The 121,896-nt window shown below is 38.8% G+C and overlaps 8 protein-coding genes across 19 annotated transcripts; 3 read left to right on the forward strand and 5 right to left on the reverse strand.

The window, feature by feature from the left end:
- Positions 1–15,829: 15,829 nt before the first annotated feature.
- Positions 15,830–21,070, forward strand: metrn (meteorin, glial cell differentiation regulator). The gene is made up of 4 exons (XM_004080520.3): positions 15,830–16,128; positions 16,743–17,176; positions 18,963–19,022; positions 19,483–21,070. Exons 1-4 carry the CDS (start codon positions 16,022–16,024, stop codon positions 19,794–19,796), a joined length of 915 nt encoding a protein of 304 aa, XP_004080568.1. The 5' UTR covers positions 15,830–16,021; the 3' UTR covers positions 19,797–21,070.
- Positions 21,071–37,100: 16,030 nt separating this feature from the next.
- Positions 37,101–59,865, reverse strand: ift140 (intraflagellar transport 140). Of its 2 annotated transcripts, none has more exons than XM_023949107.1 (30): positions 59,754–59,865; positions 59,216–59,377; positions 58,920–59,141; positions 58,579–58,700; positions 57,576–57,706; positions 57,240–57,415; positions 56,767–56,858; positions 56,574–56,680; positions 56,320–56,450; positions 56,006–56,209; positions 55,855–55,927; positions 55,639–55,730; positions 55,405–55,532; positions 55,195–55,312; positions 54,984–55,105; positions 54,751–54,892; positions 53,554–53,685; positions 52,807–53,039; positions 42,037–42,214; positions 41,503–41,693; positions 41,324–41,419; positions 41,103–41,235; positions 40,793–40,936; positions 40,543–40,671; positions 40,207–40,389; positions 39,922–40,125; positions 39,447–39,659; positions 39,167–39,333; positions 38,855–38,996; positions 37,101–38,729 (listed from the first exon to the last, which is right to left on the reverse strand). In XM_023949107.1, the coding sequence occupies exons 2-30, from the start codon at positions 59,360–59,362 to the stop codon at positions 38,562–38,564; spliced, it is 4,320 nt and encodes a 1,439-aa protein (XP_023804875.1). In that variant the 5' UTR covers positions 59,363–59,377; positions 59,754–59,865; the 3' UTR covers positions 37,101–38,561. The 2 variants fall into 2 exon arrangements, with proteins under 2 accessions (XP_023804875.1, XP_023804874.1); XM_023949106.1 differs by having other exon boundaries at positions 59,216–59,385.
- On the forward strand, positions 43,007–50,779 carry tmem204 (transmembrane protein 204). Its single transcript, XM_004080343.3, has 3 exons — positions 43,007–44,174; positions 44,733–44,888; positions 49,301–50,779. Exons 1-3 carry the CDS (start codon positions 43,895–43,897, stop codon positions 49,543–49,545), a joined length of 681 nt encoding a protein of 226 aa, XP_004080391.1. The 5' UTR covers positions 43,007–43,894; the 3' UTR covers positions 49,546–50,779.
- A 1,370-nt stretch (positions 59,866–61,235) lies between the features above and the next one.
- telo2 (telomere maintenance 2) lies at positions 61,236–67,902 on the reverse strand. The gene is made up of 20 exons (XM_004080522.4): positions 67,227–67,902; positions 66,872–67,149; positions 66,724–66,792; positions 66,244–66,391; positions 66,051–66,153; positions 65,909–65,977; positions 65,685–65,826; positions 64,642–64,778; positions 64,481–64,566; positions 64,279–64,368; positions 64,077–64,165; positions 63,902–63,993; positions 63,703–63,819; positions 63,532–63,603; positions 63,276–63,446; positions 62,880–62,971; positions 62,693–62,792; positions 62,265–62,329; positions 61,994–62,109; positions 61,236–61,394 (listed from the first exon to the last, which is right to left on the reverse strand). The coding sequence occupies exons 1-20, from the start codon at positions 67,565–67,567 to the stop codon at positions 61,273–61,275; spliced, it is 2,499 nt and encodes an 832-aa protein (XP_004080570.1). The 5' UTR covers positions 67,568–67,902; the 3' UTR covers positions 61,236–61,272.
- Positions 67,903–68,604: 702 nt separating this feature from the next.
- Positions 68,605–92,033, reverse strand: rab11fip3 (RAB11 family interacting protein 3). 5 transcript variants are annotated; one of them, XM_020712181.2, is made up of 14 exons: positions 89,262–92,033; positions 83,950–84,040; positions 81,288–81,364; positions 79,098–79,267; positions 76,261–76,458; positions 74,338–74,475; positions 73,444–73,479; positions 73,185–73,278; positions 72,820–73,064; positions 72,585–72,666; positions 72,357–72,494; positions 72,119–72,274; positions 71,907–72,047; positions 68,605–71,830 (listed from the first exon to the last, which is right to left on the reverse strand). In XM_020712181.2, the coding sequence occupies exons 1-14, from the start codon at positions 90,879–90,881 to the stop codon at positions 71,717–71,719; spliced, it is 3,300 nt and encodes a 1,099-aa protein (XP_020567840.1). In that variant the 5' UTR covers positions 90,882–92,033; the 3' UTR covers positions 68,605–71,716. The 5 variants fall into 5 exon arrangements, with proteins under 5 accessions (XP_020567840.1, XP_004080571.1, XP_011486438.1 ...); XM_004080523.4 differs by having other exon boundaries at positions 79,098–79,270; XM_011488136.3 differs by lacking the exon at positions 74,338–74,475 and having other exon boundaries at positions 79,098–79,270.
- Positions 92,034–93,034: 1,001 nt separating this feature from the next.
- decr2 (2,4-dienoyl-CoA reductase 2) lies at positions 93,035–97,177 on the reverse strand. 3 transcript variants are annotated; one of them, XM_004080344.4, is made up of 10 exons: positions 97,071–97,177; positions 96,496–96,609; positions 96,339–96,407; positions 95,891–95,942; positions 95,657–95,792; positions 95,396–95,520; positions 94,438–94,531; positions 94,238–94,342; positions 93,429–93,617; positions 93,035–93,214 (listed from the first exon to the last, which is right to left on the reverse strand). In XM_004080344.4, exons 2-10 carry the CDS (start codon positions 96,597–96,599, stop codon positions 93,180–93,182), a joined length of 909 nt encoding a protein of 302 aa, XP_004080392.1. In that variant the 5' UTR covers positions 96,600–96,609; positions 97,071–97,177; the 3' UTR covers positions 93,035–93,179. The 3 variants fall into 3 exon arrangements, with proteins under 3 accessions (XP_004080392.1, XP_011486439.1, XP_023804920.1); XM_011488137.3 differs by having other exon boundaries at positions 96,955–97,149; XM_023949152.1 differs by having other exon boundaries at positions 93,365–93,617; positions 96,955–97,149.
- A 1,656-nt stretch (positions 97,178–98,833) lies between these two features.
- Positions 98,834–113,617, reverse strand: rdh13 (retinol dehydrogenase 13). Of its 5 annotated transcripts, none has more exons than XM_023949146.1 (9): positions 113,491–113,617; positions 112,948–113,010; positions 111,702–112,092; positions 103,386–103,504; positions 103,152–103,307; positions 102,973–103,077; positions 102,620–102,832; positions 102,414–102,515; positions 98,834–100,049 (listed from the first exon to the last, which is right to left on the reverse strand). In XM_023949146.1, exons 5-9 carry the CDS (start codon positions 103,291–103,293, stop codon positions 99,799–99,801), a joined length of 813 nt encoding a protein of 270 aa, XP_023804914.1. In that variant the 5' UTR covers positions 103,294–103,307; positions 103,386–103,504; positions 111,702–112,092; positions 112,948–113,010; positions 113,491–113,617; the 3' UTR covers positions 98,834–99,798. The 5 variants fall into 5 exon arrangements, with proteins under 5 accessions (XP_023804914.1, XP_011486442.1, XP_023804913.1 ...); XM_011488140.3 differs by lacking the exon at positions 112,948–113,010 and having other exon boundaries at positions 111,702–111,849; positions 111,995–112,092; positions 113,491–113,610; XM_023949145.1 differs by having other exon boundaries at positions 111,702–111,849; positions 111,995–113,610.
- Positions 107,373–121,360, forward strand: LOC101164756 (serine/threonine-protein kinase SBK1). Its single transcript, XM_023949141.1, has 4 exons — positions 107,373–108,479; positions 115,332–115,573; positions 116,035–116,237; positions 116,571–121,360. Exons 1-4 carry the CDS (start codon positions 108,442–108,444, stop codon positions 117,396–117,398), a joined length of 1,311 nt encoding a protein of 436 aa, XP_023804909.1. The 5' UTR covers positions 107,373–108,441; the 3' UTR covers positions 117,399–121,360.
- The last annotated feature ends 536 nt before the right edge of the window (positions 121,361–121,896 follow it).

Below are 121,896 nucleotides of genomic sequence, written 5' to 3' on the forward strand. Positions count from 1 at the left end.
CAACGCACCAGCTGGCTCAGCTTCCAGTAACCCTGGCAACCAGACCAGGAAGTTGCCCAGCTCCTTTGGCACAGCTAAAAAGCTGCCCTTTCCTCGTGACATCTTTTCTTAATGCCTGTGTAGTCGTTTTCCTATTTGGCATCAATTTACACTATTGAGCGCCAAAATGCCCAGGCTGAGAGACACAGTGAACACGCTCTCTTTTGCATGACGGGAAACCTTAGGTTCAAATGGGTAAAACAAAAGCAACAATTCTCTTCTATGGTGGCCCTTTGTTTGGTGGGTTTGCTCATTTTGAGAAGGGGATGGTCTCTAAGACCCACAGCAGTTCATTTAAGCTGAATGCAACAAGCACAAAAAAATAATTCCCCTGCTTGAAACATAAAAGGGTTGATGAGGGAATAATAAACAACAAGTAACTTCAGTAAAATCAATGTTTGCAGACAGCATCTTTCAGAATTTCTTTAATCATTCAAATGTAAACCAACTGTGAGTCCCCTTAAACACTCCATGGGTGACTTATTTTACTGTGAGACCAAAGAAAAACACTCAGGGAGGCACACATGCACACTAAAGTCTAATGTCAATCATTGTTTTTCTCTTTATGCCCCTTGAATTGGCCTTATAAGCTACTCTTTGTAGATCTGTGGTTTATTATTCTTTAGCTTTATTCTTTTTTCTGATGTAATTACAAAGAAAAACTGTCAAAACAATTAACCACAATTACTCAAAGCGCAAATCTTACCAGTGAAAAAAAGGGAAACAGATGTAATTAGCAGGCGCTACCCAACCTCGCCCTCATCCCTACCTCTACCCGCTCTCACCTTCGCCATCCACCCTCGTTGCTCGCCTCTTTGCACCACCGTTGCCCTTGCCGCCCAGGTCTAGGCACCACCGCCGCTCTCACCACCCACCCTTGACCTGACCCCACTTGCTGAGCAGCCACTATGCGCATCCAACTCCCCCGTCTCTTTCTGTAAGGACAACTGAGCTGCATGTGGGTAAAATGGCTAGCATTGCAATCAGCATCATCACCTGCCTTCCAAGAGGAAGACTGCAGGAAATCCCCAGCAAGAGTCGAAGAGTGAAAGGTTGAAAAAGATGAATTGTCAAAGAAGAAATGAGAGCAGAGGATAAAATGATACACTGTGGTGAGGTGACTGGCTGGGTCCATTATTAGGAATATTCTAACAACAGGCTCTGTCAAGCTTCATGAGTAGATGAGTGTTATTGCTGCTCTGTTGACAGAATTTAAGTTAATTGTTTCTTCTTTTCAAAATCACTTAATTGCAGCACAGTATAACGAGAAGAAGGTTGGAAACTGAGGGGGATGTTCAAACAGGAGTCAGGTGATTCACATATTTTTTGACTGACTGAACCAAATATTGACGGATCTTTCCCGTCAACCCCATACTGAGTGAGACCGGCGTGAACGGGATGCCGCTGGAATCTGATGCATGGAGGCAGATGCCTGACACTCGTAACACCCTGCAGATGTAGGACTGTTGAAGTAAATTGCAGCCAATGTTTCCATAAACTCATGTCTAAACCGGTGGTCTCCAGCCTTTTTAGGGCCTTGGACCTCCTCAATGTCAGACCATGTTTTCACAGACTGGCCTGAAGTGTCCAATCTTTTTTTTATTTATTTCTTTTTTCAGAGTACAGTTTCCTTTAACTGTAAAATATCTGTGGCTGCTTTAAACTTTATTTGGAAACTATATTTCATGTAGAAATAAATCAAATGTGATGTCAAGTTGAAACATAAACAAATGGACGCCAACTTCAGCCTCGTCCGACTTTTGAGGCGCTACAGGGGTTACAAAAGCTGGTATTTTTTAAATAGAAAAATAAACATGAATGCACCATTTTAACAAGTTTATTAGCAGCATCCTGACACATTAGACAGCTGCAACTATAACTTCTAATTTCAATATTTTTTCCTTAGTAGCTTGCCATTGATGCCAAGAAGTTACGAGACAATCGATAAAAATCCCTAGGAAGAGTTTTTGTATGTTTTCTGAAGTAAAGTTGCTTGTTTGTTTTTTTTTTTAAATTCAAGATGGCAGCCTCTTCCAAAAGTCAAAGGTCAACGAAATTTTTGTGGTGCTTGTAGACTCTAGCTGGCAGCATGTGTGTGCAATTTTGTGAACATCACAGAGACAAAAATATTGTTTTCCCATATATTCGAAAAACACAAAAATAGCCCATTTTCAGAGTTCGACACAAAATGGCCGCCAAGACGTAGGTCGTGTGGCCATCCCATAATGATTTCAAAATGTCCTTGGGATATCCCCAAAACGTGTGTTTTGGTTGAATAACTGTATTCTGAAACATTTTCTTTTGCCCCACATTCTTCTTTTTTATACGGGATCGCTCGCTGTGATGTCATCGTCTTGAGGGGGGTCGTTCACTTTGCAGAAAAGTCATTTACAATTTATCCCTTGTGTCATTTATCTTAGGCACTTTAACATTGGGAGTTGGGTCATGTAGACCCACTAGACAGTGCGTTGAACCTTTTTTCTTCAATGATTTGTGATCTTCACTGTGTCCATGGATGAATCGTCTTCACCTTTATCCACCTTTTTTCATGGTAGGGATAACACCTCAATGTAAGGGTGGGGTCATAGGATAGCACAAGGGTTAACAAAGGTGTGTGGAAATTTTGGTGAGTTTTCAAGTTTGTGGCAGGGGTAAAATTTTCGCTCAAAGACGCAGTTAGAAACAAGAAACTAAAGTCTAGGGTTGATCAGCAAAGCCTTCCTCCAACTCTGAGGACTCCGACACGGGAGTTGACCTTTCCTTGTTTAAATTTCCTCATGTCTTCTGAGAGGGCTTCTCTTTGATCCAACTTAATTATAAGCAGTTCTGCTTCTCGCCTTTCCTCAAGACTACTTGTCTAATTTGAACACGGTTGTCCTCCCTTGAATTCTTGGACAAATCTTTTAAGCCTGGCAACAGCTTTCACAAATCTAGACCAGTCTGAAAATTTGGTGAAGCGGATCACAACTGAATCCGTTTCTGTTTTCACAGTGTTAACACAAGACTTGCGAAACTCTGGGTTGGATATTTCCCAAACTCCCATCATCTCCTCTTCAAAAACTTGCATTTCAAGTGTCTGTAGCCAGAGATAACCTGGACCCGTTAGCCAGTTAGATTCTCTTAACTGTGATGCAGTTAACCCCCTTGAGGCATGGTCAGCTGGATTGTTTTCTGAACTAACATAATGCATTTGCTTTGGTTCTGAGCCGGACCTTATGCGCTGAATGCGGTTGGCTACACTCCAAGGAAATAAAAATTAAACCACCAGTTTTCACGCATTTCACAACTCATGAACTACAATAAAAGTATAAAAGTTTAAGCTGCACTTACCAAAGTGTTTAATAAACTAAACATAACAAAATGTTGTATCAATGGTCTTATGTTTGTGACAGGTGTGGCTCTAATGAAGGCTTACTCTCAAATTGTTTTGGCATTGTCTGTCTTCTGGTTTCACATATTCAAATGATTTTTTTTTCTGTCAGATGTGAAATAAACGTAAATCTTAAAAAGTTAAACACATGTTGTACACATCATGTGGAGATGACTTTAGAAAAACTTTCTATTTACAATTGACTGAACAAAAGGTTTTTTTATTTCCTCTTTTGTTGCAGTGTGGTGACTTGTGAAGAAAAATTTGTTTTTAGTCATAAATTGAAGCTATTCTCTCTGTTTCACGTTTGAAAAAACGCTTTTTCAACATTTTATATCTTGCATTTCATTTCTTTGGGAACTATTACGTTATATGTTGATTGAATAATGTACTTATTTTGTTTTGATGTCTGTATGCATACAAAATAAATATGATAATCAAACGGATTGGTGGCGTCAAATGTCCAAATGTGAATATTCTTCAACCTGAGCCACACAATCTGCTGATTTACTTTTAAATTATGTGAAAATGGCCGCATTAGTTGTCAGTAACAGCTGTCAGATATAAAATTTAGATGGTTTCTATGGAAGTGGGAGCTATCCTACACCTTAATATTTAAGGTTTCTCGTGCATTATTAACACGCCTTCTTAATTAAGTACCAACTAAAAGATGCTGAATAAACAAATATTTAACATTTTTGGTAAAGTTGGATGGTTAAGAGCAAATTAGAATGTTACTGTGATGATATCCTTGAAGCCAAAGGATACATTTCACACATCTACAGATCTGACAAAGCTCCCTGCCAGAGTTCTTCTCCGTTTGACTCATGAGTTGGTTCATAGCTGACTAAAAAAGCTCAGAATTTCAAACTAAACAGTGTTTTTTCCAAACTTGCAGTATTAGTCCTAAAATTCTTCACACTCTTAGGGGTGAACAGGTGACTGGCTGAGGCACCCCCACTTCTCAAAACACCCACACTAAGATAGATTGATGTGTGATGACTGTGGATGGAGGGAGGCAGCTGCCGAGTGGCTCGTATAAGTAGCAGGCTTTCCAGTGGATGCGTGGCTTTTTGGAGGGAAACCAAAATCAGGATGAGAAAAATAGACTTCAGTAGTCCCGTCTTCCTTATAATATATCTATTATCAAAAATGTTGGATCCAAAAATTCTGAAAAGCAACAATTTTTATAACTGAAGTTTTCCCAGTTATTTTGTCAATTTTGCATCATAGCGTTTTTTCAAGAGCACATTTATATTTAAATAAAATGTTCTAATAGTGGATGCATTTTAATAATCTGTTTTTTTTCCAGTAATGACTGAATGTTGTGACATGGGGCACCAAGCAGTAACTTTCCCTCCCTGTCCAGTGATGCCCCCATCCCCCCTGCCCTCATGTGCAGCTTCCCCCTTTAACTCTTCAAATGTCCCCTGAGGTCGTGCTCTTCAGGGTCACCAAACCCCTCCCTACCCCAAGGCCCCAAACCTCCACAACACAATCCACAGGAGCTACTGCAGACACAATGAGTAACAGGCTAATTGTGTGCCCTGTCTGTGTGCGCGTGCTTGTGTGTCTGTCGTTTTGCAGTCTTTTTCTGCATATGTGTTGAGAAAACTTTACCCCATCCCGTTTCACTAAAATCAACCACATTGTATTTGAAGTTTTAGTTGTAACTTTGGAATGAATCAGTAAAGTTAAAAACAGAGCTGTATGTGGAGTTGTGGAGGGTTTCTGCCCCTTAAAGGAGTTTTTTTAGAATAAAACTTGATTTTTTGAGATCACTATCCCGCTTTGAAAAAATTTAAAGTTTACAAACCTCTGTATTTAAAGAAAACAGTCTCGACTAAAAACTATGAATTGCTTGCAGGTACATTGAATCTTTTTTTGCTCCAACAGAACAATGCTAATATCGATCATGAAAGAAAGAAAAAAACACCGTAGAATGTGTATTTATTCTTGAATGCACTGGTGAGATTTTTTGTGAGGTCAATGTCTATATCTCAATGAAATATTCATCTACTTTTAGCCATTTGGGGCTTTTTTTTTTTTTACAGGAAAAACTGTTTCATGATTTTACCCATACTGGACAGCGGCCATGTTTCCTTGACATCGGAACATTTTAAAGAATTAAGAGGAAATTGGCTAATGCTCAAGGAAATTGGCAAGGAAAGAGCAGAGCTGATGAGCCATTACAAAATAGTTTCTGTGTTAAACTCATGGCTGCTTTTAAGCCCATAAATAGACCTAAAAGTTAAGTTGGGGTCTTTAAGCTTTTAATGATGAGGTCTAGATTTGATCAGTATTATCTTGTCCTTTTTAATATGACGTAATGTTATCATTTTTTTTTAAATAATAGGGATGAAACACGTAAGAAAGCCTGTATCTGAAGGCAGGTTGTGTTTGTTGTACTCGTACAGACTTTGACTTTCAATACAGTTATTTGTCACCATGCAAAGTTGCTGAAAAGCCGCTCTCTTAGGAGTGTTTAGTCTGCAGATTCCAATTTGGGTGATAATCAGATCAGTGTGTGGAGGTTGACAAATGACCAGAGACAAGCGCTGGATCCTGGAGGAGGGGAGTAGCTGCTGGGGGTTAAGGTTAAAGGTTCTGAGGTTAGCTTTTGAAAACCGCTCAATCGAAGGACCATTAAATTCTATCTTTGTGAATTTCTTAGCGAGGCATTGCAGTTCCATTGGATGCATCCTGTCAATGCAGCGTCCACACTGAGTAAAAGCAGCAGTGCATGTTTTGGAATTGCTGGACCTTCACCCCAGATCATACAAGTGGTGAATGAGTGACATGTAACAGTGTGTAGGAGTTTAGGGGACAAAATCATGATAAAGCAAGTGTTTATTCTCAGTTTGAGAGTGCAGACATCAAAGTCATCCTCGCTTGGATATATTTATGATAAAACATAAAAACTATTTTTTTAAATCCCAACTTTTCAATAACAATTTAACAAAAATCATCAATAAGTCCCCTTATCAGTGATATAGACGAAAAAGCAGCAATTTCAACGTTTTTGCATCCCCTCACAGTGTGTTATCTCATGTGTAAAGTATGTCGTCTCTTGGGCGTCTCGCTTTGTTTTCCTACGCCTGCCGTCCAAATTTCCATCACAAACATCTCACCCTGACTGACCCTCCGCTTTCTGTTTGTGAAGAGGCCCTGATTAGCCAGCATACATGTGCAGATAGGCTCAAAATCCTTCAGTCGGGACCATGCGTGAATGTGTGTGTGCATGCAACAGACAGGAAAAGCATAGGAGAGTGCATAAGCTCATGCATATGTGTATAATTGAAACAATTCAGGTCTGTGCTTAGAGCTCTAATTATTCAGCACGTTTGGTTCTCCCCTTTTTTAATCTCTTTCTTGCCTCCTTGCTTTTCTGCAGCTCAATGACAAATGAAACCACCTCTGTTGAAGAGTCACTCAGTCAAAACAGACTCCGTTCAGTTTCTTTGCAATCAGTGTCAGGATCCTCCAACCCCCCCGTCTCGCCTCAGATAAAGGAAAGGAAACTACCGGTAACAAGACGCTGTCCGATAAATGATTGCCTCGTTTTCCTTTCCTGATAGAAACCAGAATTAAACTGTCACAGTTTGGATGTTCGCACCACAAACACTTAATAAAATTGTTTTTCTGCATTAACTCCACCTGTTGGATACATTCAAATCCACCTGTTATCCTGAGAACATTCAGCTACACAAGCAACTCCACCCTGAGGGATTGGTGATCCGATACCCCTGAAGTGAGGTGTGTGTTTTTGTGTGGGTGTAAGGGTTAGAGGAACGCCAGGGGGTGTTTAGGTATACTGGAGCCAGGGCGACACAACATTTCCACTGGTCCCCCTAAAGGGTTATCCTCGTTCAAAGGATACCTCATTTGCAACAGATGTAAAGTTACATTTTCAAAAGGCAGGTTCATTGTTAATGTGGAGGACGCTGAAGCGCAGGTGCTGAGAGAGCAGAGGGGAGGGCAAAAGGCCGTGTGTGTGACAGCATTTTAAAAAATACGATCAAAAGGGAACCTCAAGGACAAGCAGCACGTCACCGAGGATTCTGAATGGAGTCGCTGAAAGATGATGGGAGATAAAAGGCGACTGAATGCTTATCTGGGGTGCAATTATAGTCATTTTAAGGTTCTTTTCAGAAATTTAATTATCTTCCAGAGGAAAAAATGCAAAGGTTCTCCAGTTACAAGTACTGTCAATTTTCTTTTCTTTTAAACCAAAAGAAATATTACCATAAAAATAATTTGGTGTGACCGATTGTTTTTGGCTTATTTGATCCAAGTGTTACTGAAATTGTACATTATTGTAATTGTCTTAAAAACTTTGAAAAGTCTTATACAACACAAAAAGCATCAATAATATTTGAACTTCATGTGTTCTTGTGAAACATGATCAGTTAAAAAGTTTATCGACACACTTAAGGTTTGGGAAGGAACTTATGAGATTTTAGTGAAGTAACAGCCAAGAGGGCTGTTGCAAATATGAGCCTTTAGTAGGAGTTGCTCATTGTGTGTGGTAGTTTGTAATTCTGTCTGCAATTTGATTATGTATTTATTTAGATGTAAGAAATTCTTTAATATACATTGCAATGTTTATCTCTTCAATTAACCCACTGTAGAGATCAGGATAAGAGGCAGATTTAAAAAAAATCACATTTCTAAATTAAATGAGAAAACTCTTTTAGCCTGTTGCAAATGCTTAATAAACTCAGTTTAGAAGATGCAACTTCAGGGCAGGAGGAAGAGGAGGAGTCGGTTAATTCATGCAGCTAAAAGGAAAGAAAAGTGGCCATCAACTCTTTATTTTGCTGCTTTTTGAAAAGGTTTTTTTGTAAATGTTTGATTGCTTGGATTCAGAACCACTTCTAGGGGACTTGAAGTATACTCGACCGCTTCAACAGGAAGTTAAAAATATAAAGTGCCTAAACTTACATGTTTGAAGTAAATAATTACATAGAAAATAAATGTGTGCAGTATAAAAAATAGTTAATCAACATTAAACACCATTTGAAAATACAACAGTGTTTCTGGAGTTTTAAAACTCTGTGGGTGTATAAAGTTACTCTTTTGTACTACTTCTTGGTTTTGCAGATGTGGAATCCCTTGATGAAGCAAGACTAGTCAGTATAAGTGGATGATGTGTCATCAGTGATTGTACAGTTCGTGTTTAAGATTTGATTGTTCTTATAGTTGGGAAAAGTCTGCCTGACTTAACAAATGTGGAATCTTCTCTATAGTTGAAGTGATACATCTGCCTCAACCGCCAAAATGTAGTCCCTTTGTGTGTTTGTCTATTGTCTCCAAAGAAAGGTATTCAAATGTGGAAGTGGTCAGAGAGCCAACATCTGTCTTTCCTGTGAACAATGTGTAAAACACTATAACTATTGTGAATTTTTGGAGGGATTTTGCTCCTTGTTAGGAGTTTCCCTCCAAACTGATTCAGCCAATTAGAAGAAGCATGGGGGGTAGGGGACCCTCAAACTAGACGGACAGCGGTGATCCCCCGTCTGACCCCCCAGCTGGGCTCCAACAACACTGCTCACCATCTTCACCACCCCTGAGGCATCAATGAAGCACAACTGGGCTGCAGCAAAGACGACTCACCAGAACAGGTTTCAACAAAAGCTTGCTTAACTTCAACTAATTAGACTCCTAAATGATAAATAAAGACATTGATAGACCCTATTTTACAGATACAATTCTGACTAAATCTTCTATCAAACATAAGAGCTTTCAGTCTGGCTGCAATCTAAAAAAGTGTTGCAGTTTGCAAGATCTTTGAAGTATGAATTCAGCCAAAAACCACAGGAAACATCTTGAGGATTCTGTGGGGGTTATAAAAAGTTCTTTGGCTTTTTGATCCTCGCCTGCTGATCGTGATCAAACATTTACAGTCAAAAGTTAAATCCTCACATCTAACAGGGGTGACTTTGTGTGAATAACCACTTTAAAAGAGTCTGGCCTGTGTGCACTCCAGCTAAACTGCTTCCTTGTGTATGTTTGAACACTGAGGAATGTGGGAATCATTACAAAACAAATCAAGGCTACTGATTACTGAAAGTCAGTTCAATGGCACTGTTGGTTTCTAGTGAAGCTGAAATAGAGGAATGGATCAGACTATTCCCTTCAGATAAGTTTTTAGTACCCCAAAATCTGCAAAAGTTAGCAAAAAACAAAACACAAAAGGAGCTCTGTGCTGTGTCCGACTTTCCACCCTAATCCCTAACTACAAAATCTTTATAGTGTGGGACTATCTAGTGCCCTGGATTTGAAAAGCAATTCGGAAACCATGCTCGCAAATTTTTTTTTTTTTTTTTTTTAACGCCGGAAATGATGTCATCGCTCTCACAGAGTGAAATTCTAACTGATATTAATCAGTTAGATTTAGCATGAATCCACTGAGTTCCGAAGATGAAAATGTTGATGGTTTATAACAAAAAGACATTTTTTTCGCCATAGTGCACTATATAGTGCGTAGTGAAGGAGTTTGGACATGTCCCTGCTGTTTAAATGATCAATATTAAGCAAAAACTGAGAGCAAAAAACAGCAACCATCTGAGAAAGGGGGCAGCCCACTTCTACTAGTATCTTCAATGATCAAGGTTTGATATGTGGAATAACATGACCCAAAACTCCTTTTGGTAGTTAATTCTACCTGCACCTTGCACTCTAACCCTACGTCTCCCTTGTATATTTTTTATGTTTTACAAATTTTTTTTACATCTCCATATTTTTGCAAGGCATTAATGTTGCATGCTACAAGTACTTCTCTGTTATTTTTTAGAAAATTTAATGGATCTTCTCATCCCAAACCTTTTATGGCATTGTTGACTTGGTATTGATTCTCCATTTGACAAATAAAGCGCCAGTCATTCATTCATTCATTCATTCATTCATTCATTCATTCATTCATTCATTTTGTAAAAATTTATGAAGAAGTTAAAGAAGGGCTATTTTGGGGGTTTTCAAAGGCATAAAACTATGAAAGTACTAGCGTAAACAATCTTTCAAAGATTTAAGTATATTCTGATAAAAAGTATTCTAATTGACTAAAAATGCTTCTATTTTGGAATAAACAACATTATTCTTTGTTTTTCTCCAACCAGACCACACATTTTTGTAAGATTGAGAAGACAAAACTATAAACTTTGAAGAAAAAAAATTACACCTGAAAAAGTGTAAAATTCTATAAAACAGACAGATAAATCTGAGCACATGAAACAGAAGTTCATTTCAGACACATGCAGCATCTTCCCTCCATTTTGCTAATGAAAAGCCCCCAGGTCACCCAGCTGTGACCTCTGACCCCACACTCTATAATTAGGTTATTTTTGTAGTCCTTTGAGTGAAAGAAAGGCAGTGCTGCAAAGAAAAGGAAAACACAAAAATCATTCCAACTATTTTGACTTTTTTTCAGAGTATCCAGAACTGACATCAGCCCAGAAACACATAAGTGATACGCTAAAAAGTTAAAATGACAAATATTTGCACTCCAGAACAAAGGCTCAAAAATAGATGTCAGACCCTGATGATCCTTAATTATGCTTAAAAATCTGGTTACAGTGAAGTAATTTATTACACGTTTTAAAAGTCCATTAAAGAGCATTTTGGGATGTCTTTGTGTGTTTCCAGCTGTGTTTGCTATCAGCGCTTTCTGACTTTGTTTATCTGATGCAGGACCCTCTTGCATTCTTTTCCCACTGGGTTTAACACCAAAACACCCCCACAGACACACAACACATACACCCTTCACATCTAAGATGTGAGTCACAATGATAAATTTACTGTCATACAAATAAACACACACACACAATGAGTTTTCTGAGAAAATGCAGTGAGACAACAGTTGTCAGTTTTCACATCCAGCTCTCATGGGGGCTCACATGGCAATGATCAGCATAAGTTTTTCCTCCTTCCCTGCTTTTCTCTGAGCCTCTGCTTGCTTTTCCATGCTCCTGCTGTGCAGGAGCCCATCACCTACATGGAGAGCTGAGAAAATGTCACATTCACTGATCTCACTGACTTATCACTGGGGAGCGCTTTATGCAGCTAATTCAACTCATGAAGGGACTTTGGCGAAAGAGCATCTACTAATGAATAAAATGTTTTAAAAAAGTAAAAAGGAAAAGTAAAAAAGAAAATTCATCATCTATTTACATATAGAAATAACGTCATCGTAAAACTGCTGGTAACAAACTTCTACAGATCAGGAAAAGGGTAATAAAAATAATAAAGCAATAATTATGCATTTATAGCAGTAAAACATTTTTAATGGGCATGTAATTTTCCAAAATCTGTTTTTCCAGTTTGGAGACAACCTTTTTCCCGGATAAACAAACTGTGAACATTCAGGTTATACTTTATTGCTGAAAAATTGGTGAGCATACTGTGTGTAAATTGTTTAAAAACAGCCTTCATAGAGAAAGTTTTACATTGGATTGTATCATTTCAATCAACTAAACACAAATATGGGCTCTCCTTCAGAGCACAAACACATGCTTGTCGTTTTTCTCTCTGACTCTCAGGATGCCAAGGTTTTTTCTCACTTAAGTGTCACGGATCTGAATTGATTTTAAATTCTTTTCCCACAATTAAGGTCAACCTAACCACGCAGAAAAGTTTTCTAATCTGTGTCTTATAGCTGGTTATCATAGTATGAATGCAAGGTTTTCTTATCATTGAATAGATGACTTTGTGTTGAAAAGGAAAATCATATTAAGACTCGGGTGACATGGAAAGCTAGAACAATCTCTGGAAAAAACTTGATTTTTTTGCAAAATATTACTGTTTAAAACATTTATTTAAGACTGTGTTTTATTCTTGATGACAGTTTATTAGGCGAAGGGCAAAAAAAGGTCAAAGCTTTATGTAATCTCTGGTAGTGTTTTTTCAGTGTTGAAGGTTGCAAAAAATATGTTCTAGACTACAGTTTTTGGTTGTTTTTTTTGGCTAAAAACAGCAAAATCATTAATAAAAGACCACCAGACATGCTTTTAAAATTGATCAAACCATGTTCAGAGTGGGTCTTACAAGCTCTGCTGTGTAAACAGGCTTAGGAAATGATTCGGTCTTGGACTTAAAAGAGTTTTACAGTTGGTTCGGATCTAAAAAGGTAGCTAAAATTTTATGTTTTTGTGACCAAAAAAAATCTCTTTGTAACTGAAACAGCAGGAAGAGACATTAGTGAGAGAAAGTTACAAACAACGTCAAAGCTCCATAAATAACAGTCACACCACACTGTCGCTACATCCTCTCTGTGTTTGGACGTGACCCCACAAACAGCGGTACAATGTACAGAGCAAATAGACCCAGGACTGACACACGCACGTAAACTCTCGTATGCATATAGAGGCGCTTTCTGAAGACAACATTGGCGAACCGGTGAGAATGAACACAGAAAGCCAAACCTCTATGGTACGGTGGTTAAAGTATGAGGAAAACAGGGCCGTGTTTCATTCCAGTCAAAGGTGGCCTTGTTTGAGTTGTGGAAGTGAGACCGGCTGCTCTGCTGGTTCACATTAACAGACTGACCTTAAACCGTAACTTAGACTCGGTTTGATTGCAACCTCAAACACCAACTTGCAGTTTGTGGTTCTTTTCTGTGTGCAGTTAGATGGAAATGATCTGTGAAACCACCACACTAACAAAAGGTTGGATGATGGAATCTATGATCAATAATAGGGGAAATATACAATTAAATCAACACAAAATTTACCCCTACAATATTTTAAATGTCAAATTAAATTGATTGGACGTACTAAAGGTAAATCTGTAAATTTGGCTTTGCACGACCATGTTGTGCATATGTGCATGCAGTCCCATATTCAAAGAGTCTATTTATGCCCTTATACATTCATTGTGTTTTGACTAAATATCCCCCCCAACTCCCCACAGCTCTGAGCTTTAAACTCGGCGGCTTTGAAATGCTGTGCGGAAAACAAAGCTTCGTCCTGCTGCAGACAATGAAACAGCTGGATTTCTGTACATGCCTCTTTGAGCTGGTCTGCAGCTTTATCATAACTCTGTGAGAGGGGGGCCTAGAGTTCATCAGTCACACACACACACCCAAAGTCGCTCAGCTTGGAGAGATGGATGGCACCGTTGGTTTAAAAGAAGATTTGATTTGGTTATAAATACCGCAACCTGAAAGGGAGGCGCAGCAGGGGAGAGGGGGACGGGCGGAACAACCGTGAGGGGCCAAATACCATCATATCTGCTGTCTGAGAAACTTCACTGGAGTTCAAAGGAAGCCCAAATGTTTGCTGAAAGACAATCAAGGCTGGATTATGAATAGATTTCAAACACACTCAGGTGGGTAGTTTAAACCGCCTTTTTTAAACAACTGAATTCTAAGTTTATTAATCGTCTTTTGATCTTTTTTCAGAGGTCTTTTAAATATAATTATTCTGTTTTTTGCCAAAATAAAAAAAATCTGTGTCTTTTAGTTTCTCCAGAGTGGCAGAAGTTCATTAAAAATTCATCTCTGAGTTTTGGGCAGGACCGTTCGCATGGAGCAAGTCCCCCCACTTCCCATTATCACTTTGTTTACACTCTCTCTCCCCCTCATACACTCAACCTAACATTATCGGTGCAACAAAAATGATGAGCAGCATTGGAGCTATCCAGCCATGCAGTTTTGAACCAGATTCCAGCTCAGACGAAGAAAACAAAGAAGTACATGGATGTATTTGTCTGCAAGGATGCATCAGAATGGAGCAGAGCAGTGAGCTTGTGGCTTGCCGTTGTAGGCTCTACGTCACACCTACAAGCTTTTTTCAACAACATTTTTTCATCTGCTCCTGATTTACGATTTGAATAAAGACATACTTAAAAACACAGTTTTAATCTTACTTTTCTTTATATATGTCCTCCAATGTGAGAAAAAAAAAACAAGGACATGTTTCAAAGGCCAAAAACACAATTGTTTTTGGGGCTACTCTTTAAAAAAAATGGGATTAACAAAACTAAAGTGAAACATTGACTGCATCCCTTCAACCATAAAAGCCTTATCTACTGTGTTTTTGCTGTCACTCAAGCAGCCATCTAAATGGTTTGCTTAATATTTAAAAAGCCTTCTTTTTACATGCATTTTTTTTAAACTAAAACTAACCTAAAGCAAAAAAAAAACACTTAAAATGCCAACTTTCTTTTACATTCTTTATTTATGTAATTGTGAAAGAAAGAATTTTTGTCACGCTTATCCACATCATTTAACTCATAGGTCACATAGGTTTGCTTCTTCTGTCCCCTTTTAAGCAACAAATCAAACTTTGTGACTTTATTTATGATTATCATATATATTAAATCTATTGTCACACATGTGCTGTATGCGTCACTGCAAAATAGTCTGAGTTGAGAAGATGGCATCCTCTGTCAATGTTCATTAGTTTTTTTATTTAAATGTATTACTTGATCTGAAATTTTTTTGATATATCTCTGTTTTGTAATTTGTGTTGGAATCTTTATTCATTTTAATTGCTTGAAATAGATCAATAGATTAAATAAATAAAAAATCTATACATGCAAAACAGGCCTAAAACAACTTCCAAGAAAGTTAGGACAAAAATTTTCACGATTTTTATCTCACTTTTCTCCAACTTCATTTGAATTGTAATTTTTGAATATATTGAAACTTTGTTTTTGAATTTCAAACACTAATAAGCACTTTGCTGTGTGGTAGGTTTAGGATTGATTGCTCTCAATCATTTTGTACTGAGGTTTTTCATTTATTTTATTTTCTGGTGAAAGTACAACAAAAGTGAATCTCATCTTCTCACAGGAACATTTGGTGGGTGTTCCAAACATTAAAAGCTTAAAATTAAGCTAAAATGTTTTAGGGCATTTAAAAAGAAATAGAAGCCAATCCTTTATTTTAGCATTAAAAATTCCTCCTTTTGTTTTTGTTCACAAAAGATAAGTCAAGGAAATTATTTTTGTCTGGTTTGGCTTCTAAAGTTAGTTTTTCAGTCATACTTCTGCTGTTGTTTGGGTTACTGTTTTTACTAATAACGAGTGAGCTGAAAAACATTGTTTTTTTTTGTAAATGCAGGGTTTTTTTCTTTAGAAAATCGTATTTTATGCAGATATTTTGTTTGGTAAACAGTAGCCAAGCATGGAGCACATTCCTTTACACAGAGGTATTTTAAATGTATGTTTAAAGACATCTGCAGGGGGGGTTTGGCCTCCAACCATGTATGCTTAAATTACGCATTCACTCACTCCACACACAAGTTAATTTGTATTTTTGCATGCAGACCAGTGCGACACAATAGCGGTTTATCTTTGAATACAGTTATTTGTCTGCCTCCCTCCCTCATTCATGAGGGGAAACCTCCCCCTCCCGCCCTGAGTGAGTGGTTTAAAGTTTCTCCCGAAGGACTCTGATTGGTTCATGAAGTTTTCACAGGCGAAATAACTTTGGAGTTGCGCGTCTCCTGCAGCTCTGTAGTCCGGAGAGCGCAGAGAGTGCGTCCACTTCTCGTGCGCAACAGCGGATGCGGAGATATGGAGTTTTCCGGACATGCAACAGTAGTATTATAGAACTGATTCTTTTATCTTAGGTGGACAGCTCTGGGATATTTTTGTGCGCATCAAGCGAAAATGCCTGGCTTTGGAAGTGTGATTAATGCCGTCTGGATTTTGCTCTTTCCAATGTTTGGCTTGTCTTTTGCGAATTATTCTGAAGATCAGTGCAGCTGGAGAGGAAGGCAAGTATCCCAGGCTGAACCGGTGCGCTATTTTGGCGCATTTGCGCAGTGAAAGTTTAAGGGAGACAATATATTCCTTGTGGTGGTTATAGAGATATTCTTGCAGTTGAAGCGTTTTAAATGCAAAATGTTGAAAACCTGCCTTAAGGGAAAGCAAAGTTTGCATCACTGAGGGGTTCCTGCAGGAAGCATGGGGGGGGGGGGGGGGGGGGGGGGCAGACAAACTGGAGACTGAAGGAATATTGTAGAATCTCAATGGAAATTGCCAGAGTGCGTGTTTTTCAAATTAAAAAAAATATTTATATTTGGTATAACTGATATTTTGTCCATCTTTAAATAAAATATGGGACTTTAAGTTGGCACCTAATGTCATTGGGCCCTTTGCACCTACAAGGCACCAGTAGGTGGCGCAGCAGTTTATTTGACATTCTATTATAACTCATTCTTTTACAATTTTTACTGTGTCCTGAAGTATTTATCTATGTTCTTGCTGCACTTTTTAGGATAGTCAGACTTTTTTGCATAAATTGCAGAAAAAGGTAATAAGGTTTTGGATTGAAAGGGCAAAACTTTAATAAAGTACTTATTAACCCTTTGATGTCTCTCCTTCACAGTGGTTTATCCCAGCAGAAGGGCAGTGTGGAGCAGATATCCCTGCACTGCTCAGAGGGCACGTTAAACTGGCTGTATCCCAAAGGAGCCCTACACCTCACCCTCTCCCCACGCCTTCCCTCTGTGGCGGTGGGGCCTGGTGGCAGCAGCAGCGGTCTCATCACCACCTGTGTAAAGCCCTCTGAGCAGTTCCACGGTGCCCAGCTTTACTTGGAGAAAGACGGGGTCCTAGAGCTTCTGGTGGGAGACAGACTGGAGTCGTCCCCTCCTCCGAGGGTGCGGTGCTTCAGTCGGCTTCCTGGGGAGAAAGTGGCCCTCTTCATGCAAGCTACGCCCCATCAGGACATCAGCAGGAGGATAGCTTCCTTTCGCTATGAGCTGAGGGGGGACTGGTCAGCTCGCATGTCTCTGGACTCCAACTCAATCAGCAGTGAGGGTGAGTCACAGGGAATTTGAGAGCAAAAGGAATTTTTTATGACGTTTTTCTTAAACTCAGCTCCCACAAAGCTAAAATGGCTTTATGTTATAATTAGAGACATTAAACTTCACCATCACATGCAACTCTTGAGGTTTTCTTTTTCCTTTACCAAATCGTTTGGAATAAAAGGGATGATCTTATAGCCCATAAAACCCTCAGTGTAGATGATTCATAATTCAGAACAGCCTTCTGTGGGCTGGTTGGGCTTTCCACGGCTCCTGCAGAGGAGGAAGTGGCCAGACTTTCCCCAGGGGCGAACTGGTTTGGAGCACGAGCAAGGGAGCAGTGGAGCAGGGAGGAGGGGTACAAAAGCGCAGTATGTGGGTCTTTCTCCAGAGTCCCGAGCTCTTTGAATGGATGCCGCATGAGTATTCTGGGATTACTGCCGTTGTCTAGGCGACAGGGAGGCCTGTGCCCAGCTGAGATGTTGCCCCCTCCCTTTTGTCAAGCCGCTTCTCTTATGAGGAGACTCGTCTGTAGGAGTACTCTCCCCCCACCTTCATCTCTCCCCACCACACACACATACACCCACAGTCACACACTGATTAGGGTTGGAAGGGGGGTTTTCAGTGGTCTACAGAAAGAGGAATCTCATTTATCAGGAGTTTTTCTGTAAGTAGGGGTGGGCAAGAGGCGTCCAAAGAGGAGTTTAAACAATGTCAGGGTTTTTTCTTTAAAAGCAATGGTGTGTCAGTTCAGACAGCATCCACTTTTTTGGGTTCATCAGTAGTGTGGCTATGAATTAAAGACTTACTCCAATGAAATTGTGTTTTTGGTGTTTTTAACATGTTCTTGTGGTATTTTTTCCTCATGATGGGGGACATTTAAAAAGAAAATTTAGCTCAAAATTGACCTTCTGAGTCCTGTTTTAAATCAAGATGCAGACCAAAAAAAAATGACGATGGAAAAGGTTGTGACGTAGGGGCAACAATCGGTGAGCAACAAGCTCCCTGCTCCGTTCCATTCTGATTCATCCTCTTGTAGATGACTAGATCCATCTACGTCTTTATTTTCCTCATCTGACCTGGCATCTGGCTTAAAACTGCACAGCTGTACAGCTCCAACAGCCATTTTTGTTGGACTGGTAATGTTAGGTTGGGGTTATGATGGGCTGTAAGCTAGCAGGAGAGCATGTGAACGGATGACTGATGGGAAATGGGGGTGGGCTTACTCCGCACCAAGAGTTCCTGCCCACAATTTAGTGACGAATTTCTAATGAACTACTGCCGAGAAACGATATCCAAGAAAACTACACAGGATTTCTGATTTTGGCTAAAAATGGCATGATCTTAATTTAAAAAATACTGAGAACGCTTTTACAATAGATCAAAAGAGGATTGGAGTGGGACTTTAAAGCATCTTTAATTTTATTTTGTAAAGGGGAATTAAGTGTGAAACATTATCTCAGCTCTTTTCCTCCTTCTCTCTTCTGCCCGGTTCATGCTTTGATGAGGTGTGACTGTAGACACCCTGGAAGGCTTTAGTGGGGAAATAAAATTTTGTCTGGGGGTGGAATGGCTTCACACATTCATCCTTATCTGGTCCTTGTCTGTTGGCTATAAACGCAGCAGCTGTCTGTTCATAGGACAGAGGTTGGCTAACTGCTTTTATTGTGGTTTTTGCTAAATTTAATTAGTCAAATCACCATGCGCATTTAGGTACATGTGATCTGGATGTACAAAAGAGTGGCAGTTTGAGTGTTTTGAAATGTCCCTAAATGGCTCCCTTCCGTTCTTCTCTCTAGATGCCTGCAGACCTTGCAACAACACAGAGATTCTCATGGCTGTCTGCACCAGTGACTTTGGTAAGTTTAGAGATTTTCTTACCATAATGTGAAAAAAAAAACCAGAACAATTAAAGACTAAAACTAAACTTTCTGTTGAAGTTATCAATTGCGAAAATATACACACTGTATATCTGTATCAAAACATAAAACCAGCAGTGAAATGGTGAAACAGCGGGTAACTAGAGACCCACACCCAACAGAAACCCAAAGAGAAGGGCTGTAGTGCACTAATCTTAGCATGACAGCCCCTCTAAGGGTAGAAGCAGTGGACTAATCTGCCTTTGATTGAGCTGTGGAAGTTCTAAGGAGAAGTTTAGCTTTCAACAAAAGTTAGGATTAATCTGCAGGCTATGCTGGTCATTCTAAAAGAAGCAACAGAAAAAGCCCACCTGCTTTACACAAAACAGTAACTGAAGGGCCGTGTTTAAAATGACAGTGGAAATGGTGTGATGCTAACAAGTGATCCGTTTACCTGCAGTGGTGCGAGGAAACATCCGATCCGTGGAGGAAGACGAGAGCCTGAGGGCAGCGGTGATCAAAGTGAAATCTACCCGCGTGTTCCGTCAGAAGTACACAATCTTCAACAGCAACAGTCGCCTGCCCAGTTGGGGTGAAGTCCGGACTCTGCTTCAGTGCGGCGTCAAACCAGGCCCCGGCAGCTTCCTGTTCACCGGCCGCATTCACTTCGGGGAGGCTTGGCTGGGCTGTGCGCCCCGCTACAGGGACTTTCAGAGGACTTATGCTCTGGCCAAAGCTGCACAGCAGATACCCTGCGAACTGCCTGTTGACTGAAAAACTCTTCAGTAGCTCGTCTATCAAACAGAGGCATGGGGGAGCTAAAAGCTGGGGCAGACTCAGGCCTGTTTGGGAAAAGGCTGAACTGTGGAGATGGTGGCTGAACCACAAAACCACCAGCTGATGGGGATCATCCCAAAAGACTGAGGAGAGAAATGGGTTTCTTTCCCATTTCAGTGCAATATGTGGTCACCTGCTCAGTCATGGTGAAGACCAGAGGACAGGGTTAAAAATTCTAGATCGGACCTTTCAGCGAACAATGCTGCAGAACCGATCAAAGTAAATTTACTGAGAAGTTTTGGATTTGGGATTCAATCAGTGAAGCCATTCATTTGAGTGCTGGGAGTCACTGCTGGAAAACTCAGGAAAACAAACAAAAAAGGAGATTTTTTTACACATTTTTGCCCAGACAAAGTTTGACTATAGGAGGATCAGTTGACTAAACCACCTCCCGGCGGTGGGGGTTGTCCTCAGTGTTATCAAGGTTATTATAGAAAGCCTTCACTGAACGAAATGTGAAGAAAAACTATTTGCACTCATGAGGGAAACAAGATAATCTGGAAAGAGAGATGCTGCATGCACTGAAAACCAAATAAAAAAAAGCAAATATATGTAGCATAGTGCAACAGTTAAGTTAATATATGTGCAGACCCTGTAAGCATTTACAGAGAAAACCAGAGCAGCTCGATGTAGAGCACTTTCATGTTGTAGCCAGTCGGAGATTTTGTATGTTTTTAGACTTTTTTTTCCAACTAAAGTATTTGATTTTTAAATTACTTTGAAAAGTTGAATTAAGTTTGGCCAAAGCAGTGTCACAACTAGTTGATGTTAAAGGATTTTTTTTTAATCAGAAGAGAAGTTAAACTGTTATTTTCAGTATTCTTAAAATGGAGACAAAAGCCAGTCAAATAATAATCCAATTATAATTTAAATTAAGTATTTTTAAGATATAAACAAAAACTGTTTGGACAGTTCAATTTTAGGGTAAAATTACACATTTATTTTAAACAATAATTGTAATTCTTTTCAGTTAAATGAAACCTTTTAAGTGCACTAGAGCATCAAGCAGACGGGGTTCGTACCAAATCACCACATTGTGATTGGCTTAAAATGCATACACTGCCATTTTTGTGCATATCTGATGTGAATTTATGTGAAAAATAAAATGTATATATGTTGATAAGAAGGTTAAGGAAAAAAAAAACAAGTTTTCTGAATTATTTTTATGTTCATCTGTACTATTAAAGTATTCTCTAATTTTACAAAGACTATTTCCGGTTGCCCTTGTGTTTATCTCAGAGCTTTTCCACTTCAAGCGAATTCTTTAGGCTTTCTAAAAGCGTAAGGCTGTTTCATGCTCTTTAATCCATCCCATCTAATGCATCAGCCCTGGTCAGTCCTCATTACACGGTGAGCATGAAAGCTTTCTTCCACGGTGCATTTTTTTTAGGCATAAGTCACCTCTAGTACTCGTGAATCAGATTCCTGAAAGCCCTGAACAATATGTGTGCCTGGGAGGGGCAGAGTTCCTAAAAGGCGGGACAGATTTAGGGACTGTTTAGGACTGAAGGGGGGCGGCATTTGGACAGGGAAGGAGATAGAAAAACAGCAGTTGAATTTCTGTTGTCCTGGGCCTCATGTGTTCAGGGTTCAGGAAGTAATAAATTGTCATTAAAGGAGCTGATTGGCAGACTTGATTGTGCTGAGGTGCCACACAGTCGCTCACTTAGCCCAGACCCCATGTGAGCATGTGCAATCAAAGCATCGACTTTCTAGCCGTACGTCTGCAAGCTGTAAAAGTTATTTTTTTACATAAGAATATAGCATCTGTGTGACTGTTATGGCTGACCGTGGTACGCTTTCATATCATTACACCACCTGTTTCTGTTGCATTAAAATGTGCCACTCATCTCTGTAAAATCCTAAATTTACTGGATGTAATAAACTCCTTTTGTGTTAGAGCAGCTGGCGGAATTAGGATGCTTTTTAGTTTAAATGGTAAAAGAAGCCTGACGGCCTTCTCTGCGTTCGACCCGCTGTCTGCCATAAAAGGGCGCTGGTTCACTTCTGTAAATGAAACCCATGTGACGGAGCCTCCCCAGTCATTTACTGCTTCAGTGCCCCTTTAAAACACCCCCTGGCTTAAAGTCAGCACAAGCTGCCCTTCTATTTACAAACAGACACTCTTCCCTGATTATCACAGGCAGAACTGTTGCTTTTATATTTTTGAGTTTCTCTTCTTTCATAAAACCTGCTTTTCTTTGAGCTTGTCAGGTTTCCTCATCTTTTTGGAAGCCATCCAACGTCACTCCCATCTTTCTGAAAACAATTGGTCTGTCTGTGATTTGTTTTGGACTCACTTGTTGCTTGTTTTTCCACCTCCTTGGTCATCACCATCTAGGCTGGATCTGACATCATCAGCTTCCTAAAAAATGGGCTAAACTAACACCTGTCATGCTGGAGCCAGAGCATGCCCAATAAAGCCGTTCAACGGCTCATAATTTAACAATCTCCTGTCAAGCAAAAGACCATGCCCCCCCATGGCCGTTAAACATCTTCCATCCATCTATTTTCTTAACCCGCTAGATCCCTTTTAGGGTCACGGGGCTGCATGAGCCTGTGCCAGCTTCTGTTGGGCGAAGGCAAGGTACACCTGCAGGTCGCCAGCTTGTTGAAAAAAAAAATCACTTCTACACACACTCACACATGCACACCTAAAAAATACTTTATAGTAACCATTTAACCTATGAAACATGTTCGTAGAAAACACACACATGCACTGGGGAGAATATGCAAACGCCACACACAGTGCAGCCACCATAAAGTTTTGTTTTATACTCCAACAAAAGACAAAAATAATGTGCTCCACCGTTCCTATTCAGTGCACAACTATTGTGTCACAAAGCGGTTTGCTGTTTGGGGGTACTCACTCGCAGAAGATCAGCAGAACATGTTCCCTTTCTGCCTTCATCTCCTCTGGAACCATTTGCAGAAACAGCTAATCTTTTTCAATCACGACCAAAGCAAAGAATGCTGTAATGTTACCATATTTATAGTCCTATGCACAACTTTTGTGCATTACATTATAAAAAGGCCTCTGAAGACTTCACATGACTTATGAGCTTGAGCCTCCTATAGATGATACTTGAGAGGATTTTTTAGTACAGTTTAATCTCAATTTGAAAATTTGACGGCTGTATGGCACTCAAAAAACGTTGTAAACATTAGTGAAACCAGGCTTTAAGTTGTCATTTTTGTTATAAAGTGTCATGGTGGCCTGTCAGTTATTTATTTATTTATTTATTTTATTTTTCCACAATGCGTCGAAAGCAACAAATCTCACAATACAGAATGTGGAAAAAATGGACATCCCAGAAGCAGCTGCTTATTATTAGGGGTCCAGCATTTTAGACAAGCATAAAAATACAAAAGATAAATGGCGGAAGGAAAAGAAAAGAAAAGAAAATAATTTCATAAATAAAATATACTAATAGAATGCGAGAAATGATGGTAATATAGTGGAAAGTGTTAGACAATAGGGACAATGAATTTGAACAACATAAACTCTGGCGTGTGGCCATATAAGTGTCAACGGACAGAAAGAAATCACAAACACTTTAATAGATGGTTTCGGTTGGAGCAGCATTTTTACAGTATGTTGACAATAATAACAATTTCAGTTTCCTTTTAAACATGTACATTGTTGCAGACTGTTTAACGTCATTTTCTAAAATATTCCAAGTTTGTGGACCTCTAGTACAGACAGAGAAGCTTGTACATTTTAATTTTTGTTTTTGCCTTTTAGCATATGCTTTTCCCTGGTGTCATGGTGATAAGAGGGCAAAAAAAGTGGTATGAGGTCACACAAACGACTATTTAATTTATTAACAACACTGTACATTGTGCATGCATTATGATACGTGTTGAGTTCCGGTAACTTAAGGAGGCTGTATCTGTGGAAGAGTGGATCCGTTGGGGAATTTGGCGTGGACCAGGTTATTGCTCTTATTGCTTTCTTTTGTGTAATCAGGAGTTTTGCCGTGTAGGTAGAATATGTGTTATTCCATATGATGTTACAGTAATTCAGGTGAGGCTCAAACAAGGATCTGTACAATGTTAGTAATGCATCTGATGGGAGCATGTGCCGAATCTTATAGAATAAACCAACAAGTTTGGATAATTTTTTAACTAGTTCATCTGTGTTTTTTTTAATTTATAAATTGATCCATATGGATTCCAAGAAATTTGATCGAGTCCACCTGTTGAAGAGATTGCCCATCTATATTTATGTTCAATTTCCTGTAGGTGGATTTGTGTCTGGATGTGTGGAATATGATAAAAAAAGTTTTGCTCGTGTTTAATGACAATTTATTGCATTTGAACCAAGTATCTACTTTTACTAGTTGTTCATTTAAGAGTTTTTCCAATAAGTCGATATTTCTATGTGACATGAATAAACTAGTATCGTCTGCAAAAAGTATTTTGTGGATGGCTCCAGAACAGAAAACAAAATCATTTATATAAATTATGAAAAGAAGTGGTCCCAATATGGATCCTTGTGGTACACCCGTTTGAATGTTGAGTTTTTGTGATTTTAGTTCATTAACCTTTACATATTGCTCTCTTCCACAGATCTCTCCCCCTCCCCCGCCTTTTCTGTCTTGGACGCAACCAGCTGTTCCCACTCACCTCATCACTGCTGCAACCTTCTTAAGGAGCCTTTGGATCTTTAGTCAACGCCAGTTCGTTGTTCCTCCCATGGTGCTTAGTCTGGCCAATTCTCGTTCCTGTTTATTGTCAAGTTGCATGTTATTATTCCTCTCGCTCTGCCTCAGGAAATACTCACCTGGTCGCGGTCCTCTGGTCACTCGTGCTTCGCTCCTGGATCTCCTCTTCAAGACGTCTCCAGCCAGCTGACGCTCCACCTTCTGGAAAGACGCAAACACTCACCTTCAACCAAATTCAATTTTCTAAAACTTACCTCTTGTCCGAGTCTCTTTCCGGGTTCCAGCACTTGGGTCATTCAGAATTTGCGTCATATCATATCAAAAAGCATACTAATTCATACAGGAGCAAATCAAAGTGGATTTGCGTGCGTAAAACGCCCAAAGTGGTTACCTGGTGAACTGCCTCTGGCTACAGGTTTTAATCCGGAATGCAGAAAGTTACCTGGTGGGTGAACTCCATCCTCTAATAATCTTGCTCACAGGGTTTGTTCTTGTGCTTCCTTCAGTAAGATTTGAAAGATGTTGTTAGGACATCAACAGCTCAAAGTCACAAATTTCAGATATCTTGACATAAATTACTACACAAAAATCGCTATAAAACACCACAGACATCTACCATTTTAGTTCTTTTCTATCTTATTGCTTAAAATGTTGTTGCTTAAACGCTAGTGCTTAAACTCACACCGTCCTCTGAGCCACTGCTGCAGACTGATAAGCCAAAACAAAAGGCTGTCTAATTGTTCCCTCACCTAATATATTGTGTGGCATTTTGACAAAGATCAGCTTCCTGCATTGTTGTCATTATTGTTGTCATTGGTTTGTGACCCTCACTTGAACCCCTTAAAGAGAGAATTTATGTCAGTGCAGACAAAGTAACACAGTGGTGCTGTTTGCTTTTGCAAGACAAAAACTAGAACAATTACTTATGCCTGAAAGCGTGCATTGGAGAACATTTGTCTTTAAACAAGAGAATAATAAATGGAGATGGCGAAAAACTCTTTTTCTGATGACATTTGTTCACTGATGTTAACGCCACGTAATCCTTTGTTGTTGCTGTTTCCATCACTTTTGTGGAGACTCTGATGAGTGCGAAGACCCAACACAATCCCCTTTATATTTTGTTTTGTCCTCTTGCATAGCTGAGGAGAGGGATGGAAATGGTAAAGAACCAGCACTTATGAGAAAGAAACCCATGCAGTGGAAGAGTTGGTGGGTGTAGACCTGCAGAATGTGAAGGTGCACCACGACAGTAATTAAAAACCCTCCACCTGGCGCTATTTTAGAAACAAACTCTTCTGTTACACGGTACTCAATCAAAACACGTTCTTGTGGCATTTTTTGAAATGATGGAGGACATACATAAAGAAAGATAGGCTTAAAATTGCCTAACTTTTAACATTTTGACATCTAATTGCATTACAGGTTTGTTTATTCAAATTGTTCGGGAGCAGACGATAAAATTTTATAGGAAGAAGCTTGTACGCTACAATGAAAAGCCACAAGCTCTCTGCTCAGCTCCATTCTGATGCCTCCATTTGTAGACGGCTATATCCACCTTCATTTTCCTCGTCTGTGCTAGAATTTGGCTAAAAACTGTACAGCTGGACAACTCTGATATTGTTTGCTATTTTAGTTGCACCGCTACTGTTACGTTGAGGGTGTCAGTGGAGGTAAGCTAGCGGGAGAGCACTTAAGGAGAGAGATCTCAACAACAGGGAGGGGAAGGGGGGCGGGGTTGCTCCATGCCAACAGTCCCCAACCACAACTTAGAAGCAAACTTCTGATGAAGTACTGCTGCTCCGCAGAAGCTATGTCCTAGAAAATGACAGTTTTGGGGGTTTTGGCTAAAACTGGATAATCATAATTAAAAGATCACTGGGAATGCTTTTAAAACAGATCCAAAGATCAGAGTGGGTCCTGAAAGCTTCACCAATAAGGTCATATCCAAAAACCCTTGAAATCTAAAGCAACTTAAGCCTTTTAAAATGGATACAATAATATTTCGGCCAATCTGTAAGATGTTACATTTGACCAGAGTTGAGGACAGCTTTTCTATTGTTTGAAACATTGCTTTTTTGAACGAACATCTGTTTTTTGTTTTGTAAATGTTGACATCCTTGGCCACAACACGTTTTTTTCTAAAAGTTTCCATTTCCCCATGACATATTTCTGCCTAACACACAAAAGAGATTTTGAAAATCATCTTTCTGGGCCAGTCTAAGTGGAAAATGTTGTCAAGGAGGGTGAGTCATCTGTTCGTTCCCACAACTCTGTCCACAGCTGTTGGCTTTTGGTTTGAGTCCAAAACTTTAGTTGCCAGGCTCTGACACAAATCTCCTTCTGCACGAAGACTCTTAGAGTCTGTAGAAAAGTAATTCCATGGAGACTGTTTTCTGATTCTCTTTGCAGTGATTCACTGTTGCTGCCCAGAGTCCGCAGGTAGAAGAGCGTAAACCGTGACCGTTTCAATTTATTCGTCGCCTTCAGCCTTTCAACCAAGTCTCTTTAAAGCACAAAAGAACTTTTATAAAATAAAACATTGAAAAAGTAAAAAAAACTCAGACAATTTTTAGAGCCACCTTTATGAGAATGTTTCTTTTTATTTTGGGTTGTATTTTGCTGCTTCTAGAGAACTTAAAACCTTTTTTGGGCAGTAAAAACAGCTCGTTTGTCTTTCTTCAGAGGCCGCAATTGTTAGGAAAATGTTGCAGGATGGAAATATCATCATCTCACCTGCTTCCTTTTCGGTTTTGTAAAGTTCTTGTTCTACTTCAGTGAGAATCAGCTTCAAATTTAATGAATTTTGTGTTCATTTTTTAAACATCCACTAGTTTTCCTTCACACTAACATCTGACTTTTTTTTTTTTTACATAAATTGAATTTTTGTTGAAGTTTTAATTTTATTTATTTTTTTAGGAAAAGTCTTTTTTTTATTTTGTGTTTGAGATTTTCTATATTTATGTGTCTACCAAATTATTCCCATTTGTTTTCAGTTTAAGTCACCAGGACTGCTCAATCTATTTTCATAACTGCACGGCTTTCTTTGGGAGGTTCCTCGTCTGTACTTCATATCATCTGTTTCTTCCAGAGTGTTTTTTCAGATTTTTGCTCTGTGCGGTTTATTTTTTGTGTATTATTTTTTAAATATTGTTTGCAGTATCCCTATTTGTTTCTGTTTTTAGGCTCAGCTATCATCCAACCCTACAAGGAAGAATGTTAAAATGCCCAAAATACATTATGCTGTCTTTGTTTTTCTTTCACTCTTTTTTGTCTTTGTAACCTAATTGTAAATTTTTACATATTTTCCCTTTTTTTGTACACATTTTCAAATTTTTTAATTTGCGATCTGGTTTTTCATTCACTTTGAGCTGATCCAGATTTCACCCCACAGTCTTCTCCCTGATCTAAGTGGTGGTATCTGCTGGCAAGAATCTGGCGATATGATTCATATCATGAAATTGTGCAGAAACACCTTTTTTTTTTAAAAGAGTATGACTTAGAAAAAAGTCTACCTGGATACGAATACGTCTTTCATTTTAATAATTAGTAAAATTCATTTTGTTTAATGATCGCAATGTTAAGCACTGCAACTGTATCTCATATACAAGTTGCCTTTACCCAACCAAATTCATAGTGCTTTTATTTTGGTAACGTAAAATATATTTGTCTTTAATGGGAACAGTCAACATTGTCTGATTTCCACAACAAAATATGTTTCAGTATAGAAAAAAAAAATAGAATGAATGTGCCTTAACCAAGAAGGTTCCTAAAGTATGATTAAGGAAATAAAGTGCTGTTCAATTCAAACATGTCTAAATGTAGCTTCACCTGTACTTTTAAACAGTGCTTCAAAAATAAAGAGAAAAAAGAAAAACACCAATTCTTTCCAGAAACCAGAAAATGTGATGAGGCAGCATTACGGGGTGAAGGAGAGCGCTTTAATGTGGCTAAGATGCTAAATTTATATGACAGTCTGTACTTCAGCTCCGTTTTCTCACACATGGTAGTAAACACAGATTTCACCGGTCATCTCCACAATACCGGCCTTTTTTCAAAACGTTGTACACATCACTCTGATCCATCAGGTTACTGAACTAAAATCTATTGCTGTGAAGTTCCGCAGAACTTTGGCTGATGCTCCGTGCGTGAGCCACTGCGTAGCTGCAGTGCTTCACTCGTTCCATTCTGTACCCATCCCAAGTAAAAACTAAGTAGTGCATGTCTCATAAAAACAAATCAAGCTGCTTCTCGCTGAGAAATTGTTGTTGTTTTGAAGTGTAGAACCGCTCAAAGAAGCTCAGTGGGCGGTGCTGCCAACTAGCTGTCGGAGGAGTGGAAAACAAGAGTCAGATGCTGAAGATAAAATAAATGTTGCCCTGACAGCATTTTAGATCGTATCGCCAAATGAGACATCGTAATATATTGTGAAATCAATTTTTTCCTATACCCCCTACCTAGTTTAAAGAGGTTGTAAAGAAGCAGTTGAGGGGCTAAAATAAGAAAAATATTCCATATCTGAAGGTTTTAATTTCTTAGTTGCAAAAGAAAACCACCAAAGCCAAGCATCAGACTGCCTTTCCACATCTCCCACTGAGTGAAAGTGCCTCTTTCATCAGGTAGGAGTAGGCAGGATGTCCATGAGAGCATTTTCACATCCTAGATTTTGCAACCCAGCCGAAAGAGCGTCTTTCCCACAATCCTTTGCAACATATGGGGACGATAACTCCTAAAAGAAAACGGTATTTCTTGTGAAATTAAATTTACTCATATTGTAAATGCTTTCCAGAAGCTGTTAGGAAAGCAGAACAGGGATGGGAATGAGTCAGAAGTCCTGGTTTAAAATGTGGGAGGTGGGGGCAGAGGGTCGAGTTAGGAGGGTCAAGGTAGACTGGAGAACAAGAGAAAGACCATGTTTTATCTGTCCATGTTATCCCTCTGAAGAGCTGAAAGGAGGAGAGGTAGGAGCCCCCTTTGTTCCTCAAGAGTCTGCAGATGGCTGTAATCCTTTCCAAAATGTGCAGCGAAAATACATCAAGACAGAGTGTAAGAGTGTGGGGGCGGGTGACACTTTTCTGTGGGCGGGTGTCCCCTCAAAAAAAACACAAGTTGGGTCAAACTAGGAGTCTTTGGTACTTTTGCCGCCAAAAGGGAAACCACAAAATTGAAACTGAAACCACAAAATTGTGTGAAGACTCAAATCATTAATCAGATTTCACTGTTGCATGATGAAATGGATATCCCCCTTTTTACACCCAAACCGAAAGATACTAGTGATGGTATTTGTGCTTGAAGCTTGAATAAAGTGCACCAAACTTGCAAAATTCGGTTGCTCAAGGTAAAGTTGTTGCACATAATTTCTCGCGAACAGACAGAAATTTTATTCCTATGACAATTTCCAAATTTTCTTATATCAGATTCCAGAAAAGTCTTTTACAAAAAGGCAGTTTTTGTATTCTGCAGCAAAAAAAAGTTCTGGCTATATTGCATGTCTGATCAGATAAACTTTTCCAGATATCTGCTTGTGTTGGTGGATCAATGGAAGGAACTAAACTTTCAGTTAATAATTTAAAACAGTGGAAATAAAATATTAAACAAAAATATGGCTAAACTGAACTGCTAGAACAAAAACTGAAAAAGGAAATAAAAAAAAGGGTAAAACAATAGACAAAGTGAAAACCAGATTCTTCAATAACAGGACTTGGTTTCACTGCCAAACAGAACATGGCTGTGGATTACTGACTGATGGGATGTCATTGGCAGAGGTGGAAAAAAAAGCCAGACTTGAACTTAAAGTTTGTCAAAAGTCAAGAAAGGCAGCAATCCTCACAGCTGCTCTCGCTGAAATTCAGCCATCTATCTTTTAAAGTTAGCTGCTCTCCTCAGGCTTTTGCCTGTTATTTTTCTTTTCCTCTGAGAAAACGTGTTGGGTTTCCTCCTCTGAGACATTCTGCACTGTGTCTATTGTTCAATTTGTTTATGAGGCAAAGAGGTGGGTGGGAACGAAACTGCCTCCTGGTTTTGTTGGTGTAGTGGTATCTTCTTGAATTTAAAAGTGGCCCCAGGCCAAGATTTGTCAAGAAATCTCCATAAAACAGAAAAATAATTGAAATGTGTGATCAATGATTGATTAAACCCGGATACATTTGATAATGAACAGAAATCATGTCTTTAATTTATCAAACAGGAATAATGAATTCAACCTATGATAAACATTGTTCTGCTTTGGTTTTGATGCCTTAGTACATGTGTTTTTTTGTTTTAAACAACAGCTTTTTGGATGTGGATCTCTACATCTCTACAGTGATTGCTCAATCGATAGAAAACGACATTTCTGCAGAGAAACTCTTGTCCGTCATTTCTTAAAGACAAACACAATGTCGTGTCTATTTAAAAAAAGATGAAGATCCAGAAGAAAGGCACTTGTAGACAGATGTTGGTAGAAATCAGCCTTTATTAAAAGATTAACCAATGACAGAAGCAATGAGATCCGAGGTTTTGGACTCTCCTGTCAGTTGGGCAAACATTAGTTGACATGTCTAGGCAACATTTAGTGTCGCTGCAGCGAGTTGGATTATTTGAGCTAATATTTGTAAGGAAAATTATAACGTTTTGAACTATAGAGGAAAAATATTCAAAGGTCTATGCTCAACTTTTCAGGGAATCCACAGACCTCAGGTTGAAAAAAAATTAATTATTTTGTTTATTAAAAAATAAAAGAAAACTGCCAAAAAGGGCTTGGAGGTTTTCCACTGTTTTCATGATTGTTTCACACTTTTACAACCATCAGCAGATCGTGCGTTCTTGCCTACCTGAGTAACTCTTGAGAGAAGAGAACTGTAGCAGCAGAGGAGTTGAGAGATGCAACAAGTTGAGTGGACACCATGAGCTGGAACATATCAAAATGCATCTTGCAGTATGAATTTGTGCCAAATGAATGCTAAGCTGGGAAAACTTCCGGCAATAAGGTTTTGGTTTTATTTGTATTAAAATGTATTCAAGGATTTCTCGACATGAAGACGCTAAAACACAAAATGAAGGGATTGTGACGCATTTGCTAGGTTGGGGTAAATATCCAAAAAGGCGTATATTAATGTAACATAATTGTAATTCTGCCCATCTTGAAGGCCCAAAGCGCTTTCCAGGCATAGTCCTATTCACCCATGGACCCACACATCCACACACTGCTGCTGGCTTTACCCTGGAGCTAACCTACAACCACCAGGAGTAATGTGGGGTTCAGCGTCTTGCCCAAGGACACTTAGACACAGTTGGGCATGGCAGAAACCAAGCCTGCGATCTTCCTCCTTTTTTAAGGTGGCACCTTAAAGAAGAAATTATTCGTTTTTATTTATTTGCTTCCATTTCTTTTTTTTTTTATTAAAATTTCTTTTGTGTGGAAATAAAATAAAGAGTTGTTCTAACATAATTTAAGGTTTGACATTGTGGCCTGTGCTTAAGAAATGCTTACTGCTATAAGCCTAAAAGTTATTGGAAAAAAAAAAAAAAAAAAAAGGTCGCCACATGCATTAGATGTGCTGACAGTCCTGCAGCATGTTTATTTTCCAACAAAGTGCACTGACACGCTGCACAGCAGCCCAGCCGCCCCGCGGCCTGTCTGAAGTGTCTGAGGCTCCCGAGTTTTCCCCTTCCTTTGCTCTCCACTCACTCCAGGGGCACATGTGTGCTGGAATTCTCCCCCAATTAAGACAGGGATTAGCTGGGTCCACTGTGGGAACCGGCTGAGTGTGGGAAAGCTCGTCCCTTCCCTCCTTCCCTCACTGAGACTCAGCCTCATTCTCACTCGCTCCTGCTCATCAAGCTGCCTCCCTCCTGTCCTCCTCACCCTTACCGTGACTCTTTTGTAACCCTTTATACTGTACACTCTCCACTTTCATCATTTGGGAGCCTTCTTTATAATTTCACTTGCTTTTAAGCTTAGCTCAAAAAACATCATTTATTTTTAGTCTTTTCATCTTTGTAATTATGCAAAAATCCCTCTTTCCTCACGACACGGCATCTGCATAGCTTTCATTTTTAATTCTTCAAGGTTTTCTGAAGTGCATGGTATCTCTACGCTCCCTTCCCCTACCCTTTCCCTCCTCCCTCTTAAAGCCTCTCCAGTCTTTAGCTTGTCTGGAGAAAAGCTGAGGACTCGGGCTTGAATTGTTCCAGGCTGTCAAGCTGACAGAGGGGGAGAAAAGACAGGTGTCCTGGAAAGTATGCCGTTACAGTTCTTCCAAAGTTTTTTTCTATAAAGAAATATTTTCTTTCTGCAAGTGTTTTAGTGTTTAAGGAGCTAAGAAAACCTTTTTTTTTTCCCCTGTCATTTCCCACCCCCCATCTTTCCTTGCATTCCCATAAAGTCCTCCCCTTTGCAGTCTTCCACACAAGCCTTGTCCATTCCAATTACAGCAGGGCCATCCAGCTCACGCTCACCGCACACCCAGGGAAGTTCTCATTAAGCCTGTATCAATTAGACATTAACCTCTTAAAACAAAGGAGCTCTTGACGAGCGGCCCATTGTGAGCCATGCGAGATACTTCCTCTGCACTGCTACACCCTGCTTCCCATCCTCAGCACAACACCGTCAACCAACCTTTTCCCCAAACTTTCCCACCATCAAAACAGAAATGTGCTAAAGTAACATCAACAAAGCAGAAGAAAGTGAACGGGAATCACATGTTTTTATGAGACCTCGCATGGTCTTTGTGCCTCATTTTAAACCCATTTACTTCAGAGTATAAGTACAGAAGATTTACTGTTTTTGGATAGTTAATTAATAGATTTTTCATACAGATGTATTGATGATATAAATGTGAAGCGTCTACAGTTCAGAAAGGAACAAAAAACATGTGGCATCTCAAAAATGACATGTGCATGCAATACATTACAATGTTTATGCAAACTGCATTGCAATAGTTTTTAGTTTGCGTTAAGAAAACTTTTAAAGTCACTTGACTTTTCAAAAAAAAGCTGAAATTCCTGCAAAAGTGAAAAGTATGACAATGGAATTTTAAAGAGAACATTAGTATTTGATAAGAAACTTATAACCTACTTATAAACAAAACAAACAGATTCTATCTTGTTTATGACATATAAAATATTCTTTGCTAAAAGATAATACAGACCAGGGGGCCATGATTAAGTGATTACAAGGAAAAATGTCACATTTTATTTTAGAAGCAACTATATTTTTTCTGCTTTGGATTCCAAAGACAAAAACTTTTTTTCCGTCCTCTTTGTTGTTTGAACTTTGCTTAAACTATAATGTGCTGCTGTTTTTGCTCAGTGACTGAGCAAACAGTGAAACCCAGTCAGGACTCCATGTAGGAGTTCAGCTGGTGGAGCGGAGGTTGACTCTTTTTGTGTCTAAGAGCCGCCGTCTCAGAGCTTTAAAGAGCCAGCACTGTAAAACCTGCTCCACTTATAGTTCAAATTCTGTGATGTGGTATAAAAGGGTTAAATTGAATGTTATGTCTAATTTACAGCTATTAAAATATAAAGTTTTCTGGAGTTAAAAAATTGATCTACAACTGCAAAGTTTGTCATCCACATTACTAGTTTTCAAATTAAAACGTATTTTTCTTGACTCTTTTAACAGCGGAACTGAATCTAAAGTCTGTATTTACATCATAATAGTGACCACCTACTGTAAGAGATGGACAAATATCCAGAAGTCAAGTGTCTGAAAATGCTTCAATCCTGGGGGAAAGTTGGCACGTTGCCTTGAGGACCAGCTGTGGTGCTGCACACATCTGAATATTTCTAATATTATGACTTTTTTACACACAGATTTTTGGAATATTTACAGGAACCATTCTGAATTTCTATCCGCATCTTCTTCTTTTTTGGTGAATGAAATCAAACAACAACCAGGTTTGGATTTTCCCAGAGTTGCCTGTGAGAGTATAGTGGTCCCCGACACACAGAGCTTTGGCATGGTGACTATGTTGGCAAAGGCCCAAGCCGAGCAACCCCCACCCCTTTTCCCAGGGCCATGGGAGTGTAATACATTACTAACAAAATCCCACTTCCCATTCCTCTCATCTCAACCCCCCCCCCCCCCCCCCCCCCCGTTTTCCTCCCTCCCATGGCTGGCATGGCCCCATGAAAAGGGAATTGGGGTGACATGCGTATGACTCTCCTCTGCTTTTCCCATCATTCCTCACCGCACTTCACCGTAAACATTTTAGCCCTTTTACTTGAGTTTTCCACAAGATTATAAAAATAAAAGCTGAGCAATTTACCATTTTGCTCTAAAAACCTACAGTAACCCCCCCCCCCTTCAAAAAAAGACACAACTACTGATTAAAGGGAATCCTTAAAATACAAACCCCGCTTCTTTATCCTGCAGTTCTCAGCTCAGACATAAAGGGAGAAGTATTCACAGGCGGGTACATGTCTGGGTAACATGCAATGACATTATTCTCACCGGGGTGACCCCCTCATTGTCACAAGGCTTTCTTCTCCTGAGCTTGTGAAATTGACATAAGCTTTGCAAACATTCCAGGCATTTTTTTCTCAAGGCCACATCTCTTTGGGGGCTTTTCAGTGTGAGCACCACCTACTGATGGCATGGTCCCACTTCAGACAAAAACCCCAAATTGGTTAGAGAATGAAACACATACATGGAGCCATTTAGAAATAAGCAGTAGGACTTTAATTAGACTGCAGTAAATTAACAGCAACAAAAGATGTTTCAAGATGTTTACAACTTAAAACTCTTTGGATCATTTATCAACACACATCTGGTGTGGAGCTTTGTCGAAATTCCAGTTAAAGAGATGAATGAGCACATTTTACCTTTCTTTTCCCAGGCAGTCTGTAGTGATGTGCAGTTTTGTGTCTGAATGGTGTGGTACAGTTGGAGTAAACATAAAAAGATCTATGCATGAAGCCATACTTTAGTTTAAAGTGCAAAAGCATTTTTAAAGGAAAACCATTAAAAAATTTGACTTTTTTTGCAAAGCCTCCACACTTTTGCACCAGTTTCCTCACTTCAAATTCAATTTTTTGTCTTGATCAAAAGTCCTTTTTTATTCTGTCAATGGAAGAGAATTTAAAACAGGCAGGTGAAGATGAATCCCCTTACATAATTTTAAAACAATGTAAAATATCTGACATTTTCTTCAAATATGTAAAGGTATTGATTGGTTCTGTTCAATAAAGAACTTTTGCCATTTACTTTACCAGATGCATAGGCCCATAAAATGTGCAAACTACATTTCCATAACAAGAATACAGACTTTACAGCCCCCCCAAAAAACTGGGTCATGTGAGGACAACTTGCAGGAAAAGTTCTAAGAAACGGCCAAAGACTTTTTATATTTGACACTGTTGCAAGGCATTACAAATGTAAGCAATTCCATCAAGCTGCATGTTGTAAAGTCAGATTTTTGTCTTTTATTTTTATGTTAGTAGAGTTGCATAAAAAGAAAAAGCATTGGAAATTGATCAATTGAAAAAAATAGATTTAAAAAAAAGTAGTTTTATTTAATTTAGCATAACTATGCATTTAAAACTCAAAAGAATGTGAATAAACACACCACAAGCTAATGTTGCTGCAACAGTTCAAACTATTTTGGCTGCTTTTTCCCTGAGACATGATGTACGCGACTACGGACATCCATGTTGTGTCTCTGAGGGGCCAAAACTTTGAAGTCATTTGCACAGATCCCCCTTCTCACCAAACAAAACCTCTTGGGCGTTATTCGGGAAGTGTGCACACAAACAAACAAGACCCAATATAAGCATTATTCCAACAAAACAGAAGCAGATCATCCCACTTCAAAGTAGTCGCCACTCTGGGCCGCCTACAGCTGACCCTGCAGTCTCCCCTTTTCCTGATGACAGCGCTTCAGCTCACTCAGGTCACTGCGTTGAATTCCAGACTGGATTAGGTTTCAGATCCTTCAGCGTTTTAGATACTTTTATTTCTAAAATGTATATTTTCTGAACTGCTGTAGCAAGAATGTATATGCAATTCATCAAAAATACCAATCTTTTGGTATTGTAACGAAGTTGTCGACGTGTTTAATTTGTTATCTGTACTCTCCCATTGTTTCCTGCTTTATTTTGAAAATATCCGTTTGCCTCCTGACATTATCCTAAAGTTTGTTCTTTCTTGGTTTTCTTTGTTTACTTGCTGGTGTGTCATTGTTGTTCCTGTTTCGGTTTTTTGTATTATTAAAATATGGGAGAATACTTGTTCATGTGTAGAGAAAACTAATTGAAACTGCCCAATCAAGTTATTAGAAAAGCTATATGTATAAATCTAAAATAAAATAAAAAGTTATTAAGCCATTATAATTTTTTTTCCTAAATATTTCATTCTAGCCACCGTGCTGATGGCAAAACAGGGTCCCAACCACAAGAGAACTAGATCATTCTGAAATGCAGAGCCACATCACAGACAAGAGCAGAGAAACCACATGAACAAACATGTGCACATGCAAACATATGTCAGAACAAAAACAGTGTGGGAGCAGCAACAGACCTTCTCATTCAAATGAATGAGGTGTGTCCAAACTTTTGGTCTGTACTGTACATCCTGAGACGGGTTTGACTAGAAAGGACGATGGGATGTTGTTTAATTAAGTTCAGTTTTGTGCATAAGCAACAACAGCTGTTCTGTATTTTCTTTAGCTCATTTGTGATCTCATCTTAGTTTAGAAACTTCTGAAATAATACATAAAAATCCATCAAGAAACAAGCACCAGCTCAAACAATTTCCTACAAATCTTCTGCTTTTTAAAACAACTTGAAATGCTTTTTTTTATTGTGAACATGAAACATGAAAAGCAGCATATGTTGATCAGAAACTTGTATTTTAGACAAACGTAAGACAAATGCTTCAAATATTAAGGCTTAAAAACAATTCATGCTCATTGTTTCACGGTCTCTGCTTTGATTTGTTGTAAAAACATTTTTGGACCTTCTTGCTGTTGCTTTGTGGAGCCTGGGGTTGATTTTTGTTCATGGTTAGTGTATACATTGAAAGTTTAAGTCGCTCTTCAACACACATTTTCAATAAACAAATGCAAGAATCACATGTAAAGGAACTTCAGATGTTCCACAAAGGTGTATGAATTAAAACGGCCAATCTCTGCTTTAACTTCAAACCAGATTTAAGACAGGTTCCTCAAAAGTGAAAGTCAGAGTACAACTTAAGACCATTTTTGTCTCTCGGTCAAATTCCACCCGCTTTAATCTATCAAAGCCCTAAAGTTTAACTTAAACGTTTTCTGGTTTCTTGTGATTGACAGCTTTTTTTTGTTGCCATGGCTACAAACGCGGTTCCCATAGCTTTGGCTACAAACTCTTTTCATGTTCTCTTTGACACAGTTTACGATGGTTTTTAACTGAAATTAGAAAGAGAAGCGACCAAACTTTTAGTGTATAATTACAGGATTGTTTCTTTATCTTGATCATTTTTAGCCCACCAACATCATCTTGTTCGTCTGTATTTAACCTAGAAGAACAGACTCCGCCCCCCTAACACTGACTAAATCCTTAACACACTTTTACATTTAGCAAATGTAAAGTTCCATCTGAGTTGGTTTTTCCTTTGAGTTTCAAAGACAACAGCGCCACCTTGTGACAAGAACTGGACATTACTACAGTCTGTTGTTTTATCTAAAAAAAAAAGAAAAAAAAAAATTCATGTAAAAAGGTTTTGACAGAAGACAATTTTTAAAGATACAGTGAGTGTCTGATTCTACAGGTTGGCTTATCAAAAATATTTCAGTAAAAAATACTTCTCAGCAGCACAAATATTGATGGGCAATATTACAATTTACACATCAGAATAAATTTGATCTTCAGGGCAAAAAGAGGAACCTGCTATCATTGTAGGATTTAAACAAGTGTCAGCTCATATCAAGAGTCTTTTTGAAATTTTTGGAGAAACTTTTTTAATTTGCATATCTTCCTCTGTGTTACTGTCAGAAGCTTTTTGCAGCCATTTTTGTGCCTATTTTATTTTCAAACAACTTTCAACAGTAAATTAAAGATACATAAAGCGTCTAAGAAACAACTAAAGGTCCTCCTCCACTTCATCCTCATCTGCTACTCCAGCTCTGCTACCAGGACCTTGAAGCACCTCCATCTTTGACTGCAGAGCCTGTAAACTAGTCTGGCTGATGTAGCACGCAATTTTCTGAGACGGCAGCAGCTTCTGAAGCTCGGCTAGCTTATGATAGGCCTAGACAAGAAACAAAAAAAAAAAGATCAAATGAAATAAGACTGCAGCTGAATGCTTTGGACTCATCCTCATGAACCCAGTCCAATTCAACATCATGATCACAAATGTAAACAGAGGAGCCTCACCGCTTCCAAGTTGCCTTTCTGACAGTGGTGATCAATCAGGAACCCAAATGCGTCCCCGATCCTGATGGGGGGGTCCAACTGTGGCTCCTGCAGCAAAGCTTCACATAAGAGTGCCGCCTCCTGTGCATCTTCAGAATACAACCTGTAAATCAGAAAAAGCTGGATTCTCAATGCCCAACAAGAACATTTGTGTTCTGGCAACCAGATATACATATAACATAAACAGATAATATTGTCAAGAAAAAATACATCTTAACTTTTTTCTTATCAACAGAGGAATTCCAGATCTCCATCCTGCAGTGTTAAATTTACCTTTGCATGTGGATAAACTTCTTGATGAGAGTGATTTTATGCTGTAGCTCAGCTAATCTCGTTGCCTGTTGTCCTCCTGAAGTGTCCTCGGCTTTTGAGAGACACTTAAAAGCTTCTGTCAAAGCATCCAGAGCCTTTTCATAATTTTGGTAATCATCAATTTCCACCTGAAACACAAAACCCCCCTAATTTAGGATTATTGAAACTTGACAAGTCTTTTTCCGCAAACTAAATTGAGACAGTGAGGATGATACTGAAATATTAGGGAAATTGAATATACCTGAGCACAGGCTTCATAGAAGCCAGCAAGGAGAGCTAATGCCTTGCCTTTAATGTAGAACTGTATTATGGTCTTTAAGATCTTTGGATCTTCATGCCAGGCCAAGGACTGGAGATAGTTAGCTGCCATGATGAAAAGCTCTTTCTGGCGACAGAGATTGGCAAAGAAAATCACCTTTTCTGTGTCGCCTGACTTCAGGAGTGCCTTCATTGCCTGTTAAAAAGAAGCAAACAAGCAAAAATGATAGTTTAGGTTCCCACAGCCATGCTTTAAATGTAAACTGAATTGAATGATAAGTTTGGGATTTTTGTTAAGGAAAATCATGAATACGCAGCCACAGCCAGAATCTACCACAGCTTGAGCTAAGAGCTTATCAAATGACATCAATATTTCTAATATGGTAGAACAAAGTATCTCTTGTTGTACCACCAAAAACCTAAAATTTTCTCTCAACTTTAAGAAAATACAGATTTACCTTCACCCTGTTTTCTGCTTGTGAATATTTCTTTGCCGCCATATGATAGCTGCCCTGTCGCATGCAGCAGTCAGCTATCCTCTCCAGGAGTTCATTGCGGGCCTCTTTAGATAAGTCCTTTGAATCAGTAACTGTCATTCTCTCAGCCAGATCATTTGTGATGGTCAGGTTGTGACTCAAACACAGCTCCAGGGCCTGATGGTACTGAGGATCATACAGAAATAAAAAAGGGAGGTATTGCATTGGTTTGATTGGTCTGTGCAAAAATGGTACACCAATAGGTACCTTCTTGGCTGCAACTAGTAGTTCCAGAGCCTTTTCATATTGGGAGTGTGAAACGAAGAAGTCAGAGCAGCGAGCTAGAAGGGCTGGATCGGAGTTTTCATTCAGATCTTCTGCAATTTGCTGAAGGGCAGAGAACTGCTCTGTGGAAAATGCGAGCTCCAGAGCTTTGGAGACATGACCAGCCTGAAAGAAAGTAACAAAAAATAATAATCCAAGTTCTGGTTTCCATTTCAGGATGTATCTTTGTTTGTGTACATGTTCTATGATCGCCCCCTTATGGACAGCTTTAAAATGCATCAGCTGTTCACAGAATCTGGACTGACAATTGTGATCAACCTTGTGATAGAGCACCACAGCTCGGTCCATGTGGCTGCCTTTTTCTTCATAGTAGCGGGCAGCCTCCATCATGTCCTCTGGGTTACTGAGCAGAGCCAAATTCATCAGCTGGTCATCCAAACCATTCTCCTGAACAGACATGGGTCAAGTCACAAGTCATTTATTAGAATAAAAAAATTAGAACAATACTTAAAAACATTAGCAGCTCAGTGTTTTGGTGAATTAAAAGATACTTGTTGGTCCACTGTACCTTACAAAGTCGTATAGCATTATTGTAGGCCTGGGCCCTTGTGTAAAAATGGACTGCCTGTTTGAGATCATCGTGGCTCTCATAATACCTGGCCAGGTGGTACGATGCTGCTCTGTTACCCGTCGCATTTGCTATCTGAGATGCCTATGAAATCAATAACACATCAACAACACATTTCTGGTTCACTTTCAGGTGCAAATAAAAAAAAAGTTAAAAACCAAACACAATTTAAGGTTGTTTTTTTATTTAAATAGCAAAAAAAGATTCCTCATAACCTCACTTTTTGAAAAAATTCTGTTATTCTGTTTACCTCTTGAATGCTCCCCATGAAACAATGCACCCGGACCAACGAGAGGTAGTCCTGAGCGAGCTCATAGAAATGCAGTGCTGCATCCATTTTTGACTGGCTCTCCAGGTACTGGGCCCACCACTTGTATATGCTCCTACGTTGACAGGATACAAGACTGAAACTCAGAGCATGCTCATAGCTTGGAATTTGTATTATAAGTAGGTCATGAGTTGCAGACTCACTTGTCCTTCTTTTTGTTTACATAAACCTCTAAAGATGAAGTGTCATCCTGTAGCATTCTGGGCACCTCAACCCTGTGTGTGTCTGACTTCTCGTAGCTACAAGAGAAAACATTAAAAAATCCCACTTTTTATTTACTTTTTAACAACTTCCTTGTAATAGAAATCTAATTCCCCCTTACAAAGTAATTGCCTGCATTTTGTCACCCATAGACTCCAAGCATTTGGCATAATTGTAATAGGTTGTGCGCAGATGGATGCGATCGTGAATTTCTGCCGTCTCCAAAGCTTGCTGCCATTGGCCAGAGGCCTGGTAAAAAGTATTCAGCAGGTCAAACCGCTGACAGCTCTTGTACAACTTTTCTGCATCTTCCTGTTGGAGAACAGGAAAAGATCATGGAAAGGTAAATGCTTTCAATAAGGAAAGTCCCACGGCTTGTGTGTGGTGACATGCTCAGACCCAAACAGAGGATGTGTTATTTGCAGAAAAAGGATGTAGCTTTACTTTATGTTGGATAGCAGATAATTTATGAAAACCACAAAAAGAGATCAATCTTCTTTAGGTTTTATCTTAGCTCTAAGCTGACTTTTTATGTTTTCCTGGAAAAGAAAATACCAATAAATAAAAATGGAGGTCAGTTTGCACCTTATACTCTATATTGTGTTCTTCCTTTAAGGCTAAAAGTTGTTTGCAATCAAATGATTAAAGGACTTACCAGCATGCCCAGCTGAATGGCCAACATTGCTACTTGGGCCTCTGGTTCAGGCTCAGCCTTCGCCTCTCTCAGTGCTTTCGCTGCCCTTGCATTCCCCATATTCCCAAGGCACACTTGGGCTACATCCAGCCGGCGGGTTTTCACACACATCCTTGCCATGTTTTCCCACACCGCTTTACTAAGGAGAAAAAAAAAGAAACGACTGTTTGCAAGGCTGATGTTTTGCGCACTCCAGGGGCATTTTATTATTCAGTAGACAAAACTATGGTGCAAACGTAAACACTTCCTGAATGGAAAAAGGCAATCTGTGTTGTTTTGTGTTCTTTATTTCCACTTATTTGAAGCTGAAATGTGTGTCCGACTCAAAGTGTGCATCTGAAAATGTTGACAAAGAAGATTCCCGTATTAAAACAATGACAAAAAGTAAAACCAAACTGAAAAGAAAAAAAACAAGAACTGATGGTTCAAAGTTCCTTTAGTTACTGACATATTTAAGTCATGATCAGGTTTAGCTTCATGTCCAAATTTAAGATTCCACAGCCATCTGGTTTCTATTTGCATCCACTCCCTCCGCCTTTCTTCAGCAGATACAGATGTGGGCTGTTTATTGAAAGTTGAGCAACAGGAAATACCCAGAATTTTAGGGGCCTTGCTTTTGGAGGGCTAACAGAAGTTAAATGCATACAAAATTGTAAACAGTCCTAAGTATGAACCAAAATCAAACTTAATATGGTGAGGGAATATACTGAGAAAAGTCAAGCTTGTTGCAACCCAAGTGGCGAGATCTACAGAGCCACAAAAGGAAAGACGAGAGAAAAAACGAGTCTACATGTGGCCCCTCTTCCCATTCTCTTTTCCTCTCAGGAAACACATCCTGTTGCTAGCTGACTGTGGCCGTCAGTATGTTTGTTGCACATAAGAGAGGGCACTTCAGTGACGCCCCCTGGTCCCCAGACAAAAGAATACACTGAGCGGTGACGTCTGAGACGGCGTCTTTTAGACGCTCTCACTCCAGCACGCTGACAAAGAGTCATATTTGAAATGATCATGAAGGAGGGCCGTGTCTGTTTAAAGGAGGCTGCACTGCAAACGAAGGCTTCGGGTCATGATTAACGGCAACTCCCCTGCATTTTAACTCTGACCTCTGGCAGGCAGAGAACATTTTAGAAAGCCGGAGAGAGGGAGAGCAGCGGGAGGTGGGATTGTAGGACTTCTTGTTCCAGCCAAACAGCAGGAGCTCTTCAAACCAGGACGGACTTGGCCAGGCTTTGCAGAGACACTACAATGTTAGGTCTTCACCAGGCTGTCGAAAAAACATCTTTTTGATTTTTTTTTTTAAAGCAATGTGCAGCTGCTGAAGGCAGAGAAAGTAAGGAAAGAAAAAAAATCTTTAAAAACATAGAAGTTAGGCAGATATAAAGGAAAAAACTTGAAAAACAGAGAAGAAAAAGAAAAAGGTCCAAAAACCCAAAAAAAAGATTGAGATCCAAAAGTCAAGCTGCAGCCAGTTGGAGCCAGTGGAATGGACCCAAGTGCAAGTTGGATCAACCCCCAAGTACCCACACTGCTGTCCGAGGAAGAAGGCTGAGGATCTGCTGCAACAACTAACACCTGAATGAGGATGAATGGAGATGTTCTTTAGAAAAGCCTACAATCAACAAGTTTGCAAACTCTTCTGTGCAAGCTGGAGGCGTACAAACTAACAGCTGGAAGAAGAGGAGTTGTTGGAGGGGAGTGAGGGGGCCCCGAGCACCGCTCGTGCCTCTGGCCCGAAGCAGAGGGAGGCAGACTGCAGAGACACTCAGAGCTGCAAGAGGGACACCACGGAGGGGAAGAAGTGGCGGGCGTCAGGTGTCGCATGGCAGCGCAGAGGCTGGTGGCGGCAGCAGTGGTGGTAGCCCTGCTGTCCCTGGTATTAAACAATGTTGCAGCCTTCACCTCCAGCTGGGTCCTTCAGGCTCTGGAGGATGGACGTAAGCGCAGTGTGGGACTCTGGAAAATGTGCCCTAGTGGGGCGGAAAGGGCACGGGATGATCTGCCCGCTGGAAGTAAGGTGCAGGGGACGCAGAGGCAGTGCGAAAGCCTCGGATGGGGCTCAGAGTATGCAGGTTATCAAGAGTCCCGCAGCACAGTTAAATGTAAGTTTATTTCATTAAAAAAAACAAAAACAAAAACAAAAAATAAGCGTATGATATTTTTCCAGCAAATGTTGACCGACTGATCAATTCCTTCTACGTAAAATTTATTAAGAAAAAAGATGATTAAAAAAGGCATTGCAAAAAGTAAAGGAACAAGATGTGATATCAGCACGTTCAGACATAAAACATGAAATGTTGAGTTCTAACTGGTAGTTTTACTGTCGTTTTTGTCTTTCATGGTGGCTTTGCGTTTCTGAGATTCGTAGCTGAAGTTCCATTAAGAAAATGCCATTCAAGAAATGCCCAACTTTCATTGGGAGAGCAGTGGGCAGTGCTGACTGCTGTTACAAAGTAGAGTGCTGAACCCATTCATGAAAAAGCAGTCATGGCTGGCCGGTGCTGCCTTGTTACAAATGTGCAGAGGATTCCTCTGTGGGGTGTTGATTACACCTCAGGATTCATGTTTTTTTTGTTTTTAAAGAAAACATCACAGATTTAGAATTAGTCCTTGGTATCAGAACAGGTGATTTGACGCCACTTTTGCTCTGCTTCTTAAAGTGCAGTTCAACATGATGCGAGCATGCAACCTGATGGCAACAGTGGCCCTGACTGCTGGTCAGCTCATCTTCCTTCTCGGCTTGATGGAGCTGCCCTTCTTTACACAGGAGTCCCAGTGGTGGGAGGAAGCCATAGCGGCACTCTTCCAGCTAGCCAGTGAGTATTCATCTGTAAGGCCAAACCTGTACTACGTTTGTTGTCAAAGTTATGGACATTTCAGTCTGGCATGCGTCATGCAAAGTCTTGAGAATGAGAACGCACATCTGTTTTGGGAAGGAAGGAATTGTAAAATATGTTGTTTATTTTTACATGTCTTGACCTACAGGCCAACGGTCAAAACATGTAAAGATAGGGTATGAAAGCATTAAATCCATCTATCCATCAACATTGAGAATTCACCAATATGGCGTATCAGTGCCCCTTTTCAGGAGCCCTGTTGCCATGCTATGTGTCCGTTCAGCTGCATGGCATTAAAGAAACATGAAGGGGGTCTGCTCTAGGTCTAAATTTAGTCCCAGTCCATAATCCATGGCCCAGGGCTCCAGCTAACCAGCAAGCGACTGCCGGGCGCCAGGATATCCCTGCTCAGGACGAGGAAATGTCTGTGACTACCTGTTATGCAAACCCCTGAGCTGAAGAAGGAAAAAGAGGGGAGGGGGAACGAACGGGAAAGACAGCGTGCAACAGGCGCCGTTGTGTTTGAGTGCGCGCTTGGAAGGGAGATTATGTTTGTGTGTTTTTAATGCGTGTTTTGATTGTGTGTTTATGGCATGCTTTGAAAATGTCCCTCGATACACATGAAAGAACGGTGGGAAAATGGCCAAAAAAATCTCATTACATGAAATTTCCAAGAATTAAATTAAAGAGATAATTAGCTATTTTATTTGTTTATTTAATTCACATTCCAGAAGGCAGGACCATGTTTATCCAAAGCGTTTGCTAAAAACAAGAGATGAATATAAAAATAGGACTACATGTTTTACAGTAGTTTTGCAGGAACAACGGAGGAACATCTGGGTGGGTTAAAACTGTTCTAACAAAAATGGAAGCTCTGTTTGTCTGACCATGTTCAGAAGCACAAAATTATTTCCCAGTTATGCTTCCAATCTCATATGGTCACGAAGTTGCTAAATAATTAGATGCAAATGTGGATAACTAAGCAGAAGGGATGTCCTCAAAAAAAAGATGCACATTTGAAAAAGTAAAAACAAAAATGAAAATGTTTCATGTTAGTTAGGCCTAAATTGCATAGCTGTATCTAAATTCTTGAATATTTATTTAGTTTGGCTTCACTAAAAAAAGTAAATATTAATCATTAAAAAAAAACTATAAAAGACCAACATTTGTCTTGGTTTTATTGCATAAAAGGTTGAGTCACATTTCCAAAAGTTTAGAGTATGGATGAAGGTTCTTACATTGCATTGAAGTTAAATCATGGCATCTGGACTTAAAATCATATTTCTTGAAATGTTCAGTCTGAAGCCACTTGGATGAGTGTTGAAAGGTCTCCAGAATATTGTATGCCCAGAAGCTATGATTCGACTTCAAGATAAGTTTGGAGTCAATTTGAGTTTATCTTAATGTGATATTGGAGCTAATTGTTAGGGTCACTCTAAAGTAAAAATAGCTTAATGCCTAATTATGAAGGCAAGAGTGTCCTAAGTGGTCGTTTAATTATGATGATGCAGTTTTTAGCCAAAATCAGAAGGTACCGATCAATTTTCTGAAGAATTAGAAATTAGCCTTGAGTTGTGGACAAGACTGTTGGCACTAGGGCTGCACGATATGAAGAAAACTCGCGATATGCGATATTAGTAATTAATATTGCGATAACGATATAATTTGCGGTATATAAACAATTAGCAAAACAGCCAAAAATATTATTCCCATTCCATTACAACAGCTTAAAAATTGTACTACAAATAACCCTTGTTGACGTAGGAGGCGAACATACAACATAATAGGGCGCCATCCGATTAGTTAACAACGTGAAGGGGTCCATCTGATTGGTCAAATGCAGAAAGGGATTCTTTCGATCCATTAAACACTTCAAGCTGCCATAAGATTGTTTGGCCACATCTAAGGTAACCATTTATTGCAAATTTGCTGTCTTTTGCGATATGCATATTGCACAGCTTGAAATTGCGACAACGATAAATTTGCGGTATATTGTGCAGGCCTAGTTGGCACAGTAGTAATCCTTCGCCGATGTCCCATCCACCCTTTGTTTACAGACTCTCCCACTAGCTTACAGCTCCTTGCAACCCTAAGCTAACATTACTAATGCAACAAAAACGGTGAGCAAAATCGAAGCTATCCGGCCGTACACCTTTAAGCCAGATGCCAGCTCAAACGAGGAAAACCAAGACGTTAATGCACCTATTTTTCTGCAGAATGGAGTGGAGCAGAGAGACTTTAGCCCGCCCATTTCAGTTGCTGCCTAACAACTGAGAGCTTTTTTAAATGGCTGGTTTTTATCTGCTGCTAATGCATCACGATTTGAATACAGAAATGCAGTTTTAGTCTTACATTTTTTCTATATGCCCTCCATCATGATAAAAATGCTACAAGAACATGTTAAAAACACCAAAATGATGTTTTTAATTGGAGTGGGTCTTTAACAAAAAAAAAGTTTTCTCCAACTGCACAAGAAAAGGCTGAATAAACCTTTGCTGCTTTACAGCATAACATCTAAGCAAAGCTTAAAGTCTGGCATTAAACTTATCATTTATCAAGTCTTTTTTTCTATGTTGACATGAATTTAGCTTATTCCTTCAAAGAGACGTTTCTTTAGATTTGGAGGAAATTGCCAATCGTATTTCCTGTGTTTATTTCTTAATAATTCACTAACAATAAGCAAATGATAAATAAAATCATTTTTTGCTGTTTAGAAGTAAGCAGAACTACTGGAAGGAACTTGGGACAAGACAAACAAACTTTCAAGAACTAGCATTGATACAGAAACTATTTTGACGTCTTGTCAAATGTCCAGTAAATACATGAACTTGGAAGCCTAGGGAGTGGTGTGGAGGGAAGGAAGGAAGGATGGAAAGAGGAAGAAAGGGAAGGAAGTTTGGGAGATAGGTTTGTGCCAAAAAAAGAGGTTCACACACACCCCGAACTGGCTGGGACACGGACAGGAGATTATTCATTTTACTGGATAAGGAGCCAGACAGGTTAACATGAACAGATTAGGCAAACAGTTGCATGTGTGTGTGTACACAGAGGGGCAGACACACAATGACATACAGACAGAATTATCCACATCCTCACTTTAAACAATGACAGTCATCATACTGTAGCGGAGGAAGAAATATAAATGAACTCCCCTCAGTGGTGCCGCTGACTGTTCCAGGAAATGTATTGATTCATATCCTACAGAACTAACATCCCTGCTTCCACTCATTATTTTGGCTCTTGTATTTATACCTCTGCAAAAAGGTTTCAGACATCTAAACAGGTGAATGGCTCCAAACCATCTCCTAAAGCAATGAGCAACAAGTCAAATGTAGGTCACTTCAAAAGCAAAGTCAAGAAGACTGATTTAAGGGAACAGAAAGCAAAAAGATCAAAGGCATTACACTTTTTTTATGTCTTTGTGGCCTTGCATGCAAACACACAAGTTCCTCATTGCGTGGCTCTAACATCAATGAATGAAAGAAATTTGCGGATGTAACAAATCAAAGGATTTTGGGACAATCTATCCCAAGCTCGTGTATTTTTACGCTTTTGAGAACTTTTATCTCAAAGTCTCTGAAGTTCTTCAGAAGAGGAAGCAGATTCTCTCATTTAAAGGCCTCCCACAGAGCTCCAGCTCTTTGACAACTGGAAGAATGCAAGTAGTATTCAAAAAACTATTTTCTGGAGCTCCTAGAAATAGTGTTTGGCTTTGTAGGTACATGAATTAAAAGATGTCAGCATCTGTTTTGACTCACGAAAAGCGCTAATATCTTGAAGTGACCTGAAATTGGGAACAGATTTATCCATTTTCGACTATTTTCTGGGAAGTGTTGGCAAATACCAATTCTCTAAACAGTTACCTTCATTTTTTATAAATATAACAGGCCTCAACTCGTGTCAAAGTGCATTCTTCCCAAAAATAAAAAAAAAATAAAAAGATAATTTCCCATCTGCAGCGATTTCTACTAAAATTTTACAGTAAGTATATTTACCGTACTTAACAAAATAAAGTTGGTTGTCTTTCAAAATAAAAGTTGTTTTGTTGGTTTCTCCTGAAGCGTACATTCTCAATCTTAAGGGTTTTACCTTCTTAAACCAGATGTGAAACACTGTCTAATACAACCATGAACTAACTGTTATTAACAGGTAAGGATTGTGCATCAATGCAATATTCAAAATGTTTTTAACTTTAGCTTTATTGAGATGGGCCTATTCATTAACCTTTAAGACAAAAGATTTTAGACAGCCTCAAATGAAATTTTCATTAAAAAAAAACAGAAATAAAAAACTGTCTCTATTTTAAAAGTAACTATATTTTCTCTACATTGCTGTCAATAAAATGTGATAAAGAATCTTGACTAAGTGTATTTTTTTCTGCTTCTGCTCAGGCTTTGTGCTTGTAATTGGACTTGTGACTTTCTACCGGATCGGACCCTACACACACCTGTCCTACTCCTGCTATGTGGACATAGTAGCTTGCCTTCTGGCCACACTGGCCGCAGCCATGCTAATCTGGAACATTCTGCACCGGCGGGATGACTGCCTGGCTCCTCGAGTTATAATCATCAGTCGCTCGCTCGCATCGCCTTTTCACCCACGCCTCAGCAACGACTACGTGGAGTCTCCGTGCTGAGGCTTCATGAACACAGAAGGACTAATCGCAGAACATGAGAGGACTGCTTTCTCCACCATAACTGTTTTAGTCCTAATACTCATCTGAATTGTGACTCTCAGGAGTAAAAAAGGTTTTCTGTGGCTCTGAAAGCATGTACCTGCTACTGCAAACACAGTTTATTTTACTTATTAGAACAGTTCTGCTGCTTCAAGCACAGGAGTCACGTATTTAACAAAGATAATGTATTAGGAAGTCTTTAAGCTAAACAAATACAGACCTAATGACACTTCTTCACATATTTACACTTGGGTGAGCTGGTAGCAAGTAGGAGATGGACTTATGGAAACCACCTTTAGAAAAAGATCAAGCTGGAACTTGACCCTTGTGGCAAAAAGGAGCTTTTTGAATAACTCCCTTCATAATTTAATTTGGAAATAAATACAACACCACATTACCTCATGTTTGTCTCTATCTTAAAAGTCATTCAATTTCAAAGGAATATTTTATAATGAATCTGTTGGAAGTTGGTGAATCAATAAGCAAAAACAAGTTGTGCTTCTTTTTATTTTGTCTGTCACATTCTGGGACACTTTTCACTTTTAACCATCTGAATTGTGGTTACATGGAACTCTTTTTAAGAATGTTCTAAGAACTGAGAAAAAAATGGCTGCTTACAGAAAAAGCAGATGTGATCACAGATCAGTTTTGGTTTCCAAGCACAATTTTAGTAACTAAAATGAATAATAGTCATCTTGTAGATGAAGTGAATCGGGATTGGCAGGAAAAAGACCTGGCTCAAATAATGTTTGTATTAAGCATTTTAAATGAACAACTGTTGCTTTTGGTACATCTTGTATAATTAAAAATGTAAGAACTTTAACTCACTGATATGCTTGGACCTTTCACTGTCAGATAGGAGCGGGTCAGATAATATATATAATATTTTTAATTTCAATAAATGTATTGCTTACTTTGGAAAAACTGTCTTTTTCAGGCCTAACAGATGGGGAGGAGGAGAATTAACAAATGAAATAAAAATGTGGATTAAAATCTGTTTAAAGCATCAGATGTTTGGTCTGAGCTGTAATATTTTATTTTTATGGTTTTTACTTTCACTTTAAAGAGTCAAAACTAGAGTTACAATATCGACTACTTAAAAATGAAGGGACAGAGGTTTGGACAGTGCTACTTAAAATGAACATTTTCTATACAATGTTACATAAACATTAAATGCATTCCTAAAGCTGCAAAATTGACGTTTTTTTCTTTCTTTTTTTTACATGCAAGTATGTAACTGTGAGAGCAGCATGTGTGCATATAAAAAAACAAAATAAAATGAGTATATTTATTTTTGTCATTTGAGGACTGCAGCAAAATAGTGACCTTTTAATACTTACTTATGCAATAATGTTAAATATGGATCTATGTTCAACCAACCAGATGAAAAATTATGTAAAAAAAATAACTTTAGCCTTTTTGCAAATTCTATTTTGAAGGATTACTTAAGTAAAAAAATATGTCATCGCCTTGAGGAATAACTAACCGTAAAACAAATATTTTAATTAAAACAGGTCTCACGTACAAAAAAAAAAAACAATAAATGAAGATGAGGATTTTAGTTTTTCACTGACAAAAATGACAAATTCACATCGATCTCAATTGGGTTCATACACTGACGTGTTTAGGCTTATAAAAACAAGAGTAATACTTTTTCACAGAAAATTCCATTCTAAAGTAACTTCACAATAAGAAAAAGGCTCTGAAACTAAAAGCTGGTTTCAAACGTAAATTCAAAATGTTGCTTTATAAAATGTTTCTTATTTGCTTTTATCAGAATTATTCTCATTCTACAAACTCATACATCAGCACATTATTTAGAGGTTGTTAACTTCAACCCATAGAGCTGTAAGGAATAAACTGCCAACCTTTAAAATGGAAGTTCATCTCTGCCCCAACTAATTACCAATAAGTCTGTATTTTACGTGAATACCAATTTGATTAACCACTAAAGCAAGGGTGGGCAATTTTCAGGGTTCAAGGGCCCGTGTCCTCATGTTTCCCAGATATCACTGCCCAACTCACGGCACATTACCTGGATCAGGCGTGTCAAGCCAGTCAGAACATACCAGAGCAGGATATGCTGGAGAACAAGCAGGAATGCACCCCTCTGTCATCAGCCGTTAAATAAAGCATCCTGAAATTTGACTGACACAGACATACTGTCCATCTATGTGAACAGAGGTGATGCTATCAAGTACATTCCTTAAAAAAAAAAAAAAGGAAAAAGCTAAATTCATATCTAAAAATGAAACCCATTGTTGATCAACCCCACAGTCAAAAGCCCCTAATGATACAGGTTACTCCTGCAGGAAATGCACACTCATGTGGGTGGGAGTCAAACACAATATCAACTTAAGCGGGCATAAAAATAGCCATCAATAAGGAACTCAGTAAAACTGTCATCATGACTATTAAATTCTTTGGAATATCCGGCTGACGGACTGTTTGACCATGCCAACGCCGTTTTGCCTTTTGCGTAATGTTTGTACGTGAGAAAGTACTAGGACTTGAAACGAGTGCCCTCAATCACGTATTCTCCCCAAGATAATATCATATCAGTGATGAATATCCATGTACCTTTCTTTTACACACACTCGCGCATGCACACACGCACAAAGGAAACGAGCACACGCACCCTTCTGCTGACATGATTTCATGTTTGGAAGAATGGAGCGGGCACTCCTTCTCCATCAAACTGGCAGGGGAACTTCATGTGTGTGTAATTCAGAATGTGTTTAGAAAAGTACATCCCTTCAGAACACACCCGCACAATAACAAAAACACTCACACATATACACACACTGAAGAGTTCCTTCCCTCCATGCAGATACCAAAAAAAACATTAAACATCTCCTGTGTTGTTCCTTTTTTTACTGTAAGTAGCATATTAAACTAATAAAAGATTGTCAGTTGTATAGGCAGTTCATTCATGATCTGATTATTTCTTAATTCTTAGAGAAAAAAAGAAGGATTTTTTTCCAAATAATTATGAAAATCTTTTATCAATGAAGATGTAAAAAGGGAGGTCTTAAAAACGTTTGCAATCGTATTTTGTGCTGATCATCAATAGTGAAGAACTGCTCATTTATGGGATCTACAAGTTTTTTTTTCAATTAAAGGTCATATTTTCCTTTTTCACAATTTTTCTTATTTAATCTTTAAAAAAAAATCTCCTTTAATTTACATTGGGCAGGCTATGTTTTAGTATTATTATCTTACCTTTTTATGAGCTTGATTGACCTAAAGGCCTTGTCCATGTCACCAGTGGTCAGATAGAAGCTGAAGTTGAGCATGGCATCCCGAGTGGCCTTTTCACAGCTCTCCAGACCAACAAAGTCTTTGAGAGGCCGCCTGGACACCATATGAGGGAACTGAGAAGGCTTGGATTTTGATGAGTGGGTCTGATGTGAAAGTGATGAGGCCTCAGTTGAGCCTTGATCCATCTCACCAGGCTGAGAAATGAAAGGCAGTTTTAAAAAAAATTGTGATTTTGCAAGTAACATTTATGGAATTGTGTTAAAAAGTTCTGTTATTTAAAAAAAAGCAAGGAAATACATTCAACAAATCTGGGGGAAACAAAAACTCTGCGGTTGTTGCGGAACAACATTGCATCACAGATCTACTCTATCCACCAACACAAGAGTATACAGGGCTGACGCTGAGGTCCAAACAAAGCATGGATGCATTTGTGATCATCTTTAAAGTTTCCTTTTTTAAATAAATGCATCACAAGGTGTACACAGTTGAAGGGGCTGGAAGCTGGGAGGCAACATTAAAGCTTTTTTGAACATTTTTTCAGGGAAAAGACTTACATCCGGTCGAAAGACACCACCTTTCCGAAATAACAGCTAGGGTGTGTTGGGCCAAACATACAATTTCACATAAAAAACAATGGTGGGCGTCAACAAAATCCCAACAAACATGTCAACATAAAAATGAGCGGAGCAGATCTATCTCTGTCCTCACCTTACAGCTGTAATAATAATAAGGCACATCCAGAGCGAGGAGGGCCTGCAGGCCTAAAGGTTTCAGGTAGTAATCGTGGAGAAGGAGTCCATCCTCCTGAGTACAAAACAGTGTCACAACGGACACATCCGCCTGAGAGAAGAGAAGATGTTTAGGTGTCATATGTTCCTAAACTGAAGTGGTCCTAATAAAAAACTGAACACTCTTGGAGAGTAAATAAATACAATTTCATAGAGAATAGATTCTTTAAAAGCCTCTAAAAGCAATCATGTAGTAAAATGTTTCGTGATTGAACATTAATCTATGCTATTGAGAGAAATGTTTATGTTTTGCATCTACCAAACAGTGAGGTAAATAATAGGGTATTAAACCCTATTACATAGATAATAGGTATAAAAACGCAAATAATTTTAAAAAAATGTATTATAATAGATGCACACATTTTATTTATTTTAGTAAAAAACCTTTTATTTACTTTGTTTTGTTTGGAGTTTTCACTTCAAGTGACTACCATTGACACATTTTGAAGAAGATTGGGATGTACCAAAGCAGGGAAGTCAAGTCTTTTATTATGGACACTATAAAGTGTGTTTTACAGTCTTGAGACCCGCGGTCTTGTCTGATTTTTCATTCCACAGTCCCATATGATGTCTTCATATGTGGATGCCAGGTCTCAAGAGGTTTCATTAATTTAGCTGATTTATGTTGGAGATTTAAATTATGCAGTATATTTTATTAATTAATTATTAATGATCAATTATACTTTTATTTTATTAATTGTCCTTTATAATTTTTTGTTATTGATGAATTGGTTTAACCCCTCCTTGTGTGTTGTATGTAGGCTACTTGTCTGCAGCTATAAACCTTCCCCAGTGTGTTAACCAGGAAGTGGACTTTTGGGGTATTCATTTTGTTTCTTTCTCTTTTTTTTTAGGCCCTAATGATTTTTTATGAACAAAGAATCTCTGTTTATTATTATTTGTATTATTATTATATTTTTTAAACAGGGAGAAAAAAGAATAAAAGGAACAAACAGCCTCCAAGCAAAACAACCTGACTGCTGCTGACTGATTGTGGACCTTCACATTACTTTTTAATAAATTTTACCTTTTGCTTGTGTAAATTTAGTCGCAATATTTTGATCATTTTTATTATTGTTTAGTAGCAAAGATCTGCACCTGACTAACTTATTCTTACCATATCCAAGAAAGATTCTGATGAAGTTTCCGAGCTGACTGGCACCGTCTCGCACGCAAAAAGACGAGGCTCGCTCTCATCCCAGAAGTGAGACACGGGGTAGCGACCACTTACTTCACTGTGAGAAGACTCCTGTCTGGGACTAAATAATACAAACACGAAGATATTTGTAAATAAAATAATCTAAAAAAAAAAAAAACTATGAATTTAAAAAAAGAAGTCCATTAATATACTTTTCACTTTCTTCTGGTTGGGAGATACTGCTGGAATGTCTGCCAGTAAAGAAGTCAAAGTGTGTCAAAGTGTCCATCTCGATGTCATAAAAGTACACCTTGTGGTCCAGTCGTCCATTAACCTGTAAAAAAGGTGTTACAATCCTCAGAGAAAAGCACCAGATATTTTTTCCTCTTAAATTTAAGTGGAAAAGGGAATGTTCTCGTAAACCTGAGAGATTAAGATGCTGATGTAGGAGCCACTGGAGTTACACTTGACGGACCTCAAGGCTCCCAGATTAGCAATGTGGTCTGCCAAATTCTTAGTCTTGCAATTAGCTTTGGCATCTCTACAACATACAAATGAAATGTCAGTCAAGACATCGATGCAGGTGAAGTGCTTTTGTTTCTAAAAGGAATTTTGGAGGCAAGATACTTGTACCTTCTGGAAAGGTCAAAAACTTGGATGTGTGCCGTGTCTGTACCCACCACCAGGTAAGACTGGCACACGTTGAGTAGCATGGGGTTCCCTTCTGCCTTCGAGAAATATAAATGCTGTTTTACCGTGCCCTGAAGGAAACAGAGTAAATATGTTCAAACAAGTTTTGAGCTACATCAATTCTAAATCATTGTTCATTCACTATTAGGCAACCGTTTTGAAGTGGTGCACTCAGACCTGTAGTGTTCGGATTTGCAACTTGTTTGGTTCTACTGTGTAGAGGTTCTCGTCATGCACGGCTACCACATGGGAATCGCAAAGAAAGGATCCTGGGAAATTACGAAGAGAGAGTAGAAAGGGGAGAATGGGTGAGGCAGACACATAGAAACAGAACAGTGCACTGTTGTACATGCCGATAGGAACGCTCATTAGTTGCTTTGGTTTGTACTCTACCTGTGTTGTGCAAAGCTGTCCCAGAAAGCTCGTACACATTAATCAATTTGCCATTCCAGACTATTACAGAGTCCTGCAGGTGAGACAAAGAAGTGATGATAGAATCAGCTTTGTCTGCAATACAGTTGAAGCCTGACATCTTTGCTCTTACCTTGGTGACACAAACTCCTTTGATGTGCATGTCAGACTGGAGAGCAAGGTGCACCCCTGTGGTAAAGTTAGAGATGCTGAGCTGTGTTGGGCTGAGCTGCACTGCTGCCACCTGCTGACTGAAGTGGGCAGACATCAAATGCTCGCAGAGGATTAGCACCGTCTTTGAATTGTTTGCAGCCAACAGATTCAAGCTGCAGCCCCACTGCAAATTTAAAGGACTGGTTAAACTTTTGGAATGTTGCCCATGCTACATCCCTGTTTATTATTCCATGTCAGATGAGTGTGTTGCTAAAAAGTTTGTTTGGACACTACCTGAAGTTGTGTAACGTTTCCCTCTATTTCAGTGGGTGTCTGTAATTTCCACTGAGTCTTGGTGTCTGATCTGCTGCTGAACTTCTTCCACATTGCTATGCGTCCATTGGAGGTACCAGCAGCAAGAATTTCTAGGATTCAAAAATATGAACACAAAACCTCAATCAACTCAGGTTCTAAGTACCTTTCAAAGAAAAATTATTAAGCAATAATTTATAGAATTAGTGTGTATGTAACAAATATTAATGGGTTACCTTTTGCTGAACAGTATGACACACAATTGATCAGCTCGCCTCTATCAAATCCCAATGTCTCATCGAGAGACAAAATGTAGTTGTCATCTCTATCCAAGTCCCATAGCCTAAAAAAAATGAAAAGAAGCTAAATTAAATGATTACTTAAGCCAAAACAAAGTATGGAGGTAAACATAGCACGTGAAAAACCAACCTGATCATGTGTTCCCCTGTTGCTGTAATGAGGAGGTTGTTTTCTGTCCACACAATATCGACATTCTGCCCAGACTTGCTACTCAGCTTAACCTGCCATGAAAAGTACAGTAATAAGCACAACATCTATTCTAGGCTAAAAGCACCAACAAATATGGTGTAAACATTGACTTTGCTGTTACATTGTTGTGTGCATTTTATGACCTTCCTAAGGAAAACACTGATTTAAATCACTTAAACAAAAATGTGCAAAAATGTTGCTAAAGTTCCATCTGTTGACAGGTTCTATGAAACACAGTTAGACTGTTTTATCTTTCCTTTACTCATTTCAAACCACAATGTTAGCTCTCATCCTGGCAAAAAAATGCCTATTTTTTGTCCCTTGACTATCATTTGAGTGTCACTGTTTCAAATATACACAAAATAAAACGTGTCATTGCTTTAAAAACACAAAAAAAAAAATTTTGGGAATACCTTCATGAAATCCTGTGCCTCACCCTCTGGTCCCAGAGTGTACTGAGACAGCATGAGACTGTCAGTGATCACTGCCAGGACCTCTCTCTTCTTCACAAAGACAAGTTTCCTGATGGAACCCTCAACACGAAGAAGTGGGCTTGTTTTACCATGCTCATCCACGCTGTGGACTTTCCCTGCACGTGACGGACAGAAATAGTGGCACTTGTGTGGATAAAGGATAGAAATTCTATTATTCAACAAAAGTTTAATTTACTTTTGTCAAAATTAATAAAAATTAACAACTGAGCTAAAAATAGACTTTATTCAGTGGTTGGAACAAAAATACACTCTTACCATCAGCAGAGCTGACGTAGAACACAAGTCCTTCCTGTGGTCCCATCTTCAGGGGAGCTCCCTTCCAGCTGAACATGTCCAGAGCGTTTTCATCCCCACTCACCGATGCCCGAGCAAGCTTTGCCACATCACTGTTAGACATGAGAGTTCAGATCAATGGGAATTTTGAACCAACACTTTCCACGGTATCCAGGAGTGACTAGACTGAGCTTAACTTTTTATTAATAGAGGTGTAACAATGAATCAACTTAATCGATATATCAATTTACATTCCTACGATCCAACCAGATTGATCTGTCTGAGGCAAGTTGTTAATCAAATTGGCCTATAGCATTATAAAATCGCTTCAAAATGAAATAAATCAATTATAATGGATATTGGAAAACACTATTTGGACTGAGGTAGGATTTTACTAGAACGTAAAAACGACCAAGTGCATCACTTTGAACAACACACATGTAATGGCAGCAAAAAATGATAAAGCCTTCAATACAGTCCAATGTGTGGAAACACTGAATTTTGCAAAGACATGTGACCATATAGTGTGGTAGAATGTTCTAATGTTTGGATTATTTTGATGTGGAAAAACAACAGTGGACTGAACTTTAGGAAACTAAAATGTGAATGAATTTGCCATTGACTCTTGTTTACTTGTTTGTTTGTTTGTACACATATTTAATGCATACTTGATTATCTTGCAAGAAATACAAGAAATCTGCAAAACTTCACCTGCACTGTTCAGTAGCCAGGTATTTCTCTCTGAGTCACACTGGTTACATGTTTAGCTATGGATGTCCTGGATTTATAGGTCAATAAATTGTATTGTTCAAAATGAACTAATATCAACTATGAATGGTTTCATAAACCACAAACTATGAATCCTTGTTAAAATGAATCATTACACCCCTAATTATTAAGGTTACATTAAAAATTTTAGCTGATGAAGCAATAGCACATTTTTGATCTAATCATCCCATATGGACACAAATGAAAAGTTACTTACATTCCGGGTAAAGCTGGTCTGAAGAGGCAGTAAGTCAAAGGTTTGTTGTATTCATGCTTCACTAAATGGTTTCCCTGAAGTCTTCCTCTAGCGTCCACTTTCCAAACAGCTAAAACTCCAGTCTGCCAACAAAAAATCCCACTACATTGAAATATATGTAAAAATGAGTCCAATTTATGTTCAAATTAACTTGAAACCTGAATAAATTTTATAAAAACTTCAGATTGTCTCACTACTTACAAACAAACATAAAGGCTTGGTTAATTAGCTGTCAAATAATCAAATGGACAGGTTAATTGTATCTTGGAGTTTCAGGTTGTTGTTTTTTTCCAGCTAAATACCTGATCTCCAGTTACCAGGCGGCTGCCAGAACTACTCCATTCCAGCAGAGTGATGGAAGCTGTGTGTAGGCTGGGTAGAACTGTCTGATCTCCAGAGGGGTGCATGAGCAGCACCACTTCACCATTCTCCCAGCCCAGAGCCAAAACTGGCTTTAAGGGATGCCAGTGGAGCACCGTGGGCTGATGAGGACGCTCTACATGACAGCTCTCTACATGTTCTCCCTGGACATGAACAAGAACTACAATCAAATACTTTTTAAAATGAGTCTTCTCACTAGTAGAGCAAAAATGTTTACCTGTTGCAGATAGAGATCTACATTCCCTCCAGCTGAAGGGCTGTGAGACGCCACAGCCAGAACAGGAAGAGTGGAGTGCCATGTCAACTGACTGGGAACATCCCCGTTTTCTGGAGCATCGATGCGGTGGTCAAAATACACCGCCATTTCCCCGCTGCGCCCCTAAAACCCTGACGAGAAAATCCGAGCGTGTATTACAAAACCACTCAAAGCGGATAAAAAGTTATTTGGATGACTTGAACGGTTGCTAATACTAGCAACTCAACAATTGATCTAGAAACGCTGCTACTTCGCCAAACAATAATATATTTATGCAAACCTATAGATTAGATACCCAGTGACACTGATTGAAGAAAGCCAGGCTTAACGAGAAAAACGTTTTGCAAGGAGCTAAAAAAAAAGGCTTGCATAGTAGTTTATTTTACTAGCTGCTAGCATTAGCTAAGCTAGCTAAATTCGTTCTTTCTCGGACTGTCGTAAATAAAATACAAACAAACCAAAAAAAAAAAACGTGTCGTTAAGTTTCTCAGAATCTTACCCCACTGTCGGTTTCTTCGTAATAATTATATATATATTTCAGGAAATTTTTAAAATGACCCGTTACTTCAGATGTTGATGTGTAGCTTCCTGCGTGAGTACAAAGCGTCTCACTCTGGTTGCCCATGGCAACATCGCAGCTGTAGTTTTTGTTTTTTGCAGATGGAGTAGTGAGTAGCCTAATTAAATTAAAATAAAATAAAATAAATACTTTAAGAACATTATGTTTAATTTTATCTTCGTGAGTTTATTATGTGAGCCAGTTTAAAAGACTTAAATGAGTTATCCTTATTGTTTATTTATGCATCTATGTTCCAGTGAATTCAGATTTAGACTTAGATTAAATTTTAGTGAGCTCTACTGCACACCAAATCATTTATATGAGCTCCTAATAATAATTGAAAACAATGTTTATTGACATGACATTTTTCTTATATTTAAAAAAATTTGGTATTATTTTTCGATTAAGGGTGTTTTTTGTCTGTTTTACAATTTTGTCAAACTGCAATTGCACCTCCATACAAATAAAATATGTTATTTTTGTAATAAGAAGATGAAGAACACCTGACATGTTGAGTTCAACCTTTTGAAACCATTTGTAAGACAAAAGAATTACTCCTGTTGCCAGTTCACTTTATTCTCATCATGGGGCTAAACTAAAAATAAAAATAAAAGTAATCAAACCTATTTTTCAAATATGAGAGCTAAAAAACAAGTTGATTCATTAATGTGGATAAAAAATGTAAATATATATATATATATATTAATAAACATTATACTTTACGTTTTATTTAACAGAATAATTGACAAAAAATTGTATTCAAAAACTGTTTTTAATAAATAAAGATAAGTGATTTAGGTTAAGCCCCTTTACAGAAACACAAAAACCTATCCATTTGAGTTTTCCATTGTTCCAGAGCTGACAGATAAACACTCCTTCCACTGACAGTGACCACAGGAAAGAGCGGTAGTATTCCCATTATTTGTAAAGGCCTACATGTACAAGGATATTCACAGGATGTCCTTGTGAAACAAAAGTGCAGAGAGGAGCTTGTTTGTCCAGGAAGATGTGGAAAAGGATGTCACCATTATTAATAAACTTAATTCTTTTTTAAATTATGCATATGGAAAGAAAGTGGCACTTTTTTTTTTGCTTAGACAAATCTTAATTTATTTAATCCAGAATAGGCATGTCATTTGAAACTATAAAATATGTGCATTCAAAATACACGTGATGATAATGCACTAATATGCCATTTTAGGGCAAAATGTGCTCTTCCAGAGAACGAAAGAGAAAAAAGAAATGTCGTAATATGGTTTTATGCCAAAGTGATACCTTAAATCAGATCTTGGATCAGATATTGACAGGTTTGCTACGTTTCTAATATATTATTTGTCAAATTATTTCATCAGTTCTGGTGGTTATGCTTCTTTGAGGACAGGTGAATGTGTTAGAAGATCACAAATTTCTCACCAAGTCAGATTTTGCTGAAATTTCATAGACTTTATTGTTCAAATGATCAAGAATCCAGACTTGGTTGTTTTGAACCTTGCAGCTGCTTTTTGAGACTCTCGTCCAGAAGCACCAGACTCTGCACAGCTAAACTACGACAGTCTGCATCAGGATCGCTCTCAGCTACATCTGCAATGACAATAGCGGCGAGATAAAAGTCATTATTCATGGTCAAGAAAATGAACTAATATTCTGTAGAAAAAAATTAGCCTATGCCCATGAAACAGGTCAATTACTTTCAAGTCACTTCTGGAAAATTAAGAAAAACAAGTTACTGAAAATAAACCCCAGCTGTTCACATCAGAAACAGCTATATAATACAGGAAATCCTGGTTCCTCATTGACTTCTCAGAAACGCTCAGTCCAGCTGTGCGAGTGTACCACACGTGTCCGTACATAGGAGAATGAAAGTGTATTACTGCGGCGATATGATTGTGTAGTTTTTTTTTTCTTTTAACACAATACTGGCTTCTGCATCACGCTCCACAACAATGGCTGTCGTTTCCCTTAGGAGGTGAACTGAATTGGCGATTGGAGTTGAACTAAAACTGCACAGTGAACATTGCTGGCTGAGTAACTATGCTGCACACAGGTCGTTCCCTCGTCTCCTATGCTCTTAATGGCTTCAACTTTTACATTTAAATTTTTGTAAAAGAAACATCAACTCTGTCTACAGACAGATCTCACAATGTGTTTGTAGCTTTGAAAGTTTGCTTATTTTTTTTTACCTGCAAGCCAAGTCCTGGTCTCAAACAGCTGGTCACTGAGGTCTACCAATAGGCTATGACTAGGCATGCTCAGGAATACTGAACAGACAGCAAAAAGGATCCCTCGTCTCACCATCCTTTACCAGAAAAAGAAAAACAAATCTGATTAGAAACCTAAAAAGCATTGCTAATCACTTCCTAAGTAAATTTTAACAAACAAAATGTCCTTTTTATTTCACAGTAATGCATGGAGAAAGAATCTGCACAAAAGAGAGGGATGAATCAGACGTACTGGTCTGTGTGGTAGCGGACCGTCCAAATGAAGTCTAGTAAAGCACAACCCATTTGTGCAGCAATCTGTGAGAGGAAAAACAAATCCTAAACATAAATACTTCTTTCATTGCAAAACATAATATCATAGATATTTATTTTTCTAATGTAATTCAATTTAACGGGACTTCAGCTATAAAATATAAATCTAACAGGTGGGCATAAAAATAGTCAATAATGAGACATATTTTACAATAGGATGATTAACTACATGACAATTGAGTCCTAAAGAAGCAATTCATTTTCATTGTTAAATTGGTAGAAAGAGTCCCTACATTTATAAGAGAAGAAGACATTCACAAAATGTATATTCTGCAGAGAAATATCAATCTTCCAACACATTCTGTACTAAAAACATCAGAACTGGAATGAAATAGTGTGTTAGATTACCGGTGCATTAACAGCTAGGTGCATAAAAATGCCCAGGGTGTGGATCAACCTGCCCAGTACCAAGTGGTCGCTTCCCAGGAGGTCAAAGGTCACCTGAGGTCTGCACGAAAAATGCTACCATCTTATTTGATTGTTACAGCACATAAAAACTGTGTTTTAACATTTTCTGCACAAATGAAATACCTACTTGTCATAATTTCTCAGCAGGGGAAAAAAGAAGTATCCAGCAACGGCAGCGTAACGGCTGCGGGTGCCCTTGGGTGCAGGTTGGGAAGCACCCTGCAGCAACAGGACAAACATGAAATGATGACCTTCAGGGTGAGCATTAGTTTGAACAAAGAAAAGTTCATTCATTTATTCATTCGTCTTCTAAGCCGTTTTGTCCCTTTCTGGGCTGCTGGAGTCTATATTGGCTACTTGGGGACATCCTGGACAGGTCGCCAGTCTGTCGCAGGACCACAATCACACACCCATGCACTCTCACATTCACACCTAGGGACAATTTAGAGTAACCAATGAACCTATGAAGCATGTTTTTTGGACAGTGGGAGGAAGTCGGACAAAAGTTGATTTCTTTAAGCACCTTTGAGATGTATTTTGTTTTGCTTTGGATTCGTTTTTCCACAACTTGTCTCCAATGAACAGGGTTGTCACCTGGATAAGGACTTATTTCAGTGGATGGCACAGAGTTTACAAGCGGAGTTTTGTCACCAGCAACTGGTTTAGAAAGCTCTTGGGCTGCTAAGGCAAGGACCTATAAAAAAGCAAATAATATGTCCTTGTGTGATAATAAGACAGGACATAAACGCTTTGAAATGTGGTAACGCTATTACACTCACCTCTAAAATGTCAAGTCGCTGCCGAAGACTGTAGTTCAAGGAGTAAAACTCACTTGTCAGATACTGAGTAACCTTAAACACAACAACAAAGTTGGAAATTTTCTTTGTAAATATAGTTTTTAGTATTGAAATTTGTGGTTAAAGATTTTGCTGATTATAAAAGGAATTTACAGGTAGGCAGTCGGTGACTGTGAGAGCCACCATCGTTGCCTGTCTGAGGTTCAGGAAGCCATCGATGCTGTATTTGTCCTCCATGTGAAGAAGCACTTTGGTCATCTGGACACTGATCTGAAAATGTTAAAGGATTGTGAGCTACGATACCGACAGAGAAATCCTTCAAAGCGGCCTTCTGGATGAAATGCTGCGATACCTCCTTCGCTGCAAAGCTGTTTTTCCGCACCAAACCTTCAGCCGCTATTAAACTGAGCTCCACACGTTCTGGGTCCGCAGATGACAATAAAACTAAAAAAAAAGAACATTTTAATCCAACTGAGATCAAATAATAGCATTCCATAAACATAAACATCAGAGCAATGGCCACATACTTTCCAGACAGTCCCGGAGGTAGCGCGGTTGGGAAGCCTTAGACATCTTTACATCTTCTGACATGTCATATGGGGTTAAGTCATCATCACTGGGATCATCCCAGAGAACAATGGTTAACATCTCTTCTTGACATATAAACTTACAGCAGACAATAATAAGTTTTTCCATTTATTTGCTCTAAAAATGCTTGGGAAGACTCACCTGTCAAGTTCTGAGTCTGGATCAGTTTTTAATTTAGGTTGTGATGATTCTTTCTGAGGAGATGGATCTGATTCCTCTGAAGAACAAACTCTGTTGATGACAAATACAAACAGACTTAAAACATTCTGGTTTGATCGGAATATAAAAACAGGAAACATATTCAGCACAGAACAAGTTCTAATATTCTGTTAGAAAACCGCACCCAATTCCAGGCTCGGGTTCCGACTCTTCGCACGGGTCGGGATTCATAAGAAACAGCAACTCACGGGTTTCTTCATCCTGCTCATACTGAAACACAACAACAAAAATTCTTATTGTAAACAGAATTATTTTTATGATATGAAGTGTTTAAACTGATCACACCTCAAATTTGAGTTTGATTCCACCGAAGTCCATACGGGAGCTCAGACACTCTCCCACCACCATGCCCATGTTTCTGATCCGCACCACACTGCTGTCCAGGTGGCTCTGCATGCCGCCCAGCATGCACTGGAGTAACTCTAAGAGAGAGAGGACAGCGTTTCACTAAACAGAACATAAACATTGTGTACTTGTAGATCCACCAGAAGGAAAATATACACAGTTCTGTACGTCTTTGCCAAAGCAAAAACATGGCTGAATGACAAGATTAAGGACACCATCTGATTAAAAAAAAAGGTGTTTTACGTGTTTTTAGCATTCTCTTGATGCATTTTTCTGATTATGCAGGACATATATAAAGAAACCTAAGCTTAAAATGTCATTTCTGTGTATTTTTTTTAATTTATTTTGTAGTGAATTAGGAGCAGACGCAAAAATGGCATTAGAAAAAGACTGTATTTGTAAGGCAGAAAATACGCTGGGTGGGACACAAGCTCCCTGATCTGGTCCATTCCGATCACTTGAAGACAACTAGATCCATGTACGTCTTCTTTTTTCCTCGTCCAAGCTGGTATCTGGTTTGAAAGTAGATGTCTGGACAGCTCCGACATTGCTCTCAATTTTTGTAAGATGTGAGGGGCTGTAAGCTAGCGGTAGAGTGTGTAAACACATGGGCAACAGGGAGAAGGGGGTTGCTACACTCCAACATCCACTCAGAGGTGAATTTCTAATAAACAACTACTGCTCTGCAGAAACTATGTCCCAGAAAAGGACAAAGGTTTTTAAAAATTTGGCTAAAAACAGCATAATCATTATTAAAAGACCACTGGGAACACTTTTAAAATAGATCAAACGATGATTTTCAGTGTAGACACTCAGATAATTCAAAGCAGCAGAAGTTTAAGCTAGGAAAAAAATGTGGGAACTGTTGGAGCTTTACATATAAACTCTCATTTTCAAGAAATTGTTTTTTTTAACAACGTTTAGGCAGGTTTTTAAAGTACCGGTACTATAAGAATATTAGTCTCTCTGATCGTATTCTTTACCTGAGCGGAGGTCCTGCAGCTCAGAATCCTTCAGCAGACTCACACTCAGCAGTAAAGCTTTACTGACATAGAACTGCTGCTCTACAGGAGTGTGCTTTATCGCACTGGGGTTTGCCCAGGCCTGTGACAAGGACCGCAGCACCTGATAACACGCAAACATACACACGTCAAAACCATGAATGATACATACAGGTCACTTACCTCACACAGTTGAATCCACAAACCTGGATGAGTAGTGGTCTTCGGTCCCTGTCTGCTGCGAGGTAACTGAGAATAGTTCTCAACACTTGGGTCTGTGAAATGAAAATAAAAAAAGATGTAGCAAATGATACAAGCATGAGTCACTGCAACTAAACCTTATTTTACCTTGTATTTATATTGTAGTAACAAAACTTTATGCGTAATGACGAACTGAGCCGTTTTATTTGTTAGGACCAGATTTCCAATAATCCTACCCAAAGCGTCAGGTCTGGGAATACAGAAAGATCCCTGCTTCAATAAAAAAGGATGGAAAAAAAAAGCTTATCTACATGTTTTCTTTTTGCAAATCAAGCTTTACCCATGGACGGCCTGCACCAGCCCAGTAAGCACACTCTCCATCCATCGCTGAGGAACGTTCTCCAGGAGCTTCCAGCAAACTCTCTGCCACACCATGTCGTTGAACGTGCAGGCAGAAAGATGAGGCGCCATGCTCGCCATGATGGCATCTATACAAAGAAAAGAGTCCTTAAAAGAGCACACTAACAGGGATCCTGTTATTGTGTAAACGATAAAAGTGTAACACTGAATCAGAAAAGTCTGAGTTTTAAAATACATTTAAATGTGTTTTTTTATCAAATGTTATATTTGTTTTTGTTTATGCACAAGGAGTTAAATGTAAAGATCTTATATTGGCAAGTAAAACAAAATTTATTTTCTACTTTAAGTATTAATAATTCATAAAAAAAACTAACAAAAGTAAAACTACATCACTATGAGACATGAAGCCAAACAATAGACTGAAAAAAGTGTCACTATGATAAAATACTGTTAAACTCACCACTGTGGCCCTGGATACAAACTTTTCCAAAGGTTTGAGCCACAAACATCAATGAACAGTTTGTGCCATCTGCAAATGACATAACAAAGATTAAGTAAGAATAAACACAAATAGAAACACATTATGACAGGAAACTGAACTGTGTAACCTCTGAGTGCTTGACAGGTCCGCTCCAGAGCAGTGAGCATCTCTTTGGCGAGCAGTGGGTAATACTGCTGAGGGGAAAAGAGCGGTCTGTTGTTTGGGTGTAGTTTATTGGCTGTCAGGTCAGGGAGCGCGCAGATACGGCTTAACAGAGTCTCTCTGAGCTGGGCAGAGTCTGATAAAGAAGTCTGCAGACAGTAGGACCACAGCAGGTCAGCAAGGCGGCCGCTCTGAAGAAACCTCTCAGTGATGTTGACAATGCGGTCCAAACTTCCAGAAGGTCTGGGTGGGTTATAAAGATCAGTGTGAAACAGAGCATGAATTAGCATGTCTTATATTTATCAATCAGCCATACCCACCTGAGCTCTCCTATCGCTTCCATCAACACAAGCAGGGTCTGTTCTGGAGGGCCTTTAAGAAACAGGCTGTCCCATAATTCTGCGCGCTGTCCACCTGAAAGCTTTTTTAGCCAGTCTGCTTGGATGTTGCTCACAAGAAACTGGAGAGTCCGAGTGTAGTGAGCTTTATTAAACTCTGACCTCTGAGCAGAGGTGACCGTGGTCCCTGGTCCATCATTCACAAAGGAGAGGAGCGTCTGAAGAGCGGCGATTATGTCTTTTTCATCCGTGGATGAAGCGAGTGTCCGGAAATTCTGGGCCACCGTTAGTCGAACATCAGCATTTGCCAAATCTGACGCCATGCTTTAAAAAAACAGTGCCTAGCATGCCTTTATACCTGGTGGTAAGAGTAGACTAATTATATTTTTGGAATTCTTTCTTCATTCATTCATTCTTTGAGGCTCACACAGTAGTCACACTGACGGTCCCACGTAAAGAAAATGCTTCAATTGCTAATCTGCATAAACATAAAAATGTGGTTTTAAAACAAATATTTAAATCCTAACTTATTTTATGATCAATGAATACAATTTGCATATATCGGTGAAATTTGAGGATTAAATTTAAAGTTTGCATCAAAATACGACAGCTGAACCGCGCAGTTCCGTTGTGTCCTTCATCAAAATACTTCCGTGTTAAGCACCAACACAAGGTTTGTTCCGGGCATGTTCATAAAGGCCCTAGGCGGAAATTAAATGTAAATATAAACTTACGCTATATATAATATAAATATGATATACACTTAAATGTAAATCTATAACGAGGGAAGACTATTGAATCAAGTCCAAGCCGACAAATATATACATCAAAATCCATGAAAATCTCGACGCGCACTTGTTGGTTGGATTTATTTTCTACATCCACGTAATAAAAGTAACAACGCAGAAAAAAAATGTTAGATGTGAATTCAAAGGAAATCTACACCCTTAAACACAAAACAACAAAAGGAAGAAAATGTACTGGGTAATTCACGATAATGAGACATTAAAAGACTAGTGGTCATTACCTAAATCAATGGCACAATAAATAAAAATTAAATGAAGATTAAGTTGAACGAACGGTTCACAGTCCTACTTTAGTCAATTGCCTTTCATAAAAAAAAACAACGATAAAATGGCAAGAAAATATTTCAAAAAAGAAAACTTGTCTAATGACAGTGTTTGGGTGATGTAGTACGTGTACCCAACCAGCAGGTGGAGCTGGTGGGTGGACAAACAAACGTGTGTGTATAAAAGCTTCGTTTTCTGTAAAGGTAAAGAAATCTTTATGTATGCAATTTAAAGCAAACTTAAAACAGGAAACCATGGACTAAAAAACACAAAAAAGTGAGGAACCAATAGACAATTTATTTTATACTCTTTATTTGACTGCTTACTTTTTCTTTTTTACAATGACATATTTCCCCAGTAATAATTAAGACCATTTTGTGAAGCTTTAAAAATAATATACAGCCGTACCCAATACTGATATAACTTATACATTTCTCTGAAAATAGGATTTTTTTTCCTTTTCATTATTTTCCTCTTTCCCTCCAGGTTAATTAATGGCAAGCCACGCACTACTCCAGTAGTGATGTTTGTGCCTTGAGCAATCTTTCTTTGGACACTGGAAGTTAGTGACAGGGAAAAATAAATAAAATTAAAGTCCAGAATACATAGTTACAGTTCAGCTTTCTTAGTTATAATTTAACAAACCGAGAGTCAGAGCGTTATCCAAGGTCCGTTCTCAGGAAAGTTCAGAGGCAAAGTTTGAGACACAGAGGCACAGTGTTTCGACTATCAGGCCAGTTTTCTACGTTTTCCATCACTGGAAGCTTAAAGTGTGCTGCTTATAATAACCAAAAAGATGTACTTAAAGGGTTTCTTAAAAGTGTTCTCAGTAGTCTTTTAATAATGATTATGCTGTTTTTTAGCCAAAATTGTAATCTTTGGTGATATTCCCACTAATTTCAACCGTCTATTTGTGGTCATTTGAATATAGGATTCTCATATGGAGAAAGGGCATCATCTTCAAATCTCCAATATTTTGTTCGCTGAAAGGTTTAACTGTCAAATATCATGTTGCAGGCCTTATTTGTCATCAATTGAATCAAAAATATAGAAACAAAAGTTAGGCTGTAAGGACATTTTCCGTATCTATAGTCATGACACAGACATAAGGAATAAATCTGCAGAGAAAGCCTCTTGTCCTACAAGAAAGCTGAACTAAGCAACCCTAGCATGAGGTTTAAAGGTGTCACATTGACATTATGAGTTCGCACATCTCGTTCATTTGTCAGTTAAAACGGACTTCCAACAACCAAAGAAGTGCACTAAGAAACGTGTCCGACTAAAATCCAGGAAGACAACAGTAGAAACTGCAGATTCTGCCAAATCTGAACCATAACCTTGGAGGTTACAGCAACATCAGCATTATGAGGAGAGTACTGACTTCAGCAAATGACAATTCTGCCTGTGACATTCAATGTTTGTTTGTTTTATTCACACCGGCAACTCACCCACAGACCATATCATCCCCCTTTAAATAGATTCCTCGTTCCGATATGACAGGTGTTGATAAATCTCCCTTTGTGACTTCAAAAGTTGGACAAACAAATCTCCAGCACAACAAAATCAGAGTGTGAGACTTGCCTAATAAATATCTATGATTCCAAATGATAGCCAAACCCTGGCTGGTCCTGTACACGCTACATGCTAGTGAAGAATACAGGCAGACGTGTCTGCGTAAGAAAAAGAAATCCTCTTTTCTCCCTATAAAAATACCTAGAATCTAGAATGTGTGTAGAAAAAGTTCACATGTACAAGTCATTTACATCCAAGGCCATTTTTCCATGGAGTGGCAGGTGAAGAAGAACAGTGAAATAGAGGTGGAAAAATTAGATGTAGCACATGGGTGCAGAATGCCATGCTTTTCTGGAAATAAACTCCCCGACTTTGACTGAAACATCCAAGAAGTTCCAAAAAAAAATACGTCCAATATCCAGGTGAACATCCAAAGGAAATTTCTGTACAGTACCGATAAGTCCAAGAAAAACAGAAACAGTTCACAGATTTTTGTTTCATCTCTCTCCATGAATGTCCTTCTTGTCCGGCTTTATTGCTACCAGTTCATCCATTCCTTTAACTGGTTTAAAAAAATAAAACATGAACATAGGAACTAAATATTTTCCAAACATAACAGCAGGTTACCTTAACTTTAGTATTTCTTTAAAAGGAATCTACTGTCCATTTTAGGTTCTTCGACGTAGTGATACAGCCAGCAATAAATGATCTTTGATTCTATACATTTTTTAAGCCAACAGAATCAGTTCAATCGAAATATAGTGCAAAATACAAACATCTGATTCGTTACACGCAAGTCCTCAAATATTTTCAGACTTGATATTTTTCCAAGTTTGCTTGAAAAACAAAAACAAAAGGTTCCCTTTTCACTCAGCAAGAGAACACTGGCAACAGGTGAGCTGTACTTACAAAAATAAAACTACAACTTCCAGGATCACTCATGTCAGTTTCCCTTCAAGTTTAATGCAAGTGTCTGGAGAGTTAAGGAGCGAGTCGATGTTAGCGGGTTCATTTTCTGTCAGACATTACCCAGTCTAATGAGACTCACCGGAAATGTAGTGCATTTCCAGCTCACCTGAGCTCCAGGACCCTGTTTCATTGTAAAAATTACCCAAAAAGCATAACAAAATGTCGTAAAGAAACGCCTCCTTCATTTGTAACCTTCCAAGAACGCCGGTGTCATTCTTTCCCCACTTCTAAAGCTTGCTCAAAACAATAAGAGTGCAAAGAGGGGAATGTCAAACACCACACACATTCACAAGGCCAGCAGAAATGTCCCTCATTGCGTTTACTGGAATGACAGTTTAAGTGGGTTCAAAGGTTAGAACACAGGCAGAGCCTGGTTAGCAGCACGGCACGCTTTCAACGTATTCACGACAAACCGCTCTCAGCTTCGGATCAGCTTCATACGGCTTGAAATTAAAGTAGAGTGGGGGCCGGTTTGACCCGTCATAAAGACCATTTAAATCCCAGTGTAGACAGAACTGCGTCCTCTGTGTACCGAGTTGATCCATTTTTACACCGTTTTTGGAAAAAAATAATAAATGGGCCAAATAATATTAACCACCAACACACTCGCTCAATAGGGGAGACTCTGGTCCCTCGAGCCAAAACGAACGGAAGTCACCAGAACCAAAGTGCTTTAAGGAGGGCAAACGTACAAATACACAGAAAAATAAAGCTTATTTCTTCCCAACAGACACGCACTTCTTAGAAATCTATAAATCTTCATTTTAGACAGGAGATGGGTGCGATTACTGCATTTAGTCTCTTCAGTGATGCGGATGTGTGATTGTTTCTACATCCTCTTGTTTCTTCTTGCCGTGTCCCCAGGATATGCTCTGAACAGCCAATGGAATCATTGCAAAGGGCCCTTTGGCTGCATATCATTTATTTGACCTCCAGGATGGAAGGGTTGCACTCCATGATGGCAACGATGATTTTGTCAATGTAGTCCTGCAGTCTGTAGTTGATCTCTTCTTGTTTGTGAACGGTTTCCATCAGCTAAGAAACAGAAAGAGCAGAAGTCAGTGAGGACATGGTGGGGACTGCGCTGGATGGATCTGTTTTGGTTTTGTACCTCCACGCGAGAGACGGAGTTAATCTCCGCTGCCAGAGAGTCCGAAAATGAAGCCGACATTAAGTTTTTGGCTCCCTGGATGCTCAAGTTGATAATCTGTCCGTTCAACTCGTCATTTTGCTCCTTCAGGGTGCGGTTGTCCTGAAACAGAGGAGTTAAATAGTTAGACATGAGAACGTAGTGACCCGATAAACTGAAAGTGTGCTTGTTACCTGTTTGAGCCGTTTGATCTCCTGCTCCAGCTCGGCTTCACGTGTGCGCGTCTGATACTCCTGCAGCCCTGCCCCCGGGGTTCGGCCCCTCTTTGCTTCAGCCTCCAGCTTGTAAAGCTGCAGGTGCTCCAGCTGTTTACGCAGGTCTTCAATAAGCTGAACAAAGATTTGGAATAAAGTGTTAACAGGCGTGATTAAAAGTTCTTTTGGGTTTGAGACTGACAAAAAATGGCCTCACTTCTTGAGTGCTCTCCTTCTCTTTCTGGTTTTGGTGGCGCTCGTGACTGAGCTTGTCAGCCATCTTCCTGCGAGCCTCCGTCTCCTCCTCCAGTCTCTGTGACATAACCTCAGCTTCGTCGTGAAGTTTTCTCTTCTCCTATAAGTAAAAGGAAAACACCAGCGGCGTATTTGGATGACAGGAACTAAGGAAATGACGAAGACAAAGCTTTGATAAAGTTGCTTTTACCTCCTCTAATCTCTCTATGTTTGCTCGGAGACAAGGAACACACGACCTCAGCTCACTGTTCTCTTCATCCAGCTGCTGCAGCCTGAGAAAAAAAACCCACAGATCCTTCACATGTGGACAAAAAATACAGCAACAAAAAGACAAATCTGCCCCTCCCTTAAGAAAAGCATTGAAATGGAAGATTAATGACAGTTCATGACTAGAGTAGTATCTGCTTGGAGAGAAATGTTCTCACCTGGCCTGCAGGTTTTCGAGCTCGAGCCCCTTTTCTCTTTCCAGCTTGCTTATTGCCTCCTTGTGGCGCCGATTCTCCTGCTGCAGCTGCTCCTCAGCGTAGACCTCCTGCTCCTTCAGTTGCTCCTCCAGCGCGTTGGCGCGATGCACCAGCTGGAGGTTCTCCTGGCGCAGCCGAGTGTGCTGCTCCCCCGACGCGTCGGACTCTTTTTCCAGCTCCGCCACCCGACGCTCCAGGAGGAGCACCTGGAGCGCAGAGAACCCATCAATGCTTCAGGGAAACCTTTCAGAAGTTATCTTCAGGTTCGACGGTTTGAGTGTGTTTTCTGAGAAGCTTTAGAAAAAGAAGTAAAGGAAAGTTCGTACCTTGTCTGTGATGTCGTTGTCAGCAAGTTCCAGGATGTCCCGTGTCAAGTCACTCATGGTATCTAGAGTCATGGAGCTGTTCTGAAGGAGGTGCCTGTGTGGGTGGAGCAATACGAAAATGCATTTTTTTTTAAATAGTAAAAGTAAAATCACTCACAGATTGTTATTCAGGTGCTGATTCATGCAGGATTCTTTTGCAGTTAGATCTTTTATAATGAAAGCAGAGATACTCTTTTGAGGTTTTTTTTTTTTTGCTTACCGCGCCACTTTCTTGCTGGACAGCCTCTTACCCGAACTGGAGAAGGAGAGACAGAACAACAGGAAAAATGGTCAGGAAGAGAAAAGTATAGAGGAAAGACCCGATCTGCTGATAGTGTCATAATCACCCTTCTCATTCGTCTGCCTAACAGTAAAAATGAGCATAAGTATTTAAACAAAACGTTCCAGTTGATCAAGTCCTGGAATCTAGTAACACACACAAACACAGCAATCTAAAAACACACACAGTATGTAACAAAAACACAGATGTTGATAGACCTGTGAAAGTATTAAAAAACCCTCAAAACATAAATCCAAAGATGATTATGGCCACTAACTTGTATTAAAATGGATTCAAACAGTAATGTTCAAAGGATGCGAGCCAACACTTTCCATAGTATAGTATAATCCTGGATTAGCAAATCTGTAATAACTGATGCTTGTTCTCTAAAATGTGTCCACAGCTAAAAGAGGGAAATCTACAGTTTTATAAAAATGAAACTTCACTACATGAGGCCCTAAAAGACTAAATCAAACACTTCCTTAAAAAGCTTTTGATATTTAAATCCTTTTTAATCAATTCTATGATGCAAATAAAACTATGACACCTATTTACAAGCAAAAGGAAAATAGATACTATCAAAACAAAACACAGGAATATGAATCAAAACGGTAACATAGCAACCAAAAACAAGGAAGGGAAGATATGAAGGAGTTGTGAGAAAACAAAAAGAGTTGGAGGGGAAAAAGCAGCAGAGCTTAATGTGTGTGCAAGCGGGTTCTATTAAAAGAAAGCATGATGTTTCTAGTCCCACACAGCATGCACACACTGGGAGAACATGCTCACTGACTCACAGCACTCAGAAACCAGAGGAGGTCGTGGGTGATGTGTTACCTAGTCATCTCTAGGAAATTGAGACGGGTGGAGAGGTCCTCGAGACGACTTATTTGTTTGTGACACTGGCTACAGAAAAAATCCAGTGCCTCCTCCCTGAGGAAGCTCTGGAAGCAGTCAGGGAGAGAAGCAGGTGCACTGGAGAGAGGAAACAGGGAGGAAGAGGAGGAAGGAGGAAGTGGTGAGTGACAAACAAGGCAGGAGGTGCACTTTGGTTGGACAGGACGCCTCCGTGGTGCAGGAGGTTTTAGTGAAAGGAAGAAGTGAAAGTGTGAGCTCTGGAGGAGGACGGTGAGGCGGGACAGACCGCACTTGGGCTGTGATTGACAGCAAGAAGAGCTCAAACGTTACTGTACCTAAAAAAGAATGGACCTTTACGTTATTTCAAGCTGGTTGTGAGTATTTTCCAACCTCACTTTCATGAGCTGACACTTTAGTCGGAGTTAAGCAACAAACTGTTCATGTCAGCAGGGAGAGACAGAGCCACCTCATGTGTTCTCACCGTTCTCTTAAAGCTGCATGAAGGAAGTCTTTGTTACAAAATACCATGAGTAACTAAGCAGCGCATGTACTCGGTGTGGTGATAAACACATCCGTGTGTGTGTGTGGGGGGGGGGGGGGGGCAGCAGTGCTTCAGGACTGGCAACAACAAAAAAAAACAGTGACGTTTTCACACCGAGTGGGTGAAATCTGTGGGATGCTGTTTTCATTTGCAGGATTTTGCAGCAGATTCTGCATGGTGTCTGGAGGATCATCTTCTATATATACATATATATATACATATATAATATATATACAAGTGATAAAATAGTATAAAACTCATTAATTTGAGGCTAAAAGTTGCTTAACATCCACATCTATGTTTTTGCTGTTTAAAACAATGGGAGAGCACTAAACAAAATTATTTAATATCTAAGAATTTTTCGCTCAGCTCTGATGTTATTAGCTTGAGCTAAACAAATGGAATTAGCAGTGAAGCTTTCCTTCAAAGTGGTGGCTGAAACAGAGCGATTAGCCACAATCCAGCTTATTTCCATGCTGACACTGGGTCACACAAGCTAGACAGTTAGCTGTTAAGAGCTTCCTGGCAGGGCAAATCACGTAAATATCACCCAAGCGAGAATTACACATTATCCAGCTTAGAGACTGGGGGGAAGAGGAGGGGCAAATGGCTGCTAGAAGAAAAGCTAGAAAAAGAGCTTAACAGTCACAGTTAAATGCCATTATAGCTGGGGAGATTCATATTCATCTAAAATAGCTGGAATTTACAGTCACATAAGGAGCATCTATAGTGAGCTTGTGCTAAAACAATCTGTTTTAGGAGAATCCACTTCCATCCACTACAATCTGTTGAAGGATATTTGAAAACACATGTTCCCTTGAAGTCATTAACTGAAACTCAGAAGTTCATATAAAAAAAGGACAACTAGCTGCTGCAAAGACTAAAAACAACGTTGTTTTTTTTGCATTTCATTTTGTCCATGGCGTTAAAAGAAGGCAAAGTGGAGGGAAGAACATTCTCAGACAAGTCTTATCAATTCCTGAACTCTTTATTTTTTGTAAAAATCCTTTCCTCTCTGAGAAGGCAAGACAAAACACCCGAGGCCAGTAGGCAAAGGTAAGGATGTGACAGTGACTTTATTGTATCAGAACCCCTAAACTAAACATCTAAAAATTATATAGAAAAGGTTGCTGCATATAGAAGAACTTTTGGAAAATGTAAATAAACCTCCCATTGGGGGAAGTATTGTAGAATAGAACAGGATATAGTCTTGTGTTTGTTTTTACACTGGCCAATGTGGGGGCCACGTTTCAACTGGTAAAGTTTTTGTCAGTTAACTAGTCTTTGTGATGGAGGGTGGATGGTATAACATTTAGAATAATCTGACTTTAGCTTGACTGGTGTGTGTAATGAGTTCCAACCTGGGAGAGAGGACGGATGATCCATCGACCTGGACAGGGGGCTCTGACAGAGGGGAGTCCAAATGCACCACGGAGTCTTCCTCGTTGCTTTCCGGCAGCTCCGAATTATTACTCTCCCCAAAGTCCTCAAAGTGCTCCTCCTCCCCACCAATGACCGTTACCAGAGAGGTATTGTGGAGGTCAGAGTTCATGGAAAACCTGAAGGACATGTGTGATTGTGTTACCTACATATGATGACCATGTAAGATTAAAGAAACAGTTTAGACCACATGATAAACTTAGTTAGAGAACATTAAACTTTTATGACAAAAGCTCAAAGCAGAGTAGATAACCCTAAATCCCAAATGAAGAGTAGTAATCTTTTCCCTGGAAAACCAACAATCTGGACAGACTTCATTAATTGTCTTCAAAGGTAATCTGCTAATTCACATTAATCCCAAAGGCTGCCTTGGCTAAAACAAAATACCACCAAGCAGCAACATGTAACAAGATCTTTTGATAACGTTTGAGGTCAAATTAAAAAAGCAGAAATATACATGCAGGGAGGGTAAACTATCCTACAAGGCTATATTTCTTTTGAATGAATTTAATTATGTTTTTAATTTTTTTTTAACATAAATATGAATAACAACCAAGCAAGAAAAAAAAAGAAATACAAGTATCACCATATCAACCTAAAGACGAGTACATTTTAAGATAATTTCACTGAAGAAATGTGAAGATCTTTAAAGTAAACTTAAGAAGTGACATATGTTTCTTTAAAAGGGCTATTTTATCCCCACACAAAGGAAAAAGTTGAAAAAAAGGGACCGTTTCCTTTTTGGATGAGTCACGCAGGATAAGGATTCCCAAATAAGCAAAAAATGTGCTTTTTTAGCATTTGATAACATAAGGAGCATTGTGTTTCTAAGATGAGCAATACCATCAAGTTATCTGTTGCTGTATAATCTGAAGTAAAAAAAAAAAAAAAAGCCAGGATACTGTAATAATAACATTAAAAAAAACACTCAAATAAAGAGAAATGTTGCAGGGTGTTTGTAAAGTAAAATGTCAGTATTTAAGACACTTACCCTTTCATCATTCTCTTACAGTTTGGGCCCATATTTAAGTCCCTGAAATTTAGGGACGGTGATGATCGAGAACGCATCTTTAAGCGTCCTCCACTGCCCTGGCGTGAAAGCCTCGGGGCAACTGGAGTTAAAACTCCTGACAACCAGAGCGGAATCCTGAAGTTTCACAGGTTGCCCCAGATAAAGACAAAACCACAACTCTCCAGCTTGGAGAAAATCGAAATAGGCAGAACGTTCAAAAAGCAGCCACATCAACTCTCAATAAACTGAAAATCTCCAAAGCAACATGGCCGATAACCACCACCCGAAAAGACTTAAAGCCCCACTAGCGGACGGTTGACTGTGAGTGGCTTAATCAGATTGGAGACTAAGCAACAACCAACAGGCTTTCCTGCTGACTGTCCAAGGCCCATATGTGTGTGGGGGACACCGGGGTAGGACAGAGGAGGGAGGGGGGAACTAATCCTGTTATATTCTTAATCCTGAGATCAGTTTGTACATACTCGTATTCTTAATACCTCTTTGATGCAACCATAAGCACAGCCATCCAAGGCTGTGTGACACAACTTCAATTAAAAATTCTCCACTTTGCCTCAGTTAAGAGTTAAAATATCTATTGCACATTTAGGTAGTGAGGTTCAAATCAGCAGAAGACTTTTAGCAGGGTGAGTTTTCTAAAAGTAAAAAAAAAGAAAAAAAAAGGAAAACAAATAGGAAAAAAAAACCCACACTTCCTGGAATTCAAGGCTCACACATGCAAGAGGAAGTCCAAACACATCCATGTCAAGAGGAGCCTTCCAATCTGTCATCAAGTTGAAAAGACAGGTCACACAGTCAGCAGAGGCAGCAAATGAGCTGCACTTCCTTATTTCTGTTTGCCCTCAAGATTAAACCAACACAACTCATGACCAGACATTCACTTAGTGGCAACCAATAGACAAAAGTCTACTTTAGTGTTACATATTGGTAGCTATGTTTGATCATAACCACTCCAGGTAGATAACTTTAAAAAAAATACAAAAACAAACATTTAATAATATATTTTGCACCATCTGCTATGCTAATGGGTTGAACATGTGTCAAAAAAGATCCATGATTATGATTGTGTGCAAAGAAAATATAATAACATCCAATAAACTTTGACAAAAACACTAGAAGCAGATTCAAACTGTTGTGACTCATTGTCAACATTAAAGCTTCTGCCAGAGCCTGAGTAAATAAATGCCATGAGCTCACCTTCTTTCTCCTTCAGTTAAAAACTAAGTTTATTGGGATTAATTTATAATAAAATTATTTTACCTAAAGATGAAATGCAAACTCCTTTACCTCTATTAGCAGATTTGTAATTTATCCATTAAAAAAAAACACAAACATGCAACCTTTAACATGTTTCACTGACTTTCCACACACGGGTGTACGAGGAATTAAAGGTATTAAGTCAATATCACTGTGGCAGTCGACTGCCTCCATTTAATCTGCCTAGTGACCCAAATAGAACTAAAGTGATCTAGTGTTGGACGCGCAGACTCAGAACCATGTGATCAGAGTGAAAGGTCAAAGGAGGAAAGCTGATGCTCTATCTGTTCTGTACAAAATCAGCGTTTGACGGCAATGAAACGGTTTTAAAGTGCTAATTGGATTCACAGCAAGCCCAATAAAATGCAAAGTCTCAAACCAGCAGTTAAAAAGGCAGTATACAGTTATCCAAGCATATGAGTGCAAGGTAATCACTAAGACACACATTGCTGAATTCAAATGTGCACCCACCCATTTCCTCCATCTTCAGGATCATGTAGAGTGGCCTCAATCCCGCTATCCGTCTCCACATCCTCGTGCATCTCGGGGGGTACAAGGGCTCCCGTGTCCTCATCAGTGAAGGTCTCACACTCACTGTACGTGCTCTCGGAGCCCAGGTATGCGCTGTCTGTTACCTCATTCTGCTACATTCAGAGAAAATCAAGAACAACAACATGACATTTAACTTTTTAAAACAAGTATACATTCATGAAAGTCAGAGTAATTTAAAAACCTAGCAACAGATTTATGAGCACAGCATAAAAAACACTAACAACACTAAACACACAGATCTTTTGTGGCTTAATTAAAATTATGACTCCGAAAAGCAAACTCCACTTCAACAATACAAAGAATTTATAGTATAATCCTCCACATTTATGTCAAACAAGACATTTTTAGACATTATGTTGCATTTTGGATTATAATATTTGAACCAAAAGCTCAAATAAACTAGGCCAACACCTTTACAAAAAACAAATACAGAATGTTTTAAATTGTTTACTGTCTTATAAGATCAAATCCAGTAATTAGAGATGCATCATCATGTCTCAATGCTGGAAATCAGTTAAGACTAAAGAGCCACGATTAAAGCATTAACATACCAGTTTCAGTGAAGTGTCAGAGGAATTGGGACCCAGATGGATATCAACCATTTCCAAAACCATTCTTCCTATCCGCTTTCACTTAGAAGAAAGCCATCCTTCCATTAAAGCCCACTAATAACTTCTCAGAGGCAGAGAGTGCGTTGAAAATATCTGAAAGTGCTTTTGCTCCTCATTTAGCGCCATTGGGTAGTCAGAGGGGTGGAGACAGACAAAGTCCAAAGACCAATGCAAGTCAAATGTAAGGCTAAATCAGCTCCTACTGGTGCTCAGACGTAAGCGAACACCCCACACACTCAGCTGAACAAGTGTTCAATCGTTCCTGCTGCTTTACTTCCTGCCTCAGTGTCTGAGCAGAAATCATTATATCGCATTCTACACGCTCACTGCTGTGCAGTGTGACTGAAGACAATACATCCAAACAACCCCTTTTAAATGTCTGAGTCCTTGCCAACAGAAAACTAACACGTGCACTTGAACCCCAACTTGTTTTGCACAAAAAACACTTTAGATACGAGGAAATTACGCACTTCTTATGTCATTTGCATTTAGAAACAAGAAGCATGTTAGCAGAAATAGTCCAAGGAAAAATTTGGCAGATGGGGCGGTGCAGTTCTGTTGAACACCTTCACCTTGCCTGTTTTGAAAGCAAACAGGGCCAGAACAGCAAAGCCATTGAGAGAGGGGAACCTTTTTCTGCCAGAAACTCGAGGAAAAAAACAAGACCAGAGACACAGGTGTGGCGTCTACTTCAAATATGTGCAAGCTTCCCCAAAACCAAGCTCAAAGTTTATGTTATAGTAAACAGCAAGCACAGCAGCTAGACCATTTGATGTTGACTTTGCATTATATATACAAGTAATTTTGATTATTTAGGTCTCAAGTAATTTATTACACAATCCGAAGTATTTACCATCATGAAATTAAAAAAATAATTAAATTAAAATTAATACTGATATTTTGTATTTTAAAAATGCTTTCAAACAGGCTTTATATCTAATAGACTGAAATCCAAAAGGCAGTTTAGATGGATAACCAGGAATCCTTGGTCCAACAGCATCAATCTGCACTTTCTAACCATAGCAAAAGGTGGCGCTGACACGATGCAATCCAAAACTGCAGAAAGAATCCCCGTCCAGCAACACCCAAAGGTTAAACAATGGCACAAACATTTCTATCTTGCAGAGGCCAGCAAAGAGTGGTGGTTAAATATACAAGCAGTGAGCACACGAGGAAACAGGAATTCCAGATATGCCAGCCACAACTGTAAAAACACTCAAAATTCAGAAGCTTATGCACATTCCAGCCAGTTTAACGTTTGTCAAGGACTACGGAAAATCCTCTCCTGCCAGATGTTTTACGGTGTCAGCCAAACCGATGTGTTCAGACTGAGCGTTCACAGAGCGGTAATCATAGCTCTTAGGAGGAAGACTGAGAGTGCACATCGAGTTCAGCCTGCGGCCTTCACACTGTTCTGCTGTATGTACCCAAAGGGAGCAGGGAGTACAAACAACTGGACACAAGCAGAGAGCCTAAGCCTCCTGTTTTGACGCCTTACCTCATCGTACTCCTCCTGACAGCCAACAGCTCCATCCCCTGGACTGTAGTTTACACTGTAGAGCTGGGTTTCTGGGCCTGAAGATATGACAACAACAACAACAAAAAAGACAGGTTTATTGTGTACAGAATAACCAGCCTAGCAGTAAAATGACACTCAACAAACACAAGACTGCTATTAAAGGTACAAATGGCAGTGTGCAAACAGGTGGCTGATATGCAGACTTTACAGAGATAAGCTGACTCAGCAAACACTGCACACAACAGAAGGGAAACTCATTTTCAGGTTTTCACAAACTCCGACTCAAATGCACACTTAAAATTCACATACATGTTAGAATATACGATTTCCACATGTGTATTGAATAGAACAACATGCAAACATTCATCTATGCATAAAAAAACTGTTGGGAACATTAGAGCATTTAATTTAAAGTCCCACTCCAATCATCTTTTTAAGTTTTGTAAAAGTGTTCCCAGTGGGTTTTTTTTAGACTAAATCCAAAAATCTGTGTCATTTTCTAGGACATAGTTTCTGCAGAGCAACAGGAGTTCATTAGAAAATCGCCTCCAAGTTGTGAGTGGGACTGTTGCAATAGAGTAAGCCCTCCCTCATATCCCATCATCCCTTTGTATACACTCTCTCCCGCTAGCTTAAAGCCCCTCATACCCCAACCACACATTGCCAGTACAAGAAAAATGGCGAGAAATATTGGATCTATCGAAGCTCAGACATGGAAAACGAACAAGTACATGGAAAACGAACAAGTACATGGATATATTTGTCTGCAAGTAGACAAATGGATCAGAATGGAGTGGAGCAGGGAGCTTGTGGCTCTGTGATTATATATATATATTATATGTCCTCCATTATTAGAAAAATGCTACCAGTACGTGCTTAAAACAAAAATTGATTTTCATTGGAGTGGGTCTTAAAGAAAAAAATAGCTGCAAGCCAATACACTCTCAGGAAAAAAGGTAACAATATCCTTCAAAGAGTCAGTAAAATTACGTAAGAAATCGTAAAAGAAGATGCTGGACGAGCAATACTTTCTTTTCTAATAAATGTACTATCACACAGTATTCACATGAGTCCTAACTGAGGTCATAAGACATATTTACAGTCAGTAATCAAAAATGAGGAGACAGTCCATCATAGGCAACATTTACACTCCCATTTCAAGGGAACCATAAAATCTAACAACCAGACTGAGGGCGAAGCAAAACCTATTAAACAAGGGCAAAAAAAAACAACCCATATTTATCAGCTAAGGACTGATAGTGTAAGAACCAGTAGACCGGCAGTGACACATGAGATGTACTGAAGGAGTCTGATCAGCTGCTGCTGTTTTTGTAAACAGAGCGGTGAACAGCGTTCCACTGAGAGAAAGAACACAAAGACTGTAGGAAGGACCAAGTGTTTTAATGCCCCTGGGTTTTATGTCACCCTTTGCTTTCAAGGCTCAGAAAGCTGTGAAATGGATCTTTATCCAATCGAAGGTTACCTGAGAAAAAGACTTCTGCCCCAAACGCATCTGTGCCATCTTGGCATATGACAAACTGTATTAGGGACATATTGTTTATTTCTTTACACCAGGGATTAGTATTGCAGACATCCAATAGCCACTACAGAGTGTAAGGCATTTCCAGAGCCTGCAGACACATCTTTATTAAAGGTGCATTGTTCAATGGCAAGTGGGGCAGATATTAAATAGCTAGCATAGTGAAGGGGGGGGGGGGAATGTGAGGGCAAAGTTTGTTGCTAAAACAAGATCTCAGGATGGAACAATAGACTTTGGCCTCTTCTCTCATTAGAAATGCTCACAATGATGAACCACTATTTACCCAGAGGGTGGCATGTACACAGGAATTTTGTCAACAAAGCTGCGTGACTCGCAAAGTAACAAAACACTTTTACAGAGGCAGATCTCCAACAAAAATAGATGAAATCATCAGACTTTTGTGCAAAGAGACGTCAAATATGTTACGAGTACAAGTTATTGGAACAAGACTGCGTGCCAGTAAAGGCATTTGTGTGGTTTCGCTGTGATTTTGCTTTGGATACAAATAGGACAGAAAGAGAGAAGACACTAAATAATGAATGTGAACGGGACACTGACCAAACCTCATCTCTCGAGGCCACTCCCACACAGAAACCTCACCAATCAGCAAATGCATGTGTGCACGTCAAGCTTTCCAGTGCTTGAATCATTAATGATCCAAGTAACCAGAGCTGTGTAACCTAAAAAGCCTTAGGAGGGCTTAAAAAATAGCAGTCGATAAACTGGATTGATCTGGATGTTAAACTAACTGGTTTGTCAAACATCCAGTAAATGTTGTACACATTAATCTTTCATATGACCCCATTACAGTATATGTAGAACCATCATTTCTACATCTAACCAAAGAGGATTCCTAATTTCACATCAGAATGGGTTGCATTTGTTAATAAATTTAAAGCCGTGCAACCATTCTGCATTTGGATAATATAAATAAATAAAAGTACAACTTATTAAATCATTGGAGCTAGAGGACTGTATACAAGTAAAAATCTCTTATAGCTCAGAAAACCCTTTATTACCCATTCCTATTACCCATTTTAAGTAAATTAAGATCAAGAGATAAGTAGAAACAAAAATCCAAAAAGCTCATTTCAGACTCACTTCCACTAATGGCAGAGATTCCACGGTGAAAGTCTTCAAAACTGATCACACCGAGACCGCTAGGATCCAAAAACTTGGTCAGATCCTTGACCTGAAACAAAAATAATAATACGTTTATCAAATTTTTTACAGATTTTTTTGTAACATCTTCAACCAGTTCTGGATTTAATAAACACATAAAATCGAAGCTCAAGGACAAATTGCCATCAGTTACCTTAATAGCTATAAATATCTAAAATACAGAAGAAATTAAACTGAAAAAAAACACACACAAAAAATCTCTTAAAATTCCAAGTTAATGTTTATTCAGTTTAAAATATAGTGTCCCTTGCCTTTTTTAGGTTTCAGTTTCTTATAGAACTGCACACCAGTAGCAAGAAAAATCATAATTTTTTTATATTCAAGACAGACTTTCTTATCTCACTCCAGTTGTTTCTATCAAAGGGCCCTTAAACTGCAAAAAGTCTAAGTACATTCTGATTACGGAGCAGAAAATCACTTGTAAAACATTTGTGATCCCACTAAAACAGGGCATTTTGCAGATCTCAAGAGGTTTACCGGTATTTTATGCAGAGGGAGCAATACTGACTTTATAAAGACTTTAAACATGTCTAAAGGTTGCAGTGTCTTTAAATTGTTGCACTATGGCAACATAAAGTGTGGCCAAATTGTCATAGATTGGGAGATAAAACTGCCAGGCAACACCTGTCAGAATATAGATGTTTTTTGATTTTTTTTAGAATAGACATTGAAATTTAATCTCATGGTGTTTGGTGCAGGGAAACATATCAAGAAAATGTAAAGAAAACAGGGTAATGAACCTCCAAATGAAAGACAAACATCCTACTTTCAAATAAATTACCCCTAATGCAACAGTATCATATATGCAATTACAAAAGCCAGGAAGGAACCTGAGAATACTTTGATAAAAGGTTGTGGGGCTGCATTCTTTTTGAAAATATGAGTGTTTTGCCGATGCTTTGATTCTGTGTTTCTTTTCTGCGGCTCTTATATCAGTTACACTTTAAACAACTGATCTGCTTAGCAACCCTGAGCTTTGACTCAAGAGACTAAAAGGCTCTAAAGCCTCATAACTGACTCTGACAACCATAAGGCTGATTTGGTTTAGATGAAATGAAACCAGCTGTTTTGTACTAGAACTTAGTGAGAGTGGCCAATACCACAGAATTGTGGGTAATGATTGAACCACATACCTAATCTCAAGCATATCGCCTCTAGTTTTAGATCAGAAGAGGCTGAGAAGTGTTAGGTGTCTGAACATAACGTTCAATTTTCCAGTTAGCCACAGAACATCAAGCTTATAGGAAATTATTTTGTTCCACGCCGCTTCTCAGAAACGCCATCATGGGGTGAGGTGTGAGAAGGGGAGTTAAAACCAAGGCTCTGATAACGCTTTTGAATGGCACTTCCATTCAGCAGAGAACTGTTATTACGAGACTGGAACAATTGGCTGTCATAATTTACCACGAAACAAGCCAAAAAAAGCAGTTTTGAAAAACTAATTTTTAAAAAATCCATACATTCAAGAGTTCACTTCAAAATCTTCCATGATTTCATAATAGTATATCCAATGGGAACATTTTGTGGATATTTGCCTATTATTGTGTCCAATGAGGACAATGTTTTTCTCCCTAATATTGTCCTGTATGTGTTTTGGGGGAGGCATTCTCAAAAATACATAAATAAACTTTTTTTTTTTATATCATTGTTTTGATATAAAAAATTTGTTATCTACTGTATTCTACTGTATTTGTTATCTACATTTTCCTTACCTTAGGTTTACTTCAAATATTAGCTGTAATTTTCCTCGTCCAAAAGAGTTACTACCACTTCATTTTGAGAAAAAAAAAGAAATAAATCATGCTTGATTGCTCATACTTGAGCGGTGAAACTGAAAACTTTAATGCGTCTCTGCCTTTTCCACTGCTCAGTGGAGCAGCAAAGGCACTGTGGTTTTGCTGTTTCCTTTATTTGTATGTAATCTGTGCTGGGGCACGCCTGACTGCTTTCACGTAGGCCACAGTGCAAACCCCATGAAGAAGAATACATTTTAGCAAGTCTCTCATTAAAGGGTGAAAAGGGGAGTTCTCAAAAGTTCCTAAGCAAGCAGTATTTTCACCATTGTGACTAAGGTCTTCCAGTTTTAGAATTAAGTTGGGGGGCGGTCTATATACCAGTGCTGGCTAATGTGAGAACAAAAGTAAGCGCAGGAGAGGGGATGTTTTAGGCAATGGGACATTCCATTGTGGATTAGAGGAGTAAAACATAAAAGCTGTGGGTGAGGGGGGTGTCGGCAAAAGTGCGGGCAGTGGAGTTCACTCAAAAGGGAGACGCCAGCACCATGCAGTTTTCGCTCTCTGGTATCTAAGGCTCATTTCATAGTAAAATCCATCTAAACTTAGTCAATGGCGCACTTTTATATAATGCCTTTGTAATGTAGGGTTCAGTGTCTTGCCCAAGGAAACTTCAACATATGGGCAGAATGAGCGGGAATTAAACCTCGGAGTTCCAAACCTAAATAGAAAAGTTGGAAACAGAACAAAAACAACCTGTTACCGGATTGTGGCTCATTTTCATGAGTGTTTGACAAAGACACACACAAACTGTATGTTTCTTGGTGTGATAAGATTCTCTATAATGACCAAAGTGCGTCAACATAACCAGAACAGTGTCTTCCCTTCTATCATCCTGAAATTATTCTGAAGGAAGCATTTGCATGCTTAGCGTACAAGCACCAGCAGACATTCATGCAAATACTTTGTGAATACTTTCCTAAAGTCTGATATGTTACTAAGATATTGGGAGGAGGTAAAAGATGGTGAAAATGCAAATACTCCTAGTTACAAGCTTTAGCTGTTCAAAAACCTTTGTGACTAAAAAGAGGACAATAAGAACATTTTGGAATTCTGTAGCACATTATTTGATGTTAATGCACCTTTACATGTTTTATCAGTACGCTTTTAGAAATTTCTTGTCTAATTTTGCAAATCCAACTCGTTCAGGAAGGTTTATCTACAGATAACAGCAATACAGTGTGTCTCAGCTAGGCTTATTCAAATGTAAAAGCGCCTCCATAAGAATTTCAACATGATATGAAAAGAGTCAACCATTAGAAGCCATTATAGAGACCTTGTTAGATCAGACCTGGCCTTCTCCTTGTGTCTGGATGACGACTGTAAGACTGTAAGATTCTACTGCAGGGTGCATCCATCAAATAACTTCAAAAAATGCTCAAGTATGTCTCCAGACTTTTTTTCTTTTCATTTTAAAACGTACGAAGCATTTAAAGTGTTTCAACTCTTCAATTCAAAGGAGACTCAAGTCTGATGTCTCCATTAATAGCCCCTACAATAACTGGCAAAATGGCATTTCAGTTTAGCAGTGAACTCGTGAGCAAGTGTCAAATTTTTACAGAAGCTAAATGTTAAAACACCAGTTATAGTCATTTCCAAAGTCCAAAAGAGCTTGCAGTGTCAGGCTATAAATGCTGCAGAAAAAAACAAGTGTAACTGATCTACTTGAGACCAGTGTGACAAATATTTACTCTCCTGCCCTCAAAACTGTCGCAGTAAAGAGCCGCAGTTGGATAGTAGAGTTTGTACAACGTCTAACTTAGGTAAACTTATTATGCCTCTTCCTCCGAAAATCTATTCCTGGGATCCCACCGGAACCTAAAAATGAAGAGGTACGGTGACATTGGTGGGACTAAAGGAATAAATAAACAAGTTGAACTGGTCATGCTTTTCTAATAAGTTTGAGATTTGTCATGGAACTCATTTTTTTTCTCCCACTAATCAGGTTGTCCCACAGAGTTCTGCATTTGGACCCCTACAATTTACACTCATTCAAAAGGATAAAAAGTGACTTTGAAGCACAAAAGAAAATTCCCCAGTCCTGAGAAGGGGACACAAAAAAAACATCATTATTGATTAGTCACAAAGTGTTTTAACCGTTAAACTGTTTGCTATCAAACATCAAATGTCATGTCAAATACTTTAACGCCCCTCTTTCATGAGCAGGTAGCCAACACAAGCCTCAGAGATTACTTTTAGATACAGTACTGGACCTTATCTTAAGTTTGTAGCTCACTAATGAGTTTTGCACAATTGGCATCTGTAAAATAAACAGAAACTAGCTGAATTATGAAAACAATATGTAATCTACAAAACAAAATACATAAATTGACAGAAGTACTGGGGAGGGGGGTTGAAGTGACACAATATTCAATATATTTAATTGTTAACCGAAGGTGAAGAAAAATGCCTTTGCATGGTTTAATAGTGTATACTACATCTTTTAATCATATTTTTAAGCTAAAACCCCATGTTCTGAATGCAGAACTAAACAGTTATCCGTGCTAAAACATTCAGAAGTCTTCCAATTGATGTATAACTGACAATATTATTGAATGTATTCCATATTTCTGATGCACTTTACAAATAAGGCTTCATTTCGCAGAACGTTGATACAATTCCTGTAAATATATGAACAGGAACACAAACTAGTATTTATAGAAATGAAAGTGACGTCCTTTAAATACAAAGGATGTGTGAAGTTTGTATTTCTGGCCCAATGTCAGACCACAACCCTCTAAAAAAATATATTTATTAGGTTTCAGAGGCTCAGTAAATGTCTCTTGATTGTTTTGATCAAACATAAAAGTGAACCATAGGCCCAGAACCACAGGTTGAAGGTCACAGATGATCTCAAATGATTATTATAAACGTGATAAAGTGATCAACCTTTGTTGTATGACGCAGTTTCAGGCTAAACAGAAAACCACCATTATGACACATTTTTGGTTACTTACTATAATCCCAGCATTTAAACGCTCACCAAGTGATAGATGACATGATAATCTGGGCATGGCTTTAATAGTAGGCTCAAGAGTTATTATATTTGACTGAAATATAGGAACTGTTGAAAGTAGTTCCTTAAATACTTTCTAGTTTTTAAAGAATACACACATTTGCAGTGAAAAACAGCTAATAAATATAGTAAATAATACTTTTTTTTTTAAATTACCTGTTGATAAATTTAATAGCAAAAAGAGGACTATTTGGACATTCATGTATCTTATCCATGTTTTTTGGTTGTTTTTATGTCTACAATCAACAATACAGAATGAAAATGTTACAATTGGTGGATGGATTTCAGACTGAGCTTCTTCCAGGAAGCCCTCTAATGTCATGCACAAAATCAATAATGAATGGAGAGCAAGATCGTATTACATGGAGTTTCACTCAACATCCCTTACCCAGCCATCATAAGACCAAACAAAAGTGGCTCACCTGATCAGCCCCATAGGCAGCCGCGAACTCCATAAACTCCTCAATTCGAACGAAGCCGTCTCCATCTTGATCCAAAGCATCAAAGACGTCTTTAAGTGGAGAAGCATCTTCTTCTCTCTTGTTCACAGATGAGACCATTGGCAGTGAGTCATCTTCCACCATCTTAGAGAGGGAAACTGTCACCACAGGCGGCCCACTAGTCCATTCGGCTTCAGAGGAAGAAATCTTTGTGTTCTGAGCCAAAAAGTCTAAAGAAACCTCGTTGTGAGAATGTGCATTTTCAAGTTGGTTGTTGTCTTTCAGCGTCTCGTCCTCATTCTGCTCAGTTTTTGGACTGATTGAAGCTCGGTTGTGAACAATATCCTGGGGTTCCAAATCCCAAGAGTCATCCTTGTGAGCCTCCTCAACAGTCCAGCTCAGATACAATTCTGTCGTATCTTCACCCGCATGTTCTTCTTTGACTTCCATCACAGCCTTAGGAAGGTTCTCCACAAAAATCCTCTCACTCGTGAGATTCCCATGAGTGGAGGCATCTTCAGCTGGAGGTCGTGTTAGGAAAGATGAGCTGTCTGACAGATCCAGATTAAGTATGTCATTCTCACCTTGTTGTTCTGGAAGGATTTTAACTGCAATAGTTTGTGCCACTTCTGATTCCTTTGTAGGTGTTTCTAGAGCACCTGTGCAGGCAACAGCAGGAGGGCAGAGGCTGACGTCACTCTCAAAATGTGGAACTTTTAAATCCAGCAAAGGCACAGATCCTTCAAAACCCTCCTGGGATTGGCTGATGTTGTTAAGGAGCTGGTTACTTTCAAGTAAACCTTGTGCAGCAGGGCTGCTGCTGCTTATGGGCAGATCTGTCACTTGATCAGGGAATAAACCTTTGTGACGTGTGTCAGGTGACACCATTTCCCCTGTCAGTGAGGGAGGGAGATCTTCCTGCTCCTCAAAGGACAAGTCTATAAGTTTCTCACCAAAACCCTGTGGGATCAACTCATGCGACAGCTTTTGGGTAAGACAAGGGTTTTCATCTGAGAGGAGATCCACTATCAAAAATGGATCGGTTGTGTTGATCTCTCTGTCGCAATTGGAAGCTTCAAAAGGAGAAAACGGTGCACTGAGGCTTGCTAGCTCAGCCGGTTCACCATCTGAGCCCTCGACAGTGGGGTCCTGCGTAAAAGTTGACTCCTGACAGGCCGATGTTTTCCCGATCACATCAGCAAAGTCAGGAGACAAGAACCACGACAAAGTGTAGTCAGCGATTTCCCCAAACCCCTCACCGGCTTCTCGGCAGGACAGCTCATTGAAGCGAGCAGAGCGGTGAGACGAGTCCGAATAAGTCAAGTGTCCTCCATCAAACTTTAAATCCTCAGAGGAAAAAGTGGCACCATTTATAAGGTTTCCCAGCTCTACAGGTTTATCCACAAACCTTTTTTCCTCTCCATTGAGGAGCACAGTCTCATTCTGATCACTTTTCCTGAAATCCAAACCGGTCTGGTCGCTTTTGTTTTGACAGAGCACAGCTCCATTGTCCGAGTCTAGTATTGGAAATCCCAGAGGAAAAGGCTGCTCTGACTCCCACTGTGTGTGCCCCAAAGGGCCAGACAGGACTGTGGCTTCCATTTATCCTGGCTAATCCCCCTTATAGGTTGGGGGAGGGGGGGTACATTTATATATTTTTTTTTTTTTATCTGACTGCTGTTTTTCTTATCCAGTTCTTCTTCAGCGATGATGATGCCATGTCTACGCGCGTGCCGACTAAAAAGCTGACATAATAACGGTTTAATCCATAATTTCACAATATACAACGCCAATTTAAGCAACTAGCAGAATTTAGCAGATATTGTAAAGTCAAGGACAGAAACTAAATAACGACACAGCTGTTTGTTTGATGGCGATTCACATCGTAATCTTTAGAACAACGCGGTCCTGTTAGCTTAATTTACGGCAGGTTACATTTATCAGCTCGTGTTCACTATTTGCCTTCCTGATACAGCAGATTTAGCTGAAAATATCATAAACTTTATCACATTGAATATCAGTATCATTCGCTTCCACGAGAGTTAGCAATGTTTGTCAACATTGGATCATTTTAGCCGATTATCTAATCTGGTCATTCACTCATTGACGAGCTATTAGCGGTATCTCACCCTCAACCCGTGTCCTGCTTGGAGGCAGAAATCCCCACCTTTAACTGACCAAACAGCGTTTTTTAGACTGAATTTCAGATAGCAACTAGCGCTAACTCCACCTTCGAGCATCTCCCCCCACCTCAGCCACCACTGTCTGGTGGGGGCTGCTAAGTGACTAGCAAGCAAAATTAGCCCACTAGCTAGCTAACGTATAAACGGTCCCGGTTTTCAGGTCTTGTTTAAAAACAAACCATAGCATTGCTTTAGTTCACACAGGTAAGTGATAACAAAAACGTAACCGTTTGGGTCCAATTCCGTCATTGTGCCATATCGTCGCCTATTTCCCCCCCAGCGTCAAATCCACCTGTGTCACAGCCAAGACAGGCCAAAACGAGTCAGTGAGTGACGGGCTCTTTCCTCCTCAAAATCCCGGTGTCCCCGTTTTGGTAGAATCTTCCTTCTTCGCGTCTTCGGTTCTAAATCAAAAACAACTTACTAGAATAGGACGAATATGGGGTAAAGAAAGCAAGTCCGTTATGTTGAAGAGAGTGCATCGGTGTTGACCGCGAAAGCTCTCGCATCAGCATCAGCAACGTTTCATCCTCCTCCGCCTCCCCAGCTGCATTGCTCACAACCTCTGACGTTTCACGCAGGCGTACATTCTACCCCGCAATATCACCCGCGCGGGGTTTTAGCTCTCAATTCTGTTTCAACCGAAACTCTTTGATAGCAATCAACATAGATATGAAAATATTCAAAAGACATTCAAAGTGCTTCAAACTTTATGGTCACAAACTAATCAAATCTTTATCCATTAAACACTATTTTTATACATTTTTTACGCAGCAGAAATTACATTCCTTTGTGTCCAAATAAGTGTCAAATTTTCTTTAAGTTCTTACTTACATAGGAAAAAAGAAAATTAGATTTCAACTAAAAAATTAATTGGGTTATGTTTTGGCGCCCCCCTCCGACTTAAACAAGGTACTGCTAATCTAAAGGTGGATCATTAATTGTAACTTTTTCTCATATTATAATTTATTTTTTAAGGTTATCATTTTATACTATAAGTCAGAAGCTTCAGTATTAAAAAATATGCAGAGTAAAATTTTGCAAAATTTTCAACTCAGTTTTCAAAAACTTTAAAACATTTCCAGGTGTATATTTAGTAACAGAATAATGTAGTGTAAAATTAAAGTTTGTCAAACTTTTTCATGTTTTGGCCATTTATCTTCCCTTAAAAAAAAACAAAGTTGTAGATAACTTGCAAGGCCAGATATAAGCTTATGGGGTGGGGATTCTCCCACACACATGATGGCCAGCAAAAATTTAAAATTAACTATATAAATAAAAATGACAACAAAAGAAAACCCAAATCGAAAACAAATGAGCAAAAAAAAATACAGACATAAATTACAATAAAAGACAAACACATAAGAATGAATGGAATGGACAAATAGACTGACATGCTGCACCCCATAGTTGTGCTGGCTAAATCTGGGCCTGATAACTTGGTAATGAATGTAGACATGCTTCTTTTTAATTACCATAATTAAACATTTATTTTATTATTAAAAATAGGACAAATTAATACAAAAAACATTACAACACAAAGAGCATTGATACTACTGTTTCATAGGTGACATTTTAAAAATTCTTTGCATAACTGACCCATAATTGAACATTAGGTAGTGAGTACAGTAATATTAGTGTTTTTTCTTAAGTATTTACTAAAAACAAATACTGTTTAAGGGTAAGAAATACTAGAAAGTTGCTAAATTTCTCTTGATCACTTGTCCCTTTTCTTTTCAGATGACCAATAACCTGAAAGAAATAAGAGACGATTTAATTAAAAGGGCTTATACTGTTCAGCTGTCATACAATCTTTAGAAGGCATGCTCTACAAGAAACGGCTCAGACAGACTCTCAGCCCCCTTTTCATACAGATCTTAAGCTGTACCTCCACCTACACACCTGGGTAAAGAAGAGGACAGCAGAGTCCTTGTTTAGAGTTTAGCAGACTTAGAGGAGACTATACCCAACATTGTGGAAACGTCATTGGCTGAAGTCAGCCACGCTCCACCATCAGCAACCAGGATGGCTCCAGTCGTGTAAGAAGACGCACGGCTGGCCAGGAAGAGAACACAGTGGGCCATCTCTGTCTTGTTGCCAGCTCGTTGCAGAGGAATGGACTGAAACACACCTGCAGCCTCCCCTATAGGACCACCTGTGAGGTTTAACAGGAAAGTACATTCTTTTTAAAAAAAAAAAATCCTTTTAGTTGCTCAGATCTTTCTTTAATACCAGGGCTTTAACACCAGCATTTACATTCTTTTGACTACTGTATTTCATCAGGCATTGACGCAATTAACGCAATTCCACTGGATTCTGAAGCGGACAAAAGCCCCCTCGTGCTGATATGCAACACTTAACAGTGGTAAAGTGCTTACATAATCCGTGTAAATGAGTCAATCCTGTTGCTAAAAGCATGAAAAGCCGCCAGAATCCGCTGAGGCAGCATGATTCACAGTGATCCCGTGAATGGTCAAAGATTTACGGTATGCTTTGGTTTGAATCAGGAAAGGCTGCTTGACGGCAGTCTAAATGCAGACCAAACGCAAGGTTTAGAGCTTGATCAGGACCAAATTAAGCGGACTCTGTCCGGAACAAACGGTTTTCCCAGTCTAAATTCACCCTTGGAAATCGCTAGCAACATATCTGGTGTTAAAGGTAAAAAAGGACTTAATAGTCAAACCCTACAAACTCTATGCAATGCAATAAATATCTGATAAAAATGGGACAGGAAGAACCTTAAATTGTATTGGTGCACGAATATTAAAAGTTTACCCAGTTTCCGGTAGCCTTCTGTGCCAGAGATTGGTCCTGGAGCCACAGCATTGACCCTGACCCCATTGGGCCCCCACTCTACAGCCAAGTGCTTGGTCATGGCATCTGCCAACCGGAGAGGAAACATTCAGTAAACATATTTTTTTTCCTCATCAAACTTCAGGCCGAAAATGTCTTTTAAAATATATATACATTTTTACCATTTGCTGCCTTTGCAGAACCTGCATGCACCTGGAGGGCCTGTCCTCTGTACTGAAGGGTTGCAGAGATGTTGACTATGTTGCCTCCATGATCCTAGAAAAGCAGAATAAAAAACAACAATTGTACTTAATGCAGCAGCTTAGTAAACACTGCAGCAATAGAACGAAAGGAGAGGAGGATGTTTTATATGACCTATTAAAATCAAGTTGCCTTTCCTGCACTATGCTGCATCAGAAGATAGAGAATTTATATTTTTATGTCAATAAGTCAGGTGGAGCTCATTCTGAATCATGAAAAATTTAAAAAAAATAAAAAAAAAAGATAGAATTAGAACCAAAAGCAAAGAACATGACTGAAAGAATCTAAAAGAGCACATGCACAAATGTAAAATACAGATAGTGAAACGGAAACCGAACTAAACCGCTGATAAAGTGTGTGTAATCTATAGACTATATATACTATATTTCAGGCTACACAACACAGTATTAAGGTGACACACTATGTACCTACATTATGTATTTCCCTTGTTGTTACTGTTGTTTTTTTCTTACAACAGGTATTGTTGTTTGGTGTGTATTTTTATTTTACTTTTACTTAACTGCCATTAATTTAAATATGTTCTTCTGTTCTTTTATACTGTTGCACTGTTAAATGTCACTTTATTGCTGCAGACAAAAGAATTTCCCCATCGTGGAATAAATAAAAACTTATCTTACTCCTATCTAATCTTTTATGTAACTATACATATATTTATATTTAAAGTTGCAAGTTTTCTATCCCAGTTTTTTTTTTTGCTTTGTTACTTAAAAAACACAATTATTTCTGCTGTGATGGTTTGTGTCAAAACTGTGTTTTTATGGACTTTACCAAGCACAGGGCGATTTTCTTAAGTAAATGCTGAGATATTAGCGTTTTCTTTTTTTGTGTAAAATAAAAAGTAGGTAGGCCAAAATATACCTTAAACCACTTCTCATAAAGCAGTTTGCTGGTGTTGAATGTGCCCAGAGTGTCTATTTCAAGAACGGTCTTGAAGCCGTTGAAAGAAAGTGCAGAGGCAGGGCATAGGAAATTTCCAGCTGCATCTGTGCAAAATTAAAATAGGTGATTGTATATGAAGCAAGTTATTATGACACGTAACTGGAAAAAAAATAAAGATAGCACTTGACAGTTTCCATTAGGTGGGTAAGAGATCTGGTACAAGTATGAAAAATCACATACTGTTGATAAGAATGTCTATGCGGCCAAACTGTGCAAGTGCCTCATCCACAGCAGCAGCTATGCTGTCAGGCTGCCTCACATCGACACACAAAGGAAGACAGCGCCGTCCTGACACAGCAGACAGCTTTTTTGCCGCCTGAAAAAAAATAGTCATATCATGAGAAACCAGATTATTTCAAAATATTTTGATTTTAATGAGCTTTTGTTAGAAGTGTGGAAACAGTAAGAAATAACCTCCTTGAGCTTGTCCAGGTTTCTGCTGGAAATGATTGTGTCACAACCATGCCTGAGGAAAGAAAATGAAGAAAAGGACAAATCATAACATTTATGTCAATAAGACAATAGAAGTGTAATCAATTTATTGCTGAAGATACTAAGAAAGAAGAAGAGATTGGAACTGCAGTGTCAATAATGGTTTTATTAAAGATAGAATAAAATAAAAATTAAAAATGTAAAAAAGTATGCACAATTTTTAAATATTCAAAATAAACCAGCTAAATAAGTTTGATCAATAATCAACGAAAACATTGAGAGTCAAAATTAAGAATTTGCCATGTGCATTACAAATTAATTTCGATACCTGCATTTTTGACAAAAATTGGTTGAAATCTGGCCACAAATAGATATATTTGAAACTTACCAGTATCATGAAAAACAAGACAAACACACACAACCTTCTTACCTCATGAAGATCTCAGCAATACGAAGTCCAATTCCTGATCCCCCTCCTGTGATAAAAGCAACCTGATCTCTAAGATAAATAGCAAATATTAGCCTTATTATAAATAAATACCTCAGAAAGGACACTAAGAAAACAGTGTAAAAAAATAAAAGCGTACTTTAGTAAATCTGGACTGTAGATGTAAGTGTATGAAGTCAAGCAGTCATCAGTTCCAACATCTTCAGGAAGAAACTCTGCTTCTTTAGCTTTGGATTCTGCCATGCTGGTAAGTCTGTTAAATAAACACACGGGTTAAATGTGTCGCAATTCAGAAAACATATTTTCATGCAAATGTCTGCAGCGTGTGAAACTTTAACACTGCTTTATTCACATTCAAATAGGTCAAAGTCGTTTTAGAATCAGCCTAATCTGACTAAACAGTTAAGGCTACAAAGTTGGACCCTCGTGGGCGTCCGTCATTCAACACCTCTATAGTGTCCTGTGTTTATATAAGTTTATATACAGTCAATGGTTCAAACCGAATGCATAAATATATTTGATTAGAGCATGCACGTATTAAAAAATGCTGTGAATTCTCAACATTTGTTGAGTCGCGTGGTGTTTGCTGTGGCGTTACCCGTTAAACCAAAGCAATGCAAGTTTCGCTGGAAGAACCTCAAATCTCTTCTGTGGTAAAACGCGACGTGTGCGCCAGTTATTTCTGTCGGTTTATGCAGGCTCCTTTGCATTTACCACTCTTTTTTCTGCTCGAAGTTCTTTCCTTTCAGCTGCTTGAACTTTGGACGTCCACTTTTTCCTGATCGCCCTTCACTGGTGCATTATGGGCAATGAAGTCCCTCGAGGTGCATTCAAGATCATTTTGTCAGAATCCACACAGGATATGCAGCCTCCTTGTTTTATTTTATATATTTACCAAACAGCTCAGTGATACATAAAAGGTTCGGAAATTGAAGCATAAATTAGGATTACATTAGGTGGTTAGCTGTTCTATGAAGCTACGGACAAACAATTTAGGAATACCTCTCTGATTTTCTGTGTAAACTTCAATGTATCATACTTGAACAATTTATAGAAAAGAGCATTGCAGATGGTTATAGCATTTAGAAAATTATGATCTAATGGATCTGATGTGCAAACATCAATTTGCAAACAATAATGGGACGGCTAGTGGTTAAGTATTCAACTCTGAATTATTTTCTTAAAGTAAAGCCACAGAGACATTTGCAAGGGAGTAATGGGTATGGTGCTGATAAGGGAAATAATACATTTTTGCAGGTATATCTATTTTCATTTAGTTTAGAATGATGTAACTTAGACAGCAAGTAGGTCTACATTGTTTTTCTTACCTAAAGTGCTTTGGGAAAAAATGAAATAAAACTTTGACGTATTTCATGAACTTCCTTAAGTAAGTCTGGTATAATGGATTTAAATAATCTTCTGTTTTTATGACCTCAAACAGTTTTTACAAATAGTTTAACAAAATAAAAGTTTAACCCAAAACCTGGTGAAAGGGTTGTTGAATCTCAAACTAAAAGCAAGTATCTTTTATAATTCTTTTTTTAAAGCAACTAACAGTTTAGGATGGCAGCTGCAAAACACCACAGCCAACACTAAATCAAACGATCCAAGGTTTACAGTTTCAGGGCCAAAGCGGATCATCGTGCATTAGTGCAGACTGGGGTGTATTGATCTGTAATTTGTGCTTTGGGGCTTACTTAAAAAAAAACGACTGTGCACAATGAATCCCTCAACCACTTTCCACTAATGCTGCATGTCTGAAAGGATCAGAAATGTAAGACGAGCTCTTTTGTAACTTGATTTTTTTCCCATAAGGTAACTTGATTGTGGCATGATGGATTAGAAAATGCAGGCAGGGTAATGGCTAAAAGTCAATATCCTTTTTGGTGAAAAAAAAAAGATATATAAATATATTATTTTTTTTTTTTAAATATCTTAGAAAAACTGAGACAATGATTGACAAACTGTTATTTGTCTATAATTTACATAAGCTTTTAAACGATTTATAGCTTTTTGGCATCTGCTTGAAAGCACACATTATTTAATTTGGCAGACAGGTGGCACTGTATGCAAACACGTTAGGGACCTGAAGTATGTATTTCATAAGGACAAAAAGCTTTTATCTAAAATGCATATCCAGAGTTTACAGTATGTTTACATCTGCACGTTTAATGTGGTATAATTGCATTGTTGACTGCATAAATATTTAAAATGTTATGCAGCAATGCTTTCACAAAAATGTTTCAACAGATAGGTTTTGAGTTTTCATCAAGCTATAAAATGCAAAATAGTTTAACATCATTAAATAAAATTGAAGGGAAAAAGGATATAACTGTCCCTATAGTTAGGTTTTTTCTCAAAAAGTGTCAAACTAAACTGAAAAGTGTTCTTAGCAACATTTCAAATATTTTTTAAGACATTTAATAGATTTGACAAAACAGCACACTAAAAAAAAAAAAAAAAAAAGACCAAAATGATGACCAGACAAATAAAGCTTTTACTGGAGCAATAACAAGAAGCCCTGAGGGCACTGTGCAAAACCAAAAATCTCATAAGCTACCATATTGAAACGTGAAGGTGGTATCACACAACTGCAGTTAGCATGACAAAAAGAGAAATATATTTTTATTGATAGTAAAAACATTCCTCAAAAAAACTTTTACATGTAATTTTTGATGGTAGTAATTGTTCTGAACATAATTGAAAAGTAAAATTTGAATGGTTAAAGAGTGCACATTTCAGTCTTTGAAAGACTGAGAATCCGTTTCATACGAATCCACCCCCCTTGATGAAGCGGCTGTCAGCTTTTTGTGCTACACTTCTACAGCATACAATCCATTTTTTTATAAGTATTTTTTATTGGTGGGCATGTTTTTTTAAACAAAATCACACCAGCACCTTCATATAAAATAAGCTTAAATTCATCCACAAAGAGCGAATGAAGATGAACTACGCTTTAAATTAGTGGTTTCTGATGAAGTCAGCTGTCCACATTGTACCAATTTGTAAGGAAAAATACAGCAGAAAGCTTCATTGCATGGATGCTTTAATTTTCCCAGAAACTGAAAGATATTTTGATGCTATTTTTTTTCTAATTTACTGTATGAGGAGGTGGTTTTCTTAGCCCCTTCCCACACTCTGTACATTTTATTTATAGGTTAATGTTGTGTAACAACAGAACAAGCACAGAGACAAAGAGGAATCAGTGTTTTACAGATTCTGATGAAGATCCCTGAGAAGACAGTGTTTTCACAAGACAAGCTGAGCTCTATGAATGATTGATGAAGTCAAAGTTCTGGAGAAAAAGAATGTCCTGATTCAAGAACATAAAGTTAAAGACACAACGTCCATCATGCCTCATTCTTTCTGCCACACAAGCTTAAGTCGAGAAATGAGTTCATGGAGGACTGCGACCCAGTTCTGGACTCTGTAAGGGTTTCTGCTACGGTTCTGAAACTCCTTCTTTCTTTAAAGAGCCATGCTGTCCGTTTTCCTGCAGACCCACCAGCCTGCTGCTGACCTCCCACAGTCTGCAGGCTACCTCGTCATCAAGAGCCTGCGCTGCTGGTTCTTTTTCAGTCATCACATCGTAGTATCGTCCTGTCACTCCTTCCATCTCCTCAGACACAGCAAGGAAAACTGAGGGCTGGGCCCCCAACGCAGGGCTCTTCACCAGCAGAGAGAAAAATGGACCTGTGAGTGACAATTCAAATTTAATATCAAACACATCGGCCTGGTTCCTTTAAGACCTTTTTGTTCTAAAACAACCTGGCTGAAGTGGCAGCTCCAGTCATGACTATTAAACATGTGTTTACCTTTTTTTATTTTTTTTATTTTGTTGCCCAACTTTGCTGAGAATACTTCGTAAACGTTTTACAGTATTAGATATTTAAATAAGTCTTTCATTTTAGAATTACATTTTTCTTTTGTTTTTAAATCTACATTTAATGGTGTTTTTCTATAACCCTAGTGCAGGGGTCGGCAACCTTTTTTACTCAAAGAGCCATTTGGGACCGCCCCTAATTAAAAAGAAAGCACCTGGAGCCACAACCCGTTTTGACATCATTATATATATTATGCATGTATATATTATTCAAAGGTGCTCATTACGTCCATCGCATCGACCGGTCGATCTTCAATGACATGAGTGTAGATCGCGGGCCAGAAAAAAAAAAAAAAAGAAAAAGAAAAGTACTTCTTTAAAATCCACCAGTCAATCAAAATCCTCACTGAGAAGTACGGGACTTGATTGACATGTAGATTGGCCAATCGGACATCGTCTGAAGCATACGTCGCTGCAAATGCACATTATGTTCTTTAAAGGATGATACCGCGGCCGCGTTGGGAGGAGCTACTGGTTCTGTTCTGATCGCTGCATGGAGCGATGTGCGAATGTGGAGAGATCAGGTTTATTATTTTGAAGAGATTTACTTGGTAATCATGTTTCCATGTTTGAGTTCATAAATCCCAGAGTGTCTGCTTCAACTCCCGCAGTGAAAGCTGCGTCTGAATCTGACGCCCGTGTTGGCATCTCTCTGACAGAGTTTGAAGCCAAAGCCCCTCCTCCGCCTCTCTACCTGCTTTTCCTCTCTACCTGTTCACCTGTTCACATCCTCTGCAGCTGAGATTTGTTTCCCCCGCGCTCCTCAGTGTATTATACACAGAGAGCGCAAAATACGGTAGTCTGGTCGCTCCAGCGCCGCACAAGGATGAAAGAGCCGGACGCAGGTTATAGCGGGGATAGAGCGGGTTAAGAAAATGAATGGAAGAAGGCGGCCTGCTGAAGAAATATTCAATATTGTACACATTTTATTATTATTCTGAACTATCTTTTATTTAGAAAAATCTTTTATTTTATCAGTCCAGTATGGAAAAAAAAAACATCAACAAAAGCTGTGTTGGGCGGTTTTTGGCTGGGTCTGGCCAAACACAGATGACTTTTCGGCTGGAAAACTGTGACTCTATCTGGCAACGCTGGCGCGAACTCTCAGTCTGTCATCAGTCTCTGCCCCGCGGCACATAAAGTTCCCGTCAGAAGACGGAGTGTTTATTGAAGCCGCCCCGCGTGCCTCTCCCTGCTATCAGCTCTGCAGGTCTCGCCCGATAAATACGAGCTCATTACGAAGCTGTTTTTTACGTGGCTCGCGCTTCGTACTGAGCCATCAGCGCCTTTGAAATACCATGAAAAATGAAAAAACTAAAATAAAATTTAATTATTATAAAATACTCATTATTTTCCAAAGTCACAGGGAGCCACAACAGATGGATGACAGAGCCACACTTGGCTCCGGAGCCATGGGTTGCCGACCCCTGCCCTAGTGTAATCCTCAAATTAAAAAAGTTGTTGCGATGTTGTCACTCTCAAACACACTTGCACTTTCTTTTTTACCTCTAAATAAAAAAATAATAGTTTTGCATGCTTGTGTAATGAGAGTATACCATCTCAGGTAATGTTTAGATTCAAAAGAAGGCAAATTATTCCTGCATGTCAGCCACTGTTTGCTTCTGTTTTTCAAGACAATTTTTGCAGATTTATCCAAAAAAAATATTTCTTTAAGTTCCTTAAAAATATTGCACATTTTAATACTTGGAAAGGTTTTTGTGCAAAAAATAAAAAAAAGGAATAAATGAAAATCTGTCATTTGAAAAATTAAAATAAATGCTTAGTTAATGTAAAATATTACGTTTATTTCTTTTATTCATTAATTTCTTACAGCCATATTAATCTTTTTTACAAGTTTCACTTCCCTGCCATTTATTTTCAGGAGTAAAACAGTTCAGAATATAATTATAGCTCATTTTTCAAACGCTATTAGCATTTCTCCATATTAGATAGTTGTTTTCAGAGTTATGAATGATAAATATTTCCTTAAAGCAAATAATTATAGCACAACAGAGTAAGTTATCTTAATATTTCTGCTAAACTTACTAAAACTAATTTGTAATCAGAAAAACCTGATGGTTTTTTTTTGCCTGAAATAACTCTGTTTTGCCTTATTATTGTTACTTGTTTCGGTATATGACAGTTCAGTGCAGTAGACAGGCAGAGATCCTCACCGAGCATAAAGCTTGAGAACTGGGATTGGTGCAGACCGGTGTGCCTCCCGAGCTCCGTAGCAACAACTCCTGGATGTACAGCATTCACGGTGACTCCTGTCCCTGTTGCACACAAAGTATTGTTGGAAAATTAACATCCAAATACGACCACGGGGCTGCAGTCCCTCCCACACGTGCCCACATATGCAGCAGCCGGGAAAACTCGCCTTGTAACCGCTTGGCAAGTTCTCTGGTGAACAGAACATTGGCAAGCTTGCTCTGACAGTACGCCTGCTTGGTATCAAACGTCTTCTTCTCCCAGTTTAGGTCCTCAAAGTCAATGTTTCCAATAATGTGGGCGAGGGAGGACAAGTTGATCACTCTGCTGGGGGCGGGCTCTTTCAACTTCTCCAGCAGGAGATTCGTCAACAAGAAGTGGCCTGGAGGAAGTCAGATACAAAGAATCAAGTAAAAACAAAGTTTTGCTGAAACGTGAGGAGATCTTGGGATCTCTTAGGTGTTTTTTTTTGTACTACTTTACAACTTCTTGTCAGTTTCAACAGTGTCCTGATGTTCGTACCTAGGTGGTTAACTCCAAACTGCATGTCAAAGCCGTCTTCTGTTTTCCATGCGGGACACCTCATGACTCCTGCATTGTTGATCAGCACATCTACACGCTTCTCCTCTACACCAAAGAGAATTTTTCCACGGTTTGCTTTGCAATAAAACACTTGGAAAAAGTAAATCAACAATCAATACCTTTATTGACTCTTTCAGCAAATTCTCGGATGGACTTTATGGAGGCCAGGTCCAGGTGACACGCATAAACATGAGGGTTCAGGGTTGCCCCTCGAATTTCTTTTGCTGCAGTTTCGCATTTCTCCATGTCACGGCACCCCATCAAAATCCTTCCCCCTGGGGATGTAGAGATTAGAGAAGAAGTGTTCATTTTAATTAGTCCCACCAAATCAAAACAGTGCACTTTCTTCACACCTCTCTTTGCCAGCTCTCTTGCTGTTTCCTTCCCGATTCCTGTGTTTGCTCCTGTTATCACCACGGTCTTCCCGGTAATAGTAGCCTTACTGGGACACCGGCCTCCAGTCACATGATGTCTATGGAAATCAAAACACCTCTTATTACAGCACTTAGACCAAAGGCCCTATTTTTTGGAAAGAATGAGTAAATCATGTATTTTTTCTCTGTTGTCGCAATAAATAAATAGGATCCAACATTCTGTGTTTTGACTTTTTCATTCTATTTTAATACAAGGAACATCATACAACCACAGCTTTAAAAGTATTGATAGGTAAGAAGAGAAAAAAATGTGATTTCTGTGTCAGTTCTACAAGAAAAGGTTTCAAAAATGGTCAATCTCAGACGACCCAAAATGAAATAATCTGTTCTTTCATTGGTTCATACTTACACAAATAGAGCAAGAAGGAAGAAAGCTAAAGGTACAAGGAAAAGGTCAAATATCTCTACTAAAAAAAGAGCCTTAGAGTAAAAACAAAACATAATTTTGAAATATCTGTGCAATTCAAGGATAAATAAAAATGACGCTACGCTATTTTCAAATATTAAATTAAAAATCAAAGATGAACTTCCGGCCAAATGACATACATTGACTTTTGTTAACCTAAAGGGAGTTTATTTAACAAACATTTCTAATCAAACTCTTAAAACAGACACTCGACAAGTTTTTTATTGAAAAATCACTTCTCACTGACATGCAACCTCGCCTTTTTTCCCCTCTGTGTTGACTATCTATTCAAATATATCTCTCAAGCAATATTTATTTTCCAGAAAAACCAATGAAAATTCATTGTAAGAAGTATTTTATGGGCTTCTGTTAGTTTATAGTTCCTAAAATATAAAAAAGGTTTACGGTCTATGCAATAAATAAAATAATTGACACTAAATTATTGTAACTTTTTTAAAACCCTTAGAGGATTTACCTATTTAATAATTTATCAACAGATATAAACTAAGTGTTTGAAGAAAAAATACTATACAAACCAAATAAGAACTTTATCACCAAAGACAAAAATTAAGTTTTTAAAGAAAGTATATAAAATACTAATCAAAAGCAAGAACAGCGAATGATTAAGACTGTATATGAAATCAAATGTCAAAATCAAACTTTTTTTTAACGTAAATAATATAAACTTAGTTCTCTGTGTTACTTAATCGAAATAAAGGTATATGTTTGAACAAAGAAGCATTGATTCTTTAAGAATAAGATTACATTATAATGCAGGGGTAACTAAAAAAGAAGTGTCAGTGAGTGACTATTATTCGCACGACTGTCTGTTCTGTGCGGTTCCATCACATACTGACATTATAAATTACTCACTTGAGTAACACAGCGCTTCCAAAAACTGTCCCAAACACGGACACTGGTAAAATATATTTACTCATGTTAATATGAAAAGGCTGTTAGCCGATAAGACCTATTACAGCGGGTTTTGCACTACTTCCACATCTGTGCTATACAAGGTTACTCGCGCACAGCTTTAGCGTCATCATATCTAGACCCAAGGGCATTGTGGGAAATGTTGTTTACAATCTACCGTAACTCAAACGGACGGACCCATTTAACACACTCGTATTGATATACAAATTACTAGCTACTGACTTCATATTAACGTTTGAGGTTTTTAAAAATAATTGCTTTGATAGTTATTCATGAAATAAGTGAAATTTAAAGTAAAGCATTAAAAAATACCATTAAACTGAATCCAATGCACTCTGCAATAAGCTTACTAAATTACAGAGGAAAACTAACACTCCGGCTACTTTATTTGAGTTTTGGTAAGCTAAAGTTGAGAAAAGAAAAAAAAGTAATTATGAAGCCGGAAATGTTAATTAAATGAAATCAATTTCGAGGATAGATACATTCTCGTTAATGAAATAGTTGGGTTTTTCTGAACTGAATTGTGTCAATGTCTGATGACCTATAAACTCATCCCATCCAAATAATTTGAATTTCAGCCTCAGCTTAATTTGTTTACAGATTCCAAATGTGTTGGTGAAGCTCATCATTTGCATGTTGCACTTCCTCTAAAATTCTTTATTAAGTGCTGAATAAATGCTCTAACCTTGATTAACTGTTTACTAATTGTCTTTTATAAATTATTACGCTGGTCATTTTATTTTATTAAATGCATAGTTTGTTATGCTTTTAAATTTTTGGTCAAAAATCTAAATCAATAAAGGTTTGGCACATGGATTTGTTTTTCAATCATCTCCAAATTTGATAAAAATTACAGATCTGTGTCTTTTTTTTCCTACATCATCATAACAATATTGGATGACTTAGATTTCAAAATATAACTTAATTTTAGCCATTCATCAAGCAGTTCTTCAGGCTTCTCATACTAATCCCTCATTACTAAAAATCTAAATAAAAAAATTCTAATAATGGTCTACTTTATCAAAAGAAAGGTAAAAAAAAAGCATTTTACTTTTGAAGAAAAATCTCTGGTCAATCCAAAGTTAACACGAGATTCAAAAAACAATGCAAATTATGAAACTATGCCATTCTTTAAGCCAAAAAAAGGATGTCAAGGACCTTCCTTTGACTTTAGTATATTCTTTTCAAACCTCAAATCCATTTACTTTTGATAAGTTGGATCTTATTGTTATCAATTCATTGTGTTCGTGTAATTTTGTTAGGATAGAAAACATAAAGATGACCTTGAGAGTAAGGGAAGAAGTAGACTAATTTTGTAAAAACCTTGAGGTGACACAAAAACTAAAAAGTAGGACGAGAAACTGGTGCCAGAGAGAAGTGAGGCAGAGAGGAGCAGCAGGCCCACTGTTTATTCGGAGCTCACAGGTGTGCAAGAGTGTGTGTGTGTAGGTGTGTGCGTGGGTGTGTGTGTGACTGTTCAAGGACCCCTGATGTCAGTGTGCTTGACCTTGATTGACATCTGTTTTCTACACTTGCTGAGAGAAAACTTCTTTACCTGATTTTTTGTTTTATCATTTAACAATGAAAAACCTCGTTTCCAATGGAAATCGCAGTCTGTATTTCCAAAAGAGGTCAAATATTGCCAAGTCATGCCAAAAAATACGATTTTATCTGAGGCTTATGCCTCAAGTACTTTCATACTGAGGCTTACTTTTTGGTATGTTCTTGACATTGGACTTAAATTAAAAATTAGAAAAGAGAATTTTTCTTACTCTGTTAATTTTTATGTCTCTTACAAGAAAAATTTACAAATAATTATTTTCATTTTCCTTTTTTCCCTGATCCATTCATCTTTAAAGTCCCACTCAGATCATCTTTTTATCTATTTTAAAAATATTCCCAGTGGTTGTTTGATTATGATTATGCCGTTTTTAGGCAAAATAATAATAAAAAAAATTTTGTTTTCTGAATAGTTTCTATAAAGCAGCAGTAGTTAATCAAAATGTTGCCTCTTATGGATATGGTTGTTGACATGGAGTTAGCCCACTCCCGTGTCCCGTCACCCATCTGTTTACGCGCTCTCCCGATAGCTTACAGCCCCTCACACCTCCAGCCCAACATTACTGGCGATCAAATGGAGCTATTCATCCATCAGCGTTTCAATATTCTGCAGCTAAAATCTGGAACAGCCTCCCTGAAGGCGTAAGACAGGCCTCTTCTGTGTTCATGTTCAAATCTAGACTTAAAACATTTCTGTTTAGCCGTGTATATGACTGAAAGGTCCTATCTGCACTTTTCTTTCCTTCCTTTCTTTTTAAATCTTTTTTTTTTCTTTTCTTTTAAAGTAAATTTTATGTTGATTATTTCTATGATGCATTGTGATTTTAATGCATTTTTCTGTTTTGTGAAGCACCTTGAATTACCTTGTGTACGAATTGTGCTATACAAATAAACTTGCCTTGCCTTGCCTTGCCATACAGTTTTGAGCCACATGCCAACTCAGACGAGGAAAGCGTAAACACACATAGATCCATCCTAATGTAGTGAGAAACAGATTATTTATTTATTTTCCTTTTGATGTCCCAAATAATCTCTTTTTCAAACAGCATTTTTTTCTTTGCTCCTGATTCACAACAATTTGAATAAAACATACTCGAAAATACAATAAGAAAGGAGGCGTAGGGAGGCTGCGTATTTATCTGTCGCTCCTCCGGCGGTCCGCATGACCCAGATCAGCAGCGCGCACACACGGGAAAGGAGTCCATTCATTCACATCATGCTAAAAACACCAAAACACTATTATCAATGGCATGGGATTTTTTTTTCTTGTGGCAAAATTATATTCTTAATGCATCTTGACAGTAAGTTAAAGCCCTACAATCATCTAACAAACTGCACAGCGGTGTTGATGTGAAACTGCAGGCTTTTATGTGGAAGAGCAGAGCTGCGTTTTCCTCCAAATCATGAATCAAAAGTGAGCTGCTGCGTCGGCTAAGTTCCCGGCGCTAGGACCCAGAACACGTGAGCGTATTTTGGTTATATAGAGGGTGGAGACGGTGAACAATGAGTGAGCTGACTGGTAGGACCAGCAGAGGTACAACATCTGAATCACTCCCCTCCCCAACTGTGGTGTCCCGCTGGACCGACAGACTGTTCAGACAGACCGAGCGCAGGACGCTGACAGCTGAGCGGAGTTCAGGCGGAGTGGGAGCATGCAGATTTGTTTATGCACACTGCAGAGATCAGAGCGCTGCCTGAGCGTCCTGCTGAGCGCGGATGTGAATGAATGGACTCCTTTCCCGTGTGTGCGCGCTGCTGATCTGGGTCATGCGGACCGCCGGAGGAGCGACAGATAAATACGCAGCCTCCCTACGCCTCCTGGCAGGTTGAAAAAGCTCAGAGGAGGCGCCGAACGCGTCAGATGGGATTTTGATGGTAAAACAAAGTGAGGAGCATTTCCAGGAAAGGGGAACGCATCGGTCAGCAGGCGCGCAAAGACGCACTGCTCTCAAAAGCCCACAGCTGTGCTGCTGCTGCAATTGGGTTTTCTTAACACTATAGTGGAAGGAAGAGATCCGTTTGTTGTTTTTGTCAGAGGCTGCTTCGCAGAGCGCAGCAGTTCTGCTCAGCGAGCGGATGCAGGACCATGGAGGAGAGAGACAGGTCGCCAGCAGGTGAGCCAGTGACACCTTGATGCACCCCGAGGTGCCTGAAACTGGGTCAGTCTGCATGAAAATAAACACATTTGCTCTACTTTCTTCAAACAGTTCAATTAAATATGTGTAATTTACAAGGTATTCATGTTTTAAACAACTTTATGTGATTTTAATTCAGTGCTGAAAAGTACATTTGTTTTTGAAGCCTGCTGTGCATGCACCCAACTCTTATTATTATGATAGCATTTCTGTTTGTGTTACTCACTTTCATTTCTAAACCTTTTGATTCCCGCTGCTTTTGTTATCCTGTCTGTGCCTGATGGATGCGAGGGCATTCGGGGCACTTCACTTTTTTAATGGCTCTGTAATATTTTGTCCAGGCTGAGCAGGTGATATTTCATCCTTAATGCTGTCTGATGCATTTAAATGAGCAGCTGACTTGCAAATCCTGGAAAAGAAAATCTCGTGTGATAAAGTCCAAACAAACACAACTGCAGCCAGTGGGTCACATCGAAGTGAAAGCTCATTTAAGGTTCTGCTTTGATGTGCAAAATCAAAATAAATGGCATGTATTAAAACTAGTCTAGAAATTGTAAACTAAGAAAATGAAACCAAAGGCTGGTAAAAAGATCAAATATAATGATTATTCAACCATAATTCATCTTTATGAAGAAGTGATTTAAACAAATGTTTTTATATAAAGAATTTAGTTTTTCACACCAAACACTTTGGTCTGAAATGTTTTCCAGCGTCTTGTTGCATATTTATATGATTTGTTGTAGGTGTGTAGGTGTGTAATGATTCATTTTAACAACGATTCCATTCATATAATATTTTTAGGTTTGCTTACATGATTTATAGTCAATATTGGTTTATTTTGAACGATCCGATTTACTGATTTAAAACGGATCCAGGACATCTTTAGCCAAAAATTCAAGCAGTGTGACTCAGAAATACCTGGGAGGTGACATTTTGATTTCTTGCAAGATAATCAAGTGTAAATTAAATATGTGTAAAAGAAACAAGTCATGAAGTCTTGATCATTTTCTGCTGCCATCACATGTGTGTTGTCTGCTGTGATGACACGTGGGTGTTTTATGTTATAGTAAGATAAACCTACAGTGCCTCAATCCAAATGATATTATCCAATATTGATATTTGTTTAATTTTGAAAAAATTTATAACGGTTGATCCAAATAACAATTTGCCTCAGACAGACCGATCTCATATCTAAATTGAGTCATCGATTAAGTCGATTTTTCGTTACTCCCCTAATTTATTGGTTTGTCAAAATGACCAATTACTGCAAAACAAGCCCAAGTCATTACCTCACCATCACCATGTTTCAAATTGGTCACTACAGGTTGGATTTTTATTAGTAGTATTTTACAAAACATTGATGATAAAAGGTTTTAAAAATGCTGTAATTGTTAAGATAAAATAAATGGAGCTTAGACTGTAACATGGCTGAAGCATTTTACAATGTTCTTTTTTTGCACATTTCTTTGTACATTTTTCTTTGCCCCCAGTTAGATTTTGGGTTGTTTTTTGCTGAGTTTTAGTAAACTAAGGCTAAACATCTCCTCTTTGTTCTTCTAAAGGTAGCTGTACCAAATCTCTTGTCAGATGTCAGCCCTGAGAACACAAGAACAATTTTCTTCTGGGCTTTTTAAGTTTTGAGTTTGACATGTTTCTATTTTTTTGTGACTACAAAAAAGGGGAAAAAACAGCATACAAATTTGACCCCATGGGGTTTGGGCTTAGGAAAAACTGTGCAAACCCAAGATGTGCCGCAGAAAATTTGTTTGCTTTTAAAAATACATAATCACTTTGATTTGCACTGCCATAAACTTTAATCTTACATGTAATCACAGATGTAAGTTTTGGGTATTATCATAATTATTCTAAACATTTATTGGGAAACAAGGATTGTTAAAGCTCCAATATTTGTACTTCACAAACCCACCTGCACCAATAATGATGTAAACTCATAAAACTGTACATGTCTTTCTCTCTCTCTATATATATATATTATCCAAAAGCAAAAAGAGACTATGAGTCATTGCAGGAAGCTTGAACTCCAGACAGCCTGAATAATCCCCCTTGTAAACATAAAAAAAACAAAGAAACTGATATGACTAATACACAGGTTTATGATTAATAATAGAAAACTGAAGCTAAAGGTGGTTAAAGACTGCAGACATTTAGTCGGGAAAGTAGGGTTGTTTGTTCTTTCGGAGGAGGTGGCACACACGCACACACATCATATAAAGACACATGGAGATCAAAAGCGTGAGTCTTGCAGGGGAGACGGGGAGGAACAGAACGGACACCTTGCTGGTTAATCCCACCATGTCAATCACTGTTGCTCATTTATCCTTTTATTATTATTACATTGATTTGACCCATAGACTTTTTCCCAAAACACACAGTTTAGAGGTTTTTCTGTGTGTTTAAACATGTATTCTGAATCTGAAGTGTGTACATTTATTAAGACAATTTGAGCAAATGGTCTGTTTTCTCAGAAATGTCAAGTGAGATTAAAAAAAGGGGCTGATTATATTTAAAGTGTTATTAGGTTTTGGTTTCAGATGAATGAGGAGAAGAGCTTTTTGTACACACACCATAAATAATCAACATTTGTCACTTGACGGTTGGAAGCTGCTGTGTATGAGCAGCATAATAAATCACCATCCACTGCTGTTGCATCATTTAGCTACACCCCCATTTACCAACCTCATATTAGAGTCAGATTTCCCAGTGTGTTTGACATCAAAGGGTCGATGGGGTCTGTGCGGTATAAAGCAGGGAGGATTCAGCCTTTAGATCAACTGTCTTTTTCCTGTCATTTCAAACATGCAAGGCCTTCTTAATAAATAAAAGCTATGTGGGTTGTGACATTCTGATGGAATGGTAGTTATGGTACAATTTCTTTCAAAGGCAGCGCACTGCAATGCAACATAAAGTGGACTTAAGTGACACTGATCTTGATTGGCATTCATAATTAAGTGCCGAGGGAGGTGTTTATGACAAAGTCTTTATCCCAAATTGCAGGGATGATGGAATATGCCCGAGGATAGAAAATGCAACACAAGTGATTAGATGGCTTTGCCATCACTTTTCTCACTTCTCCTGGCAAGAAAAAGATGACCTGCTTAAAAAAAAAAACATTTGAAAATTCTCATTTTTGAACAAAAAAATGAGATAAATTAAAAGAAATAGCACATAACATTGTGTTACCTTTGAGTTTGTGTTCAGCCCATTTCTGCTCTCCAAATTTGGGGAACAGTTCACCTTGGGTTACCCCTCCCTGGTGGGCAGGTCATCCCTGCAGGAGGCAACCGACTGCCAAACATTTTTCTCTTTCAGTAGTTGCGTTGAGGTCATTCTATTGAGTTGAGACACAGAGATGAGAGAGAAACATTGCAGGAAAGGCACGTTGCAAATCCCTGCATCCCAGCAGGGATTCTTGTGGGCAGCTGTTTAGAGCTGAGAACCAGCGATTTGTCTGTAAACTGTGCTGAAGGGTTCACCTATCGCAGCACAGCAGGAGGCTTCTTCATCTGTCCACCAACTGAGAATCAAGGACCACCAGCTTAGCGGCCAGGTATCCCCTGGTGAAGGTGAAAACCTGGTGGGGAACAGGTTGTGCAGCTCATTTGGTTTTGAACAAATATATTGTTTTTCTATCCAACCATACAGGAACAACAAGGAATTAAGAAAAATAGTTTCTGTCATTTTTGCAAGTCCTTTTTTCAATTTCCAACCAACTAGTGGGAGAAACAGAGCCAGTCACATTGAATTTTACTCCGTATTTTCTCTTCAACAGAGAAGCAAAGCAGACTGAGCATTCTGACAGTAAATTGGACACTCCCGATATCAGTCCTCATCTATAATGACTCTTCTGCAGAGAGCAAAGAAATCAGTCCATTAACACTGGGAGTAAGAGGTAAAGACGTGTGACATGGGCTCTGCAATTTATTTTTCTTTCATTAGTACCTTACATTTGCAGCAACAGAAAGATGAGAAAGAGGGCTAGATGTAGGGAGACTTTGTGAACTGAATAAACAAGATCTGTGTATGCAAAGCTGCTGATTCAAATTCATCTTGCAAATGCTGCCTTGAGCTAATTGTCGGAAACTCAAACAGCTTCATTTTCTTCTTAGCTTATTTTTCAAACATAAAAATATTTTGTTGATTGAAAATTGTTTCTGTCACAATTTGTTTTAACTTCATTATCAACCAACTTCCTTGGAGGTGTTTGATTAGAGGAGCTGTAATTTCAAAATCAAGTGTTCCAAGAGCTGTATAACAAAAGTGAGTTTTTTGATGACTAAAAGCTTTGAGTTATAATAATTGCAGTGGATATGAAGATGTAAATAAGCTTCGAATTGAACTGTTATGTTTCCTTAAATGTTTACTGTTGAAATGACATTTTCTGCTGTTGCCTTGCAGGCAAAAACAGAGGAATACTAAAATACTTCACCTCATGATGGCACTGCTTGAAAGGCTGAGGGTCCAGGGATTAGCATAATTAAAACAATTCATCCTAAAGGGAGAAAAACATTAAAATATGCATGCAACATCCTTTGCTGCTTTTCTTTCTGGAAGCCTTTTGTCTTTTGCGGATAAAACAAAGTCTATTAGGCTTACACTGAAAATGTGCTGTTCTCTGTTTGAATAATTGCTCAACTAAGCGAGACTGTCAAACAACGTTTGTGAAGAAATTAGTATGAGTTTGTTGCTTCGGAGCAAAAACCTTTTTATCTGCTCTTTTTTATGAGCCAGGAATTGTTTTCAGACTGCGAGGCATACTATGCTTTAATTCTCTTGATATAAGAGGAAAAAATACTACTTCTGTTCATGATATTTAAGTTTTGTCCAACATTTACCGGTATATAAAACACATCGGAATAATCGCTGTAGCTATTCCAAAAGATTTGTAGGAATTGGCACAATCCCTCCAGAGGTTAAAAAAACGAAGATTTGAGGCAGAATTGTATTTGTATGTGCAGCATGTAAATGTTACCTTGTCTTTTTCTGGCTGAGCGGGCAGAAGAGGAGCTAAGGGCAGCATGGCAGATCAGTGGTGCATGAAGCAGTGTGGCCGAGCACGAAGGCTGTGCTTGTGCGAAAGCTCGCAGCTGCTCCCTCTCAGATGTAGCAGCACAGAGGGCCTTTGATAGTGTCCCCATCCATCTGATACACCAGACCACCATTGACCCCCCCCCCCCCCCCTCACACACACAACCCCCCCCCCCCCCCCACGGAAACTTTTCAACACAATCACACACACGTTGATGAATCACCTCTAAGACACTTCCTGTTCACTGTGAGTGTCGAAGCAGCTTCAGAAAGAGCAAACTCAATGTCATATTTTGGGGTTCCTAATTCCAAGTCTGCATAGGAAATGAAGGAGAGGGGGAGTCGTCCTTTCAGGATCTGAGTAATGTGATTAGCGTCCGTGCTGGAGTGCTGTGCATTCTGGCCAGAAGAGGAGCCTGCCAGTAAACAAGAGCTCCCTGCTCAGCTCTCACTGTTCAAGGCCACAGGGCCTCACGGGGTGGGCGGTCAGAGGAAATGTGCTTCCAGTTTGTCTGTCTGGCCTGTTTAAATGTTTAATCACCAAACTCAGACCACCGACTGGTTTGGACAATGATCAAGCTTCGTGTTGATTTGCCAAAGGCACAAAGTGATCTGGCTCAGCATGAGCTGGCAACAATATTCAAAGAGTCTTATATAATCATCTCTACAGTTATGATCAAAATCAAGATCTATAAAGATCCTGGCACAGGGCAACTTTTTCTATTTTTGCTCTGAGTTTTTCTTTTCGAAGCTTCAAGCCAAGCACAAAAGGCTGCAGAGGGTTACGTCTTGTTTTAGTCAAATGACTATATTTATCAGATTCTTCCCACATGATCGGCACCTTTAGAAATGTCTGAGCAAAACAACCTGATCCATGTTTTCAGTGTGTATATTTAGCACTAAGTTCCATTGTTAATTCACCTTTTTGTTCCTGCAATGCACACAGCAGGAGGCTGCCACATTTGCGATGCTCTTGTTTTGGTCCTCAGAACTTACTTTATGGCAGTGATGATGTGAAACTGATTAGAGGAACGGACAATAAACAAAGAGCAAAGCATCTGGCTTTGAATAGCAGATGAAAAATGTGTCATCAAAATGGTTTGTGCTGATTTGGTGCTTATTAGTTGTGTGTGTGTGCATGCTGTGCACAATTGGATGATTAAATTGGGTTGAGTGTGCGGAGAGAAGAGATTAAAGAGAAACACACAATAGATGTCGCAATTAAAACAAAACAAAAAAAGCATTTGACCTATTTCAGAAATCACAGAAGCATTACTGTTAAGGAATTTAATTTCTATTTTTTTTTATCTTTAACACTTTGATTAAAATAATAACTCTAAGCAACCAGAACACAAAGTAAATGTTGGAGCAGCTCTGCAGACAGCGTGCAGATGTATGGCTCAAAATGGTCACAGATTTTCTTTGGCATCTCTCAGCTGCACGCGTATCCCTTGAAGTTGTCAGTGCTCTCAATTTATTGCTATTTGTGAGTCACTCAACTTATTGATTTTCCTATATCCCTGTGCCAGTAAGTGCTGTCTGAGGTCTGCCATATAGCATGCAAGAGTAATCCAGAGGCAGCAGGAAGTCCAATACATTAACTAAAAAGTCATCATGTTGATGCTTTCTCAGTATTGATTGCATTGATCGCAGGACATGAATATGGAAAAAAAAGCTAAATGGATGCAGAAATGAAGAATGTTCTGTAATAAACGTGCATTCATTAATTTCCCTGTGATGTTTATTAGGAAATCGAACCCTAAAGTACTCAATTTTTTATTTTAGTCTGCCTCACAGCGTCAAGGCGAGCCTGTCTCTTTCTCCATTGGGACCAGGACGGGTGGGCAGCAGCGGAGGCTCACCCACATCCAAAGTGGGATGCTGTGGAGGAGTGCCAGTGGAGGACATGGAGGCACTGGCCATCACCTCCCTGTCGGCGGCAGATGTAGCCAAACAGTACGAGCACATCAGCGAGCTTGGGAAAGGCACATATGGCAAGGTGGACCTGGTGGCTCACAGGACCCAGGGTGTGTTAAAAAACACAGTCTCCATTTTTTACTGTGATATTTTTTTTCCCCCAGACTCTTTAGAGCTCAAACAAAAAAAATCTGAATTTAGGGTGCACCACATGCCTCACAGCTAAACATTGGTTATTTCTGCTTTGCAAAATCAGCTTATGAGCTGTCCCTAAAGCAGAGCAAGCCTGTTTTTTGGCTTGTTTCTTTGAGGAACTGCCTCCAATGATGCTGTCCCAACTGCACATACAAATAGGCTATCCCCACCACAGATCTGTAGAAAACAAGCAACATTTTTGCGGTGCGGGGTCGTAAATATTTTAAAGAACATTGCAGCAAAAATGAGACAACTCTTCAAAAGGAATCCTGTGCTTTTTGACATCATTTTGAATGTAGAGTTTATTTGTTGAACATATGTTGAACATCAGAATCTTCACCGTTTTTCCCTGTATTCTTCATCTTGTTTCCTGTAGGCACCAAAATGGCCCTGAAGTTTGTTACCAAGAACAAGACGAAGCTCAAAAGTTTCCTGCGGGAATACAGTCTAACAGGCTCACTCAGCTGCAGCCCTTTCATCATCAAAGTCCTGGATGTGCTTTTTGAGACAGAGGACAGCTATGTGTTTGGACAAGAATATGCCCCTGCTGGAGACCTTTTCGACATCATACCCCCACAGGTAGCACCATCATCCTCCCTCTGCATCAACCACCATTCTTACCCAACCCAAACCCACACCAATCAGTCGCAATAATCACACGCAATGGTTTTAACAAGCTCTGCTGGGATTGCAGTCTTTCTTGTGTCCTGATTGTTGGTCCTCATAAGGCTCTCACTTTGCTTTAGTACTCTCCCGGCTGATATGCAGAAAATATTTGACTTCAAAAGACCTTTGAAAAATTCATTAAAAACATGGCAGTAAAAATTTAGAGCTGGAAGTTTTCCTCTCTGGAGCATGGTTCTTCATGCATTTTAATGTACAAAAGTGCTCTTTGTTTCTGTCTTCTCTTAGGTTGGTCTGCCAGAGGAAATGGTCAAACGATGCATGCAACAACTTGGTTTGGCCTTGGACTTCATGCACAGTAAAAATCTGGTCCATCGGGATGTCAAGCCTGAAAATGTGCTCTTGTTTGACCGAGAATGTCGGCGGATCAAGCTGGCTGACTTTGGGATGACCAGGCGTGTCGGGTGCCGGGTGAAACGTGTGAGCGGCACCATCCCTTACACAGCACCAGAGGTGTGCCGAGCCAACCGAGCCGAGGGTTTCCTTGTGACAACCAGTCTAGATGTGTGGGCATTTGGCGTGCTGGTGTTCTGTATGCTGACGGGTAATTTTCCGTGGGAGGCAGCGTTGCCCACCGATGCCTTTTACGAGGAGTTTCGTCGCTGGCAGAAAGCAGGGTGCCCTGTGGGAACCTACCCATCTCAGTGGCGCCGCTTCACTGATGATGCTTTGCGTATGTTCCAGAGATTGCTTTCCGCTGAGCCGGAAAAGCGCTGTGGGGTGAAGGACGTGTTCTGCTTCATCAAGTATGAGCTGGTCAGCGAGCTGCGGCGCAGAGCCTCTCACAGAGCAAAGAGAAACGAGAGGTCCAGCTCGGGCGTGTGTACCGGAACCTGCACTCCCTCCTCATCATCTACTTCTTCACGTTCTTCCCACAGACACCCAGAACCCTCCACCCCTCCAGGGACCACTTGTCTGCGCCCAGCGCCACTCAAACGCAGCGTCCTCTCTGACCCGCTGTCTCCCAGAGAGGAGTCTGGACAGCACCAGACCTCAGGCCGCGACAAGAACAAAAGCCAGATGGTGATGGCAACAGCTATAGAAATCTGTGTGTGATCATGCTAATATTAAGGCAGGAAAACAGATGGCTTTTTACAAACAACAAGTTTTGAGGAGGTGTGAATGACTACCACAGTGAACCTGGTGTAAAAGGAGAAGTACTTCAACCATGAAGGAGAAGCTCAGGATCCCACCCTAGGCTGTGGATAAAGACTCAATCAATCAGCGGTCGAAAAAGTGACAGACTGTCTCTGAATTCAATGCCATTTAGGGTTTGATTTGTGACCAAAGACTGCTTCCCAGGCAGAGAAGCCATGCAGGCGGCAAAGAAGATGCTTCTCTAAGCGGCTCATTCTGCCAACCTGACATCCGTGTGTTTCTGCTCATACACTGTGGTGGTGCTAACAATTTCAACTTCAATTCAATCCACTTCTCAATATTTCAATGTGTATTTATCTAAATTTTAGTTCCATTACCTAGTGATCACTGAATTAGAAAGCAGCTTGGGTTTAGAAGAGAAACTATGACCCAAACCTCATTCCAGCATCAATAAAGTTATCAAATACTTCACTTGAAAATGTAAAGTATAGTAAAAAAAAAATCACTTATGTAGCAGTGTGTGAGATGTACTTTCATAAATAAGTCTGGATTGATCGTTCCCAATGACCGGCGTAAACTCAGGACTGTTCATTTCATCTCTTGCTGTTAAATCTTTAACAAAAAACCCCATTTGGATAACACTTTTCATCATTTAAAAAAAATCTAATGACACTTTTTTCCTGGACAAAATACAAGTATGTGCGAATGTTCCTAAACAAGTTGAAAAAAACTATTAAAAATGTCAATTTTATGTGTTACCCGTACTTTCACATTTATATGTGTGCGTGTGTGAGAGGGGAGGTAGGAATGTGCGTCTTAAATGCTGAAGCACATTTTTTTATTGTAGTAGAAGAGAACTTAGAGAAAACCATGACTATATTGTACATAACTGAATATTCCTGGCGTTATCAGGTAGTTCAACTATGTAGCTGTGTTGATTTTCTACAAGAGGGGAGGAGGGTTATAGAATTCTACCTGTATTTTTAGAGGTGATACACTGTATGTAGCAGCAAAATATGACAATAATATATGTATAAGAACCAATGAAATGTATAGATGTATGAAATAGAGTCAGTCACATCAGATAACACTGTAGCAGCTGCTATTATCCCTTTTTTGTACAGTTTTCCTAGAGTTTTTATTTTTATTTTTACTGACTCGACCAGTGAGTAGACATTTACCACGACCTGCGATCTGATTGTGACAACATGTATCCCTTATGTCCTCTCGGTTTTTTAATCTAATTCGGTTTTACTTGAGGTGGGCTTCACTGTAAACAGCTTCCAATCCCGTCCAGCTTTTGATGCAGTATATTTTAATGTATGTTGGCCCTTCCCTCCCTGCTGATTTTACTTCACTGGTTTTCCATGGTTTCATCTGCACTTACGTAATTGAATCTGAAGGGGGGATTTTATGGTTGGGTTTGGAGTGTCTCCTCAAGGCAACCACTGCACAACACAGAGGACGCAGCAGGACACTTGAATGCAGCAGAGATTCATAACTGTGCAGTATGTCATCAACACACACTGCCAGGATGGAGAACGTGACAATCTGAGATGTTTTATGACCAGAGAAAAAAAGAGTAAAAATACAGACACTTCTGGAGGCATCCTTTAATTCATAACTGACTGCAGATGCAGCGATAAATCTTCAGTATACCAACTGGGATTTATGGTTGCGGATAAAAAGAGCCATATCTGTCAAACACACATTAAGGTTTTTTATTACGCTGAATACATTTAAAAGAAATTTGTAAAATAAAATTTGAGATCAAAAATAGCCCACAACTAAAAGAGGTCGTGCTTGAGATGCCATATGAAGTAATTTTGCAAAGCAATGGCAAATATATGTGAAAATGTATTTAAACAAATACCGAAATATATTAGGACTTTAAACCCTGATTCAAATAATTTGCAATTATTACATTTTCCACTGTAAATGTACTAAAATAAAGGATTTTCTTGTATGGTTGACTGGATTTGCTGAACTAAATCCATTTACTATTATTTCAAGTAGCCATAAAGTGAACATTTACCACTTTTTTTCAGGGGTTTCCATTTTACTTTTTTTTTTAAAATTTTTACATTCCCTACTTTCCTAGGTCTTTTAAAACATTTTAGATTTCCTAATCAAATTAGAATAATATTCTTAAAGTGAAGGTGTGGACCTGAATTTTAGCAGTAGCACATGCAATTTAAACACTTGCAAAATTATTTTTCGACAAACACCACATAAGGAGAAGCAGCCAAAAACAGCTAAAATTATTTCAGTTATTGTAAAGAAAATTCTAATTAAACACAGCAGAAATAGAGAATTACATGCAGAAAATGTAAAAATAAAGCCATAAAGATAAATTGTAGCACATAGGCTTTTTTAAAATGTTGACTTTATTTTACATATACACAATTTGTAATTTTACATTTTTTTTCCAAATGAGATGTCTTTTTGTTCGCCAACAATTCCATGAAGTTCTTGGCTTAAACGGTCTATCAACTTCGAGACGTTGACCATAAATTTGATGATCGATGGTCTCTTTAGACTTAGAATTCTAATTAGAATGTAGAATTAGAATTCTACACTGCATTACAAAGGGATGTCAATATCTGTATATTTTAAAAAAAACAACAGAATGACAGAAGACTTAAAACATTGAGAATATAAGAAAAAACACAATTTTGGCAAAGCAACAAAACCTCTTTTTTCATGATCTTAACTGGGTTGAAAATCACAGTTGATGCAAGGATCCAGGATCAATACTTTTACTTCCACATAAGTTTTTTTTTTTTAATTTAATCTTTCATTATCAACATTTCTTTTTTCTTTCCCCTTTATCATCCCACGATGGCTCATCACCTCTGTTGCCATGGTGACGAAACTGCCACCCAGCACTCCAGTTCAATTTACGTTCCCCATCCTGACCATGAAGTCTAATTGAGCTCAAATGAAACAACCAGTGGTTGTCCTTCTTTAATCTACAGATCCTCATGATGGAATGGGTTTCCTTGTTATGCTAGATGAGGTTATTTCTGCAGAAAGTTGAACTTTTCCTCCAACTTTAAGCAAGAGGTTTGTTTCATTCGACTCCTTTTCTGTTTTCATCTACATCAGGGTAAGATCTGCTTGTGTCAGAGGAAAGAGCTGAATGATGAAACATATGTGGGAGAATAATAGGTTTAAGAGTGTTCTTTTTCTTGACTTGAGATTCATTCCCAGTGCATTTATATGATATTTCATAGATTTTAAGCATAAATTTGTGAAAGAGATTAAATTGATTTTATTCTCAACATCCTCAAAATTCAGCTTTCTGCATAAGAAAATGCCGTATTAAGAAGTTCAAATTGCCTTTTCCTTTACAATGTTTTTGTTCCTCACAAATTTCAACCAAAACTCAATATGTTTAACCACTTATTAAATATGCAAATGGGATTTAAGAGAATATTTGATGAAGCCACCTGCAGCTTTCTATCAAACGGGAGAAAATGTGTATGTTTTTTGTAAAAAAAAATGTTTTATTAACCCTTCAAAATCAAACTCCAATGCCTAATTTTAAGCTTATTTTTAAAATAGAATCTACTGTTAAAGTACAACGCAAGGTCAGAACATATTAAATGTGTTAAAAGCATTTGGATAAACATTATGATGAAAAACCTAAAGGTTTACCTCAAAACGAGTGCCCTTTGTCATTAAATTGCTATTAGTAATTTAAAAAATATCTATTTTATTGCTCATGTATAATATAATTACAAATATTAGATGTGAAGATTTATTTGAGATACAAGGAATGTTGCTTTCTCCTTTCCCTTTTTATCCAGATTCCATCTTGAAGAGTATCCTAAAAGCACATTTTTGGTTATAATTGTATCTATAATCTTTAACAAAATGTTATTATATGTGAAAATAAATTTATGCACCACCTCCAATGTCTGTGAATGTTTGGAAATTGCCATTTTTTAAATTAAAGCTCAGCATTGTGTGGTCCACTGAAGATCGCATGAAGGTCATCTTGACTGATGTGATTGCCTGAGGCTTTGGCTTCAGATTGGGCCCTCAAACTACTTTAATGTGTTGGACTTTGTCTGAAAAGCCCAATTAGCACGTGTGTAGATTGTAGTCATTGGCTGGCTTCAGAGAGGAAAAGAGTTCAAGGGTAGTTGGAATGATAATGCTGTCATCTTGCAACCGCTTCATGCCGCCTCTCAGCTCTTGAGTCACAGAAGAAGATGGGGATGAACCCGTCATCAGGGTAAATTCAAGCAGGGGCTGTAAGAGCTTGGCGTTTCTGACACTGAAAGATTATCAGCTCAATCAGAGGCAAAGACACAGAGAAAGGTCAATTGGGACACAGTTTGTTTGTAGGCAGATAAAATCATGGCCAGAGTTAATAAATTATTTTCTGCTTGGACCAGACTCACGATACATTACGTTTCCATGATCCCCTTCTTCTAAATATTGATAC

This window comes from Oryzias latipes, chromosome 19 (genome assembly GCF_002234675.1).
Source record: "Oryzias latipes chromosome 19, ASM223467v1".
Lineage (NCBI taxonomy): Eukaryota > Metazoa > Chordata > Actinopteri > Beloniformes > Adrianichthyidae > Oryzias > Oryzias latipes.

Excerpts from the sequence above, each read along its gene's own strand:
- metrn (XM_004080520.3), top strand. The coding sequence starts at position 16,022 with ATGCCTGGCTTTGGAAGTGTGATTAATGCCGTCTGGATTTTGCTCTTT. Across the intron at positions 17,177-18,962 it reads CAACTCAATCAGCAGTGAGG|ATGCCTGCAGACCTTGCAAC; the intron begins GTGAGTCACAGG and ends TCTTCTCTCTAG. Across the intron at positions 19,023-19,482 it reads TGTCTGCACCAGTGACTTTG|TGGTGCGAGGAAACATCCGA; the intron begins GTAAGTTTAGAG and ends GTTTACCTGCAG.
- tmem204 (XM_004080343.3), top strand. The coding sequence starts at position 43,895 with ATGGCAGCGCAGAGGCTGGTGGCGGCAGCAGTGGTGGTAGCCCTGCTG. Across the intron at positions 44,175-44,732 it reads GTCCCGCAGCACAGTTAAAT|TGCAGTTCAACATGATGCGA; the intron begins GTAAGTTTATTT and ends TGCTTCTTAAAG. Across the intron at positions 44,889-49,300 it reads GGCACTCTTCCAGCTAGCCA|GCTTTGTGCTTGTAATTGGA; the intron begins GTGAGTATTCAT and ends GCTTCTGCTCAG.
- ift140 (XM_023949107.1), bottom strand. The coding sequence starts at position 59,362 with ATGGCGGTGTATTTTGACCACCGCATCGATGCTCCAGAAAACGGGGAT. Across the intron at positions 40,937-41,102 it reads TCATGGGGAGCATTCAAGAG|GCATCTCAGATAGCAAATGC; the intron begins GTAAACAGAATA and ends TTGATTTCATAG. Across the intron at positions 40,126-40,206 it reads TACTAGTTGCAGCCAAGAAG|TACCATCAGGCCCTGGAGCT; the intron begins GTACCTATTGGT and ends TATGATCCTCAG.
- telo2 (XM_004080522.4), bottom strand. The coding sequence starts at position 67,567 with ATGGCGTCAGATTTGGCAAATGCTGATGTTCGACTAACGGTGGCCCAG. Across the intron at positions 64,779-65,684 it reads GCTGCAGGACCTCCGCTCAG|AGTTACTCCAGTGCATGCTG; the intron begins GTAAAGAATACG and ends TCTCTCTCTTAG. Across the intron at positions 63,447-63,531 it reads AGCGACTTGACATTTTAGAG|GTCCTTGCCTTAGCAGCCCA; the intron begins GTGAGTGTAATA and ends GCTTTTTTATAG.
- rab11fip3 (XM_004080523.4), bottom strand. The coding sequence starts at position 90,881 with ATGGAAGCCACAGTCCTGTCTGGCCCTTTGGGGCACACACAGTGGGAG. Across the intron at positions 73,279-73,443 it reads TCCAGCAAGAAAGTGGCGCG|GCACCTCCTTCAGAACAGCT; the intron begins GTAAGCAAAAAA and ends CCACCCACACAG. Across the intron at positions 72,275-72,356 it reads AGAAGGAGAGCACTCAAGAA|CTTATTGAAGACCTGCGTAA; the intron begins GTGAGGCCATTT and ends ATCTTTGTTCAG.
- decr2 (XM_004080344.4), bottom strand. The coding sequence starts at position 96,599 with ATGGCAGAATCCAAAGCTAAAGAAGCAGAGTTTCTTCCTGAAGATGTT. Across the intron at positions 94,343-94,437 it reads TTCTGCAAAGGCAGCAAATG|ATGCCATGACCAAGCACTTG; the intron begins GTAAAAATGTAT and ends TCCGGTTGGCAG. Across the intron at positions 93,215-93,428 it reads TGACGTTTCCACAATGTTGG|GTTATTGGTCATCTGAAAAG; the intron begins GTATAGTCTCCT and ends TATTTCTTTCAG.
- rdh13 (XM_004080524.4), bottom strand. The coding sequence starts at position 104,810 with ATGAGTAAATATATTTTACCAGTGTCCGTGTTTGGGACAGTTTTTGGA. Across the intron at positions 103,078-103,151 it reads TGCTGAAAGAGTCAATAAAG|AGGAGAAGCGTGTAGATGTG; the intron begins GTATTGATTGTT and ends TCTTTGGTGTAG. Across the intron at positions 102,833-102,972 it reads GTTTGGAGTTAACCACCTAG|GCCACTTCTTGTTGACGAAT; the intron begins GTACGAACATCA and ends GACTTCCTCCAG.
- LOC101164756 (XM_023949141.1), top strand. The coding sequence starts at position 108,442 with ATGCAGGACCATGGAGGAGAGAGACAGGTCGCCAGCAG. Across the intron at positions 108,480-115,331 it reads GAGAGACAGGTCGCCAGCAG|TCTGCCTCACAGCGTCAAGG; the intron begins GTGAGCCAGTGA and ends TTTTTATTTTAG. Across the intron at positions 116,238-116,570 it reads TCGACATCATACCCCCACAG|GTTGGTCTGCCAGAGGAAAT; the intron begins GTAGCACCATCA and ends GTCTTCTCTTAG.